General features: G+C 38.8%; 1 protein-coding gene across 9 annotated transcripts; it reads right to left on the bottom strand.

Annotated features, from left to right (window-relative positions):
* Positions 1-4292: 4292 nt before the first annotated feature.
* On the bottom strand, positions 4293-97853 carry MYBPC1 (myosin binding protein C1; the record flags this gene model as incomplete). Of its 9 annotated transcripts, XM_082665580.1 has the most annotated exons (33): positions 97701-97853; positions 80381-80422; positions 77490-77531; positions 69482-69520; positions 68892-68927; positions 67089-67199; positions 57816-57964; positions 57362-57479; positions 55816-55867; positions 53506-53562; positions 48097-48263; positions 47017-47149; positions 45116-45240; positions 44037-44142; positions 42641-42807; positions 40564-40726; positions 39360-39466; positions 38902-39035; positions 32771-32930; positions 31430-31534; positions 30480-30668; positions 29134-29268; positions 24768-24821; positions 23670-23837; positions 19951-20039; positions 16540-16735; positions 13669-13808; positions 11992-12151; positions 10965-11101; positions 9131-9317; positions 7219-7277; positions 5727-5769; positions 4465-4571 (listed from the first exon to the last, which is right to left on the bottom strand). In XM_082665580.1, exons 1-32 carry the CDS (start codon positions 97723-97725, stop codon positions 5764-5766), a joined length of 3558 nt encoding a protein of 1185 aa, XP_082521706.1. In that variant the 5' UTR covers positions 97726-97853. The 9 variants fall into 9 exon arrangements, with proteins under 9 accessions (XP_082521709.1, XP_082521704.1, XP_082521707.1 ...); XM_082665583.1 differs by lacking the exon at positions 7219-7277 and having other exon boundaries at positions 4293-4571; XM_082665578.1 differs by lacking the exons at positions 5727-5769; positions 7219-7277 and having other exon boundaries at positions 4293-4571.
* Positions 97854-102986: the final 5133 nt, after the last annotated feature.

The raw sequence follows: 102986 nt of genomic DNA, 5'->3' as shown, positions 1-102986 counted from the left end.
GCCCAGGTCCAAGGCTAATACTAAGTGGTAGAACTGTCCAGTCTCCCCACAAAGAACATGTTTAAATGTAGCAGATAAAGGGAATTCTCTGGTGGTCCAGTGGTTAGGACTTGGTGCTTTCACTCCATGGGGCCCGGGTTCTATCCCTGGTTGGGGAACTGAGGTCCCACAAGCTGTGTGGCGTGACCAAAAAAAAGGTAGTAGGTAAATAGCCAAGCTGTGGCCTTGGAGGTTGAAAGAGCGCAGGTCCACACTTGTCAAGGAAGTTTCAGAGTCACTTGTTGGGTTGGACCATAGGCATTGACTGGGTTGGACCCAGTCTACTGGGTTGGACCATAGGCATCCTGCAGTCACCAGTATAGCCTGAAGACCAGAGGCCTTTCCTTCTCTCCATTTTCTAGGCACCAAGAAAGATTCCAGTTGACCCAGGGCCTGAGATGGGACCCAGAAGGAGGGCAGAGAGAATTTCTCAATCTCTCTGGCTAGTGGGGAGCTCAGAGTCATAGTTAATTTGATTTAGAAAAATAAAATCATGTGGCATGTCCTGTATTCCAGCCTAGTGTGATACATGCATTGATAATAACAAATACATAAACCACATTAGCCGATTTCTGAATCCTTACGGTGTTCTCTTACGCCTGCAGCCTGCTCTGTGTATGTGCTTCCCTGTGAGGAGTAGTGTGGTATATTATCAATTTCTTGAAGGCAGGAAGTGGCTTATTTCTCACTGAGTTCCTAGCTGAATCCATCACAGTGCCATGCACATGTCAGACATTCACGAACTCATTTGTTGAGATGAATAGAATGTTTCAGAAATCAAGTTAAAAATGAGTGGTTAAGCAGTATGGTATTGGCACAAAAACGGAAATATAGATCAATGGAACAGCATAGAAAGCCCAGAAATAAACCCATGCACCTATGGTCAACTAATCTATGACAAAGGAGGCAAGAAAATACAATGGAGAAAAGACAGCCTCTTCAATAAGTGGTGCTGGGAAAACCGGACAGCTTCATGTACAAGAATGGAATTAGAACATTCTCTAACACCATACACAAAAATAAAACTCAAAATGGATCAAAGACCTAAATGTAAGGGCAGACACCATAAAATTCTTAGAGGAAAACATAGGCAGAATACTCTTTGACATACATGGCAGTAATATCATCTTTGACCCACCTCCTGGAGTAATAAAATTAAAAACAAAAATAAACAAATGGGACCTAATTAAACTTAAAAGCTTCTGCACAGTAAAGGAAACCATAAACAAAATGAAAGACAATGTACAGAATGGGAGAAAATATTTGCAAATGAAGTGACAAACAAGGGATTAATCTCCAAAATATACAAACAGCTTATGCATCTCAATATCAACAAACAACCCAATAAAAAAATGGGCAGAAGATCTAAATAGACATTTCTCCAAAGAAGACAGATGTCCAAAAAGCACATGAAACGATGCTCAACATCGCTAATTATCAGAGAAATGCAAATCCAAACTACAAGGAGGTATCACCAGATACCTGAATGGCCATCATCAAAAAGTCTATAAACAACAAATGCTAGAGAAGGTGTGGAGAAAAGGGAACCCTGGGAACCCTCCTACACTGTTGGTAGGAATGTAAATTGGTCCAACCACTATGGAGAACAGTATGGAGGTTCCTTTGAAAACTAAAAATAGAACTACCGTATGATCCAGCAATCCCACTCCTGAGCGCATATCTGGAGAAAACCGTGGTTTGAAAGGATACGTGCACCCCAATGTTCATTGCAGCACTATCTGCCATAGCCAAGACATGGAAGCAACCTAAATGTCCATTGACAAGTGAATGGATACAGAAGATGTGGTACACATATACAATGGAATATTACTCAGCCATAAAAAAGAATGAAATAATGCCATTTGCAGCAACACGGATGGACCTAGAGATGATCATACTAAGTGAAGTAAGTCAGACAGAGAAAGACAAGTAACATATGGTATCACTCACATGTGGAATCTAATTTTTAAAAAGTGATACAAATGAACTTATTTACAAAACAGAAACAGACTTAACAGGTATCAAAACCAAACCTATGGTTACCAAAGGGGAAACATCAGGAGATCAGGATTAACATACACACGCTACTATATGTAAGATAGATAACCAGCAAGGACCTACTGTATAGCACAGGGAATTCTACTCAATATTCTGTGATAACCTATATGAGAAAAGAATCTGAAAAAGAATGAATATATGTATATGTATAACTGAATCACTTTGCTGTACACCTGAAACTAACACAACATTGTAAATCAACTATACTCCAATAAAATTTTTAAAAAATAAAAATAAAAGTGAGTGGGTTAAGGATGTATTGCCTTATTCCAATGTTTCTTGGAACTAGTAGGGTTTTTTCCTATTTCTATATTAATCTAGATGAAAACATTCATTAAGCCTTCTTTTAAAGTGAGTTAATAGTGTAATGCTTAAAAAATTTTTAATGTTGTATGTTTAGTTCCCCAAAAGAATTTTTGGTAAATCCTGTGATATAATGTTTTTCTTTAATAGAATGAAATTTAAACAAAATTAGAACAAAATTATAGGAAAGCTAATAGCAATGACAGCTTCTGATATTTTTTGTTCTTTGCAGTTTCAAAATAGACTTTTTCTTCTTCATGGGAACTTTACAGTAAGTACCCTTAATATGAGGAGACATCATATGTAGAAAAATAACATTACCTAGCATACAATACAGTTAGAGAGGATAACTCATGACTGGGGAAACAATATTTTGTAAAAATGCTCTATAGTTGCATTTACGCAATGTTTATAAAAAGCATAACAAATTGCCCATGACTTGGCAAAACTGGTCAATGAGTATTTGAGTTAAGCAACCAGCCCACAGCTGCAATGAGGCCCTGACCCAGCAGCGAGCTGCAGGGACCACGCCGACAAGTTTGGCCACACTCTTGTTGGTTTGGTTTGCACATGGACATACGGTCTTCACGTCTTTATAGATTAGCCAGATTTCTCTTATGTAAAATATCTCAGCCAGTAATGTGTAAACAGGTTTCCTGATTAACATGGGTATTACATAGGAATGGCACACATTATTATTTTGAAGGTAACTGAGAACATGGGGTGATAGCCAATATTCTTAACAGCCATAAGGCAAGATCACCAACCAAACAAAACAGAAAAAGAGGCAGCCACCAGAGTTTGGACGAGAACTCAAGTTTTCCCTTGCTTTTCCCCAAAGTACTGTAACTACTAGAGTTTGGACAAGAACTCAAGTTTTCCCTTGCTTTTCTCCAAAGTACTGCAACTACCTGGATCATTCACTCCTTCCCTTTATGAGCCCTACAACTACTACCCAGGTTCCTGGCTATCATCACATCTTCCCAGCTCTGATCTGGAAAGGAAGCAGAGCAGAAACTTTAAGATGCTGTCCCAGGACGCTGTGGGTCTCCCTGTAGGTCAGGATGTATTTAGCTCCTAGAACAAAAGGCCAAAAGAACAAAAGGGAGGGAGGCGAGGGAGAAAACAATAATGGTACGGTACTTCACTCCCCCTTCTACTACACTTCCCTAACGGAGACTTTCTCTGTAACATCAGGAAGAGTGAAGGATGTTGCTAAAAAGATGACAGGCTTGCAGAAACGTTTCTCAGTTTCTAGATTTGGGGAAAGGTTTTCATCAGTTTGAATGGAGGCCATCAGCAAAGTCTAAATCTGTGACTGCTCTGTAGTCTGCAACAGCTCTCCATCACTGTGACTAGCTGTCTTGGCAGGAACTCTGGTGGATTTGGCCAGGATGCTATGCCAGAGACGTGATTTGGGTCAGGCCTGAGTTTGGTAGCATCTTGGCTCCCGAGATCCTTTCTGGCTGATCATGCAAACCCGAAACACATAAACGAATACTGTGTCATTTCATCATAAACACTTCAGGTTTATTGTACCATTTATTGAGTACATTTTCCCTTCTGTTGAGAAAACTTGTCTGAAAGACTTTAAAAAGTCTTGTAATGACTTTAAATGGGGAAAAGGGCACAGATCCCCTGGTGTTAAGTAGGGTTGTATGAAATAAACAACTCTTCTTTGCTTAGAAAAATCTCTTAGATCAAAAGAAAGATGTGTTTTTAAGATTCTATTACGGTGTATTGTACCATTTTTTTACTCTAGGGGAAAACAAAGCATTTAGAGCCTACTATTTTAAATTAAAATAAATGCTTTTGCTTATTCTATAGCTTGCTTTTTTTGGAACGTACAGTGACCAAGCACAGACAACAATGACCAAAATGCTAACTTCAAATGAGATTTTGTTTGCAATTTTTAATTAAGCAATCTGTGCAAACATCTTTTTTTTTTTTTTCAACATCAGGAGGAAAGAAAACAACCACACTTGGGAGCCTGGGAGCAAAACAGAAAATGCTTTCTCATTGCAACCCGATTTCAAAGCAGTGGTGAGCAGAGCGGCAGTGCCCAGGCCCTTAGTATTCCTCAGGATTGCTTGAGTGCAATTCTCGCAAGTATGAATCAATTACGCTAGGAGGCACACCTTGCAAGAGGAGCCTGCAGAAGGAAAGACCACCTAGAAAGGACGAGAAGGAAAAGGCAAAGTCAAAACCGTCTACACGTGAAAAATCCCTGAAACAAGACTTCTTGACTAGCTGCCTGGAAACGTGACTAATTATGTTCCAGTTAGTTACAAAGATTCACTCAGTCCCTACTTGGAAAGCTTCTCCTGGGTTTAGCACCTTTAGAATCTAAAACATTTGGCATCTAGAAGGAAAAGCAAGTTCCCTGCAGACCCACAGCAGTTTTTTGTTCCCTACTATTATTCGTTCTCAAATTCCTCACTAGTTGGAGAGTGTTTATTGCTCTTTTCGAGGTTTTGATTGCTCTTTCGAGGTTCCTCTATAGATGATTTAAGTGTTCTGAATGAATGGCAGAATAAATGCAAATCATGTTACAAATCAGTGGGAAGAACTGTTTCCAGTTTGTTAATGTTCCTTTCAATTAAGCAAAAAGAGTTCCCATTCAAGCACATGGGAGAAGAAAAAAGGAACTACTCCTTTAACTTTGGCTATTCATACACTGTCAAAAGTGCAAAAACTGGAAATATTTTGTTAAAAATAGTAAAACCTGTCCAATGCCTTCTGAAGGTAAGAGAAACACCTACTAATATTTCATACTTACCCTCCATGGTTCTGAATTATATTTAAAAAATAAAAGTACCCTTCACGAGAGAACCCACGAAACCATAAAAATGGTCCTTTAGAGAAGTGTTTTACTATTTGCTAATAAATTCACATCCAGACAAAAACAGCATGCCATTTGAACATTCTTAAAACTTCTTTAATGCAATTTGGGAGAGTCATTCTCCTTTTTTTTTTTAAAAAAGTCACATATTGGTAGAAATGATGCCACTTATGTACATGTCCATTCCTTGATGCAAAGAGCTCAGAATGCTTGGGTATCACTCATTTTCATCTACATTAAATGCTTTAATTCATGCTCTACTGCATTCAACAACTTGCTTCATGTCAACAGAAGATTGTTGTGATGAATAAGTACTAGCTGTTAATGGCAAGATACTGAAATACACATTAAAACTACAATGTTAGGGAGTTTAAATAGTCTATTTTCATTGGGTTGCATAATGAAAATCATGCCATACTCCACAGGCTTGGTATGGCTTATGACAGTCATAAGCTTCATATGCCAAAACCATATGAAAGCTTACCTTAGATGATAATATACATTCAAAAATCCTTACTGTGCTACAACTAAGGAAAAGAGAGAGAGAGAGAGAGAGAGAGAGAGAGAGACATGTTGTAAGCATTAATAAAATGCTAAAACCAAAGTTGAGTACTTGGATGAAATTATGGTCACGATTATGATGAGGTGATTTCATTAATCCTTAGTCAGGTGAAAAGTACAGGAAAATAGAAGCGCACGGAATGAAGGGCTGGGATCCAGTCACTTCAAAAGGATCATTAATAGGTAAAACATTTATTAATATGCACAACCACTTTGCCTGAACAGGTGGCAAAGCCAATTCGACTGTAAAGTGAATAATTATGGTAACAGTTTCCAAACCATTAGCTAAAGAAACCCCCCTACAACATATATATATTGTGTTTTTCAACAACAGAAAAACATGGACAATCAACAAAGCATTAGTATACATATATATATGTTGAAATTCTAAAAGGCAAAATTATCAAGTGGATATAGAAATTAGACTATTCTAGAATATTGTATTCTGAACTGACTATATATGACTGATCTAACTAAATGCAAGGCTTAAAAAAACAGGCTAGAAAGTGACTATACGTGCAATCTACAAAACTTTTAAAGAAAGAGTCCTAATTCTTTCCTCTTTCGAAAGTTGATGTTATCTCTAGAAATTCAGAGAGCAAACATTGTAAACTCAGGCATGGGTCTATGTCATCAGAGTTTACATCAGGTTGTTCACCTAGCCCCAGAGAACCTCTTAATTTGCTCTTCCAAATAGGGGATCAATCATACATATACTGTAGGACTCATTTATCGCTTAATACATTTAGTAATGGAGCCTAGAATATTCTTTCCTTTTAAATTCATGAATATATGAAATAATCTTGGTCCCACGAAATTATCCAAAATGTTCAACGGATAGATGGGTTACAGACATTCTACTAGAGAATTTTTCATTGGAAAATCTTAAATATGAAAGTTTCCAGATATTGGATTCAACCAGTCCAAATAGCTTTTTATCTGTGTCCTCTCCCCATCAAAAATGCCCAGAACAATTTTTCTACAACTTAGCAATGGAAAAATGTTCAATTTTCTGAACTTCAACGTGAACCTAATGAACCCACACTGGAAGCTATCTTAAAGGAAGAACATCTCTCTCTACACTTGAAAATATTAAAGAAATGCCAAATGATTCCCAAATTTTGGTAACCTTATATCTAAAATGAGGTCATCTTCAAATGTGGCTTTCTGGCTTTATTTATGGGAACCTGTGGTATGGTCCTTAGTTTTCTGACAACACTTATTCCTATATTACCTAATATCCTTGAATAATTTTGCCTTCCTTGTTCATGGCATAACCACTGTATGCCATGAGCTGCTAAGAAATACATTTAAAAGCAAATGAGAAAGACAAGCTTTACATGCAAAGTGCGATTTCATGTAAGAGGAATGGAATGGAAAGAAGAAATATCCAGTGGGATATGAACTTATAAAACCTGTTGCTGCCCCGCCAGGAAGATTGGTTGTCCAGGGGAATTTACTCCTTGATATATCACTGCAGAATTAGAATATTTGCACCAGTATTTATTTATTCTCGGTTGACAGTCTTACTTTTTTTTTTTCCCACAGCTTAACTTGATTCAAGTCACCTATTATCAGATAACAATCTGATGATAAATAATGGTGGCTTTACTTTTAGGACCAAAAGCTTTTACTAATATATCACAGTTGATATCTTATTATGAATTTATATACTAGAATACATTATTTATGTTATTAAATTCAATTACTATACAATTACTAGAAAGAATATAGCATTTATATGCATAACATTATTCACTTATGGAGGACCCCAAATTTTGAACCATTTTGAAACCATCATTTTATATCATTAGCAACATTCAGGTATTTTCAAAGCATGCAGAAGTGGTATTGGGTTTTTGATTTTTGCGTTCTTGTTTTTTGGGTGTTGGAACATAAGTACCAACAATACCGTGGAACTAATAAGGAGTTTAGAAACCAGATGTGTTTGCAACTATGACCTTAATCTGCCTTTAAAGCTAATAAATAGGACTTCCCTGGCAGTGCAATGGTTAAGCCTTGATCCTTCCAGTGCAGGGGGCCCGGGTTCGCTCCCTGGTCGGGGAACTAGGACCCCACGTGCCACGTGGCACAGCCGAAAAAAAAAAAAAGCTAATAAATAGCTAAAAGAACAACATTTAAATTTGTATCCACTATCTCAATAGTAAAGTTTGAAATTTTCTAAGAATATTATATGCTTTACATTTAAGAGGGAAAAAACTTAAAAATTTTCTTTCTTTCAATTGTGAATCTACTATCCTGTATTATCTGAGGATGGACAAAAATCATAACAGAGAGAATACTGGTTTTTTAAAGTTACAGAAGGAAAAAATTTTTTCGAGAAGTTTCTCTACTATATTTACACTAGATTTAGGACTAAAAAACTCTTTTGTTGTTATTGTTTACATAAATACCCTAGGCATTTACTATGTTTTTTCTAAAATAGATATTTATAAAGTTATATCTGACTTTTAGATTATAATTTCTTCATTATAGAGAGGTAGGAAAAGTAAAGACTTTGGTTATCACAAAATGGCAAAATAATGCAATAAGAATGAGAGAAAAGACATTAGGATCATGTCACTCCTTATCTCCTAACGGTGACTCTGACAGCTGTAAGAGTTTTCATCGTATCCCAAAAGGTATTGATTGTCAAGAAAAAAACTTCAGGATACAAATTATACTCAATTAATATGAAAATTGATTAAGAGGACAATTACACTGAGACTTTTCTACCACATAAATCTTCATGTGTTTTCTTGGTTTACATTACCTGCAACACTTCTGAAAACTAGTATAAATGAAATGCATACCTACAAATGGAAATTCTCTAGTGAGATTTTTAAAGGAATGGGTTATAATATGTGTATGCTGAATTCTACATGTGTAATATTAAATACTAAATTAGTAAATTTACATATACATAGAAAGTTTCACAAAAATAGTTAAATTCCTCAACTGCAGTTTCATTAGATGCGTTTTTACATGAGGCTTCTATTTATCTAAGATGGACTACATCACCAAAGTAATACCCCTTTGACTTGATTCATTGTTACCATGCTGTGCACATACCACAATTCATTGAAATTAATAGTGCTTTAGTTAACAAGAATTGCAAGAGATGAAAGTAAGTCAACTTACAAAATCAAGTAGCCATCACAAATAAGAGTGAGTTCAGAATGTAAAAATGTCTTCTCTCCCCAAACCTTCTCCCTCCTTCCTCCCCTCCCCCAGAAAATGTTGGCAAGTAATTGGGATTTGGCAGTAAGCACAATAATTAAATGATTTTCTTTCAGTTCAGTCTACACAAGATCTGGGATGTCATACCTTTCACCTCCAGTTTGCATTCGATCTCCATTGCCCCAAGGTCATTGACGGCTTTGCAGCTGTAGGTGCCTCCGTCATAGGGGCTGGGCTTTCGAATCTCCAGAGTACAGACCCCCTGGTTGCTGAACATCCTGTATCTTGGGTCATCCACGATAGCAACTTTGTTTTTCATCCAGGTAATTTTGGGCTGAAGATGGAAGCAAATTAGGGCAAAACATATCTGTACTTAGCCTAATAATAGACCATCAAAGCCAGTGACAGAATTTTAAAGCATGGCTTAGAAAGAAACTACTACATTTAAGAAGAATCCACGTCAACTTGAGAACCGTTTCTCTCAGATTAAATTCTACTTAATGCTTGGCAAGAAAGCGAAGGGGCAGTTCTGAAGAAGCCAGCCAGATTTGTTCAGAGGACAGCCCTGGGGCAATCTTCCCCAAGATTCAGTTACATTTAAATTTGATCTACAGGTCCATGAGGTTAACTCATCCTGGAGAGTGTATATTGCTCAGTGTTTTTCAAAGAATCCCTGTAAGGCGCCATCACTAGCCAGTTTTCTCTACTTCCTTTCCCTGATATGCTTTTCTAATTCTTTATGGGCTGCTTATGCCTCCTCACCATTTAATCTCTCTTCTGACATCTGTTTTCATCACCTGGTGGCAATGGATGGATCTACTCCAAACGGATAATCCCAGATCAATCGCCCAGGAAGGCTACTTCATTCTGCTTGACCTCTGAACTACAGTTGATACCACTGACTTGCCATTTCTTTTTCATATTGTCTTCTTCTCCCTTCTGTAAATGCATACCCTCCACACTCTCCCTCTTATTGATTTTGTCTTGCTCAGACCCAAGAGACAGCACTTCTCAGTGTCCTTCACACCGTCCTCTTCCTCCTTCCGCCTTTCAAATGGGAGTACTTCCTGAGGCTCACACCTTGCTCCTTGACATTTTGCTTCACTACTCTGTTTCGTTTGATATTCCTTTCTAGAGCCTTGGCTCCAAGGGGTGGGATGCAGCGTCCCCATGCTTGGGTCACCCAAACCAAGAGTCACAGCCCTCGCCTTTCTCCCAAGCTCTGGCGATGCTCTCCTCGCCTCCTGGTCGTTCCCGCTTGAATGTACCAACATCACCTCCAATTAAACATGAATTCAGCATCTTCCTCCCACCCTCAGGCTGTCTTCTCCCTATGACTTCTCTATTTCTGCTCATGGTATATGCAGGAAAAATATCACTGTTTGCAATTTTTCCAAATTCTAGGGCACTTTCTCTCAGTGCCACCCAGGGATAGATAGCTCTATGGGCAACATTCATTCATTCATTTGCTGTTCTTTTCAAATGCCAGCAACATGAAACCTGAAATCCTTTCTAAATCTCTTCAGTCAGATGCGATCTCTCCCTTCCCGGTACTCTGTACCCTTATCACTGTACATTCGAATTCTGCCTTGCACTATAGTACAATTATTTGCTTTACACTATTACAGGAAGCTTGATAAATCAATATCACCATCTAATTTTTCAGGTGACACAATATTACTTCCATCTCTTTATCTCTCCGTTCTTTTAAAAATAAGTGGTTTGGTTTTTCCTTAGAAAGTATCCCTTAGTTAGTAAAGAAATATAAATATTTTTTCTACATTTAAATAGTGTCCTTTATTATCCACCAATACCACCACCCTGTACCCCCCTCCGTATCCCAGAAAAAGACACAAATAGCAGTTGGAAGCTCAGTTTATATTACTACTTATAATTATGACAGAGTGAATATAAAAGAGGGGGTTTGGGATTAATTTTTAAATTTAATTAATGTGATTAAAAAAACCCAAAAACATGGTACCTTAGGATTTCCTCTCACACTGCAGTTCAGGGTGGCATTGTAACCAGCTATGGCGTAGGTGTTGACCAATGGCTGAGTAAACATGGGTGCCTCTGTGAAATTGAAGTCTTCATACACTGGATTTTTGTAGATTTTACCTTAAAAACAAGCATTAGAGATATACAAATTGGCCTGAGAATATACTATTCTTAGCATACTTGACTCACGTTGAAAACTTCCCTGAGCTTAGAAAAACATGTGTGAAGGCCACAGGGCATTCATTCAGAAGGATACCAATGTACAGCCCATCACACACAGGAAAGAAACCCAGAGGGGTCATCTGGAACTGAAATAAGTATTGGGAAGAATTCAGTGTCTGGGTGTTTTGCTCAACAATGTGCTTTAATGTGAAAGTAACGAGGAAGGGCAGGAAGGACACGGTTTATGAGGAAATGAAATGACAGGGGTGGAATCCAACTTCTCCTTTCATCGAAAAGTGGCTCTCATGTGTAGCATCCTTGAAGGTGTCCAAGAATAAAAGTAACCCAAGCTCTAAAAGTAAATGGTGACTTTTTCCTACCCCTGTGATCTTAGCCATTGAGAGACCCACTACCAGGATGTTGCCATGAATGAAAGCTTGTACGTTAAAAAATGCAATCATAATATAATTTTCCTTAAAATATTTTACTTGTAAGATTAACATTTTGGTTGGACGTTCTTACCATAATTTTATTATTTATTTTTTTTTATTTCTTACGACAACAGAAATTTATTCCTTCACAGTTCTTGAGGCCAGAGATACAAAATCAAGGTGTTGGCAGGGCCACGCTGACCCTGGAGATTGGAGCAGGGAATCTGTTCCTTGCCTCTTCCAGCTTCTGGTGGCTGCCAGCATTCCCTGGCCTGTGGCTGCATCTCCTTACCATAATTTTAAATGTGTGTTTATGATATTCTTATCCCCTTTCACCATATCTCTTTTTCTTTCTGTCTTCTCTGTCTCATCACTGAAAATCAAGGTTCCCAGATGTCCAGCCCGCTTCCAACTCACCATCCTTGGCAATCAGGGCACTCTCTTTTGTCATTGTTGCATCCTCACTGAGGCCGCACATGTTTTCAGCAAACACCCGGAAGTAATACTCATTTCCGATAACCAGTTCAGTAATGGTGGCACTGGTTCGGTGATAATGCTCAATGACAGTGAACCACTCCTGAAAACAAAAATAAGAATTTGAGGAAAATCACTTAAAAATACACAGCTATTTCACCTGTTGATTCAAATAAATAACAGGGATGTTGCATTAACTAAGAGGAAAAAAGAGCACTAATTTTTTATACTGAGGGTAACAGAAATGTATATTTAATTTGTTTAACGCTTTACAATTGATTTACACTTGACTACGTCATTTAATCTTCATTTACACATTAGATTCATTTACCCTAGATGTGGATGGAAGAAATTTTCATATATTGAGGTATGAAGAAGTCATTCTGGCTTATATGTGGTTTAACTTAAACTTTATGCTAACTAGAACAGCCCGTTTTGGGGCCTAATAAACATACATTGTACATCTGCTTTAACCATTTAAAGAAAAGCATGCACTGTCCAGAAGTGAAGAAGGTCTCTTTTGAAGATCAGATAAATGCCTCCTTTCCTGGGACATCAATGCTTGTACTCCTTCCGTGATAAAGCTCCCTTCCTCGGGCACCAAAGTCATAATGACTTGCTGTGTATGTGCTGAACTGTCTCTTTTGGAAACCTTGAAGGAATGTATCTCTGTCATATCTGAGGTTCTTTGTTCAAACAAGGTTAAAAACTGTGCTGGGGCTTCCCTGGTGGCGCAGTGGTTGAGAGTCCGCCTGCCGATGCAGGGGACACGGGTTCGTGCCCCGGTCTGGGAGGATCCCACATGCCGCGGAGCGGCTGGGCCCGTGAGCCGTGGCCGCTGAGCCTGCGCGTCCGGAGCCTGTGCTCTGGTAGTTGTAGTGGATGGATTCTGATTCAGAAAGACCTAGACTTTAACATTTAAAATCTGGTGATCTAACATAGGTAATAATAATTCATACTCCAACTGAGTTGCTTCTTGAATCCTCTAAATGCTTCTCCTCCTCAGGACCTTTGCATATGCTGTTACCTTTAGAATCTTTCTTTTCTAACTGGATTTTTTTTTTTTTAAAGACATCAGTCCATGCTACCAACATTCATTTTACAAGGAGGAAGAAGTTGCATGGGTGCAGATCTGAGTCAGAATCCACAGTGAGTAAATATCTGTTGAACGAATAACTTTATTGAATTCTACTGAGCATTCTGCCAGTTGCTTTATATTGTTTTGGCCTCACTGCGCGACATGCAGGATCTTAGTTCCCTGCCCAGGGATCGAACCCACACCCCCCGCAGTGGAAGCATGGAGTCTTAGCCAGTGGACCTCCAGGGCAGCCCCTGTTTTAGCCTCTTGATAAACAAGCGAGGTAAACATCAGTGTCCTTATTTTACAGATGAGGGAAATGGAGATCAAAGAGGTTAAGTGACTGTCCATGTGTATGTGGTTTTAAGTGGAAATGCAAGTCCAACTCTTCGTGGCTCCCAAGGCTTTGCCCTTTCCACTGTGCCACATCACTTCTCCATGTCCCTCATGAGTTCCTCACCAGAGAGGACCTCATGCTTCCCCCTTTACTTCTGATGAAATGTTATTTTGCTGCTGCGGAACCAGAGAAAGCCAGACCTTACCATGCTCTTCTTGTCGGCCTTCTGGATCGTGTACCCTGTAATGGCAGTATTCCCATCATCCTTTGGTGGTGTCCATGATAGAGCAACATTCTCTCCCCAGACATCGTCGATCTTCACAACTTGGGGTGGACCCGGACGGTCTGTAGGATGAATTCATGGCATCACTGTGAGGTCACTTTCCCCCCAACCTAGACCTCGTTACAGGAGGATATTTTAAAATGTCCTTTCCTTCCTGTATTTCTACCCACGTTTCTTTTGCATTCTTCTTCTCCGGAGAAGTACGATGCACTCCTACTAATCTTATCTGGAAACCCTTGACTTTCATCTTCATGGAAAGAAAAGGATTTTGAAAGGAAAATGTAAATGAAACTTCAAACATCATTAACCATCCCTCCAGGGGCCGACTACTGGCAGTGAGTCACAGGCTACCCTGCCTAATGGGAAAGGTAAGCTGATGCTAGACTTGAAATCATAGAGCCTACCTGGGCTGTGTAGCTCCAGCTTTCGGTGAGAGGCCCGAAGCCCACAGTCTGTGAGAGAGGTCCTCTGCTGCACTCAAAAGGCACCTTTAATGGGAGTGAGGAAAACTTATTTCCTCTGCCATTGCTCCCTCCAAGATTCATTTGTATTTATCAGTGTTTCCATGTTATGGAAGTAGAATGCATTCATGAAGAAATAAAGTCTTTCTTCACTTTATTTTCTGCACTATGAATTTCTGTGACCTCTGACCTTCCAGTAAATTGCAGTAACATTCAGAAAGGCCCAAAGTCAAGTAAACGAAAACTTGGGGGGAGGAATAAATTGGAAAGTTGGGACTGAAATATAACACTAGTATATATAAAATAGATAACTAATAAGAACCTACTGGGTAGCACAGGGAACTCTACCCAATACTCTGTAATGACCTATATGGGAATAGAATTTAAAAAGGAGTGGATATATGTATATGTATTCACTCTGCTATACAGCAGAAACTAACACAACATTGTAAATCAACTATACTTCAAGAAAAATTAATTAATAAAAAAGAAAACTAAATCTTCATTGGGATGCCCCCTCAAAAAAAAATCACGCATAGAGGTTCAAGGAAGGACAATAATATTACGTATCTACATAGTAGTTAATTTTTTCAGAGAAATTTCACATCTGTTATCCTTTGCAGTGCAAGCAGTACCCTTTCTGTCCTGAAATATTTTTCAGGTATTAAAATGCAACTATAATTATTTCTATTCAAAATGTCAGATTGAAAAGAATAAATATCAGAGTGCTTTCTCATGTTTTTCTCTCTTTTAAACAACATTTAACATGCAGTCTTCATGGGCTCCGGGGGTGGAGGGAAACCACAGTGATAATCCTCACTTCCTTTCTACAATTACCAACAATGAGTCTCTACAACCACAGTTTTCTATCTCCTGTTTTCACCAACTTGTCCTACAGACAGATGTCTTCTCCCAGTTCAACTTCCCACCTGCACCCCAGGTCTGCTTTGTCTTCAAAGTTCACGTTGGCTTTTCAAACACTTGCTCCCCAACAGTAAATGGCTAGATTTTTACAGTCATGGCAGAAACATGAACTTGGGACTAATAAAATAAGTAGGATACTAATTGTTACTATTTATTGAACACTTTGAGCGTGTGAGTGACGTGCCAGGCGCTCGTAACTACCTGGTAAAGTAACTACATGGCAAAGTAGGAAAAAGAAAAAAGTCCTTTGTGGTGTTTCAGAGGGCAAGGCTCTTCCAGACCCAACCACAAGGGCTTCCATTAAAATAGAGCCAGCGCATAGCACAGGGTGATCAGCTCTGTGCTTTGTGTCCACCTAGAAGGGTGGGATAGGGAGGGTGGGAGGGAGATGCAAGAGGGAGGGGATATGGGGATATATGTATATGTATAGCTGATTCACTTTGTTATATAGCAGAAACTAATACAGCATTGTAAAGCAATTATACTCCAATAAAGACGTTTAAAATAAATTAATTAATTAAATAAAATAAAATGGAGCCAGGCCAGACCCAAGGGCACACAGAACATCCTCAACACTCCTTTCAACTTAACAAAAATCAAGACGGTTTAGTCAGCACGAAAAGATTGCTTAGTTTAAAGGACATGAGCTTTCACCTAAGGGAAGGCTTGCCACAGGAAGCTGCTCCTTTGGTTAGGGAGCCTCTAATTCTAGCACATGTGATAAACTGTAATCATAAAATTGACTGGAGACAAGGCTTCTCCTAACTCTGCTCTTAAATTTACTTCTTGACATTGCAAACATTATAGAACAGTTCAAGCGAGAAGGGTCTACTGTAAGAGATCCTCCCTTTATTGCCCTAACGGTGCAAACAAGTAAGAACTAACCTTGTTTGGAGAGGTAAGTATCTAAGCCCTGCGCGACCAACCACAATTCAGTCTTTAACTGTTTAACTCTGCTTAGGTGTACCTTGCTTACATTTAATAAAAATTCTTCATTCTCCATTAACGTTACTATTAGCAAATTTTAAATGTAGTAAGAAACGTGTTAAACTATATCTAGAATCTATAATGCTTTCTTAATGCAAGAATTCAACATGGGAAATAGTTTTATCATTGAAGAGTTGAGAAACAGAGTAAGAGAGAACTGGATTGTAAAACAGTACTGATAGTTTTCACTAGAAAGTAATATACATTAATTTTCTATATATGCCCTAAGTCTCCCATGGTTAGTCCTTTTAGTCAGTGAAAAATTATTCTAAAATGCTAACCAATCTTCTTAATTTTTTAAATTCTAAAAAGAGGAATTTTCTGTAGAGCCAGCCTAACAGAAGAAATTCTGACTCTTGCCTTATTGACAAGGACAATTTGTCTCCATATAGAATGTTCTAGTTCTCTCCTCCAAACCTACCAACAACCTGGATATCAATGGATGCAGTTTCCACGTATTTTTCCACTTTGACCTGCAGATCATATTTCCCAGAATGGCTCCTCTCCGCTTTTCTGATAAATATGATTGTATCGGTCTCAGAGTTGCGAATGTTGATCTGATTCTTATCAATAGGTGCCCCATCTTTCTTCCAAGTTACTTCTGGTCTTGGTTTTCCCTTAAAAGAAAAAAAAAAAAGACAGAAAAAGTAGAGGCGGGAGGGGATCAGATTGTCTCATTTCTTTTCAGCATTAAATAAATGGGCAGTGGCTTACCCCATCCTAGGCAAGTTTGGAAAATGGCCTGGTGGTGGGCAGTTATAGCAGTAATGTAATATTCACTACTGCCCATTGACTGCATTCTGCAAGCAAGGTACTATGTTAGGTACGTGACATTTATAACTTCCCTTACTCTTCACATCTGGATAAGTATCATTATCCTCATTTTTTGTTTGTTTGTTTGTTTGTTTTTACTGGTACGCGGGCCTCTCACTGCTGTGGCCTCTCCCGCCGCGGAGCACAGCCTCCGGACGCACAGGCTCAGCAGCCATGGCTCACGGGCCCAGCCGCTCCGCGGCATGTGGGATCCTCCCGGACCGGGGCACGAACTCGTGTCCCCTGCATCGGCAGGCGGACTCTCAACCACTGTGCCACCAGGGAAGCCCTCCCCCTTTTTTTGATAAAGGTATTGAATGACTTGCACAAGGCCTTGCAGCTAAGTGCTGGAAGCTGGTCTTCTAGCCTGGTCTCTTCAGCTCCAAAGCCTGCACATCACAGCCTAATGGTTCAGAACATGGGCCCTGGGACCCTAGAATCTGTATTTGGATCCTGACTCCACTACTTAATAGCTGTGTGACTTCGGGCAAGTTACTTAAACTCTCTGCCTCAGTTTCCCAATCTGTAAAGTGGAATGAGAATACCTTTCTTCAGGGTGGTTATCACAACTGAAGTTCTTAGAAAGCTTCTGTACACTGCAGAGGTGTTTCATTAATATCATCTACATGCTAATGATTATTATTGTTCCACTGTACTGTGTCGCTCATTTCAGACTCGTCTGTAATTCTCTCTCTGTTCTCTCTAGCAGCTGAAACTATTCTTTAAGAGCAGACTTTGAGTAATTATAATCTCATTCAAGGACATGAGTTTTTTTTTTTTTTTTTTGCGGTACGCGGGCCTCTCACTGTTGCAGCCTCTCCCGTTGCAGAGCACAGGCTCCGGACACGCAGGCTCAGCAGCCATGGCTCACGGGCCCAGCCGCTCCGCGGCATGTGGGATCTTCCCGGACCAGGGCACGAACCTGTGTCCTCTGCCTCAGCAGGCGGACTCTCAACCACTGCGCCACCAGGGAAGCCCAAGGACATGAGTTTTAGTTTACGTTACAAAGAAACTTCCTAGGATTCCTGAGCACCCAGGCTCACCCCAGACAGGAACCAAGCATTAATTCCGTTGGGAAACGCACAGCCTTCCCATGGGCTCCTAATGTGACTTGTTGATAGGTTCTGCTAAGGAATGTGAGAGACACACATCAAACCCCTCCCCACAGGGCTTGAAGAATGGTTGCAGGTGCTCAGATGTGCATATGGGAAGTAGAGAACAATACTGTTAAAGATGGGAAAAATAGTTCCAGGTCTCATTTCCTTAAGTGTACAATTTACTATTAACTACTGGGGGAAAAAATTGAGTTCTCTGATAACGTTTGGAGTGAAAAAAGCACTGGATTCAGTGCCTGGAGATATAGACTCTGTTCACGGCACTACCATTTATTTGCTGTGTGACTTTGGGCAAGTCACTTAGCTTCTCTGAATGTCAGTTTCTTCCCTTCTCAAGGGGGGTAAGGAAATCTGCCATTCCTGCCTCACAAGGTGTATCTGGGGCTCAAATGAGAAAAGGTTCGAGAACTTTAGAGGTTACATAAATATACAAACATGACATACTAGTCTCATCATCCCCTTCCTAGTAGCTGACCAGCCCCTGGGATGCCATACCTATGAGGTCCCTGTTCTCATGCTCTCTCCTCTCCCAGACCCAGGGACAGAGCTGAATACACTCTCCCATTCCCAACAAGATCTGGGAACTGGGATTAGCCCTAGCTGTTGCCATGATGTGGAAACTAGAGGGCTGATTCAGCCCCAATCCAGGGCTGGAGCTGGGTCCTGGGTGCCCGCCTTGTGCCAACTCCTTGTTTTTTTTTTTAGGCTGTGGGAGGACAGAAGTGGGAGGAACCTTGCCAAGCCATCGTCTTCCTCCTCTGCTGTGTTCACACTCACGTCCTCCTTGACTTCCGTTCTGATTTCAGGTGCTGTGTATATAGAAGCTAACTGCCTCTTCTAAGGCTGGGCCCCAGGTGCAATGAGAATGGCCTGAACTGGCTGTCCCTTTAGGTTAGTTTTCATGGGAGCCTGTGTTTGAACCAGCTCTGCGTGTGTGTGTGTATCCAAATGTTTGCAGAGACCTAAATTCTAGTTCTAAGGCCATGCTGTCTGACGTAACAGCCACAAGCTCAATGTGGCCATTTAAACTAAAACTAATTAAAATTAAGGAAAATTAAAAATTCATTTCCCCAGTTGCCCTAGTTCCTAGCTGCACCTTTCAAGTCCTCAATAGACACATTTGGCTGCTGGCTACCATATTGGACGTTGCATACACAGAACATTCCTATCATCACAGAAAGTTCTACTGAACAGCACTGTTTAGAGGCATAAAAGGAATCAAATGAGTAAGGAGGGAATGGTGCAGTGGGTGTTGTGTGTGTGTGTGTGTGTGTGTGTGAGAGAGAGAGAGAGAGAGAGAGAGAGAGACAGAGAGACAGAGAGAGAGAGAGAGACCAAAAGTGATTATCATATGCAAAGCCTGGTTAATCTTATAAACAACAGATTCTTTGGAGGGAGCGAAGATTTAACAATGCTCATTTATTTCAGTTAGGGGCATCAAAATTTCAAATTTCAGTTATCCCTCATTGGAATTTGGGTGATTTGAGTGTGGCTTGGGGAAATCATGGGAAGTAAGGACATGTTGTTTTCCTGAATGTTACACCAAGAACTTCACTTAAAAGGAAGATCAGTTTTACAGATGGATAGAACCAGAAAGATCTTTAAGCATTTCTTGTTTCGGTGTCTCCTTGGTGTTTCCTCTCTGGCCCCCTATGGTCCCTGAGCCTCAGATAAGACTAGGCCTCATTTATCTCATGCAGAAGGAAAATCCAGGACACTTTTATAGATTTCTGTACTTGTAAAGCAGGAGGTTGTTTAATCACTCTCCAAATCTCCTCCATCCTTTCCTGCCTTTCCTCTGAGGTAATTCTGAATCACGAATAACTTAAATGCTGAAGTCCCTCCCTCTACTCCTTAAACACCCCAGCATGGGAAGGAGAAAATGAGCAACCCTGAATTATTACCTGGAAAGGTATAACCAGATTGATGGCTTCTCCAACTCTGCGGATATAGGTTTGCTTTAGGTGCCTTGGGATGCGAATCTTTGGAGCCTCTGAACGAGAGTAGAAGAGCATAATTTTGCAGTCAGTATCACACACTGGAAGCAGCATTACATAAGCATACTTGTCATGATACTCACCAGGACTTCCCTACGCTCATGTCTCTGAAGTGAAATCTTAGTTGGGCTACTAACAGGTTATAGGTGGTAACTTTGGTTCCAAATGTTTCCTTCAGGGAGAGATGTTTTAACAGTTGGACTCAACAAGATTACTCCCTGACCTCCTTAATTTTACTACAACTTCCTATTTTTATTATAAGCCTAAAGCAACTTTATAGAAAAGCACTAAATTTTCTCTTAGGACCTTATGTATTGTTTTCTTAGTTTTCTAACAGTGAGTATATTCTCCAATGAACATTCCATAAAAGATCTACAGTCACCACATTAGCTGGTAGGGCTGCCCATTTTTTCTCACCAGAAAATAATAATAAAAAATGCTTTAGCACCTAGCACTTATTATTTATGTAATTATGTTAGAATTTGATGGTAACTTTCTCCCTTTATGACTAAGGTGAAGTATATAATAGGCAGCCCTAGCCCGCTGTATATTAATGTTCATTAACTAAACACCATGAAGATACTAGAACATGTGGTTGTAAACCCATCAGAAGCAGAGAATCAAGGCTCATGGCTCACAGGGATGAGGTGGGTCCTATCACTTGAGGGCTCTGTATGGAACAGATACTGGGATAAATGCTTTTCACGAAGCGACCAATTTAAACCTCACAGCCACCTTATGACACAGGTACTGTTTTTACTTTATGATAAAGAAGCTAAAGCAACAGGGGTTTAAGTCACTTGCCCCAAGGTGACATAGCCAGGATTAGACCTGGAATCAGCTTCCACTGCCTATGTTCTGCTTAGACACATGGACTGCGGGGTCAAGAGAGATCTGGTAAGCTGTGACAAAGCGAGAGAGTGGCATGGACATATATACACTACCAAACGTAAAATAGATAGCTAGTGAGAAGCAGCCGCATAGCACAGGGAGATCAGCTCGGTGCTTTGTGACCACCTGGAGGGGTGGGATAGGGAGGGTGGGAGGGAGGGAGATGCAAGAGGGAAGAGACATGGGAACATATGTATATGTATAACTGATTCACTTTGTTATAAAGCAGAAACTAACACACCATTGTAAAGCAATTATACTCCAATAAAGATGTAAAAAAAAAAAAAAGAGAGATCTGGGTTTGAGTTCCAGATCAGACAGTAGATCTGGTCTCAGCCTATTCCGTAAAACTGGGATGATAACAGCATCTAATTCACAGCATTGTAGTGAGGATTAAATAAGGTCATCCATATAAAGTGTTTAGCATAATGGCTGAGAATAGTAAATGCTCAATAAACTTTAGGGGAAGAAGATGAAGATGATGGTAGTGGTGGTGATTACTGAATGCTGGAGCTGGAAGAGAACTTGAGAGATCCTCTAACTCCCTAACTTTACATAGGAGGAAAAGGAGACTCAGCGAGGTTCTGTAGCACATTACACCATCATCATAATAAAAGCTAACATATACCAAGGGCTTATTACGTGCCCAGCATTCTGTTAAGCAAATAACATGGATCAATTTATTCAACTCTCACCACCTCTTGATGTAAGTACTATTATTGTATACGTTTTGCAGATGAAGAAATTAAGGCTCAGGAACATCAAGTCCCTTGCCTGGGACCACATGGTTAATAAATGAAGGAAACAGGACTCAGCTTTCATAGTCTGTCTCTAGAATCTAATAAGAAAATGTGCATGCTTCATACTTTCTAGCATCCATCCATCCACCCATCCACCCATCATCCATCCATCCATCCACCCATCCATCCATCCATCCAACCATCCCCTAACTTACTCCCAAAAGGCTTCAGGCAGTCACACCGTAAGTCTGTGGCTCAACACGGTCCAGACCCCGATGTTCAGACCCCTTCCCGGTATTCTTTGCCCTGGAGCACCGCTTCTCAAATTTTTTGGTCTCAGAATCCCATTACACTCTTAAAAATCATCAAAGTCCCCGCAAAGCTTTTGTTTATGTGGATTGTATCTATCATATTTACCATATTAGAAATTAAAACCAATAAATTTTGAAATACTTATATATTTATTGCTTGAAAAATAATAACAACATAAATATCATTTAAATGAAAACAACCATATTTACATTAACAAAAATTTGTGATATGAGTGGCGTTATTTTATACTTTGGCAAATCTCTTTCATGTCTGACTTAATAGAGGCTAGCTGGACTTTATTTGTTTCTGCCTCTAATCTGTTGCAATATGCTGTTTTGGTTGAAGTACATGAAGAAAATTTGTCTTCACACAGACAGGAAGAATACTTTAATAAACTTTTCAGACAATTGTGGGTATTCCTCTTTGATTCTACACTAAAACACAGGCTGCAATTTCTTAAGGGTTAGCTGCAGTATGGAATCTGAAAAATTCTATGAACTTTTCATTTCTGTTACATTAAACCCCATTGGTCTGCCTTCCATTTTGAATGTATCTTAGCCATGCATGATTTTTTTTAACTTGCATCGCTCATTTGGAAAATATTGCTTCGATGAATCATGCAGACTGTTCAAATGTTGAAATACTGCATTATTCAATGTCAAAAAATGACATTTGCTACTATCACCACCTACTTCATCAGGAAAGATTTGAAGTATTGGAGAGCTGCCAAGTCCATGATGGTGGACACCAGTTTTCCATAATTTTAATTTTTGCTTCAAAGATTAAAGCTTTTCATTGACAAGTTGACAATAAATACTATAAGTTGTTTTCCTTCAAGTAACAGGCTCACTCCATCCATTTTCTAGAAAATGTGTGCCAAATACCCAAGTCTGACTAGCCAGAGTTTGTCACTCTGTCATTCTTTCAAGGAAGAATGGAGTTTCATGGAAAAGGTCGCGAGTTTAGGCTCTAATTCAGGTGCACAAATGCTTTACAAATGCTCTTCCTAGAGACAACTATCGTACTACCGTATTTAGCATAAGAGTTTCACATATACTTTGCATTTCATGGTCATACAGAGTATAGAAAAAAAGTGTCCTCAAGAACCAAGGTTTAAGAACATTAATGATTCCTGTGTATCATCAAGAACACTCCAAGGCAAAGCTGGCCCTTTAATTTGAATTGCGAGTGCATGGCGGTGAGGAAGAAAAGACCAGCCAGACAATCTGGTGGCGCAGACTGGATCTGTGCTAAGGCACCAGCAGTTTTACACACCATCACTTTTGTACCGTCAGTGCAGAGGCCAAGCATTGAAAAGGGAAAACAATGTGTTCATATTATTATGAAGATGGTTTTGACCTCGCAGACTCCCTTGAGCCATTTTGCTGCTGTATGGTGTGTTTGAAATGCTTCCCCCACCCGCCGCTGACCCCCACCCCTTGTGACTAGGCAGCCCAGCTGCCTATTGGCTCATGGAACCTGGTGTAGTTATCTGGTCCTCACACCAAGTTATAAACCAGGAGCTGACCTCCCACGCTGCCTATAAAGGGCAGTTTTGTTCATTTCTAACTCCCAGGAGATATTAATATCAAAGGAGTGACAACAAAATAGGAGGGTTTGAGAAAGAAAAAGGTTAAAAAAAATGTGAAATGGAGACAAAATTTTGAAAGCCTTGCCACCTACCTACGATTTCTTTCACAAGGATGGGCTGAGAGTAGTACTTGGGCTCGCTAGCACCGGCGGCGTTCACGGCTTTCACGCGCACAAAGATCCTTGCATCCGTTGGCAGACCTGTGATGGTGAACTTGGTCTTCTCGATCAGCTCTGTGTTTGCAACTATCCAGTTGTCAGCTAAAATCCATTAAGAAAAAAAAAAAAAGAAAGAAAAGACAAGAAGGAAGAATGGTGGTTAGTGAAAGAAATCATCCTGTTAAACAGTCAACTCCAAATCAGTATTTTACTCAAAATTAAATCGTTTGGAGAGAATGTGACTTTGGTCTGGACTCAGACTCTATGGCTGGGTATTTTTCATAGTTAAATGAAAAATGGCCTAGAATGGCTAATGGAAATAGCAGAAGAATGATAATCAGATTCTGCTATCTTTGAAAAACCTCTTATGCGGGATACTAGGGTACCCTGAACAATGGTAACTGTCCCAGGAATTCTGTAGTAGTTTATCCCAATTTGGTTTTACAAGGTACATGTTTACAATTGATGTAACCATGATGTTTAATCATCTATATATATTAAAGTTCAGAAAAAGGGGAAAATGCTATTCTTATGAATAAGAGACACCAACCTTTACAGTCATATGATCTCTCCATTTTATCCTGGCTGGTTTATTATTATAAGACATTAATATGGGCATGGGGAATCTGATCACGCTCCCAATGATGAAGAAAAGAAGCTTATATCCACGGCAAAAGGAACCACAACTCAGGAGCCAAGACCTCATAAGGAATTGGCACGATCTTTCACCACAATCAAAAGTTCTGATTTTTTAAATGCTTTTGGTGGCTTTGTCTACAACAGCAAGAAAATGTAAACCCAGAATCCAGGTTTTACAAATATTGCAGGTTCTCAAAGTTTGTATGCATTATTATGCCCACGAGGGGATAAAAAGAAGCTTGGATCCCACATTGTAAACTCACTGCCCGCCCTCCCCCCTCCATCTCTAAGGGCTTTTTTGTGTGTGGGTGTACTTCAGGCTGGGGCATGGAACATTCCCAGAAACTTTATCATACAGTAAGAAAGTTTGAGAGCTCTCAGAGAATACTTTACCTGGTAGATCAAATGCAGCCTCCCCATTTTCACCAGACTGTTTTGCTGATGTACCTTTGAGAATCCATCATTAATGTTAATTAAAGACACCCACTTTCACAACAGAAGAATATTATATCAGTAGTCAGCATTCTCTGTTAGTAAAGTGTGAAAAGTATGCAAAGATATTTGTCTTCAGAACAGTGACGGAAGAGACCAAACACATTAGAGGAGGGGGTAATTCCTCAGGAGGGGCACAGCCTGCTCTATTCAGACTGTGGGGGTTTTTTTGTCCTGAGGCACTTGCCACAGAGAAGAGGAGGAGAAAGGAGGCTGGGGCACCTCCAACTGTGGGAGCAAGAGGTAGAGAACAACAAAGCAAGACCCTGGAGACAAAGGTGGAGCAGGTTCTGGACTCTACAGGGGAGCAGTGCACAGTGGAACAGTCTACCCTTGCTACTGTCCCTGCTACTTCAGCCTGGGAGGGTCCTGTGGGGCCCCAGGGAACGCAGTTGTCCCACTATGGGGCTCACACATCAGAGTCTGGGAGTGAGGGCACTTGAGATACGGCCAGCCCCGTCTTACCAGGAAATGAAAAGGCCCTCCATGGAAGTGGAAACTGCCCCAGCAGCCCAGGAGGCAGCACCTGGTTGCCATGACAACAAGCTCTTCATCTGGCAAACTGAGCTGTCCTGGTTCCCGCATTCTACATGGGTGGAGGGAATGCTGCTGACACAGAGTGCCTGTAGGTGCACCCCACTAGTTTGGGATGATGACCATCTAGGTTACCAGGAACAGAGCAGGGGGGTGGGGACTAGACTGGCCCCTCTTGGAACCTTCTCCTCTCTCTTATTTCAAGCCTTCTAAGAGCATCAGGGAGAAGGGGCAGCAAGCGAGAAGCATGTGGATGATACACATTACTTAGGACTTTGAAAAAGAGATACATCTTGAAGCCAATGGTCTGTTTGGGAGCTACTATGTTGATATTTTCACAATCAAGAGACGATGGATGAGAACGTGAAATAGGAGACTGAGAAAACATGCATGAAAGAGTGAAGAACTAGGGAAGAAGAAAATTTCAAGAGAAAACAGGACGAAACAAGATCAGAGGGATATGGTGTATCATGTTGGTTGATTTGCGTATATTGAAGAATCCTTGCATTCCTGGAATAAACTCCACTTGATCATGGTGTATGATCCTTTTAATGTGCTGTTGGGACCTAATGAAACTTAAAAGCTTTTGCACAGCAAAGGAAACCATAAACAAGACCAAAAGACAACCCTCAGAATGGGAGAAAATATTTGCAAACGAAGCAACTGACAAAGGATTAATCTCCAAAATTTACAAGCAGCTCCTGCAGCTCAATAACAAAAAAACAAACAACCCAATCCAAAAATGGGCAGAAGACCTAAATAGACATTTCTCCAAAGAAGATATACAGACTGTCAACAAACTCATGAAAGAATGCTCAACATCACTAATCATTAGAGAAATGCAAATCAAAACTACAATGAGATATCATCTCACACCAGTCAGAATGGCCATCATCAAAAAATCTAGAAACAATAAATGCTGGAGAGGGTGTGGAGAAAAGGGAACCCTCTTGCACTGTTGGTGGGGATGTAAATTGATACAGCCGCTATGGAGAACAGTATGGAGGTTCCTTAAAAAACTACGAATAGAACTACCATATGACCCAGCAATCCCACTACTGGGCATATACCCTGAGAAAACCATAATTCAAAAAGAGTCATGTACCAAAATGTTCATTGCAGCTCTATTTACAATAGCCAGGAGATGGAAGCAACCTAAGTGTCCATCATCCGATGAATGGATAAAGAAGATGTGGCACATATATACAATGGAATATTACTCAGCCATAAAAAGAAATGAAATTGAGTTATTTGTAGTGAGGTGGATGGACGTAGAGTCTGTCATGCAGGGTGAAGTAAGTCAGAAAGAGAAAAACAAATACCGTATGCTAACACATATATATGGAATCTGAGGAAAAAAAAAAAAAGGTCATGAAGAACCTAGGGGTAAGATGGGAATAAAGACACAGACCTACTAGAGAATGGACTTGAGGATATGGAGAGGGGGAAGGGTAAGCTGTGACAAAGTGAGAGAGTGGCATGGACATATATACACTACCAAACGTAAAATAGCTAGCTAGTGGGAAGCAGCCGCATAGCACAGGGAGATCAGCTCGGTGCTTTGTGACCACCTAGAGGGGTAGGGTAGGGAGGGTGGGAGGGAGGGAAACACAGAGGGAAGAGATATGGGAACATATGTATAACTGATTCACTTTGTTATAAAGCAGAAACTAACACACCATTGTAAAGCAATTATACTCCAATAAAGGTGTTAAAAAAAAAAGATCAGAGGGAAACGAAAACATCTCTTCATATTTGAACTACTTGAGGGAAAGAGAAAGAAAACGGGAAGGGAATGTGAAAGTTATTTAATACATGAGGAGAATTTTTAAGGAAGAAGAGTAAAATGGTGCAGGCATTAAACAATAAAATAAACACCAAGAGAAAGACAGAGTCCAAACCAACACACGATCTTATGAAAGAAAGAATTATCTCACAGAGTAAAACCTGCCATATCTAAAAGCATTAAACACTTCAGAAAATTAGTCTGGAGGACAACAGCCATTAAAAGAGAATGAAGAATAGGGCAGCCACATAAAGGAAGTAAGAAAAGACTGCAAGAAGAAAGATATACACGTTATAAAAAAACTTCCATAGAAAGCTAATTCCAAAACGTTACGTGGCAAAATATATACATAATAATGACTGTGTACATATATATATGTATATGCAAGTATACATATATATCTACACAGACAACACACAGAATTATGTAAAATACACTTCATTGCATTTTATCTAAGGTGGGTAACATCAAAATGACAGCCATCTATCATTTTGCTGTATCTTCTTACTTTTTAAACCTATCAGAAAGAAAAGAGTAAACAATTTGCTCTGTTTCATACATACACAAAAGCTTTGTATTCATCACACAGAAGATTGGAAAGTTCTGTTAGCTGGGCGGTATAAATAACAGAGAGGAGGGCTTGGGAGTTTTTCAAATTGGGGGAGGGGAATGGAATGGGAATAAACCATACTCCAAAGCACTCAAGATTATAATGTCTCCACCGGTTTTGGTTAGTGGCTGTCTAAGCCCTGGAAAAATCAACAATAGTGTTCTGTGAGTGAGTGCATGTGAACGGAACTGAGTGTTACCAAGATGCTTTATTCTCCCTTTCTCTCTCCTCTCCCGACCAACACGCGTTATTTCCACGCGTGCCCCCGTCCAGAAGCCTGGGGCTTCTTCTTCAGCAGTTTTCTCTTCAAAGTTAGAAATTTCTTCTCCATAGAGGTTTTCCTTCTGGGGAAGTGTTCACACTCCTGGTTTCCCAAATGCGTTCTGGAGTCTCTCTTTCCTTCACGTAAGATCCATGTTAAAGTTTGGGGTCCAAAGAGTTTTCTTAGAGTTAGAGACCAAGTCTGGGCCTCTCATTTGTGGAGAAGGAACAAACTTCCCTGGTGGATTGTTTCCCTACCATGACCTAGAATGCAGCCCGAGTCCAGAGCTGGGGCAATTTTATTCACCCATCTCCAAATCGTGACAAGTATGAAATCAAAAACACAAGAAGCTTTTAGTGAATTTCACATCTTTTTTTGGTTTTAGGTACACTCTGGCCTATATTTTCTTGTGTCATTTTCTCTTTTTCTATTATTTCTATCAACAAGGGTTTTTTGCCTATTTCTCTTCCCCGCCTAAATTTAAGCCATTAAATTTTTATGCACCCATATCCTGAGACAAGTTACTGCCACAATGTTGAATCTATTTCTTACACCCTCTGGGATTTAATGCTGATTCTTTTAAACACTGAAAGTTGTCCTTAATTATTCTTTTTTTTCCCTTTAAGAAGGCAGAATTGATCACCAGATGGTCAAGTATATAATCTCTCTTTATTACCCAGAATTAGGCAGCTCTGTTGATAGCTGACCTCTGCTCAGTATAGAGTTTAGAATTTCCAACTTGCTTTATCCTACCTAGAACTTTATTTTGCTTTGCTACATTTTAATTCCACCAATTCAAGAAGTGGGAATCCCTGACATTTGATCAGAATCTCTCCTCCTATGTCCTAGATCACTCGTGTTGTCGGATCTGGGAGCCTACCTGGGATATTTTTGAGAGCTCAATTAGTTAGTCAAGTAACAAAGAAGGGCTAAATTCTCATCCTTCATAGAAGGATGACCTTTGGCTTGTTGTCATTTTCAGTAGGAAGGAGATGAGTTCCCAAGAAAGAGCAACTAAGGGGGGGCATATCTCACCTATTGATGACGGTATTTGTTTGAACTACTAGTTACTTACTTCCTTCAAAGCAATACTCTAGCACATAGCCATCTAAACCTGCTGCACCAATCTGGTCGGGGGGCCGCCACCTCATTGTGACAGTGGTGTCAGTTACAGAGTCAACAGTCAGAAGAGTAGGTGGGCTGGTTACAGCTTCAGAGATAAAAGAGACAGAAAAAGAAGAAATTATTAAGTACAGAATTATGGCACAGGAACTGTGATAAAATGAACTAGGATACAAATAAAAATATACACAGGGACTTCCCTGGTGGCACAGTGATTAAGAATACGCCTGCCAATGCAGGGGACATGGGTTCAAGCCCTGGTCCGGGAAGATCCCACATGCCGCTGAGCAGCTAAGCCCATGAGCCACAACTACTGAGCCTGCGCTCTAGAGCCCGCGAGCCACAACTACTGAAGCCCACACGCCTAGAGCCCGTGCTCTGCAACAAGAGAAGCCACCACAATGAGAAGCTCGTGCACTGCAATGAAGAGTAGCCCCTGCTCGCCACAACTAGAGAAAGCCCAGGCGCAGCGACGAAGACCCAATACAGCTAAAAATAAGTAAGTAAATAAATAAATAATAAAAAATATACATAGAAGCCCCCACGTGTTAATAAAATTCAATGAGACTCCTCGAGCATATGCTGTGTTTACGGCAAAGATCTGCCAGATGTGAAAATTTTTTTATCAACGCTGCCACATTTCCCTCCATTTGGGAGGTTGACATGGGAGTCTGGGAGGCCCAGGAAGTTGAAAAAGTCAAAATTTGAGATCTAATGATCTAGAGTAAATTTTCCATAACTTTCTAATTTTAAAGTGCAAACTCTTGTACTAAATATTTCTATTGAAAAATCTACTCACTACCAGAAAATAGTGGAGACGCCTTGTCTTCTCTTTCTTTGCCTTTACTGAACTGACATTTTTGGTTCAATAGATAACATTTAAAGTGTGACTATAAAGCAAAGAGACTAGCTTTCAAGTGTGCTTGGTTGAATTGATGTCAATTTGTTTTAGTTATAGTGTTTACACCAGGGTGCTGGGTTATACTTTCAGAAGGACAAATGGGGGTAGTCTTGTGTCAATGGGCCCAGCTACATGTTTCCAGTGGGAAGGGGCAAACAGAGCCACCCACAGCTGTCCTTGGGATTCTGGTAATAAATTCCAGGGCCTACATTATGAAGGCATTCAACTCTATTGTGTTGCTTGTAATTTCTTAGAAAATTGCCCCTAACCACCTCTAGTCTCCTACTCCTGTATCACTCTAAGAAGCTTCCAGGTCTGCTCCAGTTAGAGGTCAGAAGGAAGCAGTCACAATCTGGGGCAACGATTTTCATGACAAAGACACACCTCTCTTGACTCACCCAATGGAACAAAAGGTTTGGAGGGCATACTGGGCTTGGAGAGGCCAACGGCATTGACGGCAAAGATGCGGACCTCGTAGGCCACACCTTCAATCATATTCTTGGGCTCAAAGATTGTTTCTTTGCAGAGATCAAAATTCAGCCTCATCCACCTGGAGCTTTGCTTCTTTTTCCTCTCAATGAAGTAACCTGAAGGGGACGCAAAATGGAAACTGAAGATTTTCCTTGGTCTCCAAAATTAAACTTTGTCAGATATTAGAATGTTCAAAAATTTCCCATATTCTCAGCACTCTAAGTGAAATAGTCATATATGTATTTTTAACCCATCTTATTCCATTGGTTTTTTTGAGAGAGATTATAAATAATACAAATATTAACATCATGGGATATAGATAAAAATAATAAGACTAGAAAAAATTAAAATTGTACTAGGAAGAGAAGAGAAAAAATAAACCACAGATATGTAGGCCATAGAAACTTACATAGTCACTCTATTTGAGCAACAGATGTGGCTTTGAGTCCCAGCAATGTAAGAAGGGGGAAATAACCAGTTTTGTGAGTTTCATTATTAGCAAGTAGAAGAAAGTTCCTGTTCCACAGGGGAAGCAAATTCTTCTAAGTATTTAACTCTAGAAGAAATTGCCTCATAGACATAATTCTATGGATCTAGGCATTTACTGACCAGAATAAAGTTAGACTTATAGTTGTTTCAAAATTATATATTGAACAGAAACGTCAAACAAAAAAAGAGGACAGGCAATCAGATGATATTCATCAGAGCTATTTAAATCTCAAGTACTTATAAAGCATCCCCCAATATATTTCAATGTGAATGGATATTTAAAAGTTTTCTTCTAAATGCAGTATTTTAAAATGTGCTTTGTACTAATGTGCATAAAGAGGACACCAACTCCGCTGGCAGGTCCACAGATGGACCAACACGCAGTTACCTAAGATTGGGGACCCTCCATCATAGAGAGGAGGGTCCCAGTTCATGATGCACCACTCATCTCCCACGTGTGTCACATTCGGCGCCACTGGAGGATCAGGGACATCTGTAGCAAACAAAAAATGGAATAGAATAAAATAAAATAAAATAAAATTGAGGGAGTGAGAGCACAAAGAAGAATGTTCATTGGAAAATATGTTTTTGGATGATAATCATAGAAGCAAGGTTATTTCTTATTATTTTTCCATGTTTACTGAAGTGCACTGGGTAACTAATTTGGGTGCAACGTCACGCTCCATATGGAATCAGGGAAGGTGAGCCCGATACAAATAAAATAATGATGTCTCCAAATCCTTCAAGTGTCACATTACAGAACCGTATGAAACCCAAGACTTTTGTTATTTACCTTGAAAATGGTGACTAAGAAATGATTGCCTAAATGTTGGACGTGATTTTGTTTTTTTGTTTTTTAACCACAGAAGTGACCTTGCAGCAGAACCGAATCAAGGACTAATTACTGCACATTTTACATCAGTTGTTGTATAAGATGTTGACTGGTAGAAATCCAAGTCAAAAATGGCAAGTTACCATGTCTTATAAATAGAGTTCAGTACATAACAAAGTGACCTTAGTTTTGGATCAATTTGAAATATGTTTCTTGGGAATTCCCTGGTGGTCCAGTGGTTAGGACGTTGCACTTCTGCTGCAGGTACGGGTTCGATCCCTGGTAGGGGAACTAAGATCCCGCGTGCCCCATGGCATGGCCAAAAAAAAGAGAGAGAGAAAAGAAAAAAAAGTAATATGTTTCTTAAGGGAAAGCTAAAGTGGGATGAAGAGATCATGAGACCTTGGACCACCGGTAATCTGCCATACTCATTTCACTTGACTTCAGGATCAGGAAAAATGGACTTAAATGGTCATCTAAGAACCAAGGCAGATCTTACTCCTCTACAGTGAGTGTGATGTTGGAAATTATTTAGCAATTGTGTGTCAGTGACTGTAGAGGGCACTGAAAAGGAGTGTGACTGTGGACAGCTAATGACAGCAACCCCAAAAGGCTAACCTTAGCTACTCCTCACCGCAACTAGTCCTCTAGGCAAGTAAAGAGACAAGAGAGGAAAGGAAAGGAAAAGGAAGAAAAAGGAAAGAAAAGAGAAAGAAAGACATATAAAGAAGTGGCAAAGATAAAAAAAGAAAGGCAGTGATTTATAAAATACAGCTATACCGTGTGCTTCTTTGTTGGCTACCCAGAAAAGCTGAGAGAACCAAGAACTTGCAAAGTCTACTTTGGATCTAGACATGTCAGCCTGATTCTAGAAATCTGCTGACTCAGAGGCCTTACCCACAACTTTAATCGTGATGGCTGCATGGGCTTCCCCAGCTTCATTTTTCAGATTTATGTGGTAAAGACCAGAATCATCTTTTTCTGCTACATCAATAACCAGAGTGGTGCTGTCAGGGTAATTTTCAGTTCTTATTCGGCTACCGCCCTCCATAATAGCCTACAGAGGAAAGAAATACAATGTGGCATGACCTATGCAAACAACAAGGACACCTCCAGAGTGCCTGGGCACTTAAGCTGGACATGGTGCTAATGCCTGAAATATGTGTTCTTAGTTTAATCCTCCACCAGCTCTAAGGACAAAAGTATTGTCATCCCATTTTACACATGGGAAGAACTGTGGCCCGAGGTTACACGGCTAAGAAGTGGTAGAACAGGGATTTGACTCCAGAGTTCACTACCCATTAACTCCTTAAAGAGAAAGTTGGGAGGAGCAAAAATACAAGCGCAGAAGTGTCATTCTAGGAGAAGAGTTTCTTTGTACATGAAATTAGAAATACTTAAACTCATATCAGAAACTAAATAATGATTTGTTCATTTCTTTAGATGTCTCGGAAATTTAAAAATACTGAAAAGGGTTGAAGAAGGCCACAGTGCCAATTTCCCATACAAGTTGAGTACTGAGTTTTCCCTTCCAGTAGACATGAAAGAATGAACATCTAATTCCCAAAGTAAAGACAGAGTGAGGTTGAGACTTCTATTATATTTTCTTTCTTTTCTCCTTCTTCTCCTTCTCCTTTTCCCCTTCTTATTTTCCTTCATTTCTCGCCTTCCTTCTTGCTTACACCAGAAGTTTAAAGCAGCATTACATTTTTCTGATTCCCAGGCCATATCTTCCATGCAATAATAGACAGCCAATATACAAAGAGGAAAAACAGAGAAAGGTCAAAGCAATTTAGAAAGAGGGTACTTTGCCACTGTTATCAACTCTACTCTTTTGTGTCTGGATTAGGACTTGTAAGTCTTCAATAACATAAGATTGTGGCAACGGTAAGAATACTTGAAATGGCTTTCATAATTCTCATTTTATAATAGAAAAAAATTTCCTCAGTTTAGCCAAATTCTAATCTTAAGATTGTAAAAGATGTTCTGCTTGAAAAGAAAAATAACTTACTTAGGGTGGTGTTATATTATCCTCTTCATATTTCTATGTTTTATTTTGTTTCTTATGCTATAATTTACATCAAGTAAAATTCATAGTTTTAGATATATAATCTATGAATTTTGACAAATTTATGTGAGTGTGTAACCACCCCCATAATCAAGCTACAGACTGTGTCCATCACATCTCACAGTGTCTCCATGCTCCTTGGCATGCAACCCACTAACCCCACATCCTGGTCCCTGGCACCCACTGGTCTGTTATTTGCCCCTTTGGTTTCCCCTTTTCCAGAATGCCATATAAATAGAATCAAACAGTATGTAGTCTTCCAAGTGCATATTTTTAGACTGATCCATGTTGCTGCTTGTATTACTAGTACGTTCCTTTTCATTGTTGAGTAGTTTTCCATTGTATATTCCACGTGCAGTTGGAATATGTTTGTACAATTGGACTTTTGAGTCATTTCCAGGTTTTGACAATTATAAATAAGTCTGCCATGAACATTCCTATACGAGTTTTTGTGTGGGCATGTGTTTCATTTCTTTTGGGTAAATACCTAGGAATAGCCTTGGGGAGTTTTATGGTAAGCTCATGCTTAACTTTATAAAAAACTACCAAACTGTTTTCCAAAGTGGATGTACCATTTTGCATTCCCACCAGCAATGTATGAGAGTTTAATTGTTCCATATCCTTGCCAGCATTTGGTACTGTCAGGTTTTTTTTTAATGGCTTTTAAAAAATACTCTTTGTTTTTTGTTCCAGCTTCTTTCACACAGCATAATTATTTTGAGAGTCATCCAAGTTATTGCAGTACTCCCTTGTATGAATTTCTTACAATTTGTTTATCCATTCACCCACTGATAGAATGTGCATTGTTTTCAGCTTTTGAATATTACAAATAAGGCTACTATGACCATTTGTTCTAGTAGATTTTTTTGCAGATTACATTGGATTTTCTACATCGATGATTATGTCATCTGCAAATAAAGACAGTTCTACTTCTTCCTTTCCAAAATGGATGTCTTTTACTTCTCTTTCTTGCTTGATCGCCCTGGCTAGAACCTCCAGTACAATGTTGAACAGAAGTGGTGAGAGTGAACATCTTTTCTCTCTTCTTTCTGATCTTAAAGGGAAAGAATTCAACCTTTCACTATTAAGTAGGATTATAGTTGTAGCATTTTTATGGATGTCTTCTATTATGCTGAGGAAGTTCCTTTCACTTCCAAGTTTGCTGAGAGATTTTTACTAGGAATGGATGTTGGATTCTGTCAAATGCTTTTCTGTGTCTATCGAGATGACCACATTTTTTCTCTGGTTTGTTAATATGGTGAATTATATTAACTTATTTGAAAATGTTAAACCTACATTGCATTCCTGGGATAAGTCCCACCTGGATATAATGTACTGTTCCTTTTATGTATTTTTAGATTTGATTTGCTAAATTCTGTTTAGAATTTTTTCATCTCTGTTCAGGAGTGATATTGATTTGTAGTTTTCTCTTCTTGTAATGTCTTTTTCTGGTTTTGCTATAAGGGTAATACTGGCCTTCAAGAATGTGTTGGGGGGGCTTCCCTGGTGGCGCAGTGGTTGAGAGTCCGCCTGCCAATGCAGGGGACATGGGTTCGTGCCCCGGTCCAGGAAGATCCCACATGCCGCAGAGCAGCTAGGCCTGTGAGCCATGGTCGCTGAGCCTGCGCGTCCGGAGCCTGTGCTCCGCAATGGGAGAGGCCACAGCACTGAGAGGCCCACGTACCGCAAAAAAAAAAAAAAGAAGAAGAATGTGTTGGGAAGTATTCCTATCTTCTCTTCTTCAATTTTCTGGATGAGTTTGCATTGAATTTGTATTATTTCTTTCTTAAATGTTTGGTGGAACTAACCAATAAAGCCATCTAGATGTGGAATTTGTTTTGTGAAAAGATTTTAAACTACAAATTTCATTTCTTTCATAGGTATAGGGCTATTCAGTACTGATTTAGTGGTATTTTGCAAATTCTGATATGTGTTGTGTTCATAAATATTTTCTAATTTCCCTTGTAATTTCTTCTTTGATCCATGAGTTACTTTTTAAAAAAGCTACTTAGTTTCTAAATATTTGGAAATTTTCCAAATCTTTCTGTTATTGTTTTCTAATTAATTCCACTGTGGTCAGAGAATATATCTTGCATGACCTGAATCCTTTCACATTTACTGAGACTTATTTATGGTCTATTTTGGTAAATCTTCCACGTGCATCTTAAAATAATGCCCAGTCTACTTTGTTCAATGGAGTGTTCTATAAATGTCAACTACATCAAGATGGTTGATAGTACTTCTCAAAACTTGTACATTTTGTTCTATCAGCTATTGAGAAAAGTAGTAAAATCTCTAACTTACCTATTTTTCTTTGTAATTCTATCATCTTGCTAATTGTTTTCTATTTGTCCCATCTGTCCTTTGTGTCTCTTTTGCTGCCTCCTTTTGGATTCATTAGATATGTTTTTGTGGCTCCATTTTACATCCTGTGTTGGCCTATTAGCTGTAACTCTTTGTTTTATTATTTTAGTGGTTCCTTTAGGGTTTATAGTATAGTCTACCTTCATGTGGTATTATGATACTTTACATTTAGCAAAAGAAACTTACAATAGCATACATCCATTTCACTCCTTTCAATCCTTACTTCCTTTCTCCCCTCTCGGCCTTATGTTTTCATTGTTACAAATTTTACTTACACTTATGTTTGAAGGCCATGGTGCATTGTTACTATTTTTGTTTAAACAACCAAGTATCTTTTTAAGGAGATTTAAGTAATAAGAAAAAATATTTTATACATTTATCCATGTAGTTCTTATTTCTGACCCACTTATTGATAGCTCCTTTGTGAAAATGTTTTCATCTTAGTATCATTTCCTTTTGACTTTAGGACTTCTTTTAATATTTCTTGTAGTGCAAGTCTGCTGGAGATGACTGCTTTCAGCTTTTGTATATAAAAAATTTTATTTTGCCTTCATTTCTGATAATTATTTCTACTGAGTATAGAATTCTAGGTTGACAGTTTTTCCCCCTTTAAACGTTGCTCCACTGTCTTCTCACTTGCTTTGTTTCCAGAGAGATCAGCTGTCATCTTTGTCTTTGTTCCCACGGGTTTAATGTGACTTTTTCTCTGACTACTTTTTTTTTTTTTTTTTTGCGGTACGCGGGCCTCTCACTGTTGTGGCCTCTCCCGTTGCAGAGCACAGGCTCCGGACGCACAGGCTCAGCGGCCATGGCTCACGGGCCCAGCTGCTCCGCGGCATGTGGGAGCTTCCCGGACCGGGGCACGAACCGGCATCCTCTGCATCGGCAGGTGGACTCTCAACCACTGCGCCACCAGGGAAGCCCTCTGACTACTTTTAAGATTTTTTCTTAACCACAGGTTTTGAGCAATTTGATTATGATGGGTCTTGGTGTAGATGTCTTTTTTTTTTTGGTGTAGATGTCTTAATGTTCCTTGTGCTTGGATTTTATTGAGCTTCTTGTATCTGAGATTTTCTAGTTTTTATCAAATTTGGAAAATTTGGGGCCATTTTTTCTCTATATATTTTTATGTCCCCCTCTTTGGGGACTCCAATTACACATAGATTTGACTGCTTGAAGTTGTCCCATAGCTCAATAAACCTTTTTTTTTCCTCCAGAAAATGGAAAAGGAGGAAACACTCTCCAACATTAAAAAAAAAAAAAACAAATTATTTTTTAGAGCAGCTTTGAGTTCCCTGCAAAATTGAATGGAAAAAGTACAAAGAGTTCTCATATACCCTCTGTCTCCACACACACATAACTTTCCCCACTACTGACATCCCCCACTAGAGTGGGTATACTTGTTATAATTAATGAACCTACATTGACACATTATCTTTGAAAGTCTATAGTTTACATCAGGGTTCACTCTTGGTGTTGTACATTTTATGGGTTTTGACAAACCTATGACACGTATCCATAATTTTAGTATCATATGGAACAGTTTTACTGCGCCTAAAACATTTTATATAGGAAGTTGCAGAGTCACACTTGAGCCGGCTCTACTCTACCACTCCAATCTTATTTATTATTCTCCTCCTCACTCACGCTGCCTTGGCCACACTGGCCTTCTTTGTATTCCTCCAACACATTAAGTGCATTCTCTCCTCTTGTTCTTTGCACTTGCATTGACATCAACTGGAAATCTCTTTGCTTTGATCTTCTCAAAATGGTTTCTTGTTGTCATTCATAGAGGCTGTTCTCATGCCCCATGCAGTCACTTACTAATCATATTACCCTGTTTTGTTGTTGTTAAATAATTATTTTAATTATTTTATTTTTGGCTGCATTGGGTTTTCGTTGCTGTGCGCAGGCTTTCTCTAGTTGCGACGAGCGGGGGCTACTCTTCCTTGCGGTGCACGGGCTTCTCATTGTGGTGGCTTCTCTTGTTGAGCACAGGCTCTAGGCGCACAGGCTTCAGTAGCTGTGGCACGCAGGCTCAGTAGTTGTGGCTTGCGGGCTCTAGAGCACAGGCTCAGTAGTTGTGGCACATGGGCTTAGTTGCTTTGTGGCATGTGGGATCTTCTTGGACCAGGGATCGAACCCGTGTCCCCAGCATTGGTAGGCGGATTTTAAACCACTGCAGCACCAGAGAAGTCCCACCCTGTTTTGTTTTGTTTTTTTTTTAATTTTCGTAGCACTCATTACTATCCAAAGTGACTTTGTTTATTTATTTATTTAATAATTCATTGTCTATTTCTCTTCCACCCCATTCCTTGACACCCATTAGAAGGAAAGGTAGAACCTCATTCACTGCACATAATAACATTCATATGCACATGCACAGGGTCACATAGTAGGTAGTCAGAAATATGAAAAGCAAATGAATAGTTATTATATTTGCCTGAAAATCAGTAATCTTTCTTTATTAAAGGAGTTACATCTTTACTGTACATTTATTTGCTGCCTTCTTTCATGTGACTCACGGGAGACAGGGAGTAGGGTAGTGTGTGTGTGTTTGTGTGTATGTGTGTGTGTGTGTGTGTATAGAACAAACCTTATCTGCTCGGCTCCAAATGGCTTTAGGAGGTGGTTCTCCACTGATGGGAATCTCTAGACGAAGCTTGTTTCCTGCAATTACTGTCACTGTATTGTCAGCATCAAGACCATCCAGTATGATCTTCGGAGGATCTGGAATATTAACCGTGGCCTTTGTTATCAGACGGTTATTTCCATGTGATTATCTGGGTTAGTACTTGGCTAGTGTTAAACATTGGTAGTAACCAATATTTTATCCAGTCAAAAAGGATATAAGCGGAGTCAAAGTAGTTGGTGCCTGGTACCTTGCAAAACTACTTCATTGTCAAGACCTCTTAAGAATCAACTATTATGATTAGTGATTACTACCAATTCATGTATTTTTCTTTAAATATCACATTTTGAATATAATTCCAAGGTAAGCAAAACCAGAAAAACAAGAACACAACTCTGCAATGATCTCTTTTATCTACTCACCAATAACATGAACTTTGGCAGGCAAAGTAACAGAGTAGGCATCTGGTGCAAATACATAATCACCTTCGTCCTCAACGAGAGCATTGGCTATCACTAATTTGTGGATTCTAAGGAAATGAAAAAACATATTTCTAAGACTTTGCAAAGATTTAGACTGTGTAGGACCCAAACTGAGGAGACACCTGGTTTTATCTTAACTTGTTTAGTGCAGCCTGGAGAGAGACTGAGAATAATGTGATGCCTTAATTATCCTATTTATTGATCCACATTCAGTATTTATTTGGGGCTATATGAAACTATCTCTACAAATACAGCCTGCTTACTATGCAAGAATCTCTTGTTCCTTTTTAAAATCTCATAGCTTAAAAAAGGATAGAAGATAACACCTCACTGATGCCATATTTTAAGATTCAAGAAATTACCAAGGATAACCTGACTTTGGCTTTTTATGCAAACCTAAGAGCAACAGTTCTTTTTTTTAAAAAAGTTGAGGTCTAGTTGACATACATTATTATATATTTCATGTATACAACACAGTGATTCACAATTTTTAAAGGTTATGCTCTATTTATAGTTATTATAAAGTATTGGCATAAGAGCAATAGTTCTTAACTTTTTTGGAAGCATGAGCCAGTGAATATCTGATGGACACTACGGCTCCTCAATCTGGAGAAAAACAAGTATTTTTGTACACACAGAATTTGCTTACAATTTCAAAGGATTTATGGGGGCCCCTGAAGTTCATTCACAGTCTCCTAAAAATCCATGGATCCTAGTTTAAGAACTCTTCTCCTACATCTTTGCTAGATTCTAGGATATTATGCAAACCATCCCCCCGCCTCAGCAAAAAAAAATTGTGGAAAGGTCATATGACACTTATTGGTTAGGGACAGTGAATCCAATTCAACCAGTTCCTGAACTAGAATTCAGTATCCTCTAAGCTCATGTTTATATGGAAAGACTCAGTCAATGGGTTTTGAAGTAACACAGCACCTCACTGTAAGGTACAGGTACAGGATCACAGGTAGGACATGATGTACAACAGAGGAATCACATATTCTTGCTATTTGAAAGCAAAGAACCGGAAATAGAGCCTCTCCCTATGAGTACTCCCCAAACATCCTTACCAATCATGTAATTTAGGAAGCAGAAGAAGTGAAGATGGGGACCAGCCCTCACTTGGGGACCACCCTAGCTTACTTACCTTCCCCTGTGAACAATCTTTAGACGGTCAGTCTCCTGAATGGGGAGGCCATTTTTAGTCCATTTTCCTGATAAGTTTTCAGATATCTCACACTTCAAGCAGATTTCTTTTCCAAGATTTACAGTCTGATCAGTCAGAGGCGTCAATATCTTCAGAGGTTTTACTGCAGAAATAATAGATGGTTATTAAGTGCCAAATCTAAATTCCAGACAGGCCAAGACGGTGTCATTTCACAATGGTACAGTTTCACTATAATGCTTGTTTTGAAAATGAGAATTTGTTCAATGCAGTTGAAATATTTGGGGACAGAGCATAACACACATTTCACGTTCGATTAAGCATGATTTTATTCATGAGAAAGACTAGGTGAATCCAGAAAACGGCACCCAGCTGAACTGAGTCAGGTAGGACCGCACAGAGCACACACGTACGCCTCAAACATCCACCAGCTGCTTTAGTTCACCCATGTTAAATGAGCCACATCCGTGCACATCTGAGATGACAGCTCTCCATCCAATTTCAAATAACCTCCTTCCACTACTTCACAATAGCTCACAAACTGCAACACTTCTGACACCACTTCCACAAGCAAATTTCAGGTCTTTTTCAAGGTAAAGTGCCGTATTTATTGTAGTATTTATTAACCATTTAACATCTATAAAACTGTACTACTGTTTTTTTCTTATAACTTATCATTTTATTTTTTAAAAAATGTGTCCCTGACAAAATTGTTGAGTGTTGTGTTCTTAACCCCACTTTCCCCATTAGCCCTATGATTTTTATTGCATGACTTTGTACAGCACAGTAATTTTTAGAAATGCATATGTTACATTATAGCAGGACTGACTGTAATTGCTTTAAACAGATAAGGAGCTGCCTATGGTTGAAAAAACTTTTTGATATTACACTACAATGGCCATCATTCCACAAAACATAAGCAGTGTATTGCGATTACTTCCAAATAATTCAATAATCATATGAATTGCACCTGGACTTAGAAAGAAATAAGGAAGCAGAGTTTCTGCTCTGCATGTATTACCCATCTTCTTGTGAAGTTCGCTATTCTAATTTTCATGGCTAACTGGAAGGGACAGACTCTGCCATTAAGAGCTGACTACCATTAGGGGGCATTTGGAAAAGGACATGAATTCTTTCACGCCTCTAAAGCATATCGGGGGACTTCCCTGGTGGTCCAGTGGTTAAGACTTTGCCTTCCAATGCAAGGGGTGCAGGTTCGATCCCTGGTTGGGGAGCTAAGATCCTACATGTCTCACAGCCAAAAAACCAAAACATAAAAAACAGAAGCAATACTGTAACAAATTCAATAACGACTTAAAAAAATCTTTTAAAAAATTGTTTAAAAAAAATAAAGTGGGCTTCCCTGGTGGCGCAGTGGTTGGGAGTCCGCCTGCTGATGCAGGGGACACGGGTTCGTGCCCCAGTCCGGGAAGATCCCACATGCCGTGGAGTGGCTGGGCCCGTGAGCCATGGCCGCTGAGCCTGTGTGTCCAGAGCCTGTGCTCCACAACGGGAGAGACCACAACAGTGAAAGGCCCGCGTACCCGCAAAAAAAAAAAAAGTGGAAAAAAAAAAAAAGCATATCGGCAAATTAGCTTAGTCTTCTCAATTGAGACCCATTAGTTTGAGCAACTTCTCAGCCCAAATGTAATTGAAGAATGTTGAATGTTTATTGAAGAGATAGCAAATTCACCAAACCAAAGGTCACCAAAGGATTAAGCAAACAGGATATCAGGATTTGATATCATATCTAAGTATTTATCATGTATTTATATGGTTTGGGGACTGAAATATTTCTTAACCATTTGGGTAGCTTCTCTGGCAGCTGATTTTTATACTTCCTTCCCAATATTGGTATTCTACTATTAAACTGAGAAGTAAGTTCTTAGAGTCCCTGACTGATATGACGTAGACACTCAGCTGGAATGGAATCTAATTTTACATATTTAAAATTGCCACAAGTACAAGCCAAATAGATTGAAACTCTCCTAAAACTGAATTAACAAACACAAGACACTAGTAAAACAGCTTGGAAGACATCCAAGGAAGTCTTACTTACAGTCAACGGTAAGTTTAGCAGATGACTGTCCTCCTGTTGTCATTACAGAATATTCTGCAGTATCAGCCTTTGTTGCTTCTTCTATGACCAAAATGTGTTTTTTGCCTTCAACTTTAATGTAGTGTCTTGATCTTGGACCAGGGACGATTTCCTCACCATTCTTAAACCTGAGTTAAAATAGATTATAAAAAAAAGTTTTATAAAAGACCCTTCAGGAGACAGATACCAGACACTCAAGACCTTTTTGTTGAATTAAAGAATGTATGGATCAATGTATCAATAGATTAATATTGTAACAAGTATTGTCTGAAAAATGACATTAAAAACATAAGCCCACTCTTTCCATTTAAGATCAATCAGATAAAGATGCTAACAATGGATATTACCTACGTTGGGCTCTTGACACACACTAGTAAGAATATCATTTTAATACACTTTAAAGACAGTTGTGATTCTAGATTAGAATGAACAATCTATCCTGTACCAATTACTAGAGATTCCTGCTGCATAATTTACTCTGTTTCTCAATTAAGATTTTAAGACTCCAAATCGTCTAGTCTTTAATTTTGAGGTTACTCACAGAGAACTTGAGAAAACACTTCCCATCTGGCCCCAAAACTATGCTTTTTATTTTTAAGAACTGTTAAAGTAATTGGTAATTCTCAGTCTAAAGTATTTTTCTGAGATACTTAACAATAAAGTTACTAGGAATAACATGAAAAAAGTATATTTTCTTTTTCTTTTTTTTTTTTTGAAAATAAGTATATTTTCCATGTAACTTGCCAGTATGGCATAGTGAGAGTAAGCATGGTATAGAGCACCCATGGGCTTTGGAGTCAAATAGACCTGGAGAACCTTGACCCATCCATTTATTAGTAAGTGTCTATTTCCCTATATCCTTACCAATATAGATTTCTAGATCTTTTTTCAGTTTTCTGTTTCACAGGTGAAAAAAACACCCAGTATCTTAGTATAGTTTTAGTTAAAACTTCTAACACGAATGAGCTTGAGATTCTCTTCATATCTGTAAATGCAATTTCCTGTTCTCCAAACTATGAAGGTACTTTTTTTGTCTATTAAAAATGGACAGGGACTTCCCTGGTGGCACAGTGGTTAAGAATCCGCCTGCCAATGCAGGGGACATGGGTCCGAGCCCTGGTCCAGGAAGATCCCACATGCTGTGGAGCAACCAAGTCCGTGCGCCACAACTACTGAAGCCGGCGTGCCTAGAGCCCGTGCTCCTCAGCAAGAGAAGCCACCACCATGAGAAGCCCGTGCACCGCAATGAAGAGTAGCCCCCGCTCGCCGCAACTAGAGAAAGACTGTGTGCAGCAATGAAGACCCAACACAGCCCCCCCCAAAAAAAAAAAGGACAGACCTCAGGAAAGCTATTTACCATTTTACATGGGCATCATCTTCAGACACCTCACATTCTAATTCCACTCTGTCCCCACAGTACGCTTTTGTATCTTCCAGCTGTTTGGTCACCATAACTGGAGGCTCTAGTGTGAAAAAAACGAAAATCAGAATCATTAAATGTCCAAAAACCTGCCTTGTGACCCTGGGTTTGTTCACAGATGAAAAACCAACAATAAGAAAGTGTCATCCATCATAGAGCCATGGTTAGATGGTGGTAGGTAGTAGGTAGGTTTTTAATGATTTTTTCACGGCAAAATAAATAGCTGGCAACCCTGGGTAAGTTTTTCCAATTTTCTAAGAACTCTTCAAATCAAATAAATTATTGTTTTAGAGAGCAGACACATTGTATCAGATATCCTTCTTTTGGCAAATAAGATACCAGATGGTAGGCATTTCTGGGGAAGGAGAACCTATAACACTAAAATTCTCTACTTCTGGTTCTAGACGGATGATAGAGATTGCAGAATTGTCTTTTTAAAAAATTTTTTAATTGAAGTATAGTTGACGTTCAAGATTACAGAGCTGCCTTAATCATAGGTCCTCATAAAGAAAATAAGTGATTCATGGCTTCATTGACACCCTCCAGCTCTTTCACAATGTCTTAGTAAATGATGGTCTTCAGCGATCTCAGTGCCAACGATTGATGCACTTTACTAATGAAGCTGTTTCAAGAGAAATCTATTTGTGATCAGCTGAGTGTGTGAAATGGTTATCCAGTAGACTTTATTGGGTTTCAGAAGTTATCACGAGAACAATTATATGGCAAAGTACTGCTTGCTTGAGCCAAAACTACAAGGCATTTTTACTCAGTTTTTTTCTCCCTTTGGCTTTTCTAGTCTTCAACGAACCTGAAGATTAATTAGGATACACAATAACTGGCAGTACAGAGAGGCTTTAATCCAGAGCCAATCTAACACCCAAGATAAACCATCTCTAGAGGTACTGCCGTCTCTGCTCTGGAGCTCAAAAGCTCACTTCATCATTTCCATTTTGATTATCCCTGAGAGAAGGAGAGCTGTTGGCTCTTAATGGCTACAGTAAGAAATTTCACTTTACCTCTCACAAAGAGCTCAGTGGAGCATTTCTCATCACCAGCTGTCACATAATACTCTGAATCATCTGTTAGCACACAGTTATTGATAAACATGATTCTTTCACATCCTTTATGTTCAAAGATGTATCTGTTTTAAACAGAAGGAAGATAAACAGAGTCCGTGAACTTGATTTTACTCTTTTCTTTATTGCCAGCAAATTTGGCTTATAATTCAGTAATATTTGAAAGTCAGAAATAGTAATTTTGATCTGCAATTTATGTAGCCATGTCTTACGTAGTTTAATAAACATCAAACATGAAACCAATGACTATCTTTATGTAAACATCAAACATGAAACCAATGACTATCTTTATGTAATGTAACACATATGCATATTTACACATAATATTTAATTTGTCATTTTCTTTTATGTATGTTTTTCATTTCAAATATAAATCAGTACTCACATATTTGCCAATGAACCAATTGTTGGAAAACAGGGTTGGCTAAGATTTTTAACTCTGTACATTTTAAAAAATGAGCAATTCATCTACTTTATTGAGGGACAGAGACGATCTTTTTCATTGATTCATTGATTTCACTCCTTGCTAGCCCAGTGAGACAGATTTTATTGGGTGAATAAATGATTATACAATTTAAGCAATAATATGAACTTAATCATTAACATAGATGGTAAATTCTATAGAATGTGATTCTCTTAAATGAGCTTAAGAACTAGTGTTATCATATCATAGATATCATCTACTAAGAAAGAAGTTGAGTGTTTGGAAACAAAAACCTGAAATCTAAGGAGATTGCAAAATTTGATTATCTGTGACCTAGATTATGGATGGATATATCAGGGCATCATAACAGAACTAAAGAAAAGTTCTCATTTGGGAAATTCTCAACTTGAAGATTTCAAGAACAAAACACTAAGCAACATTTTTCTAGATAAAGATAACCAAGTAAAATTATGTTTTTGGGGTTTCCCTGGTGGCGCAGTGGTTGAGAGTCCGCCTGCCGATGCAGGGGACGCGGGTTCGTGCCCCAGTCCGGGAAGATCCCACATGCTGCGGAGCGGCTGGGCCCGTGAGCCATGGCCGCTGAGCCTGCGCGTCCAGAGCCTGTGCTCCGCAATGGGAGAGGCCATAGCGGGGAGAGGCCCGCGTACCGCAAAAAAAAAAAATTATGTTTTTGGTAAATTCAGGCTGCCTTCAAGAGATTTTTACCAGATATAAACATTATTATCACAAAGTCACTCTGAGAGCATGACCACATTAAGAAATTGGAATCCACCTAATTGTACCACAGAAGTGACAGATATTCAGGATTAAAGTCTTTTATAAATATGCACGTGGCTCCTGTTAAGTGAAAAAATATATATTGGAGTTGAAAATCTCTCAGACTGAGAAGGATCTCTGTAAAGTAGCTTCGTAATAGACTAGCGATACCATCAGGTATCAGGGATTAGTCTGTTTCCTTAATTTGGGAAAGGGCCAAAAAACAATGAAACACAGGCTTTAGATGCTACTCTGGAAAAACAAGTTATCTAATTATAAGGTGTGACTCCCAGCTGGTATATCAAATATAGATTTCAATTTTTTTCAAAATTTGATTATAAAAGAACTGGGAGAAGTTTGGCAATGCTCTGAAGTAATCACATATAACCTCCAGTGACACAAATCCATGGTTAGGAATCACTTGAAATAGTCTGTATAGAATTAAAACATAAAACAGGGTTTAATTTATATAGTACTATAATTTTGATGGTTCCAAAATACATGAAAAGTTTTTGCTGTCCCTCTATATGATTTTGTATCATACAGGTATAACTAAAAAGTGCTTTTAGGCATAGAAAATTAAGTCAAATTACTCTTTGATTTGTATAGTTATCACTGATTATTCGCAAATTCCACTTACTTTGTACTGGGTCGAATTTCTTGACCATTTTTATACCATTTCACCTCCAACTTTGGATCCGCCAGTTCCACAGCAAATCTTACCCTGCCTCCTTTATCAACCTGATATGCAGGATCGAGAATTTTTGCAAAAGCTGTAAGAGAGAAGAAGCAAAACTATGTTCACATGCATATGCTATGAATTTGAATAGTCAATATATGTATGAGAACCTAAAGCTAAATAAAAAATCGAGACTGAAGAAGAAAGAATTAGGAACCTTCCAAATTATCCCTTATATTTTAGGAGTCTGAATCAATTTATAAACCATAAGATGGTTTAAAAATGTAAAGAGAATCCACATGCTTTTGGAAGAAACAGAAGAATTATTGAAGAGGCTTCAAAAATGATTATCTTCATTCTTCAGGGAATGTATAATACGAAGTATCCAAATGAAATTTGGACTTGAAGAACATGCTCATTCTCCTAATATGATTATTATCAGGATCATTGGCATTATCTGTGTACATCTATGTCACAGTTTTTTATCATATAATTTATGAGATACTTTCGATGACTCGTGAGCTTAAATGGAATGCCTTTGACTGACTGAAATAGTAGGGTTGTCAAAGTTTTTGTACTGTGGAAACTTGCCCAAATATTGGCATGTTTAAACACTTGGGTAACCATATCGGGTGTGAGAAGTGAATTCCCCATGCCTCATCAAATGGGTGGAATAATATAACAGTAAAACAAAGAAACATAGAATCTACTCTGCCTAAATAAGAATCAGGAATTTGAGAGTGAGGGAGAGATGCAGAGGCTGGAGAAAGGGGCCGCTGAGAAATTGCCAGTAACAGCGGGAATGTTTAATATTCCATTATATAATACATTGTATGTGTCACTGTAATGCACCTTCTGTTACCTTAAACCTTCAACAGCTGTCTGCTACCCGCTTAGCCTATGATGTGCGGGGCAGTAAACTACTTCACCTGAAGTCAAGTTAACCAAGAGAAGAGTAACCCCTGCAAATCCCACCCCAACTAGTCCGTCCCCAAACCCAGCAGGAAATAGGAAGGATTAATCTCCCCCAGGGGTGCTCACCTGCGCTCTTCTTCTCCACTCTGCGCATGCGCTTGAGCCGCTTGAGCATCCCGCGCAGGTCAGTGATGCCGTACTGGAAGGCGATCTTCTCGTACTCGCTGGGTTTCGCATTCTTCAGCAGCTCCCACACGTCTATCTCAGGTTCTTCCTCCTGCTGTTTCACCTCCCTAACCGGGGAGAACCATTGCCTAGTTTAATAGCTGCCCACTGGCCCTTAAAGACAAGGAAGGTCGGAGTATGGTACCGATTTTTCGGGTCAGTGCTACAAGCTCTGTTTAAACCCTGAGTCCTTAAAGCCGAGGGGAAAGTGTACTTTGCCTGAAGTCTCAGGGAAACTTCCAGATTGTCAAAGATCAGATACGTGCACTTATATTAACGCTCTCGTTTTCCTAGTTAAAAACACAATATTAGGGGGAGAGGAGGATACCAGGAAATATCCTTAAGATATGTTTACTTATTTTCAACTTGCAAGTCTAACTAGGAGGTGAGATTTTAAGGAACTTAAAAGAAATGTTTTCATCTAGGATATCGATATTGAAATAAGGATTAAGAACTAGAAGATTTTAGGTGTTGGTCTGTGAAAGAACAATGCTCTCTTTCTACCTTCATTGGCGTGCATACCCTAGCTCTATGTGGAGATGGTACAAACCCAGCATTTCAAATCTTTGGATTTTGCAAATAGCATTTTCCCTACCATGTTAGTAAATGTGTACATTAACCATTTTTGCTGTTTTTTAATACAAAAAACATTTGAAACTGTGACTAAGCGTTTGCTTTTGGTTTTGGTTTGGTTGTTTTTCATATGATTTTTGTGTATACATATTCTTTTTAAGAGAAAACTTTTTTTTTCTAAATTGTTAGAGTAGAAAAAGAGAATGAGATCCAGAAATCTCTCGTATTTCATCTTAAAGTATTGTCTTGAACTTTTTTGGAAGCAGGTTGGGTATGAATCATGAAAATATAAATGTGAAACTGTAAAGCAAGTCATTAAGCGTTCCATGAACAAGGCGAAAGTAATTTCTTAGCGTAATTATCAAAATTATGACTCTAAATTTTGATCACTGTCAAAAGAACATATAAAGAACATATATAACTAATATATATACACACATATATATGATTTAAAGTACATACACTTGTCTGTATTTTAAAACCAAAAAATGAAACAAAACTCAGGAATAAACACTTTTAGGGAAAGAGACTTAGTATAAATGCAAAATATAATTCAAATTGATTTCCTTCACTAGCTAAGTAGTCCTAATTTTGTTTAAGCTTAGTTGACTCTTTTTATCAACTAAGGTTAATTTGGAAATGTTATAGTGACTGCTTACTGTGAATAATGCTGGTTTGGATATGATTTTTCCAGGAAAACCGGTCAACACATCTTAAACATCAGTGTGAAAACAGATTCATGCTATCATGTTAGCAAATAATGAGTTGCATATGTTTGCATTGTCCAATTAATTACAACCTGCTTCAGAATTTCTTGAGGAAAGACTGGGTTGTAATCATAGGGAAGGGGAGGAGAATATAAATATGAACATAGAGTTTAGGGTGGCATTAGGCAAGGATGACTTCTGCATATCTAATTTCCATTGTTGTGTAAGTCTTTTGCCCAATAGAGGATGCTGAGGCAAATCTGGGAAATGGAAGGAAGTGAGAGGTCATTGGTCCATCAGTAACCTTTGTGGGAAGGACTAGTAACGCCATTAGGAAAATATGCCTCTTAAAGACTCAAGACACAACTATTATCTTCATTTCACTGAAATGGTAATTACACCCTCTATTTACATGGGGAAATTGAAAAGCTTAAGAAAATTGTCCTGAAGTTGAAATATTGGTAATAATTTGCCTGATCTACTATAACCACTGCCTGAAAGCAGTCTAAATTTCAAATATAACATTTAAATATTTTGTAGGAAGTCTTGGAGGATTGCAATTTAAATGTGTATGTGTGTATATATGTATATATTCTCTGTGGGTCTTTCCTTAATCCAGTTTATTATTGCTCTATTTTTGTCACACTAGCCTGAGTCCCCACATTGTTAAACTACGCCATACTACATTGTGTTCAATTTGTATCTCAACCAAGAAGAATTACATACACATTGCAAGGGTCCTCCTGACACTGATGAAAAGATTTAAAGATATCAAACTAGATTAAAATAGATAACAAGAGGCACAAATAAAACACTGAGATGTACCTAGATGAATGAGGTGAATGTTTATATGAGGAAGCCAGTAATAAAGATCATCATTTTCAGTGTGTTTCTTGAGTCAGTTTTGTTGGTAGATTCATAAAACCAATCATCCTCACCATTTTTTTCTCATTAAAACACCAAAATACACCCCACTCTACTACGACCTTAATCCTAATACAAACACCAATGACCTCTTGCCTCTTCCTTCTTCCTTTCCTCTCCATCACTTCACTGAATCCCAAATTGCAAGGAGATGGATTCATTATTTTGTACTGGAACGTGAGGTCAAGGCTGCCATCTGTAGCGTCTCCTTTACTCATTCAGAACATATCTATACTTACTGTGGTGGCTGCACTTGACCCTATCTGCATGGCTACATTAAGTTTCAGTAGGAAGAAAAAGCCAAATTTCTATAGGCACTACTGATTCCTTTCCAAGCATGGGGATAGACCTATATAACATTTACAGTACTTCCATCTACATCGAAATTTCTATAACTTGACACTCCTAGTGAAATATAGAGCAGTTATAGAAATTTTATGTAGAATAAACTTTTAAGTATTTATATAGGTCAAGTTCCATAACAAGATACTGCCCAAAAGACTGACTGTGATTTATCTAATGTCTATTTGAAATAGGCTGACTTTGTTCAGGGCAGGGAGATCTTTTGTTGTATAAAGATGTTGGTTGTAATGATATTTATACTCATAGGGATTTTGCCACAGACTCTCGGAGGAGTAGAAATGGTAACCACATGTCATTACCACAATGAAAACACATGCAATTCACAAATTAGTAGGCAAACACAATGATTTCTAAAGTTATACCAGTGGACTAGTATATAGTATATTAAATGAATATAGTCTTATGATAACAACAATCTAATTATGAGTCAAAATAATAATTAGGGGATGTAAAGAAAATGAGAACTGGAGACATGTTGACTGCCCATTTTTTTCTAGTAATTTTTTTTTCTCTAGTCATTTTGATCATTAATGAGATTTCTTTTACTCTGCAAACTACTGGTAGAACTAGTCTGTTCTTTTTTCTTTCTTTTTCCTTTTAATCAGACTTGGCACCTAATAATCTACTGTATTACATTTTTAATGATTGATTGTGTGTGTGTGTGTATGTGTATTTTGTCACTTTACGAATATAAATTCTTCAAGGGAAAATGTCACATTTTGGGGGGAAGTGGATATTTATTTGACACCTGTACGAGCCAGGCCTTTTACATTTGACTTAATTCTCACAATATTTCTCTTAAGTAGTTTTATTCTCCACGTTTACAGATGTGGAAAACAAGTCTCAGGGAGGACATATAATTTGACCAAAGTCATGCACAGTAATTAGTAAATGGGAGAGTTGAGACTCAAATCCATGTTTTAACCACTACCTTTTCCTTTCCACAAATATGTATCTATCTCTTTCTATGTGCCAAATGCTAGAAGGCACTGGATTTCTTTTCCTCACATCACCTAGTATTATATTCTACACAAAGAGCATTTAGTATTTTCCTGGTTGAGTAAATGCAGGAAAAAAAAAAAACCAAAAAACAAAAAACCTCTCTTGTCTTCCTAAAGTTTCAATTTGTGCTATAAATGTCCGAGGCGCCAACTTCTGAGGCAGATTCAGAGTGGCGTTTCTTATGTGGAGTCACAGGAAATGTGCTGACTCAGAAAAGGGAAACTTGGATTTAGGTCCCTGCCCTTCCTCTAACTAGCTGTGTGACTTGGGGTAAGTCACTCAACATCTCTGGTCTTTGGTTTCTCACCTGTAGAACAGGAAGAGTGAGGCTCACTTAAGGTCACTTCATATACTATTGCTTTAAATACATCTGGGGAATTAATAAATATTATTGAGACTAATAATTATTTGAAGTATCCAGAGAAGGAAAAATGTTTTTGATACTGCCCAAGTCTACTGATTGGCTAATATCCATTTGGTTATTAATAAATGACACCTGTTAATATTTCTGTTCTCAACCTAAATGTTTAGAGCTGGGGGTGAATTTTTCATTCACAGGGACTTGAATAAAGTCATCCAACTAAACTGAGAATGAACACAAGCCCATTTATTACTATTTGTAATTTGTTTTGAAGCATTTCTATCTATACTTACGATTTTTTAGTAACCATAGAAAGCAGTAAAAATAATAAAAAGTGAATCTAAAATGCTAAATGAAAACTGTTATCAATATTATATATCATTAATTTAGAATTATAGTTTTACTGTTTATTCACAAGTTTGGTAGATAAACACAATCCCAGCAAAACTCATTTTCTTTTTGTTGCTTCTGTGTTATAGTAAATATCTAGATATGTATATCTTTATATATAACACATATATAATATAGTATATTTATGATTATGTGTATGCATATTTATGGGCAGAAATTCTATAAAATGGTTGTATACTAAATATCCATAATGAAAACTATAAATTTTATTGCCAGAGAGTACAAAGTTAAGGGAGTGTGAGTGATAATACTAAACACATCTCCGTTTTACTGCTATATTTTATCTCATCTAAAAATGCACATTTTTGGACATTTTAAACATCTCTGAAATAAGGATGTACCTTACAGTCAATAGTATGTCATAATAAACAATTTGGAGCAATTATTTCATTGTTTAGTGATTTATAAAATACAGGTATATATTAACATGAATGGTGTCTTAGATTTGATGAAATATAGTAAATCACCAATACTATGTTAAAGTATATATACATATATACATATATATATATACTTGCTGAGATTTCCACCAAAAGACTTCTACCAAAATTTTGACATTGATTTTTCAGTCAAATATCAAAAGCAGAAGAATGGAGGCTTTATTTATTCAATCGTGACAAGGAATCATGATTGAAATAATAGAAATCATGAGAGAAATAAAAAGTATTCAGGTATTTAAGTCTCTGTCTCAGTTTTCAGATTTCCTCATCCCCTTCTTAGAAAGTATGTGAAGACTCATGAAACATTTAAAAAGAAAGTAAAAGCATCAGCTAAAATCTTTAACAGATTAGTATGCGGTTGTTTCTCTGTCTCTTTCTTAGTCAACGCTGTTATAGTATTCCATAAACAAAACACATTTTAAGAAATGAGAAATTCTTTGAAAAACATCTACTTTAAACTTGACTCCTCTGAGTGGGTATCTAAAAGATTTCCAGGCCAAAGCGCCTCACTCCATCACTGGATTCTCACCTACGTTTCAGGAGACCACTAAAGTCAAGTTCCCCTGCATCCTCTTGACCTTCTCCACTGTCATTAACAAAAGAAAAGCAAATCCGGGTTTAATGCTGAGACACATACACAAGTTTCCCCCAAACACTCTACACATAACGTATATGCAATTTTGTACTAGCACACAAGTCATAGGACTAAACCAACACAAACACTTCCTTTTCACACAAGTGACATTTTAAGTTTTGGAGAATGTACTTGTGGAAAAGTGAACATGAGGAGCTTGTGTTACTCTACGATTTCAGAAGGCACATTTTTGTAGATTGCATATATAAAAGTGCTTGGATTTGTGTTAAAATAGAGTAACACAAATGCACTTAAGCCAAGCAACACAAAGTACTTTGTTTTTGCAAGTTGGGGGTGCTGGAAACATACCTGTGTAAAAAGCAAAGGACTTTTGCGGATCTCTGTTATTCATGTCAGACAGAGATTGGCTTGGAGGACGAAGTGTACCAGTGTCAAACATATAAGTACAAAACTTATATTCAAAGGTAACCTCTTTGTGTCCATCAATAGATTAATCAGATAATGTGATACCAAAATAACAAAAATGGAGATAGTGCAGAGCTTTTTAAAAGATGCATTCCTTTCTCTTTTAAAGAGAAAGGATTATAAGCTTTTTATTTTCTTATTAATATTTATACCTTTTAAAACGTATTTTCCAAAAATTGTCTTGGAATTGTTGAGCTACCTTTACTAGGAGTTTTGAAAAGTGCTTTCCTATAGAGAAATGCATCTTAATTTAGGCATGCACCCACCTTCATGATTTCATATAAACTCTAAATATAATAGAAGCTATGGCGCTGACATTTAAACGGCACTACATATTTACTTACGTGTTTCATTTTTTAATGAAGATTTTGTTTCCTGCTCTTTACATATGTTAGTTATGGTTTCTAAGAAAAGAGTCTGTGGGTTTAAAAACAGTGTGTATAACATGTAAGTTATAAGAATTGAGCTCAAATAATGTGTTTTCAAAATTTCTCTAATAGCACGTATTTGGAGAAGACCTTTTGACATAAACACAGCTCTATTCTCTCAAAGCCCAAAACTTAGTAGATTACGTCTTCCTCTCTTAAAATAGACTTACACATAGGATGAATGTAGTTTTAGATCTATGCATTTGCTGAACGTGGGGTGAAGGGAAGGTAAGAGATTTTGAAAGTTATGACATAAAAAAATACAATTGGGGATTCCCTGGTGGCGCAGTGGTTGAGAGTCCACCTGCCGATGCAGGGGACACGGGTTCATGCCCCGGTCAGGGAAGATCCCACATGCCGCGGAGCGGCTGGGCCCATGAGCCATGGCCGCTGGGCCTGCGCGTCCGGAGCCTGTGCTCCGCCATGGGAGAGGCCACAACAGTGAGAGGCCCGCGTACCGCAAAAAAAAAAAAAAAATACAATTGACTGATCAGGAAGTATTAAATATCTTTTAAAAGTAATTACAATTTTCATTTGTTCAAAATTTAGGAGGGAACTATGACTTTTATTAACAGACTAGATCATTGTTTTATGCTAGTTTCAGATGACTTTCCTTATTCAACAACACTGTTATGTGGATTCAGTCTTAAGAACAAAACATTTGCTCTCATGAATGAATTTGTATTTTGGAAGAATTAAGTACAGAGCGTAAAATAATGGCAGGAAAAGGCTAGTCACATTTCTCATAGGCTAGAAAATTCTTTTCATTTTTCTTCTTTGACCCCCTGATGTTTCAGCCTTGGCAGCTGCAAAATAAATCAAGTAAGTATCTATATTTTGCCTTTCTACAATGTTCTTTATTCCAGCAGACTCAGTGGTCTTTCATTTAGGATAATTCCACATTTAAATAGTGCTAACTTCAGTAAGTAGCTACTTAATTGCAGTTTTCTGGGCACATGGTTTAATTGCTCCATACGTGATTTCTAGATAAAAGGCAATGTAAGTTTTCTGATATCACTTAACTGATGCTATATGAGATGTGTATTGTTATATATTTTTGTGGGCCATTTGGTAGAAAATAATGCAATTAAGGAAGAAGCCTCATAGACCCATACAATGGGAGCTTCCTATAACAAGAATATTCTAAAAAATGATCAGCATATTACACGAGTTGGCACATTAAACCCACAGCTTCTCTTGAACACTAACTTTTGACTATTTAGCATGTTTGACTTCAGTGAAGAGTCGATCTCACTTGGAATACTGAGTGTGGAGGAAGGGAAAGTGTGTTTTGAAAGTCTTCCACTTTCATGTTATACAAAAGCTACCTAGATTACCCTTTTGAAGTTACCTTCTCTTGAAAGCAGATCTGATGTCAATGTTTGGAGTAGTCCCAGTAGATTCTTTGAAAGGAAAGAAAACAATAAAATAAATACCCATTAAGAAGGCAGTTTTGTGTTCAGTTCCTTTCCAGGCTGTGGGGATTCTTCAGATGGAAGGAATGCCAGATGAAGGGGGGATGGTTCTCTTCCAAATGGCTGAGCTGCGGAGGCATCACACCTCATCCCCCCTCACACAGAATCAATGAAAGGACTTTAGGAGTTACCGTATCCAGTTGTCATTCCACCTGTATGCCCGTTAGAGTCACCTAAGGAGCTTAAAAAATGTCAGCTTCTTGATCTCCCTGCTGGAGATCTTGATTCACCAGATCAGGGATGGGCTCCCAGAAATCAATATTCTGAAAACGCCCCTCAGGTGATTCTCAGAGATGCCTGGCCAGGTTGAAGAAGCAGTGGTCAGGACCAAATTCCCACTTACAGAAATCTCGACAGCACCACCACCCATGGTCACCCAGCCTCTGCTTGACAACTCTCAGACTGGGACCCTCACAACCTTCTGTTGTGCCTCTCTATAGCTTTAAGGAAAGAGCTTGTGCTAATGTGAAGACAAAATTCACCTTCTCTTAATTTCCACCTTTTGATTCTAATCTGCCTAAACACTTCTCAAGGACATGGATAATGGCCTTTCCCTTCTGTGTGGCAGCCCTTCCCCTATTTACAATGGGTCATAAGTGCCTGGCCTCCTTCATCTACACATTCAAGCTGAATGGGGGCACAGTTCCTGGATTCTTCGATCTCCCAGTTACCCTACTCCAGGAGGGATCCCAGTGGAGGTATGGTACCCATGGCCAGAGGCGTTACTTCAAATGTGGAACGAGTAGCGTGTTACAGAGAGTGGTATCGCTTCCTAAACCTAGATCCTATAACACTTGTAACGCTCTGGTTTTAAATTACCTCAGCTTTGTCTTTTGTAGCTACATCACACTTTGGATTCATTTTAAGTTTATGATGTTTGCTGCCAAGTCAACTTTCCCTGTGTATACTTATCGAAGTATTGTCTTTTCCCCTATGTACATATATAGCTTTAATTATTCCTATTAAATTCACTCGTGGCAGTACACAGAACATATAGATGAAGAACTCCATATCTGACATCAGTCCTTATGAGAGGAATCCTCCCTTCTACCTGGGTACCCTGGCATCTTCATCCCATATTAACTTATCCCAAACCTGAGTGGGAATAAGAGGACCAAACGAAACAGGTACATTCAGTAGCAGCAAAAAAGTCATCGGCCCTTATCTCAGAGATTAAATAGCATGGATAGCATGGATAAGGGACATTTACAATACATTCCTCCAAATTCTGTTTGTAAATTGTCTCATAACAATTTAATTCAGCAGGCTTGCTGAGACTACCACAATCAGAAACACACACAGTTTTAAAGGAAATTTTATTTCCAAAATCTCATACTAATAAATGGCCTTATTCTCCTCTATCCTCTCATACCTCATAAACATAAAAAAATTAAACTTATCCAGACTAGAAGTCTGTCTTACCATGTACTTCAAGATCGAAGGAACAGCTGTCAAACTTATCCTTATAGGTGACCTCGCATCTGTAGTTTCCGGCATAGTTCTCTTTAGCCTGGATGATCTGCATCTCAAATGTGTACACCTGCAATGAAATGTATCCGGACATATTTCAGCCCTACCTTGCCGACAGAAAGAGGCCATCACATTGCAGTGATTTTCCCAGTTCCTCAGCATGGGCTTAAAGACGTGTCTGTATCTGGGGATTCCGGTACAATGTTCTCAGAATGGGAGGGGTCAAGGCAATGCTCTGAAGCCCCTGGGGACAGCAGGGCAACGCATTAGAGTGTAAACACTAGGAATGGGAACTCCAGCAGACGTTCTGGGACTGAAGTCTCTCAAAGATGAACTGAAAATGACCTTTTACGCACACAGAGGAATGAGCTGGCTGAGCCCCTGTGGCAGGAGGTCAGGGTCATACCCGACTGTGCCTTTCGAAGGTTTCCTTCAGCTGGAGGTGCTTCCCAGCTTTGCTGGCCAGGTCCATCCATTTCCCTTTGAACCATTTAATAGTGGGCTTTCTAAGAAGATCTTCGGCCTTGACTTTGGCTATAAAGGTGATACTTCCACCTAAGAAAAAAGCACAAGTAATTCAGACTGTGGTTTTAAAATTGCCATTTGTTTTGCTCTTGGATGGAAGGAGTTAGACAGGAATACACTGCATAACCTATGATGTTAATGGCACTGCTGGAATTGAACAATTAAAGGGCCCTGATTTTTTTTTTTGAGTACCCTAGTTATTAGGATACTCTAACTGCTTCTGCTTTTGAGGTTTATGGAGCAGAAAAAGAGCAATGGGGAAATCAGTGGAAATAATTTTTGTTTGGAATTCAAGCAAAAGTAATATGTATAAAATAACATATACAGGCGTACCTCATTGTATTGCACTTTGCTTTATTGTACTTCAAAGATAGTTTTTCTTTTTTATTTAATTTCTGAATTTTATTTTTTATACAGCAGATTCTTATTAGTTATCTATTTTATACATATTAGTGTATATATGTCAATCCCCATCTCCCAATTCATCTCACCACCACTCCTCCACTTTCCCTCCTTGGTGTCCATACGTTTGCTCTCTACATCTGTGTCTCTATTTCTGCCTTTCAAACCAGTTCTTCTGTACCATTTTTCTAGATTCCACATATATGCATTAATATACGATATTTGTTTTTCTCTTTCTGATTTACTTCACTCTGTATGAGTCTCTATGCCCATCCACGTCTCTAAAAATGACCCAATTTCATTCCTTTTTATGGCTGAGTAATATTCCATTGTATATATGTACCACATCTTCTTTATCCATTCGTCTCTCGATGGGCATTTAGGTTGCTTCCATGACCTGGCTATTGTAAATAGTGCTACAATGAACATTGGGGTGCAGGTGTCTTTTTGAATTATGGTTTTCTCTGGGTATATGCCCAGGAGTGGGATTGCTGGGTCATATGCTAATTCTATTTTTAGTTTTCTAAGGAACCTCCATACTGTTCTCCATAGTGGCTGTATCAATTTACATTCCCACCAACAGTGCAAGAGGGTTCCCTTTTCTCCACACCCTCTCCAGCATTTGTTGTTTGTAGGTTTTCTGATGATGCCCATTCTTACTGGTGTGAGGTGATACCTCACTGTACTTTTGATTTGCATTTCTCTAATAATTAGTGATGTTGAGCAGCTTCTCATGTGCTTCTTGGCCATCTGTATGTCTTCTTTGGAGAAATGTCTATTTAGGTCTTCTGCTCATTTTTTTGATTGGGTTGTTTGTTTTTTAAATATTGAGCTGCATGAGCTCTTTATATATTTTGGAGATTAATCCCTTGTCGATCACTTCATTTGTCTACAAATTGAAGGTCTGTGGCAACCCTGCATCAGGCAAGTCTATTGGTGTCATTTTATCCAACAGTATTTGTTCACTTCAGGTTTCTGTGTCACATTCTGGTGATTATTGCAATATTTCAAACTTTATCATTATTATTGTATTTGTTATGGTGATCTGTGATCAGTGATCTTTGATGTTACTATTACAAAAAGATTACAACTCACTGAAGGTCTCAGATAACAGAATTTCTTACCAAGAAAGTATCTTTAATTAAGGTACGTACATTATTTTTTAGACACAACACTATTGCATACTTAATAGACTATAGTATAGTGTAAGCATAACTTTTGTATGCACTAGGAGACCAAAAAATTCTTGGGACTTGTTTTAGTATGATATTTGCTTTACTGTGGTAGTCTGGAACCAAATCCACAGTATGTTCAAGGTATGCATAAATATGAAAAATATGAAATAAAAAAATTGGAAAACACACACACAATACACAAATATATGTATACATATATGTATATAATATATATATATACACACATAGATTTTTTCCATCCTTCTTATTAGGCAAGATAATGACAAGTCTGGAATCATAAGAATATGACTAAATGAAACTGATCTTTTTGATGTAAACACTCCTGTCTTTTTTTTTTTTTTGGTTATTTCTGAGATATATATTTTAAAAAAATAACTATAATTATGACTTACAACATTATACCAGAACATATAAGATTTATAGAAATTTCATGTAATGTCTGAAACATTTATATTAACATATTTCAATACAAATAACCCAATGAGAGTTCAGTATTAGTTGTTTTTTGTTTGTTTGTTTATACTGCAGGTTCTAATTAGTCATCAGTTTTACACACATCAGTGTACACATGTCAATCCCAATCGCCTAATTCAGTACACCACCATCCCCACCCCACCACAGTTTTCCCCACTTGGTGTCCATACGTTTTTTCTCTACATTTGTGTCTCAAATTCTGCCCTGCAAACTGGTTCATCTGTACCATTTTTCTAGGTTCCACATACATGCGTTAATATATGATATTCGTTTTTCTCCTTCTGACTTATTTCACTCTGTATGACAGTCTCTAGATCCATCCATGTCTCAACAAATGACTCAATTTCGTTCCTTTTTATGGCTGAGTAATACTCCATTGTATATACGTACCACATCTTCTTCATCCATTCGTCCCTCGATGGACATTTAGGTTGCTTCCATGTCCTGGCTATTATAAATAGTGCTGCAATGAACACTGGGGTGCATGTGTCTTTTTGAATTATGATTTTCTCTGGGTATATGCCCAGGAGTGGGATTGCTGAGTCATATGGTAATTCTATTTTTAGGTTTTTAAGGAACCTCCATACTGTTCTCCATAGTGGCTGTATCAATTTACATTCCCACCAACAGTGCAAGAGGGTTCCCTTTTCTCCACACCCTCTCCAGCATTTGTTGTTTGTAGATTTTCTGATGATGCCCATTCTAACTGGTGTGAGGTGATACCTCATTGTAGTTTTGATTTGCATTTCTCTAATAATTAGTGATGTTGAGCAGCTTTTCATGTGCTTCTTGGCCATCTGTATGTCTTCTTTGGAGAAATATCTATTTAGGTCTTCTGCCCATTTTTGGATTGGGTTGTTTGCTTCTTTAATATTGAGCTGCATGAGCTGTTTATATATTTTGGAGATTAATCCTTTGTCTGTTGATTCATTTGCAAATATTTTCTCCCATTCTGAGGGTTGTACATTCGTCTTGTCTATGGTTTCCTTTGCTGTGCAAAAGCTTTGAAGGTTCATTAGGTCTCATTTGTTTATTTTTGCTTTTATTTCCATTACTCTAGGAGGTGGATCAAAAAAGATCTTGCTGTGATTTATGTCAAAGAGTGTTCTTCCTATGTTTTCCTCTAAGAGTTTTATAGTGTCCAGTCTTACATTTAGGTCATGAATCCATTTTGAATTTATTTTTGTGTATGGTGTTAGGGAGTGTTCTAATTTCATTCTTTTACATGTAGCTGTCCAGTTTTCCCAGCACCACTTACTGAAGAGACTCTCTTTTCTCCATTGTATATCTTTGCCTCCTTTGTCATAGATTAGTTGACCATAGGTGCGTGGGTTTATCTCTGGGCTTTCTATCTGGTTCCATTGATCTATGTTTCTGTTTCTGTGCCAGTACCATATTGTCTAGATTACTGTAGCTTTGTAGTATAGTCTGAAGTCAGGGAGTCTGATTTCTCCAGCTCTGTTTTTTTCCCTCAGACTGCTTTGGCTATTCGGGGTCTTTTGTGTCTCCATACAAATTTTCAGATGATTCGCTCTAGTTCCGTAAAAAATGCCATTGGTAATTGGATAGGGATTGCATTGAATCTGTAAATTGCTTTGGGTAGTATATTCATTTTCACAATATTGAATCTTCCAATACAAGAACATGGTATATCTCTCCATCTGTTGGTATCATCTTTAATTTCTTTCAGCAGTGTCATAGTTTTCTGCATACAGATCTTTTGTTTCCCTAGGTAGGTTTATACCTAGGTATTTTATTATTTTTGTTGCAATGGTAAATGGGAGTGTTTCCATAATTTCTCTTCCAGATTTTTCATCATTAGTGTATAGGAATGCAAGAGATTTCTGTGCATTGATTTCGTATCCTGCAAATATACCAAATTCATTCTTTAGCACTATTACTTTTCTGGTGGCATTTTTAGGATTCTCTATGTATAGTATCATGTCATCTGCAAGCAGTGACAGTTTTACTTCTTCTTATCCAATTTGTATTCCTTTTATTTGTTTTTCTTCTCTGATTGCCGTGGCTAGGACTTCCAAAACTATGTTGAATAATAGTGGTGACAGTGGACATCCTTGTTTCGTTCCTGCTCTTAGAGGAAATGCTTTCAGGTTTTCACCATTGAGAATGATGTTTGCTGTGGGTTTGTCGTATATGGCCTTTATTATGTTGAGGTAGGTTCCCTCTATGCCCACTTTCTGGAGAGTTTTTATCATAAATGGGTGTTGATTTTTGTCAAAAGCTTTTTCTGCATCTATTGAGATGATCATATAGTTTTTATTCTTCAATTTGTCAATATGGTGTATCACATTGATTGATTTGTATATATTGAAGAATCCTTGCATTCCTGGGATGAATCCCACTTGATTATGGTGTATGATCCTTTTAATGTGTTGTTGGATTCTGTTTGCTAGTATTTGTTGAGGAGTTTTGCATCTATATTCATCAGTGATATTGGTCTGTAATTTTCTTTTTTTGTAGTATCTTTGTCTGGTTTTGGTATCAGAGTGATGGTGGCCTCATAGAATGAGTTTGGGAGTGTTCCTTCCTCTCCAGTTTTTTGGAAGAGTTTGAGAAGGATGGGTGTTAGCTCCTCTCTAAATGTTTGATAGAATTCACCTGTGAAGCCATCTGATCCTGGACTTTTGTTTGTTGGAAGATTTTTAATCACAGTCTCAACTTCACTACTTGTGATTCGTCTGTTCATATTTTCTTTTTCTTCCAGGTTCAGTCTTGGAAGGTTATACCTTTCTCAGAATTTCTTCCAGGCTGTCCATTTATTGGCATACAGTTGCTTGTAAGTAGTCTCTTAGGATGCTTTGTATTTCTGGGGTGTCTGTTGTAACTTCTCCTTTTTCATTTCTAATTTTATTCATTTGAGTCCTCTCCCTTTTTTTCTTGATGAGTCTGGATAATGGTTTATCAATTTTGTGTATCTTCTCAAAGAACTAGCTTTTAGTTTTATTGATCTTTGCTATTGTTTTCTTTGTTTCTACTTCATTTATTTCTGCTCTGATCTTTATGATTTATTTCCTTCTGCTAACTTTGAGTTTTGTTTGTTCTTCTTTCTCTAGTTCCTGTAGGTGTAAGGTTAGATTGTTTACTTGAGATTTTTCTTGTTTCTTGATGTAGGCTTGTATAGCTATAAACTTCTCTCTTAGAACTGCTTTTGCTGCATCCCATAGGTTTTGGATTGCCGTGTTTTCATTGTAATTTGTCTCTAGGTATTTTTTGATTTCCTCTTTGATTTCTTCAGTGATCTCTTGGTTATTTAGTAACGTACTGTTTAGCCTCCATGTATTTGTTTTTTTTACGTTTTTTTCCCTGTAATTCATTTCTAATCTCACAGCGTGTGGTCAGAAAAGATACTTGATATGATTTCAATTTTCTTAAATTTACTGAGGCTTGATGTGTGACACAAGATGTGATCTATCCTGGAGAATGTTCCGCGTGCAGTTGAGAAGAAAGTGTAATCTGCTGTTTTTGGATGGAACGTACAATAAATATCAATTAAATCTATCTGGTCTGTTGTGTCATTTAAAGCTTCTGTTTCCTTATTTATTTTCATTTTGGATGATCTGTTCATTGGTGTAAGTGAGGTGTTAAAGTCCCCCACTATTATTGTGTTACTGTCGATTTCCTCTTTTATAGCTGTTAGCAGTTGCCTTACGTATTGAGGCTCTCCTATGTTGTGTGCATACATATTTATACTTGTTATATCTTCTTCTTGGATTGATCCCTTGATCATTATGTAGTGTCATTCCTTGTCTCTTGTAACGTTCTATATTTTAAAGTCTATTTTATCTGTTATGAGTATTGCTACTCGAGCTTTCTTTTGATTTCCATTTGCATGGAATATCTTTTTCTATCCCCTCACTTTCAGTCTGTATGTGTCCCTAGGTCTGAAGTGGGTCTCTTGTAGACAGCATATATATGGGTCTTCTTTTTGTATCCATTCAGCAAGCATGTGTCTTTTGGTTGGAGCATTTAATCCATTCATGTTTAAGGTAATTATTGATATGTATGTTCCTATGACCGTTTTCTTAATTGTTTTGGGTTGTTCTTATAGATCTTTTTCATCTCTTGTGTTTCCCACTTAGAGAAGTTCCTTTAGCATTTGTTGTAGAGCTGGTTTGGTGGTGCTGAATTCTCTTAGCCTTTGCTTTTCTGTAAAGCTTTTGACTTCTCCATCAAATCTGAATGAGATCCTTGCTGGGTAGAGTAATCTTGGTTGTAGATTCTTCCCTTTCATCACTTTAAGTATGTCATTCCACTCCCTTTTGGCTTGTAGAGTTTCTCCTGAGAAATCAGCTGTTAACCTTACGGGAGTTCCCTTGTATGTTATTTGTCATTTTTCCCTTGCTGCTTTCAATAATTTTTCTTTGTCTTCAATTATTGTCAATTTGATTACTATGTGTCTTGGCGTATTTCTCCTTGGGTTTATCCTGTATGGGACTTGCTGTGCTTCCTGGACTTGGGTGGCTATTTCCTTTCCCATGTTAGGGAAGTTTTCAACTATAATCTCTTCAAATATTTTCTCTGGTCCTTTCTCTCTCTCTTCTCCTTCTGGGACTCCTATAATGTGAATGTTGTTGCATTTAATGTTGTTCCAGAGGTCTCTTAGGCTGTCTTCATTCCTTTTCATTCTTTTTTCTTTATTCTGTTCCGCAGCAGTGAATTCCACCTTTCTGTCTTCCAGGTCACTTCTCCGTTCTTCTGCCCCAGTTATTCTGCTATTGATTCCTTCTAGGGTAGTTTTCATTTCAGTTATTGTATTGTTCATCTCTGTTTGTTTGTTCTTTAATTCTTCTAGGCCTTTGTTAAACATTTCTTGCATCTTCTCGATCTTTGCCTCCATTGTTTTTCCGAGGTCCTGGATCATCTTCACTATCATTATTCTGAATTCTCTTTCTGGAAGGTTGCCTATCTCCACTTCATTTAGTTGTTTTTCTGGGGTTGTATCTTGTTCCTTCATCTGGTACATAGCCCTCTGCCTTTTCAGCTTGTCTATCTTACTGTGAATGTGGGTTTTGTTCCTCAGGCTGCAGGATTGTAGTTCTTGCTTCTGCTGTCTGCCCTCTGGTGGATGAGGCTATCTAAGAGGCTTGATGGGAGGGACTGGTGGTGGGTGGAGCTGACTGTTGCTCTGGTGGGCAGAGCTCAGTAAAACTTTAATCCACTTGACTGTTGGGTGGGGCTGTGTTTCCTCTCTGTTGGTTGTTTGGCCTGAGGCAACCCAACACTGGAGCCTACTTGGGCTCTTTGGTGGGGCTAATGACAGATTCCGGGAGGGCACATGCCAGGTAGTACTTCCGAGAACTTCCGCTGTCAGTGTCCTTGTCCCCATGGTGAGCCACAGCCACCTCCCCGCCTCTGCAGGAGACCCTCCAACACTAGCTGGTAGGTCTGGTTCTGTCTCCCCTGGGGTCACTGCTCTTTGCCCTGGGTCCCGATGCGCACACTACTTTGTGTGTGCCCTCCAAGATCGGAGTCTGTGTTTCCCCCAGTCCTGTCAAAGTCCTGCAATCAATTCCCACTAGGCTTCAAAGTCTGATTCTCTAGGAATTCTTCCTCCTGTTGCCGGACCCCCAGGTTGGGAAGCCTGACGTGGGGCTCAGAACCTTCACTCCATTGGGTGGATTTCTGTGGTATACGTGTTCTCCAGTCTGTGAGTCACCCATCCAGCAGTTATGGGATTTGATTTTACTGTGATTGTGCCCCTTCCACCGTCTCATTGTGGCTTCTCCTTTGTCTTTGGATGTGGGGTATCTTTTCTGGTGAGTTCCAGTGTCTTCCTTTCAATGATTGTCCAGTAGCTAGTTGTGATTCTGGTGTTCTTGCAAGAGGGAGTGAGAGCACGTCCTTCTACTCCGCCATCTTTTTGAGTTTATTTTTTCAACACTCCTGTTTGTATTGACTCATTAGACTCAAAGGACACCAAAATTCTAGCCCAGTGGCCCTCCTAGCATTTTGGTGTTTTGCAGAAACACGAGGGGAGCAAAAAGTTTCATTCACATGCAGTGTGCTTCTACATTCTAGACCTGAAAGACGTAATTTTCAGACTGTAGTCAGCTGTGTGTTCATTTGCATATTTGGTGTCAAAGACTAGTTCTGATTACAATATGTTCCTTACAAAAATTCATTTAGTTAAAATTCCTGGACCCCCTGGTCATTCTCTGGCTTACCACCTTGTTTATTTCCTTCATGGCACTTGTGATGGCTTTTGTGATGTTCTGTTTTTTTAAATTTCTTCTTGTTTGCTCCTCCCGTTAATACTGTAAATTCTGAGTGATCACATATTTTACTCAGTGTTCAGAACAGTGTCTAAAACAGGAGGTGTGTAATCGATATGTTTCGAATGAATATATCCAAAGTTGAGCCATCTGTCTGACCAGCTTTCTCTGAGATACTAAATGTAATGATCCAGCATGTCTGCAGATTTATAATCATCTTATGGAACGAGGTGTGTTGAAATGGCAGCAAACACTGGTTCTGAGCTTTAAGATATACCAGGTACTGTTCAAAGTACTTCACAAGTAGTATTATTCCCATTTTACAGATGAGAAAACTGATTTGAACCTATCCTGTCTCCAGGGTCCCGCCACTCAACTACTACGTGTACGGGTTACTGAAATGAAAGCTGTCACTCACTTTTTCAGGTTATAAAAAGCAGGGTTTAGTACATAATACAATAGAATATTTTTCAGCCATGAAAAGGAATGAAGTACTGATTCATGCCACAACTTGGATAGACCATGAAAACATTATGCTAAGTGAAAGAAGCCAGACATAAAAGGTCATATATTATTGTGTGATTCCATTTATATTAAATATCCAGAATAGGGAAATTCTTAGAGACAGAGCAGATTAGTGGTTGCCAGGGGTTAGAGGGAGAATGAGGGATAACTCTCAATGCGATACAAGGTTTCTTTTTGGGGTGATGAACATATTTGGGAACTTGGTTGCACAACATTGAGTGTACTAATAGCTACTGATTATTCACTTTGAAACGGTTAATTTTATGTTATGTGAATTTCATGTTTATTTGAAAAAAAAAACAGGATTTAATGCTTGGCACTCACCAACTTTCACTGTTCCACCTTGAGGCTTTTCCACGAACAGGGTGGACAGCTGATTGTTGGCAGTCTGCTTATCCTGGTCCTCCCCTGATGGTGATTCGCCAACAGACCATTCTAATGAGCAGAAAGGAGGAAAAGGATCATTCCAGGGCCAGGTTCTTCTTGGGCAGCCTTACCTGGGTTTGTTGTTCTTGTCAATGCTGAAGCTTGTCTTTGTCTAATTAACCTGGATAAAAATAACATCTTTCTTTCTATCCACCTCCCCGACAGCCATCAGTAGAGAGTGACAGATTCCCATTCTTACAGGGATATCTCTTCCATGATGGGATCAAGGAACATTTTCTAATTCCTAGAAATAGCAAAACTTTTCAGGAAGGTTGTTACTCTTTCCTGGCAGACAAGTTTCCTTTGTTTCCCAATCCTGCCTGTCCCCTGATAAATAATGGTGGGCAGGCTATGAAAGCAGTACTCTCATTGTTTTTCCAGGTGACTGGCTATAACGTCATGTCTATACAACATCTGAGTTGGAAAAGACTAAAGGGATGGATCAGTTTGCAGCTCAAGTGGGAAAGGTCAGACAAACAAGCCTGGCCTTGAATTTCTAGATGCCTCGCTGTGGTATGACTAGATAATTCTATTTGGGTTGTATAGATGTGGCCATAGTTTGACAAGTAACAGATCACGACCTGCAGGCACAGATTTCAAGAATTCTAGGAGCGTCTTGAAAGGGAAGAAAAAAGCTAGAAAAACAGAAAGAAAAATAAATTCTTTGAGGCTTTCCCATGAAGACAGACAAGCTGGAAATGAAGTTTATTTTGCATTTTCTAGTTTTCACTCCAGGTGCTTAGAAGGTATTAATCAGCAGTCAACTCCAATGAAGAGGGTAGGAGAGAGAACGGTAGAAAGTTCCCCTGTCTCTGAGAACTGAATGAAGAGAAGTTCCGTTTTAGCCACTTAATAACTGGAAGAAAAATACGTGGGTTGCCAACTCTCAACCTGTTAATGTTCCTTGAAAAGGAGGAAATGTAGATTTAGTCATTCTAGTTCCCATGTATCAAGCATGCTTAGTATTCCTATTCATAGGCCATCATTTTCACAATGAAGTTAGGCAATGTAGTCACATGATTACACAATTTAAAAAAATACCCAAATTGATGTGAAAATTTTATGTTGTGTGTAATTGTAATATTCATAGTAATAGCAAGTAGTGGCCATTAATGTTTGGAACAAGAGGACAAGGATTTTTTTTGTTTTGTTCATTTCTATATCTGCGTCTGCAAAAATGCCTGGCCTGTAAGACTCCCATAGCAGGATAATAGTAGGCCCTCAAACAAATTTGTTGAATGAATAAATGAACAAATAAATAAATAACCATCCAGAATTGTGGCTCCATGCAGAATTTGGAGGTGTTCTTTCAACGGTATGTAAATTTCCATAAAAATATGAATTATTATCTAATGTTGATACATCCCAGGAATGGCGATTTTAAAAGTCTCTTCATCTCTGTGTATTTGCCAAATGTTAAAAATGATAGTGATAATGAAACAAATGAACCTGTGGTATACGTGACTAGATTCCTGAATTTGTGTGTGTGTGTGTGTGTGTGTGTGTGTGTGTGTGATGCAAAACTAATTGTTTCTCAATGCATTAGTTTTCTAGTCAGAGAAATGTAATAAGAGATTGCTATAAAAGCTACAAACTGAATAAAACCAAGATTAGAATCAAATACAGCTTCAAGAAATGAGGTCATTAGTGATTACTATATTAGGATGGGGTCGGGACGCCTTGCTTCTGGCGTGTGCTCACCTGAATCTTTTCTTTCCAGGGCCCGACTACCCGAACCTGAAAGGAAAGCGTGATTTGGATGATACAAGGGGTAGGGGGAGAAAATGGAGTGCTGACTTCAACCTTCTCGGATCCCCCAAATCCTGTCTCTTTTCATGATGGGGAGAAAAAAAGCTAGAAGTTGGGTTGGATGGAAAATCAGTAGGGCTTTAATTTTGAAAACGTCTATAAAAAGTATGTGTTTTATTTAAAAAATAATAATAAAATTTTAAAAAATCCAAATATCTACAGAACAGGGGAAAAGGGTATATAGCCGGAAATGAAAGACATTTTTGCCCCTAAAATTTATACCCAAGAGTTACTACTTTTATTTATTTCACAAAGAACCTAGGGGCAGGACAGGAATAAAGACAGAAAGAAAGCCTCTTTTTAAAAAGTTTCTCATGTTAAAAAAAAGAAATTGCCATGAAAGCCAACATTTTCCCTCTTTGGCAAGACCTGAGTCCCCTGCTCTGAGCGTTGTCTCATCAAGGTGCCCTGTCTGTTCATTATCTTTACTGTCAATTAGTAATAAATTACAAAGTGGGGAAAGGGGTTAGAATCATCCTAACCTGGAGGCAGGGCACCAGGCGGGGAGGCTTCCTCTTCGTCTGAAATAAGAAAGAGGAATAAAAAGTTAAGGAGAAAAGAACTTCATCCTGAGTATCCTGAGAAAAGAGAAATCTGCAAAAGAAGAAGAGAAACTACACAAAACACTTAACTGATGACTAAGCCTTAGAAGACTTTCCACCTGAAAGACTAGACTTCAGGATTTAAGGCAAAAGAGAAAAATAAACAAATAAAAGGGTGAGAGAGTTGGGTAATCCCAATGAAAGTAGCTTTAAAAATGGTACTCTATGCAAACGTTTTATATAATTGTAAGCTAGGAAAAAAATGAATGCTAAAAATCTAACCCTGATGACATCAGCAATGGAGGTGGTTTTCGAGTTCTTATTTTGTAGCCAAAGTCACTGACAGCATAATTCATATACCGCATTCATTTGGACACAGACACGAAAGCATATGCTTTTATGTAATTTGAAAACTCAATACCCCCAGAAAACCTTATAATTAATTCCCCTTCTATATTTAGGTAACAAAAGTCAACATTAACTAGTATAAATCAATTTGTCATACTTACTAAGTTCACCAATAATTATTATAGGGACTTTATCTGTTTTTTCCCAAGATTATATTGGTGTTGGCCAATATAATTTGAAAAACATTTACCAATTTGTAAAATATTTACAAATATTTTATATATGTGTAAAATATTTACCCATTTGTAAAATTCAAAAGATGCCTTGTAGTGTTTGTGCAAAGACACTGAATATTCCCTTCTCTAAAATGTCTAAATTTCAAAGTGTCTTACATTTTAGATGCTTAAATAGATATTTGGTGTTATCTGAACCTCTGCCTCTTCCCTCCCAAAGCATGAAGACTAGTGTTAGTGTAAATAATAATAATCTTTGTATTTAAAATATTCGAATAATTATGGGTTTCAAAATGTGAACTTAAATGACTATATAAAATAGGATACAGAAAACAAATGCACATGACTGTTAATTAAAAAGTGTTTTAAAAATTTCTGACAAGAGGTGAAAGGGCACAGGCATAACCTATTAGTATATTTACAACATATGTTATTTACTAGTCTGAAATTTCTTAAACTGTCAACCAGAGATATGTTTTGTTACTTTTTAACAAAATAACTAATGTAATATATAGAGAACCTTAATGTCATATCTTCAGAACCCAAGAGGCGATTCACTGGATACTGTGGGATTCGGGATTCTTCAGAGGAAGCTTTCTGTGGTCAAAGAAGCTTGCAAAACGCTAGGCTAAATAAAGTTAAATGCTTGTGTTTTATTGTACTGTTTGTGTACTTTTACCAAAGGATATCTCAAAGCCATCAGTGTGCTCATGTGTGTTGGCACTGGGGATGGAGATAATAAATGATACACTATTAACATTTCGCAAACTTAGTTCACATTTGAATCCTTTTCTCCTGGAATGTCCATTAATTTTCCACAAAATCTTGCATTTGGAGAAGTATAGGTATTTCTGAGCTCTTAGGGGAATTCTGTATTTCAGAAGACTGCTAAACAATTAAAATTTTACATAACCAAAAATAAAATACCTTGCAATTTTTCTATTTTATTTGCCGTACATTTAACTCAGTATGTAGTATTTTATTCTTGACACCTATTTGAAGGCCTTTACTAAACTATGTAAAGAATCTTGATCTAAAGTCCTGTAAAAATTCTTGAAAATGAAGTTTTAAAACTCAACCACATCCTAGAAAGGAGCTTCCTTTGTTATATAGAAACTAGAAACTAGAACCATTTTTAGTCAGATGAGCACTTCATTTTATACAGGTTTGGTGGTTGTTTGCTTTGTGCACAGTGCCTAATAAACCCTTGAGTTAATTGTTTAGAATGCAAAATGATTGGGAAAAGAGTGTTCACACACGTTCATAAAACTAAAGTGAAAAGAGAAGCCATTTTTTAAGCAAACATTTGATGGGTGAGTAGTTTCAAAGTCCACTAAATGTTAAGACTATGTGGGGGACACACACAACTATTTTAGACTATTAAGACAACACATATGAAAGCAGTGCTTCAAAGTATCATAAAAGATACTCTAGATGGTCCAACATTATTTCCAAACAGTAATTACTTCTCAGTGGGCAATATTTGAGTCATTGTACATGCATTTTCAAATTTACTGAAGTGCTAGAAAAATACAGTTGACGAGGGGCAACATTTATTGTTTCCCTTCTTTTAAATGTAGTTTTGGGAAGTTTCCTGGTGGCCTAGTGGTTAGGATTCTGGGCTTTCACTGCAGTGGCCTGGGTTCAATCCCTGGTCCGGGAACTGAGATCCTGCAAGCCGCATAGTACGCCCCAAATAAATAAATAAATACAAATTTTAAAAATAAATAGAAATAAAACAAAATGTTGATATTTAAATAAATACATAAATAAAAGTAGTTTTGGTCCTGGCATCCCCTTAGATTGGGAAATATAGCTAAGATGTTGGGATTCTGACCCCAAATACCTGAAAAGTTGTCTGGTTGAATTTGGTTGAGTTGGTTAAGAATGAGAGGTTTAATTGTTCTTATTTACCATAGAAAAACAGGTTCTACTGCTAGGAGGGAAACTGAATATCCAAACCTTCTGGGTTATGCGTGATCCAACATCACATATATGAAAGGCATGGCATCATACAAAGAACATTTTCAAACAAAAAATAAAATATATGTCATATTTTCTTGTTTTCTATTTAAAAGTGACTACAGTGATGATGAAAACTTAAACATATATTTTTGGCTCTTTAGAATACGGCCTACATGACACCACGGACCGAAAGCGACAGACTTATCTTCCCTAGCTATGTAGAAGGGAAATTTACCAAAATGTGTCTTTAAGTCATGGGAAAATAGCATTTATAAAACCATAAAAATGATTCTTTCAACACAGAAGTTCCCAATGAAGAACACCTGGAAAGTAGGGAAAGAACTTGGTCTCATATTACAAGCCTGGAATTTTTGGGGGGGTCCACAGAAGGAAATCTGGAATGTGAGGGAGAGAACGCCAGAGACAGTGGAACGTATACATTCCTATAAATCTCCAAGTTCTCTTGGGCATAAAGTAACTTCTACCTATGGCTGACTTAAATCGCCTTTTTAAATCAATTTTTAAAGTATACGTACTTGGGACAATTGTTGAGATTTTAGAATAAAAGCATATAAAATTAAAATGTACTGTGAACAAACCTCAGTTAAATACTGATACAATACCTTGTTTGATGTAGACAAATTTATGAATTCCTCAAGCAGAGTAATCAGTTGTAGTAAGTATTGGCATATGTTACCAAAATAATAACAGCAACAAAAACAACCACATATAGAAGGCAATAACAAAAACAGCTAACATTAATTCAACATGTTGTGAGGCATTTGATTAATTTATCATATTTTCTGAATGAGAAGACACATGTCTCCATGCTTTGGTGCTTCTGAAATCAGGATTCATCTTACCATAAATACGTTTATTTAATGAGTTTTTTTCTCCCCCAAATCTATTAAATCACTGTTGTATTTTATAATCGTTGTGTTTTAAAATCGTGAAGTACAGTGATATTAATTTGTAACAAAGTTCATTACAAAGAAATCATGTAGTTGGAATACACAGGTAAAGCAGAGACATTTTAGTAGATGGTTGATTGTCTGATACCTAAAGGTAAAATGGCACAAAAATATTTTAGCATGCTATTAAGGAGCACCAAGATAAAGATACTGCAGATGTAAAGGGACCTAAATGAAGAAAAACCTTAATCATTCTTTTAATTAAAAAAAATCATAGCATGTAGGAGAAGTTCGCTGGAACTTCTGCTGATTCACTTCCTCATCTGACAACCACATTCATGCCAAAAGAATCTTCATCTCAAATTATGAGATCGTTAATACACACAGGGTTCATTCATGATAGTTTGTGGCAATGTTAGTGATGATGCCTGGGAAAAGAAAGTAAGTTTTTACTTCCATTGCAACAATTACCAAGGGCAGTAATTTTTCTGGAAGGAAAATAAAAAGAGGCAGTAACTATCCCAATTGGGCTTACCCAAAAATATACCGACTATAAACTGATAAATTACAAAATTAAAAATCAAAAATTGGGACTTCCCTGCGTGGCACAGTGGTGAAGAATCCGCCTGCCAGTGCAGGGGACACGGGTTCGAGCCCTGGTCCCGGAAGATCCACATGCCATGGAGCAACTAAGCCCACGCACCACAACTACAGAGCCTGCGCTCTAGAGCCCGCCAAGCCACAACTACTGAGCCTGCGCGCCTAGAGCCGGTGCTCCCCAACAAGAGAAGCCCCCGCTTGCCGCAACTAGAGAAAGCCCACACGCAGCAACAAAGACACAACGCGACCAAAAATTAAAAAAATAATTAATTAAAAAAAAGTCATCTTTAAAAATAAGTAAAAAATAAAATAAAAATCAAAATTTATGTATTAGAATTTAGGCATTAAAATGAGCACTGATCTTCAAAGTATTCTCTGATTCTAATGCCGCTAGTTCACATGGAACCACTAGTAGGACCAGTTTTGAAACATCCCACAGGGCTAATTGTTAAGGCATAGAAGAGACTCAGTCTCATTATCCTGTGTTCACACATATGGTGTTTGTTGATCAAGAAAAAAGGTATGATCCCACTTGAGCACCCACATTATTCTCCACCCATGGCCCTCCATGACAATTGTCTGCTTCCAAAGCTGAAATGCACTGTCCTCTGCTGATAGTTGTTCTCCACTCTAAAGTCCCCTAAAGTTGGCTCTAGGAGGGCAGGACCCAGCACCCAGACCTGCCCCTGGCATTTAGCCAACACTCAGTGAATACTTGAGATGAATAAATGAACATTAGAATAGAAGGCAGATCTTTGGCTCCATTGAAGGTATAGAAAATTCTCTATACTTAGCTTTCCATTGAATTGCTACCTGTGATTATTCTGGAAGAATTCTAAGCCACAGCAGCATTATTTTTTCAAGGACATTATCTCTCAGTATGATCACTCTGAAAGGGATTTGCATATCTAAATTCTCATGTTGCTGTTTGGTTAAACCCATTTCTTTATTGTCATCTCTGTTATTTCAACTCCAAGACAAAGTGGGCGGTATTAGAGAACAGGATACCTGGATGGACAAGTCCAGAGGCAAACAAGCAAATAAAAACAGCTGAGAAATCAGCTGTTTACCAGAAACTCTCAGTAAATGTGAAAAGTTGGCAAATCTAACCACAAACACTACGTGTAAGATTGATATCAGAACCAAACAACATTCTGCGGCTACAAAAAAATTTTCAGAACATTTCCAGCCTGTCACAGAATGATTCAGTCAATCTGGGAAAGATACTGAGGCTGCATGGCTATGAATGATGTTCTTAAAAGTGAGAGTCTTGGAGCTATTAATTGAATATATGTCAACTAATTCGATAGGGCACTAACTAAAGTGCTGAAAATGTTCTATCCAGCCGTGACCATTTTCAATAGCATTAAGTGAGCTGATCTTACAATATACAGCACTGGCATCCCATTCCAAACCTTATTGCCTAAGAGTATGCATGGGATGTTCCCCCTCCTGCCCAGCAAATGGAAATGAAAATCTATCTAGATTACCATTGTCTGTCTGATGAGCAGCTAAGCCAGCATGGAAATTCAATTGATCATTCATTCTACAGGTATTTATTAGGAGATCACCATAGGCAGCTCTCTGCCAGCTGCTGGAAGAAATGAGATAAGGAGCCCAAAGAGTGTTAAGACACAGTGCCTGACCCTCACAAAGCTTACAACATGTTAGGAAAAGGAGTGAAACATTAATATGGGATTAAGTGAAGGGAAGGGTGATTTTATGACAGAAGCAATCAGTCCAAGAAAAAGCAGGAGGAAGAAAGGGAAGTGAAAGTGCGTTGGGATGCTCAGGGGAAAGATGCACAAAGGAGTGACACTTGACTTGAACGGTTCTGTAAATTTCATTTTTCTTTCTTTCTTCTTCCTCTTCTTTTTTTTTAATACATTAATTTTCTTTCAAAAAAACACACAATTAGATAGACTGAAGGTTGGGGGAGGGTGGAGGACAGGGATTCTAGTGTAAGCTGGAGGGCAGCTCTGTTGCACCTGTCAATCTTGTTTATGCTGATGCAAGAATTCTTTCTCAACCAGGGCTATTCATAATAGCAATGACGAGTGTGTCTACTTTTCACTTGGGTATTTTCTTTGAAACTTCCCTGTCCTTGATGAAAGTAAGTAATGGTTGAAGGGGATTGTATATTTAGAAATAACTTCCACCACCTACCTTCTTTATTTAGGGATGTCACTTTCTATCCTAAATTGATTTGCTTTCTAGGCATGTAGAGCAAATACATACGTGACAGTTTATGTACCCGGGCACATGACTGCATGTGGCCATGACCTTGTTTCACTTCTGCAAATGTCAGGAAAAAAATGCTACTAATTTCAGGATGACTTTCTTGGTCATCTGACCTTGCTCTTTCATCATATCGTGTTCTGGTAAGGAAAAGGGTTTTTGTTGATTGGTAGACTGGTTGGTTGGTTGATTTTAACTTACAGAAAGCCACTTTCGCATTTAAGCATACAAATATAATATGATTTTCAGATTAAGGGTCAGGCGCAGGCTTTGTTTAAACTTTTGACAGTTTGCCTTCTGGGATTACATCATCTGCTCTGTTGGTTGAGCCTTACAGCCTGGTCCAAGCACCTTTCCAAATTTGGAAACAGAGGTGTATGCCATCAGCCTTGTAAAGGAGAATGTTGTAATAACTTCAGCCAGGATGTCCAAACCTCCTTGAACCCATCTCATGGAAGGAGTTCTAGGAGTTTGCACTGTTTGCATTCCATATGCAAATAACCTTCAGACTGTGGCCCATGTGGCCAGGATTAGCATTCATGTTACTATTCACGGAGCCACTGAAGGTCAAGGACAAAGTAAGTATACTAACACTATGTGTTCATTTATGAGAGTTGTAAATTCAAGTTAGCTGAGGAAAAGTGGTCCAATGTACTGGAAAAAAAAGTATTTTACTAATATATAGAAGACAAAAATATCATAGGAATTAGTTAATGAAATATGACATAGTAAGAACAAAGAGATACTTAACATGCTTTTGAGTGGTGTCCAGAAAAAAAGAGAAAGGTCTTATTGTAGTCAAGAAATAATGGGTTATTCCAGAATCTAAACTATGTTACTCAGTGCACAAATAAAAAATAAATTTTTTAAATGATGATACAAACATACAAAGCAAAATTGTCAGGTCTACCTCTGTGAAAACTTTCTTCTATAGAAGACTAATGCTCCTTTACTTAAGACAAATGGTCAGTAGTGACAATGACTTCCTCCATGGGGAGACAAAGGAATTAGTATTTCATGGATCCATGAAAAAGTATATGATAAAGGTTATTCATTTTCTAAAACGGGACTACCTCCATATAAAGTGAAAATAGAATAATAGGACAGAAACAAATGTTTCCAATTCAATAAGGAATAACGTGACGTTTGCTTAAGATTATATTGTCCCTCTATATAAATCATTATATAAATCTCCATGAACACAAATGTTACAAAATGAGATGCTAGTTTTCAAAATTACTAGTGAAACCTGGAACCGTTTACACAGTAACATGAAAACATTAAATTAAAAAAAAAAATCTGGGTAATTAAGATAATTTTCCAAATTGGTGTAATCCCAAGAAGACCAGACACCTCTTTTCCTTCACATGCACATGGGAACTTGGAAACTACAAATAAATTTGCTGGCATCTCAACAACTGCTTGTGATATTTTTATCATTGTTGTTTTTCTTTTAAAAATGAAATGAAAACTGATCAAAGCACCATTCGTCCTTATGCTGATTGGGTTATGCAGATAAGATGCAAAGGAAGAACCCTAATACACACTGATGAAAGATAATGCAGAGGAATTCTATGGGGCCTCCATGGCAATGAGCTCTCTCTGCTTCTAACTTTGGTGAATTCAGCCTCACTTTCCCTCCCTCCAACTCACCTTTTGCTGGTGAAGTTCCGGCCTGCTTCTCTTTATTTGGTTCTGTGTGGAAAGTACAAACACATTTTTAAAAGTATCTTAAAGAAAGCATTTTATTGTGGGATGAGCAACAGGGTGGAGGTGGGGAGAGAGGAAATTAGTAACAGAACAGAGCACAAATGATGCTATATGCTCCTTTATTATGCTACACGTGAATTACAAATTGGGGAATTATAATGTAGAGTCACGTTAAACTTAATAAAAGTAGTTAACAAATCTGATCATTTTGGGGAAAAGTATACATGGAAACACGTAACAGATTTTGTTAAAATAGCTTAGCTATGCTGGGAACATATTATAACATGCTGGTATGGAAATAGTATAAAATATAGATCACTTCATTTTAGAGCCCAACAAGGGACAACTTCTTTTTTGTTTTAACTCATTCTTTTTTTTTTCATGTATTTATTTTTTTATTTTTGGCTGCGTTGGGTCTTCATTGCTGCACATGGGCTTTTCTCTAGTTGCGGAGAGCGGGGGCTACTTTTCTTTGGGTGCGCAGGCTTCTCATTGCGGTGGCTTCTCTTGTTGCGGTGCGTGGGCTCTAGGTGCACGGGCTTCAGTAGTTGTGGCTCACTAGCTCTAGAGTGCAGGCTCAGCAGTTGTGGTGCACGGGCTTAGTTGCTCTGCGGCATGTGGGATCTTCCCGGACCAGGGCTCGAACCCGTGTGCCCTGCATTGGCAGGCAGATTCTTAACCACTGCGCCACCAGGGAAACCGTGACATCTGAATCTTAATGAATTAATATGGATAATTTTAGCAGACTTTGGAAGAAGACTTGTTTTAGGAACAGGAGGTCAGTATTGTATAATGAATATGAAACGTGGCGTAACAAGGGAAACTTTATAGTGGCCCAATGACAGCTGCTGATGTGAAGAGCAGAAGGGAAAGGTTATGTCGGTAATGGCCTGCAGGGTCTCAGTGACCTCAGTGCTGGCAAAAAATAAATCTGTATGTGCAAGGAGAAAACACACCAAAGAAGTTCCTAAGAAGAATGTCACACATCTTACATGGGTTTGAAAGAAAACTAAACTGGAACTTGTCCCTGTTTGAACGAACATGGCACTGAGCCTGTTTCATTTATTTTAACACACAGCAGTACTCTTCTTTACTATGGAAGCATTTTGAGTGTGTGAATCTAGTATTCTTAGCTGGACGGAGGGGATTCCTCTGAGCAGTTAGATTTCTCAAACCGCCCTCCCGAAAATAATCTCTAAAGCAGAAGAGCGTCATATCCTCTTATAAATTTCCATGCAAAAATACCAGCAACTGAAGCCTTATTCAATTCCTGTTTTCACCCAGGCTGGACTGGTCTATGGTGACCTCCTAGCCCTTGGCTTCACACCACATTGTCAATTCAACTAACCTGCATTAAGTCACATACCGCCTTGTGAGGTTCTTACGGTGGTGTCTGATGTTTCAATATTGTGTTTGTATCTTACTTAATTGTTCTCTGTGCTGTATTTCATTTCCTACTTGGCTGTAAGCAAACTGAATACAGGGAAATATTTCCTACTTAGAATTCCTCGACTACATCTGGTAGAGTACGTTTGCATCTAGCTATCAATTAGTATTTGATAGGTAGCTCTGTATCCTTCTGAAGGGTTAGAGTAGAGGTGTACACATGGTAAATAGCCTGTGAATAATACTTGAATGGATGCCAGTTTCTCATCTTGTTTAGGAGGAAGAGTGACGAGAGAGAGCACTTTGGTGCCTTCGTGGAAAATGCATGTAATTTTGGTTGCCCCCACCCGGGGGGCTGAGCAGACAAATGGTTCTGGAGATTCCACTTGGGCTTGCCATTCTTTTTTTAAATTTCTGGCTGCATTGGGTCTTCATTGCAGCATGCAGGCTTTTTCTAGTTGCGGCGAGCAGGGGCTGCTCTTCATTGCGGTGCATGGGCTTCTCATTGCGGTGGCTTCTCTTGTTGTGGAGCACAGGCTCTAGGCATGCAGGCTTCAGTAGGTGCATCACACGGGCTCAGTAGTTGCGGCATATGGACCCTAGAGCACGTGGGCTTCAGTATTTGTGGCACGCGGGCTCAGTAGTTGTGGCATGCGGGCTCAGTAGTTGTGGCGCACGGGCTTAGTTGCTCCGTGGCATGTGGGATCTTCCTGGACCAGGGCTCAAACCCGTGTCCCCTGCATTGGCAGGCAGATTCTTAACCACTGCACCACCAGGGAAGTCCTGGGCTTGCCATTCTTCTAATCCTGTTCTCCTCCTTAGGTGTTGGTGGATATAAAAGCAGGCTTTACCTGTCATGTTGCTGGGCACTACCTCTACCTGCCAAGGAATTCACTGGAACTCTTTATTGCTTGCTTTTCTGTTGCCCCCTGCTGGACAACAGGGTACAAGGACTGGAGAAGTTGTCGCTGATGTTCAGCCTTGGAGGCCAGCAAACCTTCCTGGAAACTCCCCTAGGAGGTGCTTGATGGTGACATAGTTCAAGTAAGGAAAGGGCCGCTCATCTTCCAGGACTGAGGTAGGATCACCCCACTCTCACAAGAAAGATGTGGGCTTTGTTTGCCTTTAGTTATGTATGAAGAATCACTGTGAATCCTTCAGCCCCTTGGAGACTCAGCCTCCACAATGCTAAAGCATGGGCGTAAGAACAACTTTGGCATAACTTCAAAGGTCTTATAAGTATATGACGTGCCATCCAAGTCAGATTAACATAAGAAAGTTATATAAACACAAGGTATGGTTATTATTACAAACCTATAAGAACTGTGGTCATCCAACTTCTCCATGGGAGTTGGGTTAAAGTTCACAGCCTCAATGGAGGCCAACTCGTGCTGGGATGGATGTTCCGTATTTGCGGCCCAAACATATAAGGCCATGTTTTTACTCACCTTCCCGGGGTGGAGCTGGTGCTGGGGCCAGCACTTCATTTTCTGGAAATGTAAAGAGTAATGGAAGTGTTAGTCTCATTTATCCTGAGAAAAGATATTTTCCACAGCCCCAGGCTCTGTTCATCTCCAGGCAGCCATCTTCTCTGGACTGACGAGAAGAAAAGCATCAACTCAAGACACGCTGCCTTTTGGTGTATGGTGTGAGGTGAGGATCTAAATGTGGTTTGAAGATATGTGGACTTCCAGGAGGGGCAGAGTTTAGTGACGGACAGAGCGCAGGTAAAATGGGCGTGCAGACGTCCTTCCACTTAGTTATCCCCTCCGGCAGCAGGCGGGGCATTTAATACATTGAGCCTGTTTCCCTTCTCTGGAAAAATGGACACAACACCTGTCTCATATGCATAGGGTTGCTGTGAGGACGAAATGAGACACAGCGAGTACCAAGCACGTCCCTTAGAGCCTAAGGTGCTCTGTAAATGAGACCCCACTTTCCCCAGAATGCAAGGACAGTGCAGCATCTCTGACACCATCCTGCCCTCATGAGACATACTTTCTGAATGACGATGAGACCAAAGTCCTCTGGCTTTGCAGCATTTCCTTTTATTACAAAGCAAATCACTGTTCAGAACCACTATGCTGTTCTGTGAAACAGAATCAACCCCCTTCACAGTCACAGTCATTTCTGGAAGTTTGTATGCCTGGAGCAGATTTTCGCCTACACTTATGCAAAGGTTTCATAGCTCTGGTTTTGAGGTTTTTATCCTAGGCTTTGGATATCCAGGATTATAGAGCAGTCTGGTGGTAAAGTCTGTTAAAGAAACTTTTTTTAAAGAATATACTATGTCCAAGTAGCTAAAGGCATATCCTATGACCAACAGGCATAGAAGTTCCCCTGCTGAATCCCCATGGATGCCCAGAACAGGGACTTAGTGATGGGTATGTGAGCCAGCTGCTACTACTCCAGGGCAGGAAGAGGCAGTTATTCAAGGTGATCTTTTTTTTTTTTTTGTGGTACGCGGGCCTCTCACTGTTGTGGCCTCTCCCGCCGCGGAGCACAGGCTCTGGACGCGCAGGCTCAGCGGCCATGGCTCACGGGCCCAGCCGCTCCACGGCATGTGGGATCTTCCCGGACCGGGGCACGAACCCGTGTCCCCTGTATCGGCAGGCAGACTCTCAACCACTGCGCCACCAGGGAAGCCCTGAAGGTGATCTTTTTAAAAATATTTTCTGTTTGATAAGTAAATACCAAAGAAAAGTTTTTGTAGTATAGACACACTGTGGGATCCCAGGAGTTTTATCTTTGTCCAGATCTAGGATTTTCCACATTTCTTCCACAAGTGGCTCTTTCCAAACAACGAGGACAATACCTCACAACAAGTAGTTTGGCCTGAGAGTGGTCACTGCGCAGGCCAAGTGCCCCGCTTTAGTCTAGGCAGGCTGGGAGGAGACAGAAGCAGGAGTAGCCTGCACTGCAGCAGCAATCAGGGGAGGAGTGATGCAGGGCTGCCAGGAAACGGCAATGTCTTCTTTCATCACTAAATTTTTGTGCTGGGTACAAATTCCAATTTATTGTTTAAAAATACATGATTACCGTATTTTCACTCAGATGATCATAAACAAGTATTTACGATTTAGTAATGAGCGGGGGGGATCTAACCAAAGGAGAAAAGACGTATCACCTAACAGACAGGCAGAAGATAATGTGGTCAATGTGATGTGGTTTGAAGATACGGTGATAGCACAAGTGTCCCGGACATGGCACACCAGAAACACTTTCGTTTCTTTGCCACGTCATGAAAGGATCTTTCCTGCCAGTGTCAAGCAGGAGACGAAACCCTCTGTCAAAGCATTTTATTTTCAGAGATTTGAGTGCAGCAATGGAAATCTCATACTGAGCTCTTGGCTTTGGGTGAGCTGGGGCTACACACAGGTATCAGAATACCGAGAGCAAGGAGCCTATTTCTTTGACACTCTATCTTTTGGACTTGGCCATTGTCATCCAATGTCCATGGACATCTTCCTGGTTCCCTTTAAGACAAGTTTCTCTGCCTTCCAGTCTCTTCTCCCACAGCTGCAGGCTTACTTATGCCACCACTGTGTTTCATCCTGTTATTCTACCCAAGAGAGTCCCTGTTACCTACTAGGTTAGGTCCACACTCTCCAGGTTAAGGGTCAAAGCCATTGTTGACAGGCACCTCCTGCCTCTCCCTCTTCTTAGTGACCCCAGTGGCTCCTGTTCTAGCGTTGGTTTCTCTGTTCACCTTCTGACCTTCCTGCCACTGAGAAGAGTGGTGATCTTCTCCCCAACAGACCTTCTGTTTTTCCTCTACGTGTGATTGTGTCAGACAGATCTAGGTTCAAATCCTGACACTACGCCTTACGAGTTGTGTAACTGGGAACAACTCCTTAATCTCTGTCAATCTTGGTGTCCTCATCTGTGAAATAAGGATAACAAGACAAATGACCTCTTAGGGTGCTAATCCTATGTAAAATGCATAGCACAGTTCCTGGCGGGTAGGATAGAGCTCTATAATTTACAGCAATAACTATTACCATTATGAGTCTTTGGCAATCTTGGTCTGTCTTTTTGACATTTCTCTTAAGACTCTCAGAGCTGATTATTCCATTCTGTTCCTGTCCTTTATCCTGGAGGCATTCTGGGCCACCTCATGATACACTATTTATTTCCTAATTATTTTAAAAGTATTTTCCAGTTGTCTCCATATATTTGTGTTTCTCGTCCCTCCCAACTAAACAAAAACACAGATCTTTCATTCCTTTCCTGTCTCCCTGGTACTTCCTCTCACTGCTGAAACCATATTAAATGCAAAATGAATTGACAGAAAAGAATTACGAAGGGTTTCTTTGGTGTCTGTGTGTGAGCTATCAAATTGGCTATTCTTCCCCAGCATCTTTGGAAACAAAGGCTCATTTTGTAAGGGAAGCTGAGGTTGCTTAAAATCCTGTTTGGGGAAAAAAAGGCCAAGGGTGAATTCTAATCAAATGAAGAAAACAGAACCTTGCTGGACACTGAAACTGTAAAAGTGCCCTGAATGTGAATTCTTCATTTCCATGGTGTCTATAGCCCTAGTGTTCTATGTAACAAATCAGACCAAAATGAGAAGTTAAAGGGCTTAGTTCCACTTCCAGCAAATCCGCAGAACATCCATCGTTAACAGCCAACTGTATCAGACAGTCAGAACTACAGAAACACGATAGGGTATTAATGCTGCTACATTTTCAGGAGAGCTGCGACAAATACAAGTAGGCAAATGCCTGCCTGCCTGGTGAAGAGGCAGAGCCACAACTTCTCCTGCTTAAAATCATAGAATCCCCATTATTTGACAGTCAGTGAAGGAATAAATAAATAACAACCGTGTATGGGCACCCACTGCACGCACGACCTAGTGTGTATTAGTTCTTACAATCCTTACGACGCTATGCAGTCAGTACTATCACTATCCCCACTTTGCAGATGGGAACTGAGGCCCTGTGGGGTCCCACCGCCCATGAAGGGTGGAACCAGGTCGGTTAGAGTCAGCACCTGGCCTCTGCAGGTTGGGGCTGCATTTCCCTTCTCAGCTGCTCACCCTTGTGGAGGCAGAAGTGGGCTGATGGGCTTTTCAGAGATTTTCCTGCATTTTTCCCTGCTGAATCGATCGGTCTGATTGTCATGGCCACAGAGTCTCATTTGGATGTTGCCCTATGGAATGGGGAGTGGAATATGCCTCAATTTCCTCATCTATGTAATAGAAATAATAGCAAAGCCTATCTCAAGGTTTGCTGGCAGGAATGAAGGAGTTCCTGCAGGGGCAGGGAATGTGGTAAACATCATATGTGCTTTCTCTCTCTTTTCATGGTTCTTATCATTATGATCATGATTCTACTGTGACATAACCTGGGAGAATGACACTCAGGTCTTTCCTCACATGCTACCTGCCGGGATTTGCCTTATTGCTAGGTCTGTGGGCTGCATCATGTTAGAACATGTTTGGAACTGGGGTCGGGGCTGAGGAAGCATCTGGGAAATGAACAGAGGAGGGAGGCCCCTCACTCTCCTACTGTAAAATGGTAATAATTATTATTTTGATGAGTTCTACATGCATTATAGAGTTTGGGCAATATAAATACATTGATCAATCAATCAGTCCTGGTGGGACAGAAAGGATAAGAAGATGAACTCTCAATAGACTTCAAGGCAGCTGAGCCAAAGAATTCCAGCTGCTCTAAATCTGGAGAGACGGGGGACCAGGTGTGGTGAAGGCCAAGCAGCACACGACTTAGACTGAAAATGAACCACTGTGGGTAAGTCTCAGGGCCTTGAGCTATTCCCCACTTTTGCCTTAAAATAACTGTTTATGCATCTCTCTCACTCATGTTTGTCTCTGACAGGCTCTGTCATGCCCAGCTTTGCTCACGCCTCTAAGAATCATCTGCATGTTCCCCAAATCCATGAGCTGCCTCTATAACAATAATTCATTCACAACAATTTCCAGTGTACCCCACTGAATAGGGACCAGAATTCATCGAGCCTCATTATGAATTTAACAAGGGTGGGGTTTATAAAGTTGGCTAAGATGAGATGCTTGTGTTTAAGAATCTCACAGGTAGGTCCAGTGGCTAAGGTTCCGGGCTCCCAAGGAAGAGGGCTGGGGTTCCATCCCTGGTCAGGGAGCTGGATCTCACATGCCGCAACTAAGAGTCCACACGCGACACCAAAGATCCTGCGTGCCACAACTAAGACCCGGTGCGACCAAATAAATAAATACTAAAAAAAAATAAAAAAGACTCTCGGGTAAATTAACTGCCTTTTTCTATCAGTTTAGTTACCAAGCCAGGTGGTTTTCTCTCTCAAAACATTCGAGACTCAGCACCTCCACAGCCCCTCTTGTGCTTCTGAAACTGCTATGGGGAGACGAATCATCTAGGGATTTGGTCCAGTGCAGGTTCCGACTCTGGGGGTCTGCGGCAGGCTTCCAGATTCTGCATTTTTAACAGGCTCCCTGGTGATGCTGATGCTGGGGGTCCACGACCCACACTTTGAATAAGTGCTCAGACTGAGCCTTCCATGTCATCAAATCCTCTCCCATTCCAAATATGACACCGTTCACAGTACTTGGGAACTCCTCTTCTCTCTTTGATCACAAGCTTCTTGAGGACAAGGCCTGTCTCCTCCTCCTTTTCAAATTCTGCACAGCAGGTGCTCTGTAAATATAGTTGACTGGCAGGCCGTTCCTACCCGCACGAAAGCCCCTTCTGCCCGCTGCCAAGAAATCAAGAACCGTCCCCTGGCACTCCGAGGGCAGCTTTTTTCGTCTGCCTTCCCCACAGGGAATACTATGTCTCCCATTCGTGACCCTCCTGCTGGCTGACCGCTCCCAGGCACTCACCCAACCCCATCATTTAGATTTCTTCTTATTGTCAGCACGCCTTCTATTTGGGGAGAGCAATTAGGACTAGAGTTTTGGCCCTCAAAACACCACTTGCCTTTCTAAGCATTCTCCTTTTTCAAAATCTGGGCTTCATGTCTTAGCAAAAACCCTCAGCCAACCATGCCAACTCCACTGTTACCTAGTTTCGCCATGTTGTAAGTGTCAAAAAGCACAAGGCCTTGGGAAGCTCTCTAAAGCTTGAGATTCTGAGCTAACAGGTTATCTCTTGAGGTGGGGTCCTGCTATACTCCTGCTTATTCAAAAACCAAAGGGCTGGGCTTCCCTGGTGGCGCAGTGGTTGAGAGTCCGCCTGCCGATGCAGGGGACACGGGTTCGTGCCCCGGTCCGGGAAGATCCCACACGCCGCGGAGCGGCTAGGTCCGTGATCCATGGCCGCTGAGCCTGCGCGTCCGGAGCCTGTGCTCCGCAACGGGAGAGGCCACAGCAGTGAGAGGCCCGCGTACCGCAAAAAAAAAAAAAAAAAAAAAACAAAGGGCAAATTCCATGGGACTTTTCTGCCAGGTGAATAAAGTTAGCTTCTTGTCCCCCTCATCCGTCCTCACCCATTGTCACTGTTGGAAAACAAACAGGATGGACTCAAGAAGCAGGGTTATATAAGTTGTTGTTTTTAAACTTTTTATGGATGATAATAATAAAAAAAAGAAACCAGGATACTTTGAAAAATTAAGCCCAAGGAAATATTTTCATGGACAACATAAAAATTAACCAGAGTCTTAATCAGCAACTAAAGCTAACTCCTTCCTACTTCAGCAAGGGCGGCTGTGCTTTGATCCTTTCTAATTCGCAGATATAGACTTTCTTTCCCTCTGCAATGCTGACATGCTTTCAAAGGGCTTGATCTATTTATGGTGGATTTTTCCTATGACCACCTACTGTAAAAAGCACAGGTATGCCACCAATGGCAGGCCTGCACAGTGAGTGCCAGGGCATTCTAACTGACGGGCACTGGTGGCCGCTATTAAATAGACAGCCCATAAGTGGACTTCGTGCTTTGCTGAAAGACCAGGAACCCGGTCACTCCATAAATGGTTGGCTCCCTCCAATGCAGTCCACTTCTATTTTCCATAATCAAGTGTTCCATGATCAGTAAATTAAAGGGGAAAATTTTAATTTTTTTATTTTATTGTTTTTTATAATTAACAATTTTTTAAATTAATTAATTAATTTTTGGCTGCATTGGGTCTTCGTTGCTGCATGCGGGCTTTCTCTAGTTGTGGCGAGTGGGAGCTACTCTTCCTTGCAGTGCGCGGGCTTCTCATTGCGGTGGCTTCTCTTGTTGTGGAGCACGGGCTCTAGGCACGCGGGCTTCAATAGTTGTGGCACGTGGGCTCAGTAGTTGTGGCTCACGGGCTCTAGAGCACAGGCTCAGTAGTTGTGGCGCACGGGCTTAGATGCTCCGCGGCATGTGGGATCTTCCCGGACCAGGGCTGGAAGCTGTGTTCCCTGCATTGGCAGGTGGATTCTTAACCACTGCACCACCAGGGAAGTCCCAAAGGGAAAAAAATTTTTAATTTTAGGAGGCATTAACCTGCCTCTCCCTCTGTGTCTGTACACTGAAATGATATGATTAACCCAGTTCTCTTCTTCCCATGGGCTCACTTGCTCAAATAATACGTTGTTTGACTTAAAATTATTTTATGGGCCCTCATGTGCAATTCAGTTTAGCCATTAAATAGCATGGAGAGCATAATTACATCATATGAATATGTTATACAGGCATAGAAAAGAACATAATAACAGTTGTTATGATTGAGTGGTAGGATTATACGTCTTTGTGTATATGTGTGTGTGTGGCTTTCTTTTGTCACTTTTTTTGGGATAAAACAAATACTATAACTATCCTTTGGTAATCTGGGGTACAGGAGAAAATTATATGTTATTACTAATTATTATTTCTTATTCTCAAGTTCTTGGTTTGAAATAAAACATGTGAATGCTTTATGTATTATGAAATCATGGTGAATAAGGTTTTATCTGGCCAACGCTTGTTTTGCTACTTTTGGTAATATAGCAAGTTATCTTCCCTTTTAGATTAAATATGCAATAAACACTGTCAGGTGTATCCCCTGTTGATAGTGAGGTCTGGCACTGTGTACATGTCACAGCCTATCTCTCATATGCCTAGATAACAGCACAATGGAAACTGCTTTAATGTAAAATATTGTCTGCATGGGGACATTCATAACATTTACAGAAGTTTTGATTATATGAATCATAAGTTTCACCAAAAAAATTAGCAAACACAAATGGCAGCATATTTATACTGGCCATATTGTTTATGCATCAGAGGTAAAGATTTTTGGACATAAATTAATGTGTCATTTAATGTTTTCACAGTTATATACTTATTTTGTTCTATTCATTATAGCCTACAGGTCTGGAGGACAGTTTACACCTTGGGATTTAAGGGGGAATTATACACAGAGATTCTCAAAGTATGGTCTGGGATCCCCAAGAACCCCTGAGGCCCTGTTGAGGAGTCCATGAGGTCAAAACTATTTTCATAATAACGGTAAGACATTATATGCCTTTTTCACTCACATTCTCTCACAAACAGGCCATGGAGTTTTCCAGAGGATATATCATGTGTGATGACACCAACACTCTGACAGCGAATAGAACATGTGTTTTGTACCCTTAAGTTTTAAAAGTTTATCAATTTTAATTTCAAATGCAGTAAATATTGAAGGATAGAATGCACAGAAACGAATGCTTTTTAGTTTCCTCAGTAATTACTGAATGCCAATGGATCTGAGACCAAAAATTTGAGAATCATTGAGAATTTATGGTAAATCTTCTTAAACAATTATTTTGTGTGTGCACACTTAAAAAAAACAACAACTCATGTCATATGCGTCATTTAGGAAAAATCTGTAGCCTTGCTTAATAAAACGAATGAAGCAATCAAAATAAAAGCCATAAACTGATTTGGAGGGCAGTAACTTATTTTCCGATGTGCATAATAATAGGAACAAAAGGGTAATATTGTCTAGTACCACGTCCCCTATTTAGAATTCAGCTATCTAGCAACCTCATTTATCCACATAACAGCTGCCGACCAGCAAATTACAAGGGCTTCTGAAGAGCAAAAAGAGTTGTCTCAAGCTCCTCCTACTTGGTACACTAAGAGCTCACATGCTTTACTCCCAAGAGAAGACCCTACCCCCAACCCCAGGTCCCCAGCCCGTAACTGGAACTATGGTGAGGTGAGCCAGGTGCCCTGGGAGCAACATTTAAGGAGGCACTGACACCCAGGTGCGGACCTTGCATTTGCACGATGCTGAGAATTAGTGCCTCCTTAAATACAGTACTCTTTAGGGCAGCCCTACTCAGCCAGATTATTGACCTGGCTGGGATCCAAAGCAAACAACAGAGGGAAGAGAAGGGGGAAGCTTCACATATGACTGGTAAGAGTAATTAAAGAAGACAGCAGCCTCCTGGCAAGGGATGAAACAGGAAAGCTGTCAAAAGTTGGACACAAATTCAAAATACAAATCAATGTGGGCCCATTAACAAAAAGGCAGATAATCTGAGCCCTTGGGATATCATGTGGTAAGATAACAGATATCTATAATCGATGACAAAGTTAAATTATATCCACTGTACTTTGTTTTTCAAAATAAGATGTAACATATTACATTTTAGGCATGTTGATAACCAAATTGGTTGAAATAATAAGGTTCAAGAACAAAATGAACTGTTAGCTATCCGTCGAATCCAGCTATTCAGAATTTGATTCAATCAATTTAATCCATATTTATTTACCGTGCCCAAATATCACCAAAGACTATATTCTAAGGTTCTGAATAAGTGGAGTCTGATTGTGCATCAAGTATGTAAAGTTTCAGTGACTCATTATTTAGCTTGATGGAAATTCCCTGAATCCACAGGGTTTTTTCCCTTCCCTAGTCAATTTGTTCTTCCATCGTTCTTTTTTTTTTTTTTTTTGTGGTACACGGGCCTCTCACTGTTGTGGCCTCTCCTGTTGCGGAGCACAGGCTCCGGGCATGCAAGCTCAGCGGCCATGGCTCACGGGCCCAGCTGCTCCGCGGCATGTGGGATCTTCCCGGACCGGGGCACGAACCCGTGTCCCCTGCATCGGCAGGCGGACTCTCAACCGCTGCGCCACCAGGGAAGCCCCATCGTTCTAATTATACATGTTTTTAACTTAAGATGTCATTCCACACAGGAGGATTAAAATCTGGTTATTATTACACAGCAAAAAATAGCTTCTCACTCTTAACATGGAGCTGGATGAAAATGAGATCTTTTGCTAAGGTCTGATGACTAGTCTGTTTATCATTATTCTTGCCATGTTTTAAAGTAAGAATCAAATGAGGGTTGCGAGTGACACAGATGTGAACAATAGTGTAGAAGCAGCTTTACTCAAATTGAAGCTTAAAAATTTAGCACAGGTCAAAAGGAAATTATTGCAAAAGGGATTCGAATCGTTAACGATTCCTCCCTTTAGTCCCTTTGTATGCCTTTCCTGGGGGTCTGCTCCTGAGTGGGCCATTCCTACAATCATACCACTCTTCTGCGGTTATAGGCTTATCAGAATAAATCCCTTACGAGCCTTGCCCCAAGCCATTGCTAGGCCTCACGTTGGGTGACTTTTTAAAAATAGAGGAAGGACAGGCCTGATGCCAGGTGGGGTCATAAAAATAAAATTCCACAGCAGTAAATACAGCCACTCAATCAATCACCCACCGTATCCATATGTGGTCATGCAGAGTTCTTTATGTGGTTAACTCAGAAATGTTCAGGCCAGAGGAAGACCCCCACCTGCCAACAGCACCCCGGGTGGGAAGAAAAATCTTAATGTCCCCAACACCCAAGCCTTATAACCTTTGGTGGAGGATACAGTTACATGTTCAACTGTGCTGGGTGACTCCTTCATCTAAATGGGAAAGGCCATGCTCCCACAACGGTTACCACCATCTGGCTAACAACTGGGGACCCCCAGCTGGACATAACACATTTCAGTGGGAACACAACAGAGGCTCTGAAGTGTAGGCCTCTAATTTGATCTGAGCCTCCATGGGTGAAAGCGAAGATATTTCACCACAAGTTTAAAAAAAATGAAATACTCGTCATGGTGGCAATGATGGTTATGAGAATAACCACAGCTGTCTGGGACTGTATGATAAATATTAATAGCAGGTAAGGAGGTGAACAGTGGTTGCTACATACCTTACAGTGACTGATAAGAGGGTGGAAATGCCCTCAAACTTTATATTAAATGTGAGACATTTAACGCCTTATGCCCGACAAGATTTCTGAGTTTGCTGCATTAAAAGGAAAAGACTTGAGTTCTAATTACATGTTAGGATTTATTCTGAGCTTTTTACCAGATTTATCTCATTTAATTCTTATTAAAAAAAAGAGTTAGGTACTATTACTATTCACATCTAACAGCTGAAGAATCTGAGGCATATGAAGTATAACTAACTCAATACATGTGCAGCTGGAATTTGAACAGTCTAGAACGTTCTGTGAATAGTATACTTTGTTTATATCACTATGTTTAATGATGACTATTACTCAATATACGTGAGGAAACCCCCAAAATACATACTCTATGCAGAACAAGTCTAAAGACATGTAACTAAAAAAAATGAGAAATTAAATTGTAGAATTGTGTAATTAGGTGATTCTTAGTTATAAGCAGAACACTCTGCTCCAAAACATAAAATTCTATAGAAGGAAGAAGGTATTACCTGCTACAAGCAAAGAATTCCTAAGGAACTTAGAAAGAGATTTGATGTAATTTAGAGGAAGAACTGGATGATTTTGGAGAAAAAGAAAAATTTGAGCCCTAAGTTCTTGTAACTATCTAAAGTACAATTCAAAAAACGAAAACAAAATTATAAAATCTAACATCTGACATATTAATAAACATAATTTTAGGTATTGTACTGATGTGCCAAACTGGCCCATAAAAAGATTCCTAGGGAGCATAAAAAGGCAAAAGTCTTATCAAAGTGGATTTCAGACTTGAAAGTCATAATGAAAGTCAGATTATGGTTAACTTCTTGGGAACTCATTTTAGAGAGAAAAATAGGCATGGGATTAAATGATCCTTGTCTTTTTCTTTGCCAAATCAACCACTTCATGACCCGATCTGATGGAATCTAAAACTTTACTCTGGAAATGCATGTAAAAGTGTAAAAATAATCTGCCCCTTGCATGGGAACATCCTGAAATTTGGCTTGCTGTCTATCTGTGTGGCTGTCCAAAACAAATATACTCTTTGTTAATTATAACTGGGCCTATCCATGAAGAAGAGATCTGGGTGCAACAGTATCATCACTTTGATGTTTGGGGGCTGTTTTTGTAAAAAGCTGTGGGAACAGATGCCCTGTTCTCTCCAGTTACAAGACAATTTGCATGCATGTAGGAAATTAAGTGATAAAGCCTCTTCTTCTTTTTCACGGTTTCATTTTCCTTAATCACTAGGCTTTCAAATTTTAGAAAACTGCTCTTGAATAAGCAATAGCTACTTCATGATTAACCTAACTCAAAACACTGTATTTCAGTAACTACCTTTCTGTGTATTTATTGGGCTTCCCCAGGGTGCAATATTCCGAACAAACTAAGGACTCCAGAAAAGACATCTGTTCCCATCAAGAACTGAAATGGGAAAAAAAAAGAAAAAGGAAAGGAAAAGACATGGCCATATCTATGCAGGTACACACATGAAATTAATAGTTTTCTGCTTATTTTTGATTGCTAGAGCTTTCATCCTGTTCTTTATTATCTAACACACACAAGTATGTCTAGAGATGAGGTCTAGAATTACCACAGTCATGGACTGCCAAGAGTATTTTGTGTCTCTTAATATAGGTTCATAAACTAATTAAGGAGGAGTGCAGATAAAAATAGTAATTATTAACAACAATAAAAATTCTTCTGTTTGACCATAATGAGTTGAAAAATAAATTTTAAATCAAACAATCATAAGAAATGTAAGCAAAAACAACAAAACTGCTTTCTAGGGCTGCAAAAACAACAGCACTATTTCCTTTTGTGACAGCCTCTTCTCACAACTCTCTAAAAAAAAAAAGCATATATGGGTTTACAAAAAAGATTCAAAAACATTGTTTCGTATTCGCTCAAGCTTTTTAAAAGATGGTTTATTTATTTATCTTTGTGTCCAAGCACTTCTTCAAAGCAACTTCAGCTTGGGCAGTTTACTCTAACATTCATGTCAAATTAAGGGTTACTTTGAAATTGCTATAAATAAGGAAACTGAATTGTGTGTCCAGGAGGAACCTAAAATAAAATGTTTCAAGGCCATATCTTGGGCCAAAATAAAGTGAGGCATTGATAGAACAAAGGATTATACGTTTTTCTCTTTTTCGTTTCTCTTGGGTCTCTCAGACCAGCCAGAGAGCCTAACCTTGACCTTTGTTCATTTCAGGAACTCCCTTACCCCTGCTCTTTGCAAGGCCTGGGGGAGACTGCTTCAGACTTACTGGATGAGAAGCAAGGATACGACCTGTCTTTTCAAAGTTTTTTTTTAAGCGATATATTTAGGGCGCTTGAGAGGAAAGAATTGGCCAGTCCTTTATTTATCTTCCTAACAGGTGCAGCCGGACAGTCATAAAAGCAGGCTACTGAAAAAGAATGATTTTGCCAAGTATTAAGCCCCTCTAGTGTGTTCCTCCTTACAGCAGATAGCTCAAACCTACACTGTGCCTTTCCAGTACAGCCTGGCAAAGATTTTTCAGGGGGAAAAACACTGGCATTCATTCGTGCAACTTCTTTATTCTTCATCCAAATCTTCAATGTGGCCTAAATGAACCATTTGAAGTTTGGAGGAAAATAGCTGCCCTCGATCAAATACCTCCTCCCTCTTCTCCCTTTCTTTTGCTTACTTCCAACAAATGTACTTTTCCCCAATTTGAGGGAAAGGTAATAGCCTATATGTAAGATGACTTCTCCAAAGACACATTTATTTTGGTGTTTGAAATAGATGCAGGTGGAAACTAAAGGTCAAGGAGTAAATATGAGAGGAAGGTTTCCCATCATCAGGCCTCCTTTTCTGATGATGACTAAGCCTTGAGTGATGCGGGGAAATAGGTAAGAGGTGATGAACGCTGCTCTGCATTCAGATAGGTCTGGGGCTTAGCAGAACATTAAAATGTAATGAAATCTCTAGGGACCAAGAGAAAGACATAGCAAAGGAAAAACTCCTGTGGACTGAAAACATTATCCTCCATGCCCATGTTCCCACCTAATCCTACTGAAATAGGCCAAGGTAGAATAGATAGATAGATATTTCATGCTGATATAGCAAAAGAATCTGTAACAACAATGCCATACTTTGATTCCTGGAGTTATCAGAATGACCCTTTAAAATGCTGTTCGTCAATGGAGCTATGTTTTGCCATATGATTGAGTTTTCAAGAAGAAACCTTACATGGAAGATAGGAAAGTTACAGTGACTCTCCCAAGGTGTTTTGAATGACACACAAGCACCAAGGAGGAACTCTTGCCTTTTTCCTACAAGTTAAGTACATAAAATATAATAGGCCTGATATATCACATAACAAAAAGTAAAATTCATGTTAACGCCCGAACTTGGTGTTTTAGAAAAGAATTTTTCTAGGTTCTATAGAATCTGATAGTTAACAATTGTCTAAGTAGATTAAAGAACCAGGCTTTATGGTTTTAATCATCACATACTACAGAGGTAAAATTCTGAAGAAATGATTTATAGGCAAAAATAACATTAATAGTATTTTTAAACTATTAGAGATTCAAACAAAGAAGGAAGGCTATTGCAAATTTCTAATTTCATAAAATTACTCATCTAATTTCTAGTTTGATAAAATAACTCTTTGACAGGAAAAGAGAAAATTCGAGTGAAAGTTGATTCGTTTACTCAGTAGGACCCAGGGGCAATTAACTGTAAGGGTTTTTAGAACATAGACCATGTTGTATACATCTCTGAAATTCCAGTGACTAGTTCATAGTAAATGCTCAATTAATAGATGGTATGTAAATGAGACATCCTGGGAGATTCCCACAAATCTGAAACTTCCTACCACATCTTCTCTTGCTATTTGATTAGAACAATTTAATCTTACTGGGTCTCAGGTTCTGCATCAATCTAAAGTGTAAGACAGACCTTAGCTTTGGAACTGACAGTACCAAGAGTATAGTTCTCCAGTGAACAGATGTACAAATGATAAACGTGCAGAGGAGGACAATGGGAAGTGGTTACTCCTTAAAAATAGTGCTTTCTTTCTCAGAAAGGGCTTACAGAGCCATCCAGAATATTTTGAAGGGTCTAAGTAAGGACCGTTGACCAATTACTTCCATTAGAGTTCCTCCTTGAGGTCTAAAGGTACACCTGTCCTTCCCTCTTCTCCTTAGAAGGACCAGCTCTCCCAGGACCCAACATGAATCTCCTAGAATTAGAACCCTGCAGGTTGGGAGGCAGTTGAGAGAGACATCTTTTGCACCTTCAGATGCTGAAAACTCAATCTCTTTTTAAGAGTTGTCAGGTGCTGCTGGATCCTAGGAGGGCCAAACCAGCTCATGTGTCTTATCAAGATTTATAGCAAGTGCTCAATCCCTTCCTGAGCATGGTTTTCCCAGCTAAGGAAGAGATGTAAGAAGACCTGTAGGGGCTGGAGAAACCTGGTTGGGAGAATGTTTCTGCAGATAGTTTGAAATGACTCTGAAGAATTGGTTTGGTGGCATGTTTTATTCTTGAGGCTGTCTTTCAGAGGGATGCTCATATGTAACAAAACCAACTCCAGTAAAAGTGAAATCAGTTAGGAGAAGGTACAAGGACCAGAATAGTTCCTGAACTGCCATACTCCTTACTCTTCTGATGTAAACAATAAAAATGCAATGATTTCACTAAGAAAACTCTTCAAGGTGTAGATCTTTTAAAAATCAGTTCTGCCAGTAAGGAAACAAAAAAATCCCTGTACTTCCTCCAAGGATTTTAAATTTAAAAAAAAAACCTCTTTTTGTCCCCACTCCCCACCATCCAAATTTAAACTAACCAAAGAATCAGTATAAAATTACTGTGCTGGGTGAGGGGAACTCCTACACAGAATATCAACAGTGCTTTTATAGCAAAAGATTATGGGCACTTTGGTATGTATGTTGATCTATAACCAAAATATATACGTAGTTTTTCGGAGGGAGCTGAAGTTGAAGATATATTTTCCTCTTTGTCACTCTAAAATGTCATTGTCTTTAAAAGTAGAATGGATCAGATTTTGTCAGACAAAAAGTAAAACTTTATCATATCTGCAATCCAAATAATTTAATTAGCTTTATAGGCTCTACAGCTTATCATCTTATTTATTAGTTTCTCAGCTTTTTTGATCACTTTCCAATGGGCTTTAAAATAACACATGCAAACTGATTTACTAAATGCAGGATAATTAAAACAATATTCTGTCCTCAGTCAGGAAACACAGAATGCATTTCACCCAAATAAGCCTTGAAGAGGCTAGTCAAGTGACAGATCAAATGAAAAGGACATTTAATACACATGTAAATCATTTACATGACAAATAAGACACTTTAGCAGGAGTTGGACTCACTGCCTGAGAGTCAGGATTAAGTTCCCATATTAATGCATGCATTTGGTGTGGTTATTTCGGGTGGAAGACTTCATCCATCAATGCCCTCCGCCACAAAGTAAAGCCAACCTGTAAACTGATCACCACAGCCTGTCAACACTGGTTACCTAATTACATAAAGAAATATATTTCAAAGACTTTTGATAATTTGGTTAGTATTTCAACTTTGGATTCAAGTCTAGCATCCTTTTCAGGATTCTTTGAAATAATGGTTAAAAGGAGTTTTTAGAATTAAAAAATGAAAAAAACTAAATACCATTTTTATGCTCCCTGGCTCCCTGCTAACGTTTGTTTGTTTGTTGCTTTTATTTACAGACGTGAAAAATAAAGATTTACTAAGCACTAATGAAGACTAATATGAATGAGAAAATATTTTTAAAAGATGTCTCCATTTAAAATTAAACTCAATATACTTGTGCTGTTAATTTGTGCTTTTCATTAGTTATTTTAGTAATTTCTAATTCCAGCTTATTTATGTAATTAATTAGTAGTTTTTAGACATTGATTTTTTTATGTATAGGAGAAACTGTTTATTGGAGGAAACATTTCTTCTAACGAAGACTATTTTCAGCTTAATTATTTTTAAAAGTCTACATATTGTGAAATTATCTTCAATAAAGGTCATAAAGAACACAATCTATCAGTGATATTCAAAGATATCACTGGTGTTAGATTTTCTTTCCATGCAAGAACGTAAGAGTGTCATAACTAATAAAGCTCCAAAATGATAAAAGTAAAAATACATGCATCTGCATATTTTTAATGTCTTTCCAGGAGAAAAATACAGCAAATCTGGAAATATTGTTACAAATTCTTTTTTGAAACCTTGATCAAATTTATTAACTATTTAAGAAAGCATTCCAAGCCCCTTCCGTCCCCCACAAACTGCAAATAAATGGTGAAAAATTTGTGATTGAACCTAAGAAAATACACTTGAAAATGAAATCTGCTCATCATAACCAATTAACACCCTTACATTAAACTTTAAAGATTCTTTGAAAAATATGATAGAATTATAATTTGTCATTTTAGTTAATATTCTTCATAAACAATAATTATCAGATATTTTTCAATTGGTTATACTCTCCCTTTATTTTCCCTCTGGTCTGTTTACTCTAAAGGATCTTTTCCTTAAATCATAGTGATTCTATTATTTTACAGTCTATTTAAGAAATTGGATATTTGTTTGAAAATACCAAAAAGAAACATGCTTTCTTAAAAAGTACAAGAAAAAGATCTATGGTTGAATCTTACCCTCTTTCTTAGTGGGTTCTGGCATGGCCACAATAAAATGTTATTCTCCAATGAGTTTGCTCCCTTCCAGTACTAGTTGACAGAAACCCCACGAGCAGTAGAGAGATGGTACAGGTCAGCGTGACAAGCAGCTGGGTAGAAGTCTGGCCCTTTTATATTCCCTGTGAATATCAATCATGTTGGCACCGCCCCTTCTTCAGCACAAGGATGCTGGAACTTGACAGCTATGAGGACCTTTCTCACATCTGTTGTCTGTATTCTGCTCTCTCGCCTACTGGAAGGAATCTTCTGTCCATCTCATGTGGCTATGAGAACACCTCTAACTTTCTAAATTCAGCTGCAGCCTTGTGCTCCTCCTTGCTTTTCACTTTCTGTCTGACAGAGACATGTGTCAACTCAGAAATGCAAAAAGTTTGCCTGACAGTAAAAAATTAAATCAAATTAAAAATCATAACATGCTAATTCAATATATACTTTAATTTTCACTAACATTATAAAGAAGAATCTCTATATTGATGATAATGTTATGCTCCCATTAGCTTTTTGTTTTTGTCTATTCTTAATTATTGGGTTTAAATTTTTTCTTCTTTTTATCAACATATTAACACTAATTTGTCATGCCAAATTTCTATGTTTAATATCTTGTCTCATTTTCTCCTCCAAGAATAGCAAGGTTTTCTATTAAGGAATGCTTAGCATTTACCTTTTTTTTGGGGGGGGGGCGGTACGCAGGCCTCTCCCGTTGCGGAGCACAGGCTCTGGACGCTCAGGCTCAGCGGCCATGGCTCACGGGCCCAGCCGCTCCACGGCATGTGGGATCTTCCCAGACCGGGGCACGAACCCGTGTCCCCTGCATCGGCAGGCGGACTCTCAACCACTGTGCCACCAGGGAAGCCCGCATTTACCTTTTTTTCAAAAAACATCCTTTAAAAAAATTACAGTGTATATAAAAGAATGAAGTAATGATACATGCTACAACATGCATGAAGCTTGAGAACATTATAAGTGAAAGATGCCAGACACAAAAGACCATATATTGTATGATTCCATTTATATGAAATATCCAGGATAGGTAAATCCATTGTATCAGAAACTCAATTAGTGGTTGCCAGGGGTTGAGGGGAGGTGGGACTGGGAGTGACTGCTACTGGACATGAAGTTCCTTTAGGGAAGGATGCAAATGCTCTGGAATTAGGTAGTGATGATGGATGTACAACTTTGTGAATATATTAAAAAAACCCCACTGAATTATATATTTAAAAATATACGGGGCATGGGCAGAGAAATTCAGATAGACCAGTAGCTACTGTTTTGCTTCAAGATGGCAGATATACACACAAATCTAACTTAAGGTATTGGTAGACTATCAGATTTGGCCACTTTCTCCCCAAACTCTCATGGAACTGATGGAGAGATTTGAGCTACCAAGTGGTCAACCTAAAAAAGACATTTTCCTTTCTTTGTCCACATGCATGGCACCTTAGAGACCAGGACTAAAATTAGTTTATATGAAAAGACAACTACTTGTGTGCTTTTATTGCTATGTGTTTTCAAGACCATTTTCAAGAGACTTTGATTGATCTGTGCTGAACCAGCCACATTGTCTCATTTAATTTCCCTTGTGGCTGAGAGCACAGCTGGTCAGACTTAGCTCTACCAAACTCTTAACTTTTCATATAAGGATGGAAACTCAACTTAGAACTCAAAGCATCATTCTTTAGCTACTTGTGGGGGCGGCGGGGGGAAAGCCAGTCAAGAAGCTCGATGAACATCTTCTACAAAGAAAAGCCTTTTCTCAACCACATAGTGCTACGGAGCACATTGCTTTGCTTTTTAAAATTTTCCTTTATCTTAGATGCCAAACAGCTAAATGTCAGTCAGAATACAGCATATTCTGTAATACAAAGTCAGATATATTGAAAGAAAAAAACAGTAACTTTTTTTTTACCGAGTCTATCATAAGAGTATCAATTAATAGATGAAACAAATTAAAGACCTAGAATTTGAAGTCAGACTCTTGGTTTCTATTTCTGGACCTGCCATTAACCAGCAGAGTTTAAGAAAGTCAAGTGGCCTTTCTGGGCCTCAGTTTCCTTTTGTGTAAGATGAGGGGTTTGAAAAAATGACCTCTGAAGCCTCTTCTAGGTTTAACATTGTGATTCTATATCCTAAAAAAAAAAAAAAAAATCATTTTTTTCAGCATTCCCAGCACACTGAATACCACATACGAAATGGACATAAGGGCAAAGTGTCATGTTGCAAAGAATGTTTATAGTGATAGGCAGATTTCACACATGCCACAAAAGAGGTGCCCTGCCATCTTTGGCTTCTGCAGACACTGCATTGGGTTTTTAACACACTGATCATTTTACTGAAGTGAACATGTGCCAGGAAATGTTGCAACCCATGGAGAAAATATTTTATGACCCAGGGAACTTTTTGGTAATTAAGGACTTGATTATAAAAAAGATAAAACATTATTGGAGGAATTGGAAGTATGGACAAATTTCAAGATAAATAGTTGTAGAGTGTATTAGATGGTTAAAGTAAGATTTCAAGTTAGAATAGTAAGTAGACATGTGTAATTTTCCTAGGACTGTATCGTTTTAAGAACACATGACCTCTATTTCAGATGTCATACGTTCATCTAGAAGGTTGCAGACTCCTTGTCTTCAACCTCACTCTCAGGAAGGGGGAAAATGGTCAATAGGGCTTTTTTTTTTTTTTTTCTTTTACTAAATCCTTTACTGGGGTTTTCCTTTTGTGTTATTTAGGATGAGATTAGGCTAAATATAACACAGAATCACAAAATAATGACACTTAAACCAAGATAGTAGTATTTCTCGTTCACATAAAGCAAGTTCAAAAGTAATTAGTTTAGAGTCATTGTAGTGACTCCACACTGTCATCAGGAATCTAGACTCCTTCGTCCTGCTCTATCATCCAAGGTAACTTTATGGTCTAAAATGGCTGCTAGGGCTCTAGCCATTACATCCACATTCCAGGCAGCAGAAAAAAGGACTCACATTCTTAATATCTTTGGGACTTCTTTGAAGTCTCACATAAAACATCTGATACCTCCCATGGGCCATACCTTGATTACATGGTCATATCTGGCTACAAAAGAAGCTGGGAAATATAGTCTTTCATTGTCAGTGGCAATGGGCTTCTTTTACTAAAGAGAATGAGAATGAATGTTAAATAGGTAAATATCAATCTCTGCCACATCTTTCAAAATAAAAGCAGTAATGTTCCGTGCAACAACCAAAGAGGGCAGAGAAGTATAAACAAGTTACAAGGGTATACTGTACAGCAGAGGAAATATAGCCAATATTTTATAACAGCTATCAATGGAGTATAACCTTTAAAAATTGTGAATCACTCTTTTTTTTTTTTACACCTGGAACTTGTATCATATTGTATATCAACTATACCTTAATTAAAAAATAATTGTTTTTAATCCTATACCATTCATGTTAAATTTGTGCCTAGACATTTCATAGTTTTGTTACTATTTCAAATGGAATCTCGGTTTTCCATTTCCATTTGTAACTGGTTACTGAGAGTATAAAGAAAAGCTATGAAGTTATTTGTATAATTATTTTGTATCCAGATACCTAATCAAATAATTTTTTAGTTCAAATAGGATTTTTAGGAAAGTCACTTGGATTTATTTACTATAATTTATGATAGTAATATAATATGTACAAATAATAATTTTGTTTTTTTAATTTTCAATTTTGTTTATTTTATTTTCTTATTACATTAGTTAGAAGCCCAAATATGTTATAATAGTGCAGAGGGTGGGTCTTCCTCTCTTGTTCTTGATTTTAATAGAAATGGATCTAGTATTTAAACTTTAATATGATATTTGCTATTTGTAGTAAATAGTCTATCATTTTTAGGTAGTTTCCTTTTTTTCCTACTTAACTATTAGTAACAACTACTGAATTTTATCAAATGTATTTTTGTATACATCATTGTAATCACGTTTTTCTTCTTTAATTTGTTTACATAATGAGTTACATATTTTGAAAACTTGACAAATGTTGGACAATCCTTGCCTTCCTGGTAAAAATCCTATTTCATTACGGTATATTATTCTATTAATACAATTCTGCATTCCTTTGCTAAACAGAATCAGCAAAAAGGAGGCCATGAGCTGGTTCCAGCAGAAGTATGATGGGATCATCCTTCCTGGAAAATATAAACCCGTTTCTATCCAAAAGGCCAACAAGAGGTTTTCCGTGAAATGTAAAAAAAAGAAAGAAAGAAGGAACCAGTTTATGATTTTATTATCTTTTCTTCTCCTAACTTCTTTTGGTCAAGTTTGTTGTTGTTGTTTTCTATGTTGAGAATTTAATTTAGACTTTATTTACAGCCTAAGTCTTTAGTTGTATCACATACATTTTGATTTAGAGTTCTTACTTTTTCATTAATTTATGAATAATCTTAGATTTAGGTTTTTATTTTCTCATTGATCCAGGGGTTATTTAAAAGGGCATTTCTTTCTTTTTTAAATTTATTTATTTTATTTTTGGCTGCGTTGGGTCTTCGTTGCTGCATGCGGCCTTTCTCTAGTTGCGATGAGTGGGGGCTATTCTTCATTGCAGTGCGCAGGCTTCTCATTGCAATGGCTTCTCTTGTTGTGGAGCACGGGCTCTAGGCACGCAGGCTTCAGTAGTTGTGGCACTCGGCCTCAGTAGTTGTGGCTCGCGGGCTCTAGAGCACAGGCTCAGTAGTTGTGGTGCACAGGCTTAGTTGCTCCGTGGCATGTGGGATCTTCCCAGATCAGGGCTCAAACGCGTGTCCCCTGCACTGGCAGGCAGATTTTTTTTTTTTTTTTTTTTTTTTTTTTGCGGTAGGCGGGCCTCTCACTGTTGTGGCCTCTCCCGTTGCAGAGCACAGGCTCCGGACGCGCAGGCTCAGCGGCCATAGCTCACGGGCCCAGCCGCTCCGCGGCATGTGGGATCTTCCCGGACCAGGGCACGAACCTGTGTCCCCTGCATTGGCAGGCAGACTCTCAACCACTGCGCCACCAGGGAAGCCCCTAAAAGGGCTTAATTTCTAAGGAATTAAGTTTTTTTGGTTTTTTTTTAAACTAATTGTTTTAGTGAGGTGAAATTCACATCACATAAATTAACCATTTACTGTAAAGTGAACAATTCAGTTGCATTTAGTACATTCAGAATGTTGTGTAACCACCACCTCTATCTAGTTCCAAAACATATTCACCATCCTAAAAGGAAACCTGTTACCCATTAAGCAGTTACTTCCCATCCACCT

This window comes from Grampus griseus, assembly GCF_964374135.1.
Source record: "Grampus griseus genome assembly, chromosome: 11".
NCBI lineage: Eukaryota > Metazoa > Chordata > Mammalia > Artiodactyla > Delphinidae > Grampus > Grampus griseus.
This window is presented reverse-complemented; position numbering and strand designations above follow the sequence as displayed.